Source organism: Boleophthalmus pectinirostris, unplaced genomic scaffold (assembly GCF_026225935.1).
Source record: "Boleophthalmus pectinirostris isolate CB_2022bp ecotype Guang Dong unplaced genomic scaffold, ASM2622593v1 HiC_scaffold_14, whole genome shotgun sequence".
NCBI classification, from domain to species: Eukaryota; Metazoa; Chordata; class Actinopteri; order Gobiiformes; family Gobiidae; genus Boleophthalmus; species Boleophthalmus pectinirostris.
The window spans coordinates 13,746,409-13,882,606 of record NW_026571047.1 but is presented as its reverse complement, the minus strand read 5'-3'; the positions used below and the strand labels follow the sequence as shown (position 1 = coordinate 13,882,606).

The 136,198-nt window shown below is 40.4% G+C and overlaps 15 protein-coding genes across 25 annotated transcripts in view; 9 read left to right on the top strand and 6 right to left on the bottom strand.

Moving 5' to 3' along the window:
• The window catches only part of LOC110170988 (transforming growth factor beta-1-induced transcript 1 protein), a 6,630-nt gene extending 731 nt beyond the window's left edge, over positions 1–5,899 (top strand). Inside the window, exons 2-12 of one of the 4 annotated variants that reach the window (XM_055150125.1) lie at positions 1,354–1,401; positions 1,931–2,043; positions 2,155–2,210; positions 2,574–2,710; positions 2,794–2,857; positions 3,079–3,163; positions 3,808–3,996; positions 4,086–4,259; positions 4,337–4,418; positions 4,995–5,143; positions 5,317–5,899. In XM_055150125.1, coding sequence (XP_055006100.1) covers positions 1,354–1,401; positions 1,931–2,043; positions 2,155–2,210; positions 2,574–2,710; positions 2,794–2,857; positions 3,079–3,163; positions 3,808–3,996; positions 4,086–4,259; positions 4,337–4,418; positions 4,995–5,143; positions 5,317–5,583 — 1,364 coding nt within the window. In that variant the 3' untranslated portion in view covers positions 5,584–5,899. Of the gene's footprint in view, positions 1–1,353; positions 1,402–1,930; positions 2,080–2,154; positions 2,211–2,573; positions 2,711–2,793; positions 2,858–3,078; positions 3,164–3,807; positions 3,997–4,085; positions 4,260–4,336; positions 4,419–4,994; positions 5,144–5,316 lie in introns of all 4 variants that reach the window. The other 3 variants (XM_020936668.2, XM_055150126.1, XM_020936669.2) reach the window with 3 other exon arrangements.
• Positions 5,900–6,181: 282 nt separating this feature from the next.
• patl2 (PAT1 homolog 2) lies at positions 6,182–10,618 on the top strand. 3 transcript variants are annotated; one of them, XM_055150296.1, is made up of 19 exons: positions 6,182–6,337; positions 6,501–6,651; positions 6,724–6,974; positions 7,063–7,125; positions 7,196–7,237; positions 7,403–7,468; positions 7,542–7,616; positions 7,694–7,827; positions 7,931–8,005; positions 8,073–8,196; positions 8,280–8,397; positions 8,475–8,581; positions 8,659–8,712; positions 8,777–8,919; positions 9,004–9,160; positions 9,297–9,437; positions 9,525–9,622; positions 9,689–9,829; positions 9,931–10,618. In XM_055150296.1, the coding sequence occupies exons 1-19, from the start codon at positions 6,314–6,316 to the stop codon at positions 9,962–9,964; spliced, it is 1,998 nt and encodes a 665-aa protein (XP_055006271.1). In that variant the 5' UTR covers positions 6,182–6,313; the 3' UTR covers positions 9,965–10,618. The 3 variants fall into 3 exon arrangements, with proteins under 3 accessions (XP_055006271.1, XP_055006270.1, XP_055006273.1); XM_055150295.1 differs by having other exon boundaries at positions 7,304–7,468; XM_055150298.1 differs by lacking the exon at positions 7,196–7,237.
• Positions 10,619–10,912: 294 nt separating this feature from the next.
• LOC129407881 (uncharacterized) lies at positions 10,913–16,926 on the top strand. Its single transcript, XM_055150397.1, has 27 exons — positions 10,913–10,944; positions 11,553–11,626; positions 13,033–13,080; positions 13,151–13,189; positions 13,273–13,332; positions 13,403–13,456; positions 13,523–13,567; positions 13,636–13,686; positions 13,752–13,805; positions 13,877–13,924; positions 14,035–14,091; positions 14,204–14,251; positions 14,331–14,390; positions 14,459–14,497; positions 14,567–14,662; positions 14,735–14,788; positions 14,895–14,933; positions 15,011–15,055; positions 15,131–15,166; positions 15,251–15,292; positions 15,358–15,396; positions 15,465–15,503; positions 15,569–15,616; positions 15,680–15,739; positions 15,814–15,864; positions 16,002–16,043; positions 16,111–16,926. The coding sequence occupies exons 2-27, from the start codon at positions 11,560–11,562 to the stop codon at positions 16,575–16,577; spliced, it is 1,728 nt and encodes a 575-aa protein (XP_055006372.1). The 5' UTR covers positions 10,913–10,944; positions 11,553–11,559; the 3' UTR covers positions 16,578–16,926.
• Positions 16,927–17,303: 377 nt separating this feature from the next.
• LOC129407873 (spidroin-2-like) lies at positions 17,304–25,799 on the top strand. 2 transcript variants are annotated; one of them, XM_055150346.1, is made up of 26 exons: positions 17,304–17,344; positions 18,662–18,715; positions 18,798–18,842; positions 18,912–18,962; positions 19,033–19,080; positions 19,151–19,204; positions 19,325–19,354; positions 19,422–19,457; positions 19,628–19,651; positions 19,733–19,765; positions 19,839–19,940; positions 20,015–20,074; positions 20,155–20,187; positions 22,380–22,439; positions 22,514–22,570; positions 22,640–22,702; positions 22,772–22,843; positions 22,919–22,984; positions 23,056–23,133; positions 23,205–23,258; positions 23,335–23,397; positions 23,598–23,657; positions 23,725–23,763; positions 23,840–24,079; positions 25,037–25,105; positions 25,177–25,799. In XM_055150346.1, exons 1-26 carry the CDS (start codon positions 17,311–17,313, stop codon positions 25,179–25,181), a joined length of 1,530 nt encoding a protein of 509 aa, XP_055006321.1. In that variant the 5' UTR covers positions 17,304–17,310; the 3' UTR covers positions 25,182–25,799. The 2 variants fall into 2 exon arrangements, with proteins under 2 accessions (XP_055006321.1, XP_055006322.1); XM_055150347.1 differs by having other exon boundaries at positions 23,975–24,079; positions 25,037–25,799.
• Positions 25,800–25,871: 72 nt separating this feature from the next.
• On the top strand, positions 25,872–27,916 carry paqr4b (progestin and adipoQ receptor family member IVb). Its single transcript, XM_055150538.1, has 3 exons — positions 25,872–26,076; positions 26,801–27,019; positions 27,483–27,916. Exons 1-3 carry the CDS (start codon positions 25,872–25,874, stop codon positions 27,914–27,916), a joined length of 858 nt encoding a protein of 285 aa, XP_055006513.1.
• Positions 27,917–28,247: 331 nt separating this feature from the next.
• Positions 28,248–31,163, bottom strand: pelo (pelota mRNA surveillance and ribosome rescue factor). The gene is made up of 13 exons (XM_020936732.2): positions 30,943–31,163; positions 30,594–30,686; positions 30,356–30,506; positions 30,167–30,257; positions 29,929–30,092; positions 29,797–29,857; positions 29,559–29,720; positions 29,436–29,482; positions 29,289–29,362; positions 29,139–29,210; positions 28,939–29,013; positions 28,707–28,738; positions 28,248–28,607 (listed from the first exon to the last, which is right to left on the bottom strand). The coding sequence occupies exons 1-13, from the start codon at positions 30,981–30,983 to the stop codon at positions 28,513–28,515; spliced, it is 1,158 nt and encodes a 385-aa protein (XP_020792391.1). The 5' UTR covers positions 30,984–31,163; the 3' UTR covers positions 28,248–28,512.
• A 279-nt stretch (positions 31,164–31,442) lies between these two features.
• Positions 31,443–35,429, top strand: LOC110171048 (serine/threonine-protein phosphatase alpha-2 isoform-like). The gene is made up of 7 exons (XM_020936733.2): positions 31,443–31,855; positions 32,285–32,416; positions 32,600–32,830; positions 33,219–33,323; positions 33,634–33,857; positions 34,424–34,558; positions 34,661–35,429. Exons 1-7 carry the CDS (start codon positions 31,801–31,803, stop codon positions 34,754–34,756), a joined length of 978 nt encoding a protein of 325 aa, XP_020792392.1. The 5' UTR covers positions 31,443–31,800; the 3' UTR covers positions 34,757–35,429.
• A 5,607-nt stretch (positions 35,430–41,036) lies between these two features.
• Positions 41,037–49,425, top strand: atp2a1l (ATPase sarcoplasmic/endoplasmic reticulum Ca2+ transporting 1, like). Its single transcript, XM_020936652.2, has 22 exons — positions 41,037–41,370; positions 42,155–42,172; positions 42,592–42,674; positions 43,333–43,437; positions 43,973–44,111; positions 44,597–44,677; positions 44,775–44,860; positions 44,937–45,234; positions 45,317–45,572; positions 45,675–45,777; positions 45,862–45,993; positions 46,076–46,192; positions 46,268–46,486; positions 46,563–46,674; positions 46,754–46,977; positions 47,057–47,277; positions 47,360–47,562; positions 47,643–47,728; positions 47,812–47,945; positions 48,055–48,172; positions 48,263–48,380; positions 49,151–49,425. The coding sequence occupies exons 1-22, from the start codon at positions 41,253–41,255 to the stop codon at positions 49,165–49,167; spliced, it is 2,988 nt and encodes a 995-aa protein (XP_020792311.1). The 5' UTR covers positions 41,037–41,252; the 3' UTR covers positions 49,168–49,425.
• A 309-nt stretch (positions 49,426–49,734) lies between these two features.
• LOC110164244 (sulfotransferase 1C4-like) lies at positions 49,735–51,145 on the bottom strand. Its single transcript, XM_055150537.1, has 4 exons — positions 51,091–51,145; positions 50,581–50,588; positions 50,313–50,493; positions 49,735–50,026 (listed from the first exon to the last, which is right to left on the bottom strand). Exons 1-4 carry the CDS (start codon positions 51,143–51,145, stop codon positions 49,914–49,916), a joined length of 357 nt encoding a protein of 118 aa, XP_055006512.1. The 3' UTR covers positions 49,735–49,913.
• Positions 51,146–51,495: 350 nt separating this feature from the next.
• LOC110170984 (sulfotransferase 1B1-like) lies at positions 51,496–54,674 on the bottom strand. The gene is made up of 7 exons (XM_020936665.2): positions 54,408–54,674; positions 53,826–53,954; positions 53,079–53,176; positions 52,788–52,914; positions 52,224–52,318; positions 51,967–52,147; positions 51,496–51,681 (listed from the first exon to the last, which is right to left on the bottom strand). Exons 1-7 carry the CDS (start codon positions 54,592–54,594, stop codon positions 51,569–51,571), a joined length of 930 nt encoding a protein of 309 aa, XP_020792324.1. The 5' UTR covers positions 54,595–54,674; the 3' UTR covers positions 51,496–51,568.
• mto1 (mitochondrial tRNA translation optimization 1) lies at positions 54,545–74,213 on the bottom strand. 2 transcript variants are annotated; one of them, XM_055150184.1, is made up of 15 exons: positions 74,075–74,213; positions 73,586–73,813; positions 73,307–73,506; positions 73,106–73,223; positions 72,731–73,029; positions 72,542–72,654; positions 71,714–71,904; positions 71,182–71,312; positions 70,746–70,950; positions 70,488–70,659; positions 70,313–70,422; positions 70,086–70,243; positions 69,854–69,995; positions 67,657–67,739; positions 54,545–54,596 (listed from the first exon to the last, which is right to left on the bottom strand). In XM_055150184.1, exons 2-14 carry the CDS (start codon positions 73,800–73,802, stop codon positions 67,693–67,695), a joined length of 2,103 nt encoding a protein of 700 aa, XP_055006159.1. In that variant the 5' UTR covers positions 73,803–73,813; positions 74,075–74,213; the 3' UTR covers positions 54,545–54,596; positions 67,657–67,692. The 2 variants fall into 2 exon arrangements, with proteins under 2 accessions (XP_055006159.1, XP_020792334.2); XM_020936675.2 differs by lacking the exons at positions 54,545–54,596; positions 67,657–67,739 and adding an exon at positions 69,521–69,619.
• LOC110170993 (tectonic-3) lies at positions 66,588–69,827 on the top strand. Of its 2 annotated transcripts, XM_055150185.1 has the most exons (15): positions 66,588–66,809; positions 66,891–67,020; positions 67,089–67,203; positions 67,277–67,374; positions 67,451–67,563; positions 67,637–67,745; positions 67,896–68,008; positions 68,089–68,127; positions 68,208–68,282; positions 68,349–68,468; positions 68,541–68,642; positions 68,715–68,815; positions 68,893–69,040; positions 69,237–69,371; positions 69,446–69,827. In XM_055150185.1, exons 1-15 carry the CDS (start codon positions 66,786–66,788, stop codon positions 69,680–69,682), a joined length of 1,659 nt encoding a protein of 552 aa, XP_055006160.1. In that variant the 5' UTR covers positions 66,588–66,785; the 3' UTR covers positions 69,683–69,827. The 2 variants fall into 2 exon arrangements, with proteins under 2 accessions (XP_055006160.1, XP_020792335.1); XM_020936676.2 differs by having other exon boundaries at positions 66,588–67,020.
• A 340-nt stretch (positions 74,214–74,553) lies between the features above and the next one.
• Positions 74,554–81,671, top strand: atxn2l (ataxin 2-like). Of its 2 annotated transcripts, none has more exons than XM_020936700.2 (22): positions 74,554–75,253; positions 76,036–76,075; positions 76,197–76,253; positions 76,332–76,403; positions 76,512–76,671; positions 76,762–76,883; positions 77,116–77,207; positions 77,302–77,544; positions 77,644–78,077; positions 78,160–78,246; positions 78,327–78,440; positions 78,531–78,611; positions 78,688–78,749; positions 78,855–79,174; positions 79,263–79,332; positions 79,402–79,539; positions 79,625–79,688; positions 79,781–80,101; positions 80,168–80,277; positions 80,466–80,639; positions 80,736–80,904; positions 80,989–81,671. In XM_020936700.2, the coding sequence occupies exons 1-22, from the start codon at positions 75,129–75,131 to the stop codon at positions 81,036–81,038; spliced, it is 3,105 nt and encodes a 1,034-aa protein (XP_020792359.1). In that variant the 5' UTR covers positions 74,554–75,128; the 3' UTR covers positions 81,039–81,671. The 2 variants fall into 2 exon arrangements, with proteins under 2 accessions (XP_020792359.1, XP_055006157.1); XM_055150182.1 differs by lacking the exon at positions 74,554–75,253 and adding an exon at positions 75,436–75,585.
• A 5-nt stretch (positions 81,672–81,676) lies between these two features.
• Positions 81,677–85,336, bottom strand: LOC110171022 (ADP-ribosylhydrolase ARH1-like). Of its 2 annotated transcripts, XM_020936704.2 has the most exons (8): positions 84,949–85,336; positions 84,538–84,655; positions 84,295–84,403; positions 83,799–83,897; positions 83,624–83,729; positions 83,074–83,340; positions 82,791–83,005; positions 81,677–82,063 (listed from the first exon to the last, which is right to left on the bottom strand). In XM_020936704.2, exons 1-8 carry the CDS (start codon positions 84,954–84,956, stop codon positions 81,915–81,917), a joined length of 1,071 nt encoding a protein of 356 aa, XP_020792363.1. In that variant the 5' UTR covers positions 84,957–85,336; the 3' UTR covers positions 81,677–81,914. The 2 variants fall into 2 exon arrangements, with proteins under 2 accessions (XP_020792363.1, XP_055006161.1); XM_055150186.1 differs by having other exon boundaries at positions 84,538–85,336.
• Positions 85,337–86,056: 720 nt separating this feature from the next.
• On the bottom strand, positions 86,057–90,495 carry LOC110170987 (ADP-ribosylhydrolase ARH1-like). The gene is made up of 8 exons (XM_020936667.2): positions 90,203–90,495; positions 89,421–89,535; positions 89,246–89,354; positions 88,967–89,065; positions 88,767–88,872; positions 88,085–88,351; positions 87,584–87,798; positions 86,057–87,059 (listed from the first exon to the last, which is right to left on the bottom strand). The coding sequence occupies exons 1-8, from the start codon at positions 90,235–90,237 to the stop codon at positions 86,833–86,835; spliced, it is 1,173 nt and encodes a 390-aa protein (XP_020792326.1). The 5' UTR covers positions 90,238–90,495; the 3' UTR covers positions 86,057–86,832.
• Between the last annotated feature and the right edge of the window lie 45,703 nt (positions 90,496–136,198).

The following is a 136,198-nucleotide window of genomic DNA, read 5'->3' as shown; positions in this document are numbered from 1 at the left end:
AGATACCTACTTAATGCTTAACATGGTGTCTTCCATTTCAAGGACATCAAAGGATTGTGTTCACAGTCAATCGCTGGTATTGTGTTAAGTGTTTTCTTTTTTTAACACAGTGAGAAGGAGAGCCATGGGAAAGGCATTGTCGGAAAAGCCCTGAAATAGCCCAGACCGCTCAGCTATTTCAAAAAGCCACAGAGTTCAATGAAAATAGGACATTTTTATTTTTTCCTCAAAACTGCCCATTTGCTTTTGTGGGATTTTGTTCTTCCACAAAGTCCAGTTCAGAGCCCAGGAACACAGGTTTAGCTGAGGCAGGCAGCACTGTGAAGAATGGTGAGATGTTGCCAACACACATCTGGAAAGGATTGTGTGAAAGTTACAGGGTGACTGTGTGAGGGCTAGTCAGACAACCCTGGCCATGTTTGGGACACAGCGTTTGTGCTGCTACCCAGAGTATGTTGTAAGTTTATGTATTGGATCTGGCACTGGCTGTGCTTTGAGAAGAACCACTTGTAGAGAGAAATCATGGCCAAGACAAACAAGTCGACAAGACGCTCTAAATATGGTCAGAATTCCCATTGAAAGAACTTCAGCTCCTTATATGAGCAATCTGGCTTGTTAGTGTAATAGAGTGTGCAAAATTGTATTCGCACCACATGGCCGTACCTAAACTGTGAATCATCTGGGACAGTTGTGCCCGCAGGGATGAAATAAGGTTGAGAAAATCCAAAGTTGTTGTCTGGACACAAACTGCACTTTACTAGAACCAAAAGATATAAAAACAGAAACCATAGAGACAGCCACTGACTAAACACAAACTTTGTACTAGCATTTAGTTCACTTCCAACAGCTCCTAAATGAGAACAGTGGAGAGTTTTACTAGCAGTCTGCTCACTCTAGAGACATACAAGGGTTCATTCTCAGTTTTTCAGTCTAAAGAAAAATTTTTGAACATAAGACAAGTGAAAATAAAATACTGAAATAATACCACATATCCAAAACAGTAGCTTCTTTGTCATAAATTTTATGATCATAATTTTTGGGTTTAGGCTGAGCTGTCAGTTCCAAATGATGTCATGTAGCTCCAGAGGCCAAACACTGAACAACTTCCACTTTAACTTGAATTCAGTGCGTAGGTGGATTAGATATCATTTCCAAAACACTCCTCTCCCTCTGTTTCCTCTACACTCTGGCATGTCACACTGCACCAATGTTTGTGTCTATGTTATCTTGAATTTGCCAATGCTGACCGCTCTGCTCACTTCTAACTGTGTGATAAGGCTGCATTTGACATCATGGTCTGTCTTATTACTGTGTGCTGACCTTCTGCTGCTGTATTGGTGTGTCTTTCTATAGGGGAGCCTGAACCTAACTACCCTCTCAGTCCTCGTATAGTTGTGTTTGGTACGTAACTGCTGTGCATGCCAATCTACATGTTTGTTTCCTTTCATCATCCATTTTTTCTGGACATTTCTCAGTATATTATATATAAATTTAAACATTTCATATCTCAATATCTATACACGCTTAACTAACACACAGATGTGTATCATTATGACAATTTGTGAGTTTTAAAAGATCGTGTTTTCACCAAAAATCCATTTAATCTCATTCCACATTCATCACCATTAGCACTAACAGTCAACATTATAGTTTGACATTGCATTCTGTTGTAGTTGTATTTTTTTTTTATCTTGTGGCTGATAAGAATCAACTGTCTGTTTTTGACCAAGGAAAGGTTAAATGTTTTCTGCAATTAGAACAAACTTATTTCATCTGACTCTTGATACTTTAATAGCAACTTCTAATTAACACAAAATTCATTGGAAATGTGTCACATGTTATGAGCACAACCTGTTGCAATGTAAATATTCCTTTGTAATATTATGAGGACACTTGTTTATAAACAAAGTATCTTCCGAATAAAATTCAGATGCCCTTCTTGCTGATTTGGAGAACACCAGCTCCCCTCTTGCGCGTTGTCCAGTCCTGTTGACGTCTGAACCTCCACTGAATGCTGATCCCACATCCCAGGACACTGCCCAGGTGCGACCCCCACCTCCTGCCTATACCCCTCAGCAGGTATGCTGCAGACACCCATAAATGGTTTTAATTGAGTATTGTAATGCAGTGTTGACCTTTTAATTATTTTTTCAGACGGTTTCTGCTGCAATGAAATCCTCACAAAATTCAAACCCAGATAAACTCTACAGGTAACTGTTGGCAAGGCTTTTTTTTCTGATCATAGGGGTTCACATCCAACTTTAAGTTTATTAAGTAATAATTGACATGGAACTAGAACACAATATTTCTAAACACTTTAAATATAGAATTTGCCTGAATGTTTGTTAAATATATTAGAAATATAAAAGAGAAAAGAAAGACCCTACTCTAATTATGCTTATATGTACTAAAAACGTACCATGGAAATATGTGCCTGTAGTGATTATTTAGTTTAGTCCTTGTTTAGGCAGTGGGCATTTTATTTCAGTGAACCAATGCTTAATTACCTATATGCAGACGCACAAAGGCGTAATGCAATAAAAGCTGCCATTGTGGCCTTGTGTTTCTTGCAGCACAGTGAACAAACCCCGCTCCCCTCGTGCTGCGGACCCCCCTCCGGCCTTCTCCTCCTCATCGCTGTTGGGAGGAGGCCTGAGTGAGCTGGATCATCTGCTGCAGGAGCTAAATGCCACACAGTTCAATATCACTGGTCTGTTTACAAGCAGATTTCTTCAGATCATTTGTTTTATGAGAACAATCACTTTATTCCTATGGCTGTATTATTGCATCCAGATGAGATCCTGGCCCAGTTCCCGTCTCCTAAGAAAGATGATAAACCTAAAGACAGGACCATCAGGTAGCTAATCATTACAACATATTGATCACAATGGATGGGTATTTAATGCATTTTTATAATCATTGCATGAAGTAAATTGATTTGAATTACCTATTTTTGTATATTAATGTCATGTCCCAGTTTTTCACAGTTGACAAAAACCTATATTTTATTTATAGTATGAAACTGTAAAAATTATTAACATTCAAATGTATCATTGCATTTTGTGTTACATGTTTCAGCTCTGCGAAGCCCTCAGCAACATCAGCAACACTTGAACTCGACAAACTTATGGCCTCTCTGTCAGACTTCAGAGTCCAGAGCACAGTAAGATATTAGTGTTCCTCTACTTATTATCTGCATTTTATTCACACTATACAATTGGAAAAACATATAAATTAAAGGGACCGCTACCTGGTCCATGGACAGTCTAATTGAGTTAATTTAATTTATTCCGTTTATTCAGACTTATTCAGATTATTAATAAGACTATATACTGGTTTTACTTGGCCCAGAAATCTCATGTTTGAACTTTTTACACAAAGCTGCTGTGTAGTTACCAGTGGGACAAATTATTTTTTTGACATAAATGCTATTTTCAATCTCCACACTTGTATCGGTTGATATCGGATATCAGCAGATATGTAAAGCCATAGTATCAAAACTGGCAAAAAAAAAAAGTTGGACCAGTGCAGTGCATCCCTGATAAAAAGATGAAGATTGAGCTAATATTTTTTCTGGCATGGACTAAACCCATCCATTTTCGTTTACTACTGTAATTACATTTTGTCCCGTATAGTGGAAGGATATAAAGGATGTCACCCTAGCATAATAAATTCAATAAACTGTCTCCCTTATCATAAAATGTTTATGCAACTAATGAACCACTGTTTGGTTACTGATAAGGGGAGGTCTGGATGATAAACCAATGCTTTACTCAGTGTCTTTTTAACATAATATGATTTTTCCAGCCTGTTGCTCCAGTCACCCCAGTAACTGCACCATCTCCTCCACCCGCCTCTGCCGCCCCACCTCAGGCGTCGTCAGAGGGGTCCTTGGACAGCATGCTTGGCCTCCTCCAGTCAGACCTCACCAGACAAGGAGTTCAGACCTCCTCCAAAGGGATATGCACAGCCTGCCAGAAACCAGTTGTGGGACAAGTAAGCATTAACTTACACTTATTAATGTTCAATATTGCCATTACACTATGAATCTGTTTTTAAACTCCATATTTAATTTATCTTCCTAGGTAGTGACAGCGCTGGGGAAAGTGTGGCACCCAGAGCACTTTGTTTGCACTGAATGTGAGACTGAATTGGGCAGCCGCAATTTTTTTGAGAAGGACGGTCGGCCATATTGCGAGTCAGACTATTTCACCCTCTTCTCCCCTCATTGTGCACAGTGCAACAAGCCTATTTTAAATGTAAGATCAACTACCAGTAAAGAGAGCAAACAGCTTGATGTCTTGTAACAAATAATAATTTGAATATATTTTCTCAGAAAATGGTCACTGCCCTGGATAAGAACTGGCATCCAGACTGTTTCTGCTGTGTCAAGTGCAGTCGTGCATTTGGAGAGGAAGGTAATGGGTGGCACATATCCTGTCTAAGATCACTTTAACCAAATACACAAAGAGCCTTGGAATGATGTTTAATTTAGCTTATTTTGAGAAAAACAACCTGGTTTTAAGGAAATGCATTATTTACAATTTGATTAACTTGACCCATATGTGACCCTAGATATGAGGTAAACATGTTCAAATTAAGCTTTTACTGATCACAATTCAAATGCTGTTTTATTCTTCATCACAAAAACATAGGACATAATTGCCAAGTTGTTATAATTATAATTAAATTATAATTGCCAAATGTTTAATTTGGTGTTTTGGTTCTCAAGAAGATTATCCAATCAGAAAGCAGAGTGAGCCTCATGCAAGCCTCTCATTTGGGTTGTCAGTTTTTACAGTAAGAGCACAGGTTGCATACAGTTCCTTTGATGTGTAAAACACCCATTAAAATGGATAATGTCATACTAATTACCTCTCATAGTGTTGTCCATAACAAATAGGGCAGTCCCACACTTCTGCGGTGCAGCCGCAGATTCATGTGGAAAGAAGATCAAATCAGACAAACATTAATGCAGTCTTTTACTCTTGCAGGTTTCCATGACCGTGAGGGCCAGCAGTACTGCCAGCAGTGCTTTCTGACTCTGTTTGCGTCACGCTGTCAAGGCTGCAGCCAACCCATCCTGGAAAACTACATCTCAGCCCTCAACTCCCTCTGGCACCCGCAGTGTTTTGTTTGTAGAGTAAGTGCTTCTCTTTTATGCCTGGCTGGTCACATTTTGGAGTCTAATTTTCACTGAGCCAAGTTTTTAAAAGAATCATGCATCATTTACCACATTCTTGTTTCATGTGTGTTTTTGACTAAATTGTAATAATTCCAGAATTGTGTTCAACTTTCTTTATAAATATTTTTCAGGAGTGTTACAGCCCCTTTGTGAATGGGAGCTTTTTTGAACATGATGGGAAACCTCTCTGTGAAGCCCATTATCACCAGTCGCGTGGGAGTATGTGCCAGGCCTGTCAGCAGCCCATCCTGGGTCGCTGTGTCACTGCGATGGGGGCTAAGTTTCACCCCCATCACCTCGTCTGCCACTTCTGCCTAAAACCTCTGAGTAAAGGCTGCTTCAAGGAGCAGGAGAGCAAACCTTACTGCCATCCCTGCTTCATCAAACTCTTCGGATGAAGTTATGTGTCTGAATATAAATTGCCTATTAATATATGAGTAAAGGACTGCAAGTGTTAAAAGAAATCCCTAACATGATGCCAAAAAAACCCCTTAAGCTTAAAATAATTTCATTTGAACCAAATAATTTGCCCTTTTTAAATATATGCGCTTTATTTTGCAAAAATGTATTCTGTCACTGCATTTGCTTTTGTACATTGTAATATTGGTGTATGTTTTATATGTTAGACCAAATTATGTCAGATATTTTATTCTTTTACCATTGTGCAAATTTACCAAAAATAATGCCAAAGAAATAATAAAAGAAAGACAAACACTTTTTTTTCACTCTGTCTATCTAGTTCATTCTGTAGTTTGCATATATGTCGCATTTAGTGTCATAACTACAATGTTTGAATTCATTTTGGACTGATTCTTCGTCACAACAGCTTAGTATTATACGTCACTAGAGGTCGCTGTTCGCTGATTAGTGCAAAGCTTGTAGCAACTGTCAAGTAGTAAAGATCCTATTTTAGCCAGTATAGCCAATATGTATTTATTTATGCATTTATTTATGTGTCAGTCTAATTGACGTAATACGTGATGACGCACTTATGCCTCGTGCCACGGTTGACACAGGTGAGTGCAATTAAAAGTTGATCAAGCCCTGCCGCCGTTTGACACCAGAGAACGCAAGAAAGTCAGCGGGACACAACGGTTATACGTGTCTAAACGCCGAAAATATTGCAAAATGAGTGATATAGAACATCAACAAGTAAGCGGGTGTCCTTAACCTATCTGCAAATGCAACAGCTCTTTTTCTTCCCTCAGTAATTTATCTGTTGTGGATTTATCATAATCTGTATCACAAATTATGATATGTCCAGACTTTCTTACAGTATACAAAACCTATTAAACATGTCCCTTTGCATTCACAGGAATCTGAAAAGCCAACCCACCCTGAGTGGCCTGAAAATGGAGGAGAATGGAGTGGCAATGAAGAAGACCCAAACATGGACTGTCAGCTCCAAGCCATGGCTGAAGAGGATGAGGAGATCAACATCTATAATGATGAGACATTTGGGATGGGTGTGAACCACTATTCACTATCCACGGTTGTAGTGATTGTGCAGTGTGTCAATCATCTTTTTTCTTCTGTAGACATGGGCACACCAGGTAAAAATAAAGATACCAGTCTCCTACAGTTTGCTCCTCCACCGCCAATGCCTCCTCCATTGGACATGAAAACTCCATCTCTGCGCTGCTCCCCGTCTCCCGCAAGAAGACCAGTGTCCCGGGCTCCTCCAGGACAACGCAGCAGGGGCAGGGGGCTCCAAGGCACGTTGAGCAGGGGGCAGATGTTTGAAGACCCTGCTGTGATGAGGATGGTAGAGGGAAGGCCTAGTATCAAGGTGGTTTTTGACCTGTTATTGCAAGAAATCTTAATTGTTGATGTGTTGATCCTTATGTTTTATCTTTATCATGGTGATGCCTTGGTAGACTTTGGACAGCGCTATTGTGGACTGTGGAAGTGCATTATATCGAAAACCCTTTGAAGTAAATGTAAGCATAAACTTTGGAGACTTGTCTTTTTTTTTTTTTTCATTTTTGCTCATTGTTTTTACGCTTTCAGTGGATGGGTTCAACTTACAAGAGGACACAGTCAATACTAGAGGTTCTAATGAGTTGCTTTGAACCATGTCATTTGATAGTATACCTATTTAACACTAGTTTTCTTTAGGACAGTGCAATAGTGTGTGTGATTAATGGTCGCAGAGGCAGGGGTCAAACTCTGAATGCTAACTTTATAGACCTGTCTCCTCCAATCCCATCCTTCAAGGGCAGGAGTGGAGAGCCCAGAGGGTCCTATGCAAGAAGACAGTTCAGCCAAAGAGAGCCATCTCAGGTGAACTTTTGGACTGGCATTAATATGTATTTAAAAGAGGGATACATGCATCAGTTCTACTGTTGTCTTTCAGATTCCTCCTCCTATGTTACCAGGATCAACCATGTTCCCACGCCAGCCTCTGACCCCAAGGCAACATTTCAATCAGGTACTATGCATATTAAAATGACATTGTCTTGTATCAACATTAACAACAAAGATTAACCTCACATTCTGCTGACCCAGACAAATCGGTTCATGTTTCCTCCAAACCGTCCATGTCCTTCCACTCCAAAGATGATGCAGCTTCGCTTCGGAGCAAATTCACCGAGACCCTCCCCTTTTTACAGCCCGTCATCAAACCCAGTGCAGCGGTTCAGGTAGCATCATCATTTCATCTATGTTCTGCTAAATAAAATAGAACACAGGGTTCATACTTATTCAAAAATTTTACTTAAAAACATGATTCTAATTTCTTAAAAGGTACTCTGATCCTGTGACCCAGCTCCACCCTCACCACAAACGGCAGTTGGTTCAAAAGCAGCGTATGTTCCAGAGGTTAGTGTCGCCATCTTTTTATATTGTGTTTGTGATTGCATATAGAAGGTCATTGTCTGTTTTCCAGAAAATCAGAAGGCTGGGACCCATGGTGTAATGTAATGACTGCAAAAGAAAAGGAGTGGATCACTCGACTACAGATGATACAGCTGCAGAGTGAGAATCCCTATCTAGAGGATTACTACTACCAAGTACATTAACTTTTTACCCCACAGTACCTGTTTTAAAGTGGTATTTAAAGCATTTGTAATAAAATGTCATTGATGTTTTTAAGGAGTATTATCGACGCTTGGAAGCCAAACTTGCAGAGGAGGACCTGGGCATCAGGGGGAAAAAGGAGCCTCCCAAACTCACCACTCCTTACATCACAAAGACTGATGCATATACACCAGGTCTATTTCTGAGGCACTTTACTCTGTAGATTTGATGCTTCACACTAGACTTGTCTCATTCTGTGTTTCTTTGTCAGTGGTGCACATTGAAGGCTCTTTGGGTCAAGTAGCTGTATCCACATGTTACTCCCCTCGGCGGGCCATTAGTGCAGTACACGCTGTACCAGCGTATGGTCAGCACGAGGTATTTCATAGTAAAATGTCAAATATTACAGTTTGTTTATTCAATCTATTTATTTAATTTTTTTTTAAACATTATAGGAACACAAAGACACCAGGCAACAGCGGCTCGAACTCCTTAGTAAAATAGAAAAGGTATTAAGAGAACAATGTAGATAGGTTTAAGGGATTTATGCAATTGATAGTTCTATTTGTACAGTTGTTTATAGTGTTGCTGGAGGTGGAGGAGACGGAGAGGACAAAGACCATTGTTCTGTCTGACACTGAAGAGAGACGATTGATTGAGAAGACACAGAGGAAAGTGGACCACATCTACTTTCAGATGCAGCACCATGACCCATTGTGAGTGGAACAATGACATTTGCACAAAAGGCCTGGCTTATATTTGCCATTTATGAACTATGTTAACAAATGTTTTACTTGTAGAAATTCAACAGTGGAATTTCTACCTTTCCTGCTGATTTCAAAGGGAAAGAAGCTAATAGCTCGCCTTTTACCATTCCTGAAGCGCGAGCCTTCATTAAGAATCCTGCGGATTGTGACATGTAACCTGCCTACTCTAATGAACAGAGACACTGAAGAGGTATATAAGATTATAAATGAAGGGTTCTGCATCTTTTTTTTTCTCTAGTTTTATTAACAAGTTAGACTTGTGTATGGAGCCCATTAAGCCTGTTTTAATCCTTTGTAAGGGCCATTTACAAAAACCTCTTGGTTAGTCTCTCCCAGTGCTCTACCCTCCTCTTCGAAATGTAATTGGAGGCCTCACCTTCACCCAGCTGATCGGGGTCCTCAGAGATCTGACATCTTCAGAGGCCATGTCCGCATATGAGTGTCTTGCTCTGGCCTGTCAGAACAAGGTCTCTGCTTTTTAACTGCATGATTTTAGCTTTAAAATTGACAAATGTAATGCTTGGATACTTTTAACTTGTCCTCTCCATCTTCAGTTTGGTTTGTCCTTACTGTATGCGCTGCTATCACAAGGAGAAAAGTTGCTGTCCTCAGGCGTTCCTCTTGAGCCAAGTATTGGTGACTTTGAGGCCTGGTGAGCACTGATTTATAATCTGGTTAATTTTAATGATGATGATGAGACTGATATGTTTGTGTTTAGGACTGACACAATTTACCAGGTGGCTGGACAGCTGTCCCACTGCTCTTTAGTTGAGCCTCTGCTCCTGCCTTCAAACTTACTCACACTTTTTTGCCGTTACCTGGACAAGCGCACAGTGCACCAGCTCAAAAGTAATATGGAGTAAGTTTGGACAAATTGGGTGGTAGGAAATCAAATGTATTAAAATCCTTACCTCTAAATGACACAGAATGAACCAGAACTATTTTTTTTTCCTTGTTCAGGTCTGCCACAGGATGTCTGGCACTTCCATCTTAAGGTGAACGATAAAACGTGCTTCCCTGGTTATCGTGAGGTCTATTGAGCATGGCGTTGTCATTATGTTAATGTTAACGCATATTAACTTAATCTTACAGATTTTTTTTTTCTTTAATTTGTCCACCCTTCCATTAATCCTACACTTTTTGATCACTTTAACTGTTTCCATTTTATTTTCTTATTGTTTTACCTTCCTCTCTTGTGTCTCCAGTAGGTTGCGTACAGCGTATGTGATTTCTAGATTGTAACCGCAGTCTGGGAGCACAGGGTGCGATTTGCTAGTACTGCCCAACCATTGTAAATTAGCTAAATTAACCAAACATTTATGTAAATACCACTCTCATTTACAATTTGAAGGTTCTTCTATTTGATAAACAGTAGCTTGGCTTTTGGTGACCAGATTGAGGACTGTGTTGTAACATATGATTGTACAACTACTTGTTATGAGGACCACACATAACAGCTATGAAGTTTTGGGTTTTTGTAAAAGGATGTGTACATTTTGTAATAATACTAAATGTGTATTTTGAAATCTCTCTTAAACATTTAAGTTGTAAAGATTTTTATTTCATTTGGAAACTGCTTATTTAAATTGCACCATTGTAGAGCACTTGCAATATAAATAAAAGTGTATAAATACTCATCAGTACACAAGTACACACTTGGCCTACACACAGAATTTAAATCACTGGCTGTATCAGTAGTGAAATTGGCACCTTTTTAAAACCCAGCCATCACTCCTGTAGTTGGCATACTCCCTGTGTATCAGCTCAGATCTCACCTCACATTGCTTTCACATTAATAGTCCATGGACAGTAAGGACTTGAGTACTTTTAAATGTTCAAAGTGAAATGACTGGTATTTAAAACAGTTGAAATGCCAGTCAGTATAGAGTGAAGTATGTGAAATCTGGGACGTTAACCTCTCCTTGACCCCATAAGAAGAGGATTTGGGCTTCGGGTGAGGAATCTATGTGAAAGGTGAGATTTTGTTCTCTTTTTGGAAACTTTTTTTTTTAAATTCAAAGGGCTATTCCCCACTGTCAACAGTGGGCATTTGTGTATTGACAAAGACAATGGATACATTGGTAAATTAAGGATGACTTTTCTTTAATTTCCTGTACAGTTAACTTCAAATTAGTTACAATTAGGAAATGTTTCTGAACATAAATACATGAATTATCTATTATCTACATTCTAATGAATTTGTTTTGGTTGTTAAGATGCATTTTATAAATTGTATGACTTGACAGCTACAGGCCAGCTTTATTTGCAACTATTTATTGCTGGTTGTGTCACTAACCCAAATCTCATTAGTCACTGTCCAAATTGGTGAAGCCTCTTTCTTTGCTTCTCTCACTTTCTCCATTGTGTTAATGTCTTTAAGTGCCCCATTATTCAGTTTGTGTGTGTTCACCTGGTCTCATCTGAGGGGCTGGGTTTGGGCGTCCTCTGCTGAAGGGGGACAGGCCGTTGTATATCAGGACCCAACCATCACAGGCTTCTGCCCACTCCAGATTGTATTTGTCTCATTCCGTGTGTCTCTTGTATGGTTCAAAACTTAATTTATTTTCTTAATTTCTTTTTAGCTTCAAGATGTGGGGACATACACTGCTACAGAGTGTGGTGGTTTTTTGGCTGGTGCAGACAGCGCGCACAAGGGGTAAGTGTTCCTTCCATATTATTAAATTTTTGTAGGAAAAGCATAAGGAGAATTTTACAGGGGGAGTGTACTGGTAATTAGAAGATAACCAAGGAAACTGACACTGATTGTGGTTAATGATGTGCTGCTTTTTGTTTTATTTAGTGTGATTAAATGAAGTTTGAGCAAAAATAAAAAGTGCCAAAGTTAAAGTACATAATTTACTTTATTATTTTTTGTTGCACATTTATGACGACTTGAACTGAGTGGAAATATTTATGGGAGGGGGTTTAATTGTAAAGCAGAAACATCTGAATCTATATCCACTGGAATTTAAATTGAATACTGTATTCTCCGGGCTATTAAACGCGCTTTTAAGCCTCCAATCCCATCAAAAAACGGTTGCGCGCCCGCAATCCAGAGCGCCCTATACAAAAATCCACTCGGGTGTCCAAGCACGACTTCAGTAAACTACAAAGCCGCACCACCCGCTGAGCACACAAACACGCATGGAGCAGACAGTGACCGCACAGAGAAAAACACCTGCAGCACACTCATCGCTCCACGCGGACGAGGAACGAACCGAAAAAGCGAGTGCAATGTGCCACTTCTAGACACAACTGAGCAACTGAGTCACTGCAAACACGCCAAAAATTCAGCTGTCCCAGACAGCGCCCTCCTTATGCGCCACAATTGAACAAAGCCGAGAGTCACCGTGAACGCGCCAGACAAAGTCCGACTGACCCATCGAACTGTTGGGTTTCGTTTAAAGTCCGGTGCGGTTTATTTGTGAAAAAAGTTAGAAAATAGACCATTCTGTGACAGCGCGCCTTATAATCCAGAGCGCCTAATAGCCCGAAAAATACTTTATTTTAAGTTAAAAATATCCTGCTGTTGAAAGGCCTAAAAGACCTAAAATTGTTTTTTATAATTTGGATATTAAAATGCAGTAACTGAATGTGATGTTTTAATAGTATTTGATGTAGACACAGCATGGTGACAGATGACTACACACTATGAGGCTATGGTGGAGAAATGTAGTTTTACCCTCAACTTGAATGAAAGGTGGTGCTTAGATGCTCGGGTTTGCCTGCCGAATTTTAAAGGATGATGTTAAACGGAAACCTTAGCAACGCTGGTTATGGAGCTGTTGGGTGTATGTGAAGCACTCATATTTCCTACTTTGTCTTTACCAGAAGCCTCACTTGTGGAAATCAAAGGCAGCTGAGCCCGAGTGGCAGCACTAGTCTAAATGTAACAGCTCAATGTGAGGGGAATTTGAATGGTTTTACTACTACAGCACAGACTCTTCATTGACTGTTTGAAGCACAGGGCTTCCTGAAAATGTTTGTGCATAGCAACTGGCAGATATTAAATTTAAAACAATATGACAGTTAAAATGGATGTGATGATTTGTTTTATCTAAGGTTTTGGTGCAGTGTCTGGAGTGAATACACAGGGGCCACAGAATAATGGTAAACTTTATTCTAACATTGCGATTGTTGATCAAAGTAAAGGTTAATTTTGGATGTTTTTTTTTTTTAGGAAGGTATCCACAGAATGGTGGAGCAATGCCTTCAAAAGGTACTTTAGACCCATGTGACATGATTGTTTTGATATTGTCTATATCTGACTTAATAAATCCTTTCCACTCTTTATTTCACTAGGAGTGGGTCAAGTGATGGGTGTACAAAATGGATTTGGGGGATATCCAACCAAAGGACTAGGTGAGTACATCTCTGTTATCTTACTAACATAGCTGAATGAAAATATCACTTGTCACTGGGTGATCGTCAGGTTATGGAGGAGCAGCCACTGGGATTTCAAGCACAAATGGAGCAAAATATAATGGTCTGTAGCTTCATATGTGTCAAATGTGGTCTGTTTTATACAAAACTAAACATGCTTTTATGGCAGGTTATGGTGCTGCTGCTAGAACACAAGGTGGAGCAGCCATGAAAGGTTGTCTCAATGATCAGTGGTCTAAAGAGGTCTATATTACTCAATAATTTTAATGTTTTACTTTTCAGGATATGGAGCTGCAGCTGGTGTTTTTAATGGACATAGAGGCAAACCACAGGGTAACACAGCAACAGATGACAAATATTCACATTTAGTATATTTCTATAGGATGGTGTTTTTGCAGGTTACAATTCTCTGGCAGGCATCACACAGGGTGGACCAGCAAATAAAGGAAATGGTATGGTCTAAAGAATAAAATTTTTCAGTGAACAACTATTTCATGATTTTCTCATTTAAATGTGTTTGCAGGTAACACTGCTTATCAAGGAGCACAGAATGGATATGGAACAAAAAGTGGTAAAGACTTTCTATTGTTGTTGGTTGAAGCTTATTATAGTGAGAAATGATAAAAAAAATCAAATTAAATCAAATAATTTGTAAATAAAATGGATTGCATGTTGTTCCAGGACAGAAAGCCATAAATGGCCCTGCCAGAAGGCCTTCTAATGGGGCAGGACTCCATGGTAAAACTTTTAAATACCTAACTCAATTGATCATTAGACATTTTATGCCACTTTTGGCTAGCTGACTCTGTGCTGAAATAAAAATTGTTATCGGTATGGTTATGGATCATAGGCCAAGCTGGAGCCAAACCAATGAAGGGATATGGAAGGCCACCATATGGTGCAGTTTGTTAAACCAAATCTCTGATTGGGCCTATATTATTTGAGTGTGTTTTACTAGGGATGCTTTGTCACTTCAGGCACTGGAATGGGAGCCTTCAGAGGGATGGGACCAGCACAGGCGGGACATCAGGGCACAGGTACACACAGGCACTCAATACCCAATTACTAAGAAGTACAATATAATGAACTGTACATTTGATCTTAGCCTATGGCAGTAATGGATATGGAGCCAAGAACATGGGAGGTGAGTTGTGCATTTTTTAGTGATTTTTATGTTTTACCACCAGATTCTCACTTCTGTATTCTCCTGAAGGATACAGGCCCAATGGTGGTTTGGGTGCTGGCGCTGGCGCTGGTTCTGGTTTGGGATCACGTTATGGAAATGGAGGGATGAAGGGACCCAAGCCAGGTCAGCTCTCATATGCAAAATGTGTAAACCTTTGTATTGATGTGATTTTACACTTTTCAATGTTATGATCAGGATATGGTGACGTAGCTGGTGGAGCAAATGAGCAAGCAACCAAACATGGTGGCGGTTAGACTTGATTCTTATTTGTTTTATTTGATTGATTCTTGATTCTAATATCTCATAAAATGCTGCAGCTACAGAGGATTGACTTCTGAAATGTAAATATTTGCAGGAACACGAGGCCCTATTGTGAACGGAGCCATGTCAAATGGTTGGTTACTTTTGAAATATCAGGTCCTTATTATTGACTTGTATCATGCACATCACAGTTGTGTGGTTTATGTTAAGGTTATGGATATGGCATGGGTGGAGCTAACAAACCAGCAAAACCAGGTTAGTCCTTTCTAACTGGAACAACACTTGTTTCTTTGATTACATCTATAATGTATCTACTATATTCATTTCCAGGATATGGTGGTAATGGTTATGGAGCAAAACCAAATGGTGTGTTATCACTCAGTGTTATTATGTAATTCATATTACATCTAAATATTCCGGTATTTACTATTGTACTGGAATTATTGACAGGATATAATATGAATAGAGCAGGAATAATTAGACCTCAACCAGGTATTACATTTAATTTTCCACAATAAAATTAACATGAAACACTAATGGTAATTTTTGATCTTCAGGCTATACAAATGGAGCAGGATCCATGAAACCTCAGCCAGGTATTAAGCTACATTTAATGTTTCAGTGTTATGAACATCCTAGCCTAACGGTGATTTTTAACATTCAGGCTACACAAATGGAGCAGGATCCATGAAACCTCAGCCAGGTATTACATTTAATTTTCCACTATAAAATTAAAATGAAACTCTAATGGTGAGTTTTGATCTTCAGGCTACACAAACGGAGCAGGAATGGGAGCATTTGGAGGCCAGACCAAAGGTCAGTCCAGAGTCTCAGTGAGATTCTTTAAGACACTATACAAATATTCAGATTTCTTTTTAGGCTATGGATCAGCTGCAGCTGGAGCAGGTGCCACTAAAGGAAATGGAGCAAAAAATAATGGTATTATTGGTTTTGGTATTGTCATTATTCTTCAAAACATGCCTCCATAACTTCCATAATCATTTATTCTTTAGGTCAAAGAGCAAGTGGAGCTGCTCTTGGAGGTTATGGAAATAAACTCAACGGTACATTTTATATGAATCCAGTAAAAATGGATCCATATAGCTTTGTGTGTCTGTTTTTTATGTGTGTGTTTTTTTTTGTCTTTTTTTTTTTTTTTTTGAGAAGAAGAAGATAACATTTATTTGATCCTCTGTTTTAGGTTACGGGGTTCCAGGACAGTCTGCAGGAGCTGGGAATGCTGGTAATATTTGCACATTTAATCTGCAAACTGTATTGTAAATCCTTAACAAATATATCTGTGTGACCAGGATATGGTATATCGAGTGGAAAGTCAAACTCTGTAGGTGCCCTCGGGGGACCGGGCCTGAAAGGACTTCTCTCTGCTGCTCAGCCGACTGCTGCTCCACCTCAGGGTTATGCTCCTCAGGGCTATGCTCCTCAGGGCTTTGTCCCTCAACTGTCCCTGTCTCAGGGTGGTGCACCAGTGGGCCCAGAGTCCACTGGTGCCCTACAGGGAAGGGGGACCCCAGACCAGTACCAGAAGCTGCAGGGAAAGGTCTTCAGCCCCCAGGCCACAGCCGGGCCTGCTCTGGGACCTCAGTACAGCCTGGAGTCCACAGCGGCTGGCCCCACACCTCTCCCTGCGCTCATGGGCTCAGGGGGAAAGAGCTCCAAAGTATCTGGGGCTGCAGTGACCCAGAGCAGTGGCGCACTCCAACCATCTGCTGTGCTTCCACAAGGCAAGTACTGGGCTGTTCATAATACTGGTGATTAGGACTACTCACAGTGGGAAATCCTGTCAGTGCTTCTAACAAACACATGTCAAACTGTTGAATGTATGGCCTCTAGGTTATGTGACGGGAAGTGAAGTGCCTGAGCAGAGTGTTGTGGAGACAGATTTTGTTTTGGGGCTTAACCCAGACGGAGGGGAGCCTAAAAGCCCCAAGTCACTGCAAACTAAAAGTGATCTGGACTTAGAGGCAGCTGCAGGTGCAGGTCTGAGCCCTGAGGTCCAGTCCGGGACCATCCCAGAGGAGACAGAACAGAGTCCTCAGGCTGCCCCCAGTGGCAGTGGGCTCAAGGGTGCTGGGTCTTCTGGTAAACCTGTTTTATGATTTGGTGTGTTTTCTACTGAGGCTGGATGTGCATGCAGATATCTGTCTCCTGATAATAACATTAGACTGAAGTCTCTATGGGTCTTGTTGTGGTGACTTTGTATTGCCATTGTGTTGCATGCTGTTGCCTGCATTAGGAGAGCTTTTGTCTGAGTTGTGCAGTTTAAAATTGGTAATTAGATATGGATCAGATGCAAACAAACTGGAATGCTGTTTTATAGACTAAAGCCGTTTTTATTATATATAGATCAAAAATCTGTCTCTGTGCTCTTGGGAGTTTACTTAATGGAGCATGTTACGCATGGTGTGATTTTTAATCCACTGACCTTGGCCTCTCAAGTCACTTAAACATTTTAATCCTAAATGTGTTCTTAAATTTCAGGAGCTGGAGGAATGACAACAAAAGGGCAAGGAGCAGTGCCACCTGGTATACCTCTGGATTATATTTTATATCTGAGTTGCACTGATTGTGTGCTAATAGTTTTTGTTTTTACAGTGTTTTTTATGGGTTTTCAATTGAGAGATTTATAATTGTACAGCAAGTGGTATATATGTGTCTATATATATATATATATATATATATATATATATATATATATATATATATATATATATATATACATACATACACACACACCTACACATACACACACACACACTACACATACACACACACACACACACACACGCATATAAACATAAAATATTAAGAAATAATAATAATAATAACATATTATTATTATTGTTATTGTTATTGTTATTATTGTTATTATTGAATTTTAAAGTAAAAAAAATAACAAAAATAAAGTAATAAAAGAATAAATAAATAAAGAACTAGAAAAGCACTCAGAGAGCGCAGACCTCCGCCAAGGACTACAGTCCCCCTCATATTAATTGTGTTTTCCATAAATATTTGTCTCGTATCTTTCAATTTGGAATATGAAAGAGGATCCCATTGTCCATCCCTGAGTCAAATTTCATGGGGTTTGGTCAATAATTAACCGAGATATTGAGAAACAAAATTTTTGGCCCCATTTACCACAATGTTAACTAAAATTTCAAAGTGATCCAGAATCCAGGATTTCTTCCGGATCACCCCCAAAATGAAATGAGTTCTTCCTTTTCACATTTCCAACAAATCCTGAAAATTTCATCAAAATCGGTCCATAACTTTTTGAGTTATGTTGCTAACAGACAAACAAACAAACAAACAAACGCCGGCAAAAACATAACCTCCTCGGCGGAGGTAATAATAATAATTGTCACACTCTTTCCTAGTTTCCTGAGAAAGACCATTAAGGGTGTCCATACTTCTTCAAATTCTTGTGCTTTACATCTAATGATATAGGTCAGCTTTTCCAGTGTAACTCACAAAGTCATTTCTCTTATCCAGAACTGTTCAGAAGAAACGTCAGTCCCTTTCCATGACAAAGCAACCATCCTCCTGGCCTGCAGGAGGCCAAAGTTGATCAGAGTCTTACTTTTAGAGCTGATTGTAAAGTTGTCCGAGTATATTCCTAGGACACACAGTTTTGCCGAGAAAGGCACCTAATACAAGTGTCTGGAATGCCTGGGGACCATTTACTAAGTTTTTCAGGGGTTATGCATGTCCTCATTAGTCATTTGTGTTGTAATAATTTCAATCTTGTGTTGATAGTATGTGTTTGAGCTTTTAAACAGGCAGCTGCCCACTCTGCTTTATCAATATTTTGACTGTGTGCTAATAGTTAATGTTTTTTGTCAGACTGTGGGCCCTCAGGTGTTCCCAACGGACAGTGGATGAAAATACCCAGACCTGGTAAATGGGAGGCACTAAAACTGGTTCAAAAATGATACAAAATAATGACAATATCAATAATGTTTTTTCTCTGTAATCTCAGAATATGGCACTTATGCGGGAGCTGGATCCTCACCACACACCAAAGGTACGCCAAAGGTGTTTTGGCTTTTGCTTTAATACTTATACAGTTATAATGCATAACTGTCACCTGTAGGTTATGGAGCAGGTGTTGCTGGTCCTAGTGGATACAGCTCCAAAACAAATGGTTGGTATCAATGATGTTGTGCATGTTGCTTTAAGAACACACTGTGATTTTTATTTTATTTTATTTACAGGGTTTGGAGCAGCTGCTGGAGGCTATTCAAATGGAGGAGCCACACCAAGTAAGTGAACGAAACGTTCAGTGGTTTTAATTGTAAATCTTGATTTCATGTCTTTCTTCGTCCTCCACAGGCCAGGGTACAAGGGCTTATGCTGGTACTGGACAGAACAATGGATTTGGAGCTGGTATGATTTAATAAGTTATTCTGGGAAGAATTTTATATATATTTTATATATATATATATATATATTTTATGCAAGTTTTTTATGTAAGTTTTTGAAACACACTAATAAGTGTTCCTGCAGGTCTTGGTTATCCATATGGAGGGAAACCTGGTAATTTATTTGTCGAATAATTGTATATAAATAAATGAGGTTGTCCTAAATTTATTTGTGTTTCCAGGATATGGTCAGGGATCTTATCTTGGGGCTGGATATGGTAGTAATATGTGTTTTTACCCAATTCTCTTGTGACTACATTATCATATATATAAACTATATATATATATATATATATATATATATATATATATATATATATATATATATATATATATATATATATATATATATATATATATATATAAATAAATCATATGTTTTCCACAGGTGATGCTGGAAAGTCTCAATCAGGTAGTTACAGGTGTATAGTCTAATCAGGCAAACGTAAATTTTGCAAATAGCTGATTGCATTCTTTGTTATTTTTTCCTCAGGAAATGTTGGTGGGGTACAGCCTGATTATGCAAGTAAGTTTAGGTTTCAAGTTTTTCATTTTATGCAGGTTATAATATGAATAAATTAATCTTTAATTTTTTAAAGGTCTTCAAGGCCAAGGTGTTCCTTCTGTTCAAGGCAAGTCTGGTATGGCGTCTAAACCCAGCCCATATACTGGAGAATTGCTGGTTCCTGGTGGAATTGATGGTATAATATATTTGGATTAATTATCTGTAATGTGTGTAATGTGATTATGAGAGATATAACTGGTTTTCCTTCAGGAATAAACAGATTTCAACCCCAAGCTGCAGGTTATGGAAAAGTAGGCAGTGCATACGGTGGTAAGTACTAACTAATGTTATGGTGAATAATTTACTGTAATTTTTAAAACAGTTCAGTGGAAATATTGTTTCCATTTTAGGAATGGGTGGTTTGCCCCAAAACCCCAAATTTGGTGAGTACACTATTCTACAAAAAAATGATCCTAAATTATAAATGTTTCATCACATCTGCCATTATCCTATAGTGTGAATATTTATTTCAAACCTGCACATTACATAACAAGATAACTTGTTAAAAGCAAGATAACTTGTCAAAGCCTGATCCTGTCAGATCTCAGAAGCTAAGCAGGCTGGGTAGTACTTGGATGGGAGACCACTAGGAATTCCAGGTGCCACAGTGGGGCGCCAGTGGCAAAAAACTCGTTGTGTCCTTAGGCAAGACACTTCACCCACATTGCCTAGTATGAAAGTGGTGTGTGCGTGAGTGATGGTGGTGGTCGGAGGGGCCGATGGCGCAGATTGGCAGCCTCACTTCCATCAGTCTGCCCCAGGGCAGCTGTGGCTACAACAGTAGCTTATCACCACTGAGTGTGGAGTGACTGAATAATTAACTGTAAAGCGCTTTGGGTATCGTGAAAGGCGCTATATAAATGCAATCAATCAATCAGACACAAATACACACATGCATGCTTTGAAAAGGGATGGATGAAGCAAAACTTTTACATTTCCAGTCTCCTCCCACACTTCAAACACGCACAAGCACATGCACACAACAACACTTCAACAATTCAATTCTACAATACTAATACATGACAGACAAAATACATTCAGACACTCATCCAGACAAGACAGTGGCCCAGCACACTCTGACTCTACATCTCCCCTCCTCTAACATTAAGCTTTGTGCTCTGAGGGCATCACTCACTTCTCCAAGTATTTTCCTCCTCATTTCTCTTTTAAATACCTATTTAAGCTGAACCAAGTCCCCAGAAATGTCTTATTTTAACCTATTCCATAGACTAACTTCATGCACTGAGATGAATATTGATTTTAAAGTAGTTCTGAATTTAGGTTGATATAACTTTTTATTACCTGTAAGTTCATAGTTATGATGAGCATCTTGATTTTGAAATTCCATCCATCCATTTTCTTCCGCTTATCCGGGGCTGGGTCATGGGGGCAGCAGTCTAAGCAGGGACTCCCAGACTTCCTTCACCCCAGACACGTCCTCCAGTTCCTCCAGGGGGACCCAGAGGCGTTCCCAAGCCAGCAGAGAGACATAGTCCCGGTGGGACATGCCCGGAACACCTCCCGAGGGAGGCACCCAGGAGGCATCCGGAACAGATGCCTGAGCCACCTCAACTGGTTCCTCTTGAAGTGAAGGAGCAGCGGCTCTACTCCGACCTCCTCCCGTATGACTGAGCTCCTCACCCTATCTCTAAGGGAGCGCCCAGCCACCCTCCGGAGGAAACTCATTTCGAGCGCTTGTATCCGCGATCTTGTCCTTTCGGTCATTACCCAGAGCTCATGACCATAGGTGAGAGTAGGAACAGAGATTGACCGGTAAATCGAGAGCTTCGCCTTTCGACTCAGCTCCCTCTTCATCACAACGGTCCGATACAGCGACCGCATCACTGCAGACGCTGCACCGATCCGCCTGTCAATCTCACGCTCCATCCTCCCCTCACTCGTGAACAAGACCCCGAGATACTTGAACTCCTCCACTTGAGGTAGAGACTTTCCACCCACCCGGAGAGGGCAAGCCACCTTTTTCCGGTTGAGAACCACGGCCTCGCACGTGGAAGAGTTGATTCTCATCTCAGCCGCTTCACACGCGACTGCAAACCACCCCAGTGCACATTGCAGGTCCTGGCCTGATGAAGCCAACAGGACAACATCATCTGCAAACAGCAGAGATGAGATCCTGTGGTCCCCAAACCGGACCCCCTCTGGCCCCTGACTGTGCCTGGAAATTCTGTCCATAAATACAATGAACAGAACCGGTGACAGGGGCGGCCCTGGCGGAGTCCAACATGCATAAGGAACAGGTCTGACTTACTGCCGGCAATGCGAACACAAGTCCTGCTCCAGTCATACAGGGACCGGACAGCCCTTAGCAAAGAGCCCTGGACCCCATACTCCAATTCAATCCTGATTTTGAAATTGATTATATAAATTAGCTAGAACAGTTAATAGAAGCCCTGAATATTATGTGAGCTGTTTTCCAGTTTATCAGATCATATAGTTTTAAATCTGATTTTTAAAACAGTAGGCGATTTGGGTGCATATAGTGGAACTTGTGAGCAATCCTACTGGCGTTCCCCCCATAACTCAACTATTGGCTAATTTTTATAATTTTGTGCAGGAATTGGTGGCTTGCAGTTTGGGGGCAATCCTTCAGCTGCTAATGGAGCTGGAAAATATGGTTTGTTCTTTACATTTAAAGGAATTTACTTTAATTCTATGTGTGTAACAGACAGTGTGCTTTGCTGCTCATAGGTAGTGCCAGTGGTGGCTCATATGGACCAGCCACCAGAGGAAAGTCTGGAAAATATGGTAAATGTATTTAGTGAGTTCATTTTGTTTTCTTTATGCTGTAAGTAACACATCTCTCTGGTCTTAAAGGATCAGCCAATGGACAACAGCATCTGAACCTCGGCAATGCCGCTAACACACCTGGCAAATATGGTCTGTAATACTTTGGTTACTCTTGCATTAATATTCATGTAGGACATGAGATGGTATATTTCTCTACAGGCTATGGCAGAATGCCTTATGAAATCCAAACTGCTAGACAGAATCCCAAAGTCAAATCTACAAGCAAACATGGTAAATCATTTTTTTCTAGTATATAGTGTAGTGTGAACAGGTGAAGACATGTGTAAACGATGTGAATATTGACAGGCTCAGCCTATCAGCCCGAATCTGCAGCTATGGGACAGAGTGGGAAGGCAACTGGACAATATGACAGTAAATAACATTTTAATAAGTAAAACACTGTACAAAATTCAAATTTAACTGTTAAAAATGGCTGATTTTAGATTTAGGTGGCAGCCAAATACCATATACACCGCAAGCCTTTGGAGCTGGAGGTGTTGCAAAGTCTTCAGGGAAATATGGTACAAAACTGTTTTTATTGCAAGTCATGCTAATTTTATTTTGGTTCTAATTTGCATTAATTTCTTTCAAGGGGCCCAGAATGGATATAAATCTCAACACCTTGAGACATCTACTGTCAGATCTGGTATTTCCATATTACTCCTGTTGAAGTCTATTCAAACAGAATTAAAGAATAATTTCAAGTTTGTTTTTTTAAACAGAGGAAGCTAGTCTACCTTATGACTCCTTACCGGTTGAATCAGCTACGGGTGCTAAGTCCTACGGTTGGAAAATACACATGCTTTTATTGCACACAACTCTGGACTTAAACTCTGGACTTAATCCTAATCATGTTCATTTTTTATTTTATTTTATATTTATATATATATATATATATTATATATATATATATATATATATATATATATATATATATATATATATATATATATATATATATATATACATATACACACACACACAGTAAAAGGAGAAAGCCCAACCCCAGCTGCTGCAGTAGAAGGAGCCTCCGTGGACAGATTTGGTAGGTGCACACACTTCTATCACTGCTAAACATTAGTTTTCAATTGTGTAACTGACTATTTTTTCAGATAATGTGGGCTACATTAGTGGACAAGTGCAGCCAGAAGGTAAAATCTATAAAATGCAATATAAATGAGCTGCCTGAAGCTTAAGCAATAACAAGCTCTATTCTGCTGCCTATAGTAGTTGCGCTCCCTGCTGCTCCCACCTCTCAGCCCTCTGTGCCCTACCCCTCTGCTGTGTCCTACCTGCCTGTAGACGCTGCTGTCACTGCTTATGGAGGGGCTAAAGACACTGTTGATTCTGCTCCTGTCACAGAGTCCCAGGTTGCCTCTCAGGGACTGGAGCAAACTGATGATGTGCAGCAAATGCCACAACAGATTCACATCCAACAGCAACTCAAACTGCATTTCCACCCACAAGGTAAGAGATGAAGATTTGAGAGAAACAATAATCATATACATACTACATATACATTATAAACAACAGAAAAGCACATTTCTTGAAAAGGAGTGGAAAGAAGAAAAAAACTTAGACTAACACACCCCTATTCAGTACATAGTTTCAAAAAAATAAAATAAAATAAATGGTTGCTGTATATTGATGACAAAACTTTACAAATATTTACATATAGCAAAATAAATTATGTACTATGCATATAATATATATAATATATAATTATATATAATTTTAAACACATTTTGTTTGGATTGTACTGTATTATGGTTGTACAAACTACTAATAATGATAAAGAAGGCACGAAGTTTATTGTTTATGGTCGTATCAAAATAAGCAAAATGAGAATGAAGAATGTAAGGATTTTTTTTTCTTTGAGAGTGGTTGGAGTGAATTGTTTTTTAAAATTCATTTGACCTGTCAGGTTGTATTTGAATTCATTAGTGTAGAACAGTTTTGAATGTTATCTGGGAGCATGTTGAGTTTCACTTTAAATAAGATTTGCCATGTTTTAAATTTTACCAGGTCCCCAACTTTCAGTATCTTTGGCAAAAAAATGCATTTGTATGTTCTCTATATCCGACCAAGTGAGTTATTCGTATTGCTTTTTCTTTGTAATTTAAACAATAAGTCTGTGTTACTTTCATAAGAATTTCCCCAGACCTCTACACAGTAACTTAAATAAGAGTACAGTAGATTGTATACAGGGCTTTTTTATTTAGGAGAATTTTAGATTTGTTCATCAAGGCTATAACATTTGCTATTTTAGTTTTAATTTTATCAATGTCAGGTTCCCAACAAAGTTTGTGATAGAGAGTTACACCAAGAAATGTATGGTCAGGTACTCTATGGTTATCAGATGACTAAACATTTGGTAATATCTGGTAACAATGTGACACTCAAGTCAGTGTTTTTTTCTTTCAGGGGGAAATGATGGCAAATATGATCTGAATGGCTTTTTTGGGAATGCGAATGGAAACAGTGGCTACAAAGGTATAAATCTATGAACTGAACCCTTTTAATAACCATATCATAGCAATAAAATGTTTTCTCTCTTTTTCCAGGTTAACATCTGAAATGTCATGTTCCTGAGTTTGTAAAAAAAAAAAAATATTGTTTGTGTTGAGCTTGTTTTGTATAAATCAAAAGTTTAAAACATTTTAAGTCTGTTTTCAGAGTTCAATGTATATTTCTAAATTTCTATTGTCTTGCACTTAATGTTTCAGTGTACATGGAAAATATTTGTTAATTGTGGTCAATTGTTTTATACAACAGGTTCAAGTCTAATTTATTTTACATGTGAGATTTCAAAATCCCCTGGCATTCTGTGTAATACTGTACAGTTTTATTGATACAAATAAATACCTCCCTAGTTCAGAACAACTATTGCTCACTTATTTCTGTTGCTTTTTGTGCATTTGTTTTATGCTCAAAAGTCATGGAAAATACATGGAGTGTAGTTGTAATTTTAAGAAAATACAGTATGCTTAAAACTTGACCATGAAGTTAAGGGTTAGGGTCAGTTACAGCACGTCATGACATGTGCACGCGGCTGCTTGTGAGGATTACCCAGCATTATCCCTGAGTGTAAGAGCCCCATGCTGATTGGCCCTTCTGAAAGCATGCCACTTAGCCAGCTCAACAGAGGTGGTCTACTCTGAACTATACCTGTCCAGGGATGCCTCTATGGTACAGGAATCTGCAATAGTCATGATTGTATGTACAGTCATGAGTGCTTCCTTTTGGAGGATGTGATCTTATGGACCTCAGCTTGTCACTGCAAAGGGGGGAAGACAAAGTCATGCTTTACAAAGGACCACGGCTCTTGGAGTTGGCCAAAACTCCCACTCATCTTCAGTTCAACAAGTTCGTGTTGACGGGTTACCGGCCAGTGTCCACTGCACAGGAATGTCTCAGGAGCCTCTTCTACATGCACAATGAGCTGGGGAACATTTACACCCATGGTATGTGAGATACACTCCTTTTTTAACTCCAGACGCTCTTATGACGACATGGTTTCAAAACACATATAGTGTAAACTTATCAGAAGTATAGAAGTACAACAGAAGTATAACATGGTAATTTGTATCACAATACACAACAACAGATCAAAGTTTACAGAGGAAAAAATCATAAATATTACTTGTTACTTCTCCACACATTAGTAAACAAGCCAATGGATTAATACTGTGATAATGCCATGCTGTGACATTTGGATATTATTACAGCCCTACTAGTTATGATAAAACACAAAACTTAAAAGACTCTCACTTAGCCACTTACCAACAGCATACCTGCCCCAGAGTATAATGAGGATATGGGGCATTAGCTGTAATCTGCCCTGGGAATCCTCCTCCTCTAAATATCCCCCTCTTAGCTGGGTCTTTAACAAGCTTCACTGACACTTTTCATCTACATGCAAACATGCCTGTCATGCTACAAAATTAAACAATATGAAGGTTGTTTTTTATGCACATACAGGTAATTTTTTTGTGGGCATTCATAAGCAGACAATGTGTTACATGTGCTACTTGGAACCTGCACAGCCTTGAACTTTACAAAGGTGATTAGTCCATTATGCATTCTAGCACAAGTTGATTAAGGTTAACACCATTACTAAGGGGAAGAGAGGGATGGAAGCATTTGGCACCTGCATCTACTTTAAATAATTTGTTTTTTGGTGTACAGGTATCCCATTCTTCCTGTTCTTGGTGCTGCTGCCATTCAGTATTCCCTGGATGGAGGTGGACTGCACCTGGCTGTGTGTAGCGCACTATCTGGCCTGCCTCAGCCCCACCATTGGCTCAGTGCTGTACCATGTGTTCATGAACCACATTGGGGGAGAGCAGGTGTATGACACTCTTCTTTCCCTGGACATGTTTGGGGTCTGCTTGGTGAATACACTGGGTAGGTCTGTTTGACACAAGCTTTAGGCAAGGATAGTAAAGAAAGTTACATCACCTTGAAACATGGAAAGAATACAACTATAAACCAGAGTGATCTCAATAAAATAATTCTCCAGGTTGTAATACATTATTATAAAAATGGGATGGCACGACTGCTTGACGAGTCTAGACTACACAACTTTACTACGATGGTAAATTAGAAAATAAGTGGTGCTCCCTTGAAAAACAAGTACATGTTATTGTGCCCCTATGCTTAAACTGGATTGTTTTGTTCCACTTTGATGAAAAAAACAGCTGAGGGGACTGTCACAGATCATGATTCCTTGTTCAGTGTAGCTAGCATGCATAATTCAAATATATTTATCATCATACTAAATATGATTATAATAAATGCATTATAGGGTCAACATACTTTAATGTTTGTTAATGTACTTGCTAATATATTTATTTCTTTTGGTCATCAGGTGCACTTCCCATCATCCACATCACTCTCCTTTGCTACCCCCGCCTGCAGCAGGCCGCCCTCTTGATCTACATCTTACTGTCTGCTTATGGGATCTACTGTGCCACTACTGCACGCACCAATGTCTTGCGCCTCAAGGCCTTTGTATGGCAGGCCCTGTTCCGCTTTGGCCTCTTTTTGTTTCGGGTGTACGGCAGTGGTGTGGGCAGCCCTAACTCTATGCGCCTCTTTGTGATCATGGACTCCTTGGCTGTGCTAGGAGGTGTGGTCAATATTATTCAGATCCCAGAACGCTTCAGCCCAGGCCTGTTTGATAACTGGGGCAACAGTCACCAGATAATGCACGTCATGGTCATATGTTCTATCATTTACCTTCACTGGGGCACACTTGAAGATTTAGCCTGGATTAAGAGCTACCAGTGTCCTACTGAGTAAAGCTAAGTGCATACTATACTAATGTATGATAAATCTTTTTAAATAGAAAACGACAATGAATGTAACAGTGGACATGATAAGTTTCTGCTACTATATTTTGCCAGGGAACTAGGAAGGAATGAAGTTGGGGGATTTCAAAAACATATCCTGATAATACTTGACTTAGTTTATTCAAATGCAGTAGTTTTGGGTCAGAAAAAGCCCATGACCAAAATAGGTTTATAAATGTTATTTAAGATACAATATTTATTAAAATATATTTTTATATTTCGCATATTTTCTTGTATTTAATTGTTAAGCATTAAGACTAAAAGAAGAATAAAAAAGCTGGTTGAAAACTTTTGTGATTTAATTGATTTAGGGTCAAATGGTACAGTATATTTACATTGTTTTTACTAAATGAGGCGTGTTTTATGTAGACGGTGAACACCAAAACCAAAACCTGCATGAAAAATTAATACATGGTGTGGCATTAAGACAAGGGACATAGTGCAAAATACTTTTGGCCATTTCTCTGTTGCTTTAGTATTTTGCATCAAACTACTTTGATCATTATAGTTTTTTCTTGTCTGTACTGTCCCCTCTAGTTTTTGTTCTTAGTCGTCATCAGAACTGCTGTCATCCTCAGGCTCAGAAAGATCTGCAATGGGAAATCGCAAGATGGCTGCTACTCCACTCAACTGAGTCAGTTCTGTAAGCGAAGACAGTTAAGATGAAGTTAGGACAGTTAGGACAAAAAAGTTGCTCAAGAATAACAACTTATCTTGAAATGCACATAATTTTTACTTACGTTCACCAGACACATGAAGGCTTGAAAATATTCTGCATGATCACAAAACGCAAGTGTTACACACGCAAACATTATTTTCTGTAGTAACATAAACAATCTACATGTTAACTAAATAATTCAAAAAGAAGACTGGACTTGGTTTTAGGTTGAACCGATTTTCATCCCTACTGTCAGAAAATATATATATAATTTTACAAACAAATTTTAAAAATTCAGTTACAATTTCACTTACCTGACATTTCCACCATTGTCCCTCACACTGTCCACTAGTCGCACATAACGACTCCTTGTTGCAATCTCCTGATGTCTGCTCAAGCATGAAAAAAAAACCAAAAAACCTAATTGTAGACCCATCTTAAAACAAAATAAAAAAAAAAACACAGAAAACATTTATGGATTTTAGCAAATTATGTAATAATGATCTTTACATACCTGAACAGCTTATCACTTATCAGCAGGGTATCTATTGCCAATGCGTCTGCCGCTCTCTCAACATGAGCCACACTGTCAGCATAGTTTAAATATGACAGTTTTATTGATACTTTAGAAAAAGAACAAACTTTACTGTTGCGCATCACTTACCCATAAAATGCTCTGTCTGGTTCATGTTGAAGCATTTTGTAGAAGTCCTCCAGGGCCTTCACTTCTCCAGCAGCCTGTTATAGGAGACATTAACATCAGTAAATACACTTCCTTCACTAAAAGAATAAATTACTAGATCTGGATTACTTTTGTATCTGACAGTCTACTTGTTACAGCAGGATCAGAAAGAATTTCTGGGGAAAAGCAGAACATTTAGCACAAGCACAAATAATAAAACGCATGTTTCTTTTATCTCAGAACAGCTCAGACCTTTGAGAGAATACTTATGTCCCGATGAAGCATGGACCAGCATGAATTTTGGCCTGTTTTCGAGTAGAATCTTAACGTCTTGTCGAACTGCCTCTTTGAAGAGATATGTGATAAACTGGTCTTTCACAAACCCAGGACTACCCACAAGGATGCACTTCACCACTGTGTATGGAGTAAAAAATATAATCAAATTCATCTGACTCCAAGAATGGCTAATGACCATAAAATAACAGCTCACCATCAAAATTGATGTGGCGAAGAATTGCCTGCATCACTGCCTCATAAAATCTCTCAAGTGCCTATACAGATGACAGCATGTTAATATTCTACTGTGACTGTGTGAAAGACAGTTTTGTTTAAAACAGAATACCTTCTCATGTTGAGTGCAGCTGCCCCTCCTTTTGCGTGGAATAGTGAGCTCCACTTTAGCTCTGAGCAGAGTCATGGCCGGCGTCACCAGGACAAGGTTTGCAAGACCCTCTTGCATCACAACAGCTGCCACATCTGCCTTCTGTGCCACATCGCAAGCCTGATCTAGAGACAAGGGAAGATGTTCAAAAGGGATTGCTGATAGCTTGCAGTACGAGAAGACTTAAAATATGATTTACCAATTCGATCAAGGTCAATACTATCCCAGTTTTTTTTGGCAAGAGTGAACTTCCTGTTGAGCTCAAGTTCAATTGTGTGGTAAGCCCCCATCTACAGAACAAGAAAGAGATGGCCAAAAAAACACACAATTTTAAATTTGTTATTGTGTAACGGTGAAATAAAATTTAAATAATGTCCTTGTATTGCACCTTGACGTACTGATTTTCCTCTAAGTTGGTTCCTTTTACTCGAAGCTGGCAGGCTTGAGAGTCAAAGTCAATTGTCTCTACACATAAAGTCAAAGTGGTTCTTACTCTGGAACTGCCCACACTCCCAGTTGTAGACTCAGTCTGAACCTTTCTGAAAAATATACAGTATTTGTTTTGTTGTCAAGAGCCATTGTTAAGTAAAGCAGCAGACTGGTAAAATTTGTCACAATGTAGTTACCGGATAGTGGATGCTCTCAAGCTGTCACCAACTTGTAACAAGTTGTAAGTGTGCCACATATCCTCAGCCTCCTCAGGCACCAATGTGACCTGACTGGAAAAGCATACTATGAGTCAAATTAGAGCTAGCAGGACCTTTTAATATCGTTTGTAAGGTGAGTAGCAGATACTGTACATATACATACTAACGTTACTTGCATAATAATGACTTCTACTGCTGTTACAGGCATTTTTAAAAGTCATTTTAACGTAAACGCAAAGTCTGGTAAATCCACATATGGACACAAAACAGTTATCAACACGGGACATGCTGTTTAGCCAGTTAGCATCGGCACAACACAGTGACTCACCCGGCATTATCTTTTTCAATGTCTTTATGGATCAACTTCATGGTCGAATGTTATTGCAGCAACTATCATAAATCAGAATGATCACCGAAAATCCGTATATCTGCCATGTTTGTTTCAATAAACTAGCAAAATAGCCATGCCATCTACAAACTTCAGAATGAATCACACTGCTGCCAGCCTGTACGACATTGCGTCATACCAAAAACGTCCACGGTTCATTTTGTTTGGTCACTTCCGGGGAGTAGCTCAACTGCGCAACAAACAACAGATAAAAATGGATAAAACACAAGCAAATGCTGTGCCTTAAACACAAATAACTTAGCTACGGCACGCTATATAGGACAATATTAATGACTGCATATCACATGGATAAAATATAAAGATAAAATCCTGTTTACTACATTTAAAAGCAAATCCTGACAGGCGCTCAAAATGTCCAATCAGTGGCGAGAGTAATGCTCAGAGGAACACGCCTATCGACCGAAACGGCCAATGAGAGCTTGCAAACGAGTGAGAGCAGCCGCTAACCGTTGCTGAAGCTAGGTTCTTTTTGTCGATGGCGTGGTGCTAGTTGCTACGCAGACACCGATTTGGTACAAGAAATCGTTTGGTTTCGAGAGTTGTAGCTTTCAGCATTGGTCTAGTCGATTAGTGACATTTTTAAGTACATGTTAGTCAACAAACATTTAACAGTCCTTGACCCAGCCTCAGTTTTGAGGTTGCCATTTTTGTCCCAAGGTTAGCTAGCTAGCTGACCATCGATAGCCGATTAACGCACTAACTAGTTGAACGGCAACACGGAACGTAATAGTTGAGTTTATTCTTTAAAAATCTCGTAAAAACGATTACAACAATAGCATGGCAGAAGCTGATAAACTAAACATCGACTCCATTATACAGCGTCTGTTGGAAGGTAAGCATTTCAGCTCATTATTTACCAAGGTAACGTTAGCCATTTATGCTAACTTCACTAGCGGACTACAGGGAATACTGCTATCAACAATAAACCCTGCACCTCACTTTTCTCACCAAAACCCATGATCACCCACTTTACGTCACCTTAATTGTTTGGTAATTGAAAATGCAATTGATAATGAATAAACAATACCCGTTCATCAGAAGTTTCACTTTTTGTCAGTGTGATTTTCATTCAATTTGTATCTAATTCCCTGCAATAATATGTAATAACTGAATTAAAATACTAAGATGTTCTCAGTTGTTTAATTTCAGTTTTCATGTATTCTTACTTTTCCCTTAAACTTATTCTTATTACTGTAATGTATCAAAAATTGTATTTTATGTAATGCTTTTTGGAACTAACCCTCTGTTTTTTCCCACTCAGTTAAAGGCTCAAGACCTGGAAAAAATGTTCAGTTGACAGAAAATGAAATTCGAGGACTGTGTCTCAAATCCAGAGAAATCTTCCTCAGTCAGCCAATCCTGCTTGAACTTGAGGCTCCTTTGAAGATTTGTGGTGAGAACAAGTTGTTGTATTTTTCTTCTTACTACTGTGTGAATTTCATCCTGTCAGCTGATGTTGTGCCTCCATCTTCATCCTTTTCCTTTGTTGTGTACATACGCTTACACAATATTGGCATCATTTATGAACCACACCGGTACCTAGATATAGCTTCTCTAATGCTGTTTGTTTCTACAGGTGATGTTCATGGGCAGTACTATGATCTGCTTAGGCTCTTTGAATATGGGGGCTTTCCACCTGAGAGCAACTACCTGTTTCTTGGTGACTATGTAGACAGAGGCAAGCAGTCCCTGGAGACTATCTGCCTGTTGTTGGCTTACAAGATCAAATACCCTGAGAACTTTTTCCTGCTCAGAGGGAACCATGAATGCGCATCTATCAACAGAATATATGGGTTCTATGATGAATGTAAGTTCTTAAGGCCTAATTTACATATACGATATGTCTGATGACAAAAATTACTAGGCATTGCACCAAACACTACTGTCAGCCCTAAACACACCCTAACCCTTGAGTTGCATCAACTGTTAATTTTGTTGCCTAAATGAAAGCATGTACTCAACGATCAGCTGTTGAGTAACCTAATGCCCAGTGGTGAGGAAAGCTACAATAGTGCTTAACTGTAAATCAGCACATTGGGCTGGAGGCTAACAAGTGTGATCAGACAGTATGTGCTGTTGTGCCTTTCCAAGCTATTTCAAGAACCATGTTATGTAAAGTGCTGTTTGTTGAGCCAGCAGCTGAGGTTTTTATGGTTTTGAGATAAGATTGTAACAAAGTATCTCCTCTTGAACAGGTAAGAGGCGATATAACATAAAGCTGTGGAAGACCTTCACTGACTGCTTCAACTGTTTGCCTGTAGCGGCCATTGTTGATGAGAAGATCTTCTGCTGCCATGGAGGTATTTCATTAACTGACTCATTTGGCTTCTACTCAAGTGCACGTGTTTGTCAGATTTAATTTTATATTCATATTTATCTATTTTCATTCATTATGCCATTTTTTTTTTGTATGTGATTTGATTTAGAGAAAGGTTTGGGATTATCCTGCTGTAGGAATCTTGTTAGTGGCATTAGAAATAGTGTTGTTGTTCTAAAGTTTCCAACACATTATTCAAACTACTTGCAACAATGGACTGCAGTATATCACTTACAAAACATGCTCCCAAAACACTGATGTTGTAGTTGAGTTTTTAATCTTATTTTCTGCAGGCCTGTCCCCTGATCTTCAGTCTATGGAGCAGGTGCGGAGAGTCATGCGTCCCACCGATGTGCCTGACCAAGGCCTGCTGTGTGACCTGCTCTGGGCCGATCCAGACAAAGATGTTCTGGGCTGGGGCGAGAACGATCGCGGAGTATCCTTCACTTTTGGAGCTGATGTCGTCACAAAGTTCCTCCACAAACACGACATGGACCTCATCTGCCGGGCTCATCAGGTAAGTCCAGGATGGACTTTGCTATGACATTTGCATATAGTATGCAGTTTAAAACCACTATACACCTTTTGTTTACCCTCAGTGATGAAGTCGAGGTTTTTAATAAGCACTTGAGGTATTGCCAGGATCAGCATCCATAAGAATTCACAGGATATTTTCTGTAGCATCTTTCATCAACATCTGAAAATACTTTTTCCACTTCAGCACAGTTAGTTCTCTCTAATGAACAGATAGGGAGGTTGTTCAAGATATTGTTTATTTAATTAATATTTTACTTACTTCAGGCTTCCACAAAATAAAAGACATAAATATTTCTCCAGGAAATAAAATTCTATTACTGAAATAGTTACCTCAAAATAATGATCCTGGCAAGCATCATAATGTATATATCTCAAAGTATCAGTTTTGTCACTTCAAGAGCCCATGCTACTGTTGACAATTACGGTGATGATGTAGTTCTAGCATGCTGTGATCTTTTATTTTAGAAAACTTAATGTTTATGTAACATATATTGAATGATTTTACTGTTCAGTTGTAATTGACAATTTGTGAACTTGTCATTTCAGGTTGTTGAGGACGGATATGAATTCTTTGCAAAGAGGCAGCTGGTGACGCTGTTCTCTGCCCCAAACTACTGCGGAGAGTTTGACAACGCAGGGGCCATGATGAGTGTAGATGAGACACTCATGTGCTCATTCCAGGTAAGTAAAAACCTGTTCTTTATTTCTTGACATTTTCATTGCATTGATTAAAATGTTAAAATGTTTTTGAAGCTAAACTTTGCTTTGCACTTCCTCTTGCAGATTCTTAAACCTGCAGACAAAAAGCTGTTCTATGGGAGTGGTGGAGGCATGGGCTCTGGGCGCCCAGTCACTCCTCCAAGGAAAGCTAAGAAATGACACCAGTAGTTTGCCCACAACCTTGACCCATCCCTCTTGTCCTCTCTACCTCTATCTCCTTTTTTCACCAAACAGCCAGAAATCAAACCTATACCCAGGGCTTTTTCTTTTTTATCTGTACTTCTTAAAACATGTAATGTTACAAGTGGTCTGAATGTGAGTGTGTGCGCGTGCAGATAACAGTGGTCTGCCAGTGAGCTTACAAATCATGTGTGCACATGTACATTTTGTGTGAGAGCATTAGAGAATTTATACTTTCCCTGTTATACCACTCTTCCTGTGGAAAGGCTGAAACCACATGCGTCTGTGTAGTAATTGTGACTGAAAGGCAGGCTTTGAGAAACATTGGGAGATTGAAAACCTGCCTGCAGAATGTGTGAGTGTAATAAAGGAGGGGAAGTCTTTTGTTTTCCCTGTCCTCTGTACTGTAAAATCTCTAACACGAGTGTGCATGTGTGCACTGGGGGCATGCTCAGTTTTTGCCCAATCTAGTCCCACAGAGGACAGACCTGTGCCCCCACACACATGTACACTACACTTCAGATTCATATGAGCCAGAGCTGTTAAAACATACAGTTTAGGTTTGTACAGATTTGATTACTTGAAAGAGATTTTTTGTGAATTCGTTTTGTAGTCTTTCATCAAGTTGACCAATAAAGCGAGAATCAAGTGATGTCTAGTATTTTTAATCAAACATCAAATCAACATATTATGAATGGAAAATTAATTTTTGAAAATTCAATGTTTCGCCATCTAAAAACAGCAAGGGAAAGGGGATTGTAGATTTGTGCATATTTTTGGAGGTAACTCACAGATGGAGCCATGTTTAATATAAATTGGACTGTTGTATACTTTTTGGGGGGGGGTATGAACAAATTGTTCAGCAGAACTCTTAAAAATACATATAGAGAGCTTGGTCTTAGGGAGGGTGGAGGAAATTAAAACTGTAATTTATTGTTTCAAATCTGAGTGAAATCTGTGGAATTTATTTTTAAACTGTACAATTTCTTTGTACCTGTTTAAAGCCAACTTGAAAAGCAAGCAGACTAAAACATTAACAAAATAATTATATTTATTACATATATATTTATTTAATCTAGTCTTAGTATAAAATGAAAACCCATCATCACAAGTAGCCTACCCTGTTGCTGAGTTTGTCAACCACTGGGAGGTGCTGTTGAGCTCTTGTAGATGCCTGACCCCTTTCCCACCAACTAAATTATAGTGCTCTAGTACTAGAGAAGAGGGCAGGTCAGGCTGCAATATGTAACACAAAATAGTTTAAAGCAATTCCTTCGTGTAGTGTGTAAATAAAAATTAGGTCACAATGTACAATATTCAATATGTGTTCACAAAAGCTGAGCTGTAAAATTGATCCCCCTTTGGTGTGGTCTATTCTATATTTGTCAAAAAAGTATCCAGTTTCTTTCTTAGGCATTTCTCCAGGTCTTCACATTCATTCATCTTCCTGTCGTCTATATTCAAGACACTACTCCCCTCAGCCTGCTGTTGGTATTTCACTGCACCACGGTTAGCCTGATTGATATTTTAGATTTTTTTTTAAATCAGTTGAATATTGATTTTTTATTTTATTATTTTATTTTTTTGTTTTGTTTAGTTTTTTTGTTAGTTTGTTTTGTTTTACACTCTGATGAAGGTCACATGTAGCATATTACATGGCTTGATTTCAGCTGTTTTATGTGAGGGCCCGCAGTCATCTTAATAGCAGCTTTGCTCATAACGCTATTTGTCACTTGGAGTCTCAGATTCTCAACATGGAGCTTCTTCAGGATTAAGTTTCTAAATTTTCTGTAGCCTGGTGTGTCTTGAGAACTCAATGTGACCTTGTTCTTGAAGTATCAAGTATACTCTGCATCACTTTAAATAGGAAGGAAAAACTCATTGTGAAGAAAACTCAATATTACACATTGACCTGCCAAATTAGCATGTCGCCCTCGATGTTTTGTTGAACACATTGCAAATGAGGTTTTGTCAGAAATAAAACTAAATTTTATTTTTGGTGGTATTTTATCACTAAGCCTATTTAATGCATGTGGCAGGCTTTAACATTTTTCTAATTATTACTTGGTTTGGTGGGAAAGTCCCTGTTGTAAATACTTTTTTTTTTTTTTTTTTACATGAAATAAGTGGCAGTTTGTAGAAAATGTTGAGAAGAAAAGTACAAAATACAGGAAGAGGCAGTGAGTTCTAAGACATAATTACTTCTAAAATGAAGGGGCATGAGCAAGACACATTTTTTGAGTAATCTAGACCTTCAGTTAACAAAGTATAGTTGTCATTTATTTGTATTAATTTGTACTATTGTGCAATTTAGACAATGTTTGGCCCTTGTTAATATATTTGTTAGGTATATGGAAATACTTAGTCTAACCTGTAACATGCATTTTAACCAACTAAATAAGGACACATTTATTATATAAGACACAAGTGCAAACTTCTTGGCCTCTTGATGATTATTAGCAGTACATATTTGCCCTGTCATATGCACATGCAGCCAAGTGAATGACTCTTTGTAGGTACTGGGAACGCCACATTTAACCAAGCGGCTCACTTTCCTGAGGCTCCCCTGTGGCTTAAATGTGTAAGTGTAAAGAATGGTGTGAACAACCAGGAAACTCTGGGCCTATTGGTCCACACCTTTTCCAATGGCACGATGCTGTTAAATGCACCCTCCAATAGATGTGAAGAAGAGGAAAACCCCACTATGCGCCTCAACCCAGGAGTAGCATTCTGAAATTAAAAAGCTGCAAAGCTGTCGTGGTGCCATACCCTGCAGCACAGTGTCACCTGCTCTATTTATAGACCAAGAGGAATTCTGGATTCAGAGACTCAGCTGCCACTTCTATTATTACTATTAGCTAATACTGTAACAAGTACCCCGCTAACACCAGCGTTGGACCTGCTTTATCCACTACCTTATTGCTCACTATAATTATGTCTTCACTGTCAGTCCTGTCATCTCGTCTTTTCCAGTAACTTATAGACAGCACATCAATGAGTACTAAGAGTAATTATATATGCACTTTACTGTCTATTGTGTATCATTTATTGTATTATACCACAGTTATCTGATTCCATGAACTTTTTTCATCACCAGACTTATTTTTAAAAGCTTTGTGTGTAATATTGAATTTAGTACTTTTTTCTGTGCAAAAAACTTAATTGTTAATGACTAGGGAGACCAGACATCCCTATTTATGCAGGACAATCCCCGTGTTGAGCGCCATGTCCCCTGTCCCTGCAAATTTATATAAACACAGTGATTTCTCCCAGTTTTATACAAGGAATATCCCAGGTTTCCCCATTTTTGATGAATTTAGTACCCGCCAACAATAAAGAGGGTAATATATTGCCTTTTTATGTATGTATTTATTTATTTGCTAAATACTGTGCTTGGAAATTACCATACAAAACGCAAAAAATGCACTGACAGAAGTTTCTCTGACTGAGCCAAGAATGGACAGTGTTATGCGTTGTTTTCACTATTTTATTTACACCAACCATTCCAACCCGGATGTGTCCCAGTTTTTCATTTTAAAAGTCTGGTCACCCTATTAATGACACAATTAGCATTTGGATACAGAGTTTCAAACTAAATGAGAGCTTTTAGTGACAAATGTTACCCTGTCCCTCTCACTTTGCTTCTGCCGTGCGAGTCAGCAGACAGACTTAGTTGCATAAGATAGCAGTGCGTACAGCTGCAGCCCCTTGGTACTTAACACTTGTGCAGAGCTGGGAACAGGGATTGGGTTTGCAGGCTGAGGAGGGAGTCTGGCACGAGGGTGGGGCATGCTAGCGCCACACTGGGGTTGGAGGTGATGGGGGTCCCCTCTTCAAGGGCTTTAGTTGTAGTAGTGGTCCCACACACATGCTACTGAAACTTCACCAATATATAGAAGCAAAAGATGCAGGCATAACAGGAGTAACTCTATCCTACTGGGATATTGAGTTAAATGTCAGTGCTCTGCTGTGAAGGAGAGACTGACAGGCCGACCCCACCACAGCCCCAAATCTCTGAGGTACAACAGCTGAGATGAAGAAGAAGTGATGCAGCCTGTGCTGCTCAGCTAGCTCTGTACATGAGACAGTAGAGGCCCAGGTTGTAAATAGAGCAATATTGTTTCAGTGTTCTTTACATAACATTCCACTGTTTAAAACCATTTATTTTAACACAATTTGGATATAAATTTTACTGTGCCACCACAAATAGTGCTTTTGTCAGATATTGGTGAGTGTTGTCACCATCAATGAAAAGGTTTGGGCAGTTTTTAGCAGCAGCTGACTGGAAATGCGAAAACTTCCACAAGGCAAACTCCTAATTTGGGAAGACATTGTGGAGCAACAGGGGCCAGTGTAGTCACGTTTTCCTCAGCCAAACAGGTGCAAGAAACTCTTTAAGAACTTTAACATTATAAATATATACATACATAAAAAGAACAACAAAACATTGCCATATAGAATAGGATGAAGTAAAATGTAAAGAACACTTTTTGTCATTACACATTTTGGGCATCTTTACTCTTACAGTGCACTAGAGTTGACTTTAGCTGCCCAGGACTGTACCACAATAAAATATCTGAAAATAGAGTTATTACTGTAAATTAACTAATCATACAATCCATGGTGAGTGATTTGAACATGCTCTGTCATCATACAAGCAAACCAGCGCCCACCTTTCACCCATATCACAGATTTGGCTTGATATCATAACTAAACTATTAAATAAATGTAATAATAAAAAAAGCAATATAGTTGCACTATATTTGATCATGCAGCCTAAGGTACACCCCCAAGTAGTTTAAAAATTTCAAAAGACAAATCATTTGCCTTTAGGTATTAGCTGTTCCCAACATAACCCCTCTTAATTATAACCCCTTATAATTACATGTGATACATCTCAAGTTGATCTGCAGAAATAATATTGGGGGAAAAAAAACTTTTACATGTCTCCAATATAGTTTGGGCATTTGTTGTGATTCCTACATATCAAAGAGTAAATGGGTCAGTGTTGCTATAGCTGTCAGGACAGTGAGCTGTGACCACTGCTGCTAAAGGACCACCTGTCAGCTTATTGATCAGCTTCAACAACTTGGATTCCTTTGTAGAATGTTGGTTGCACCACCCTGCTGCCTGTTTACTGCAGGTGACTGCTCTTAAAACAAGCTGTAAATCAAAGGTTGTATCTTGCCAATGTTTTTCTTCGTCTGGTCTAGATTGGGGCCTGTAGTATGCTCTTTTAGTTGACATCACATTTTTGGTCACAGGACAGAAGTACTTCAAGCTCCAGACAACTACAAAAAATTACATAATTAAAACACAGAACTACAAATAAGTCTGACATAGTTCATTGGAAATGTTGCATCAAAAATGATTTTCAGTGGTGGCTTACTGCTAAAACCAAAATATAATACAGCATAGTGCTCTAAATCCTGTCCACCACAAGAGGCCATTGTGTCTCAGAGATTGGCTGTGTGCGCCTGGATCTCCTGTTGTCCCGGTGCTTAAGCCCAAGCATATCACTCTTCCCTCTTCCCTTACCCATAAAAAAGCGAAATAAAACTTGATCCGTCATATCTGCAGTGGGGGTTACTCTGCTCTTGTATGATAGTCTGACAGGTTGGATGTCTGTGGTATTCCTGTCCTTTGGCTGGAGGTCTTGCACTTTTTTAATGTAATTTGTTCTTACTGTTCCTTTTTACTTTTCTATATTTGTTTAATGTGGGTAGATTTTTTTGTTTGTTTTTTGTTTTGTCATTTATTGCACACAGCTGTAAGAGACAAGCATGTGAGAGCAATGAAGTTGTTTTGCCTAACAGACTACATTATGGTTTATTGTATGTATAAAAGGCTACGTTTTCATTCAAAAATAATTTGCCTCTTTTCTTCACTGTCATTCTTTCTCTACTCTGGCCACCTTCTTCAGCAGAAACCAGTTGAGCCATCACTCATGCCCCCCTCCTTCCTACTCTGGATGTTCTTGTGTCCCACTCTCTCACCTTCTCCCTTCGTCTTATTCCACTGACCATGCATGTTCCAAAAACAGCCCTCATTTTCATCCATGGTACGACCCTCCTCTCCCCCCTCTCCCCAGCTCCCCTCACCACTACAGCGCGTAACCTCCTGTTTCCAAATGCAAGCCTGGTGCCCCCCTAGTTCCTGTCCAACTCCAACGTCTCACCTCCCCATTGCTCCACCTCAAGACCCCACCCTTGACCCCCTGCTATGTATCCCGTAGTGGAATTTGGAGGCGTGTGTCTGCGGGGTGTCCACCAATCCCAGGCCCAATGCCAGTATAAAACCCTGACAGTGCATGTGCCTATTCGCTCTTTCTGTCAGACCAGCACTCAACTAGAGAGTGCCACACTTCCAGGTGAGGGTGGTGGAGCAAAGGGTGAACATTGCAGAGAACAAGAGAGAAGTAGAAGAGCGCGGATAGGCACGGTTAGACGGCCCATCCCTAATCTATCCAACAAGGATGGAGAACGCACACGCCAAGGTGCCAGCTGAATGCTTGGCCTACTTTGGAGTGAATGAAAACAGTGGTCTCACTCCTGATCAGTTCAAGAAGAACCTGGAGAAGTATGGCTACAATGGTAAGAGCTGGGGCCTCATGGATTGGGAGGGGGCTACAATGTGTCATGTGAGATTTATCACTTTACATAAAAAAAACAAAAAAACATCCAACATGAATCAAAGCTTTGTTTTTAGCTGTTGAAGGCCATGATAGTTTCTGATTCTCTCACTTTGGGGTAACATCACTGGAGCTTTCTGAGATACTGCTATGAGCTAAAGAACAGATTGTGATTCTAAATGCAATGCAATGCTTTTAAAGAGGAGTTGCAACAGCTGGTAGAAATGCAGAGACATTGAGAAGCAGAGACTTTGAGGGCTTTGAAGAGCTATTTAAAGATTGCTAAAGAAGATGGCTGGAGACCGAGAGAGACAGGTGATGGCTCAAGAAGCTTCCTGGGTGATATATGGGGCGGGCGCTAATAGGAGAGGTGGGTAATTTTAGGATGGGTTAAAGGGGGAGGTCCTGAGGAGGCTTACTGTTGAATGGTGTGTAATATGATTGCTAATCAATAACAATAGGAGTGGCTTATTAGCTAACACTTCATTGTTTCATGGCCTCTCAGCAGCCATTTGTTTACACAGATATGCTGGTGCAGAATAGCCCCTAATGAGTTGTTATGAGATTAAGTCACTGGAGGTTTCTAATATTATTGTTGTGGGATGTAGAACATGCCATGCTGCCAGGAACAATACATTATAACATGAACATTTTAGACACAATGTAAAAAGTATGGTTTAAGCAGTATAATTAACAAAAAATATGTATTCTTTTTTTCATGTTTTCTTCTCATTTGTGAACTCCAGAGCTTCCCGCTGAGGAGGGTAAGTACTTTTTTTCCCCGTAACTTTTACCATTTATTTAGTAAATGAACTCTAAACCTGAGTAAACCATGTGAAATCAAATATTTATTTTCAATCATATGTCACATTGAAAATTATTAGCTATATTCACTTCAATTCCATTAATTTATTTTTGAGAGCCCAAAATCACAACAGCATTCTCCTTGGAAGACTTCACAAACTGTTGATTTATCTCACAAAAAGTCAGAAAATTAAACAGTAAAACCAAAAAGCCACTGGTCAAAAAAGAAAAGCAAACTGACTGAATTAAAATACAGATTGACCACTTCATTAGTCAGTCTATTTAGGGTTAAATGTATTTCCCTCTAAACTTATTTTTTCAACCTCTGTCCACCGTACATGTTTTAATGGTGTCATTTTTCTGTTGTCATATTGAACAGGTAAGAGCATCTGGGAGCTGATTGTAGAGCAGTTTGAAGACTTGCTCGTCAGAATCCTGCTGCTCGCTGCCTGCATCTCCTTCGTAAGTATTAAATGTTTCCTCCCCATGAGAGATTAGTGGGATGATAGGAGCATTGTGAAGTTGATTTACTGTAGTTTTGGAAGCAGAGCGTATATATTTTTAGTACCTTTAGCTTTACACTTCAGAGTTTTAGAATTTTTCCCTGGCACCTACCTGTTAACAAGTTGCCACACACACTTATTGGAACATGAATCTAATAATCACTTCAGCCTGGTCACTTTGTCCAAACAACTTGTACCCCTCCACCCTCTATGTATTTGAGAAGATGACAAGTTGAGAGGAGAAAACAGATTGCTTGGGCTTGTAGGAGGTGTATTAATTCCAACAGGCAGCTTTCACCCGTTTGGGCAGCTGTCACGATGGCCTTAGAAGGCAAATATTGAGGAGCAAGTGAGAGAAGGGGTCAGGGAGGCTGAGGGGTTGAGGTTTATTTTAAGAAAGGCCCAAGCTGAGGAGAGAAACTGAATCCTTCGGGAAAGGTCAGGCTTGAGAAGAAGAGCGGAGGGATTCCACCTTAAGAGCAAGGAGTTATGGGAGCCTGAGATCAGATTCTTAATTATGTAACCAATTATTACTCACTTATAGAATCACTAATTGAGATACCTCTGAATGTGTCTGTAGTGGTCAATAACATAATGTTTTACTCTCATCATCTCAGGTTCTGGCCTGGTTTGAGGAGGGCGAGGAGACCGTCACTGCCTTTGTTGAACCCTTTGTCATCCTTCTTATCCTCATCGCCAATGCCGTGGTTGGAGTGTGGCAGGTCAGTGAGTGAGCTTTGAGCAACAGCAAATAGCTATTGCAACAGTGAAACAAGTATAAATTACAGCCATAGTTTAACCAGTAAAATGATTGCTCAAGAAGACTCAAAATAGTGAGCTCTTGGTCTTACAACATAGAGAAATCTAATATAGCCTTTGTAACAAAAACTCACTTTGAACCTATAAATAAAATTTGTAGTCATTCAATAAAATGACAAATAGACCTACAAACAAAAAATATAAATGTGAATTTCCCATGACTGCAACATTTAATTAGCATAAAACACATGACCTTTGCCATGCATTTAAGTCAGTATTTCATTTCACATTGGAAACCTGATTTGTAGTTAGTTAGCTCAGTTTGATATGTGATATCTGTGATATCAGTCAGTGTTTACTACTACTGCAGAGGTTACCACAGAACTAAACAGATTTAAAGCTGGATACAAATCTTAAACATATTTAAAAGTATTTAAAATTACATAAAAATGTAATTTGATGTAAATGAATGATTCATTTGGTTTTGTCTGTGTTCAGGAGCGTAATGCTGAGAGTGCCATCGAGGCTCTTAAGGAGTATGAGCCTGAGATGGGCAAAGTTTATCGTTCTGACAGAAAGAGCGTGCAGAGGATCAAGGCCAGAGAGATTGTCCCCGGAGACATTGTGGAGGTGTCTGGTAAGAGACCATATAGCTTTTATTTGGGAGTTTTTAGGAGCAAAACAGACCAAAAGTGCTATATAACAACATAAAAACACACAATGTATGATACCTCAGTAATTACTAACCCAAAGTCAGTCATGTGTCTTTTTAAGGCAATGGGAGTGAGGGAGGACGGAGTAGTACTGCTGTGAAAACATGCTGACTGAAGGAAAACAGAATCAGGAGTATAAATATCCAGCCTCACAAGCACCTGCTGCATCTCCTCGCCCCCACCACTGCCCACTTGTGTTCATTTGTCAGAGTACACCTGTCCTCTCTGCATGCCCCTCCCAAACCAGAGCTACACTGTCATTCAAGCTGCAATGTGTCACTCCACTATACTGTATTAATCCATTCATGGTCTGGTGATGATCAGTGTCTTTGATACTAATCCCACAACAAGTTTTGATGTTAGTTCTTAGAGAAGCACAAGTTCAATGCTATTATTTATTTTTCCACAGTTGGTGACAAAGTCCCTGCTGACATCAGAATTGTTTCCATCAAGTCCACCACCCTGCGCGTCGATCAGTCCATCCTTACTGGTGAGCATGCGGGACTAATGTGCCACTAGCTTCCCTCTTCTTTTTTATAATGGCTTTTGAACATTTTGACCAAGTTTGCTGCCTCTGCTGCTCCTAGGCGAGTCTGTCAGTGTGATCAAGCACACCGAGGCTGTCCCCGACCTCAGGGCTGTCAACCAGGACAAGAAGAACATGCTTTTCTCTGTGAGCACCACTTACCATTATATGTTTCACCTAGTGTCCCACCACACTTCTCACTTTTTACTTGTGTTTCTCACAGGGCACCAACATTGCTGCTGGCAAGGCCATTGGTGTGGCCGTTGCTACTGGTGTCTCCACTGAGATTGGTAAGATCCGTGACCAGATGGCTGCCACTGAGCCCGAGAAGACCCCTCTGCAGCAGAAGCTGGATGAGTTTGGTGAGCAGTTGTCCAAGGTTATCTCCCTGATCTGTGTGGCTGTGTGGGCCATCAACATCGGACACTTCAACGACCCCGTGCACGGTGGCTCCTGGATCCGTGGTGCTGTCTACTACTTCAAGATCGCTGTTGCTCTGGCTGTGGCTGCCATCCCTGAGGGTGAGCAGTAAACCCCTGTGCACTTGTACATATTTGTGTGCACTGCCTTTCATCTCATGCACACCCTCCCTCTGTCCTACAGGTCTGCCTGCTGTCATCACCACCTGCCTGGCTCTTGGTACCCGCCGTATGGCCAAGAAGAACGCCATTGTCAGAAGCCTGCCCTCTGTGGAGACCCTGGGCTGCACCTCTGTCATCTGCTCTGACAAGACCGGAACCCTCACCACCAACCAGATGTGTGTGACAAAGATGTTCATCGTCAAGACTGTGGACGGAGACCATGTTGACCTTGATGCCTTTGATATCTCTGGCTCCAAGTACACACCTGAGGGCGAGGTGTAAGTTGAATATTTTAATGTTTTACATATAAGTAAGAGTATTCAACATTTCCACATTCACCAACCACTACAGAAAACATATTAATTGGCAAATCTGAACAGTTCCCAGGGAGGTGCTAAGACCAACTGCAGCGCTTATGATGGACTTGTGGAGTTGGCTACAATCTGTGCTCTGTGCAACGATTCCTCTCTGGACTACAACGAGGTAAAATAGTAATTGTCATTAATTCATGTTTCTGTAAATGTGTACAAATGTGTGTCTAAACAATTTTATCATTATATTCACCAGTCCAAGAAGATCTATGAGAAGGTCGGTGAGGCCACTGAGACAGCTCTGTGCTGCCTGGTTGAAAAGATGAACGTCTTCAACAGCAATGTCAAGAACCTGTCCAAAATTGAGAGGGCCAATGCTTGCTGCGCTGTACGTTACATGCTTCATTGAGAAAAAAAATATTATTCTTTATTCACCAATGACTTAACTGGTTCTGTCCACATTGTAACAGGTGATCAAACAGCTCATGAAGAAGAACTTCACCCTGGAGTTCTCCCGTGACAGGAAATCCATGTCTGTGTACTGCACACCTACTAAGGGTGATGGTGGCGCCAAGATGTTTGTGAAGGCAAATACCTTAGTATTTACATTTTCCTTTTTCATGTAAAACTGTACAGAAGTGACATCTTCTTCTACTCTTCAGGGTGCCCCTGAGGGAGTAATTGACAGGTGCACATATGTGCGTGTTGGCACCACCCGTGTTCCTCTGACCAATGCTATCAAGGAGAAGATCATGTCCGTCATCAGAGACTGGGGTACCGGCCGTGACACTCTGCGTTGCCTGGCCCTGGCCACCCGTGACTCCCCCCTGAAGCCTGAGGAAATGAACCTTGAGGACTCCACCAAGTTTGCTGACTATGAGGTGAGAACTAGAGCTGAATCAGCTGCACCTTTCTTGTGAACAGTCCAGATTAAATTTGTGACCATTGTATCCTCAGAATGACCTGACCTTTGTTGGCTGCGTTGGTATGCTGGATCCCCCACGTAAGGAGGTCACTGGCTCCATTGAACTGTGCAGAGCTGCCGGCATCCGTGTCATCATGATCACTGGTCAGTGTGTTTCCTTTGAAAAAATAAGAACAAAATATGCAGTTTTGACACATGACATAACCAACTCTGCTCTAAACAGGCGATAACAAGGGAACTGCTATTGCTATCTGCCGTCGTATTGGCATCTTTGGAGAGGATGAGGATGTCTCTGGAAAGGCCTACACTGGACGTGAGTTTGATGACCTGCCCCTCCATGAACAGTCTGAGGCTGTCCGCAGGGCATGTTGCTTCGCCCGTGTCGAGCCTGCCCACAAGTCCAAGATTGTTGAGTTCCTGCAGGGTTATGATGACATTACTGCCATGGTAAGACTGTGTCACATCTGTGGGAATTGTGAATGTAATTGTAGACAGAAAATACTGAACCTCTTGCCTTGCTGACCAGACTGGTGATGGTGTGAATGATGCCCCAGCCCTGAAGAAGGCTGAGATTGGCATCGCCATGGGCTCTGGCACTGCCGTTGCCAAGTCTGCCTCTGAGATGGTCCTGGCTGACGACAACTTCTCTTCCATTGTGGCTGCTGTTGAGGAGGGTAGAGCTATTTACAACAACATGAAACAGTTCATCCGCTACCTCATTTCCTCCAACGTTGGTGAGGTCGTCTGGTAAGTGAACTATGAAGTGCAAAGCCTTACTCCTAAATGTAATGGGTCAGAGTCATTAATTTTCATTGTGCTTCTTCCTCAGTATCTTCTTGACTGCTGCCCTGGGTCTGCCTGAGGCTCTGATTCCTGTGCAGCTGCTGTGGGTGAACCTGGTCACTGATGGTCTGCCCGCCACCGCCTTGGGCTTCAACCCTCCTGATCTCGACATCATGGGCAAGCCACCCCGTTCCCCCAAGGAGCCCCTGATCTCCGGCTGGCTCTTCTTCAGATACATGGCCATTGGTGGTAGGTAGAAGTGTGACAAACTTCTTTATTACTTGTGTACAGCGTTATCTGCATTGATGCTCTTATGTGCTTTCTTACAGGATACGTTGGTGCCGCCACTGTTGGTGGTGCTGCCTGGTGGTTCCTGTATGACTCTACTGGCCCCGGTGTCACCTACTACCAGCTGGTATGTAGACTTTCTGAGAGATGGCTATTCCCACATTATTCAAACACACAAGTCATTTGCTTCCTTCCATTTCTCTTCCCCAGTCTCACTTCATGCAGTGCCACGATGAGAACGAGGACTTCGCTGGCCTGGACTGTGAGATCTTTGAGGCTTCTCCTCCCATGACCATGGCCCTGTCTGTGCTTGTCACCATTGAGATGTGCAATGCCCTCAACAGGTGTGTTTAAGATTAATTTAGACATGTTTATTATCAGTGCAGCTTCATGCACAATTACAGAAAAAACCTATAACATAGAAGTTACTCATTCCTTTTTACTTTTGTCCAGCTTGTCCGAGAATCAGTCTCTTGTGCGTATGCCCCCATGGAGCAACTTCTGGCTGCTCTCTGCCATGACCCTCTCCATGTCCCTCCACTTCCTGATCATCTATGTTGACCCTCTGCCCGTAAGTCTTCCTCTGTCTTCTCCTTGATTGGACTTCTCTGTATGACCATGGTGCTGCAGCACAGACCACTCATCCATATCTGCCCCACAGATGATCTTCAAGCTGACCCATCTGACATTTGACCAGTGGATGGTGGTCCTGAAGCTTTCCTTCCCTGTCATCCTCATTGATGAGGTGCTGAAGTTCGTCGCCCGTAACTACGTTGAGTGTAAGTATTCACAATTGGGCACAACACATTCATTCACCTTTTTTAATCTCACTCATCATTCTAATATTAATGTCATAATTTAATACAACTTTAATCTATGAACATTCATATTTTTCACTGTTCTTTTGTTTCTCATGTCTCTCACTTTTCCTTGTATTCCTCATTAACTCACTTACCTCCCTCTTTCACCTTCCAGACTAAATCAGTCACCGTACCATCTTTAGCCTGTAACCAAAGAAAGGTATCCTAATGCTACCAGAAGCACTTCGTGCCCATTTTTGCTGCATATTTAGTTTCCAATGTATTATTTGACGCCAGATCTCCTACTTACATTCAAAATGATTTACAACTAAATAATAACGTTAATTAGTGGATGCAGTAGGAGATCTGTGTACTCTGTTTCTTTGTCAAAATTGTATAGTATTAGTATTAGTCTTTTTACAATGTTGTTTGTGTGATGCCTCAGAAAGTGCCAGTCACTTTATGAGCTGCTGCTGTTGTGGAAATTGCTTATAAGCATTTTATCAATAGAAATGATGTGCTTAGCTTTGCTTTTTGGTCAACACAGTGTCCAACTGTCATAGCCCTTTTAATTAGTCAGAAAACGGATCGCAGAAGTTTTTGGCTTTATAATTCTGTAATCATAAACAATAAATTTAATATATATACGTTTATGACTTCAGAATTTAAGAGCATGAATATGCAATTGGTTGACTGTCAACAAAAGGCACCTTGCATCTTTTATCATCTAACATCCCTTTTCTATACAGGTACAGAAGCTAAATAAGAAGAAAAGGATCTTAACGGTTGGAGAAGACAATGCAGACACAAGACAAGAGGTCACATCTGAAGTTGGGAGCTTAAGCGAGCCAACTTGTGGAAGAGATGGGAGAAATACATAAGAAAAAACAAACAAAAAAAACATTTATAAAAATCTGTGTAAGGACGGATAAAGAGGAAATATCCCTGTTAATTATTGAAATATTTAAGATTTTATTCTAAGAAATAAATTATGTATTAAAGGTGATTTTTTTTGTTAAACTTGGATATTCTCACCTGTTGTGTTATTGTGTTCTATGTCCATTTTCATATGATTGACTTTCCAGCTCATTACTTCGACTTTAGTTTGTGTTGCTCTTGCTTTGGCTGGGCACTGTATGGCGTGGTGTAGCGTTGACTTCATATGGGCAGAAAAGCTCATGCTTGCAGCTGCCAGCACTCCCTATAGGCTCCATGCAGTCAGTGGACTCTTTTGAAGGTCTCAAGACACAAATGGACACTCAGTCACAACACTTTTGGTCTTATATATTGTTTACGTGATCTACTGCAATAAATTGATGATTACAAATTTCCCTCACTTGTGTAAAAATCTTTATTATACGGTTATTATATTAAATTGTTAAACACATCATGATCATTTTATCACAGAAAACAAAATCAAATTTAAGTTTTTAGGTCAAGGTTGGTGGGGCCAGTTCATTTGTCTTTGGTTGCTGCATATACTCTTGATCTTCAGAGGCCATTTTTCATCTGTTAAATGAGATCCCTAAATGGTATGTCCACATCTTTCATTTTCTCTTTGTAGTCTTCATCAAACATCTTTGATTGTTCAGGAGTAAAGTGGTTTCTCCAATCACCAACTTCACCTGTAAACAAACACACCAGTTACATCACACATGTGCTTGTTTCTTTTTAAACCTAGACTATATAGGGGGCTGGTGCAAGCACAAACTACACCATCAAAGGGCATCATTGCCAATGCAAAAAAAAAAAAAATGCTTGTAGTAAACAGGTTAAATGATGTTTTTAAAACGTTTAATTGTTTATGCAATAGAAACTACACAAAATCATTCTCAGGAGCAAACAAAGTGCTCGGGCAGGACAGTTATGTTTTACTTTCAATAAATTGTGTAAACTTGAAATTGAGCTGACCTTTTCTCATGAACGGAGAGATACTGTGGTCAAACGCAGGAGGTGGGACACAGGAGTAGTTGGACATGGGGTTTTCCTTCATGCTTTCAAATGAGGTCAGATCCACAATCTGACTGATAACTTCATCACAGATAGACAGGTCCAGGTACCTCATGATGCGCTCTACTTCCTGTCTGGGATTCTAGGCACACAGTCATGCTCAGTACACGCATTTCAAAGCAATGTTTCACCTTTAGTCGTGAGTATCACATGAGTATCACATGCTCACCTCCTTAGCTCATCAGTATCACAAGCTCACCTCCATAGCCCTTTTAATTAGTCAGAAAACGGATCGCAGAAGTTTTTGGCTTTATAATTCTGTAATCATAAACAATAAATTTAATATATATACGTTTATGACTTCAGAATTTAAGAGCATGAATATGCAATTGGTTGACAGTCAACAAAAGGCACCTTGCATCTTTTATCATCTAACATCCCTTTTCTATACAGGTACAGAAGCTAAATAAGAAGAAAAGGATCTTAACGGTTGGAGAAGACAATGCAGACACAAGACAAGAGGTCACATCTGAAGTTGGGAGCTTAAGCGAGCCAACTTGTGGAAGAGATGGGAGAAATACATAAAAAAAAAAAAAAAAAAAAACATTTATAAAAATCTGTGTAAGGACGGATAAAGAGGAAATATCCCTGTTAATTATTGAAATATTTAAGATTTTATTCTAAGAAATAAATTATGTATTAAAGGTGATTTTTTTTTGTTAAACTTGGATATTCTCACCTGTTGTGTTATTGTGTTCTATGTCCATTTTCATATGATTGACTTTCCAGCTCATTACTTCGACTTTAGTTTGTGTTGCTCTTGCTTTGGCTGGGCACTGTATGGCGTGGTGTAGCGTTGACTTCATATGGGCAGAAAAGCTCATGCTTGCAGCTGCCAGCACTCCCTATAGGCTCCATGCAGTCAGTGGACTCTTTTGAAGGTCTCAAGACACAAATGGACACTCAGTCACAACACTTTTGGTCTTATATATTGTTTACGTGATCTACTGCAATAAATTGATGATTACAAATTTCCCTCACTTGTGTAAAAATCTTTATTATACGGTTATTATATTAAATTGTTAAACACATCATGATCATTTTATCACAGAAAACAAAAATCAAATTTAAGTTTTTAGGTCAAGGTTGGTGGGGCCAGTTCATTTGTCTTTGGTTGCTGCATATACTCTTGATCTTCAGAGGCCATTTTTCATCTGTTAAATGAGATCCCTAAATGGTATGTCCACATCTTTCATTTTCTCTTTGTAGTCTTCATCAAACATCTTTGATTGTTCAGGAGTAAAGTGGTTTCTCCAATCACCAACTTCACCTGTAAACAAACACACCAGTTACATCACACATGTGCTTGTTTCTTTTTAAACCTAGACTATATAGGGGGCTGGTGCAAGCACAAACTACACCATCAAAGGGCATCATTGCCAATGCAAAAAAAAAAAAATGCTTGTAGTAAACAGGTTAAATGATGTTTTTAAAACGTTTAATTGTTTATGCAATAGAAACTACACAAAATCATTCTCAGGAGCAAACAAAGTGCTCGGGCAGGACAGTTATGTTTTACTTTCAATAAATTGTGTAAACTTGAAATTGAGCTGACCTTTTCTCATGAACGGAGAGATACTGTGGTCAAACGCAGGAGGTGGGACACAGGAGTAGTTGGACATGGGGTTTTCCTTCATGCTTTCAAATGAGGTCAGATCCACAATCTGACTGATAACTTCATCACAGATAGACAGGTCCAGGTACCTCATGATGCGCTCTACTTCCTGTCTGGGATTCTAGGCACACAGTCATGCTCAGTACACGCATTTCAAAGCAATGTTTTACCTTTAGTCGTGAGTATCACATGCTCACCTCCTTCATGTCTTCATAAAACAGATACAAGATGTTCTTCTTTTCTCTCTCTGCCCAGTAGCCTTTCACATGTTCATACCAGGAGCCCCATGCCACTGTCCAAATGTGACAGTAATGAGAAGATTAAAAATACTGGTAACCTCTATTCAATCATTCAATCAGCCAAAACATATGGAGGCTGTTACATCTCCTGACCTAAATAATTTCACTTTCATCTGGATAACTATAAGAAATCAATATGCAACCAACACAAGAGCGTAAGATGATTACTTTTGTGATATTTGTACTTAACTAAAATATTCATTATGATTATTTTGTCAGTGTCAAATAATGTATGAATAATTCAGCCATCAAATAGACCTTCTACATTCTTGTATATTCTATCATTCACAATATTTATTAGGATTATGTGCATCTTTACTTTAAATGGTAACCTAATATGCTTTATGTCTATTTACAGTAATAGCAGAAAATAAATTTACAAAGCTTATATTCCCTGGAGTGAACCCTAGAGTTTGATTAGTGTGTAAAATGACCCTTAGGAATGTGTGCTAATCTACTTACCATCCCCTCGCATGAACTTGTGGATGTAACTATCCCAGGGGCCTGGCTCTGGCTGGGTTTGGTTCATGCGGTCGAAGTGGTAGTAGCTCACCAGGTTGTCTTTGGCATTGCGTGCCACGTATATTACCTATACATCATATAAGCTTCATCATATAACAATAAGATTAACAGTGACACATGGGTCACTAGGACACAGTAGGATACCATAAAAAAGGCACTACAGTAGCTTTATGTAGGCAATAAACTAAAGACAAGACAAAGATATGAGAAGAGAAAGATATGAAAACTCACTTTGCACTTGTTTTCCCAGAAACCTAGAGGTACCAGCTGAAAAGGGAGGTGTGTCTTTATCATTCTCGGGGGGTCCATTTTTTTCAGAAGATCAAGACCTGAACACATTAAAAAAATTGAAATGCTGCTTATCCATAATATCTAACTTTTGTTTGAGCTTAATCAATATTTCAACAAAGATGAGAAATGATTAACTGAATGTACAGTGGCCACGACATTAGCACTGACTTGACATACATTCTATGGGTGCCTAATGCAAGAATAACTTATGAAGTAAAACAATGGTATAACATTAAACCATTTAGTAACTCCATACTCCACACTACAATGTGGAATTTAGACACTGAAGGTATGAATATTTAGGCCTATATACATATATAACACCACTACAACCAGTCAACTAATATGAATTGATATATAATTTAGAGGCATATTGGAAATGGGAATTCCAGCCAAAAATACTACTTACATATATAATTTATGCTGCAGTACTGCAGATATCAGAATGATATGTAATGACTTTTTGTTGCTTTTCTTAAAGGTGGGCTTTCATGTTTTATGTGTGTGCATGGTGGGTATTTTTCAGTAAAATCTGGATACACAGTCAATGGGGACAAAAATCAGGTGGTGTGTGTGTGTGCAAACTAAGCAATTACAAGTTTATTACATACTGATTCTATCTTGAAGCCTAGAAAAACAGCATTACAATAAGGTTTTATGAGTTTAATAATTTTGCAGTGCACTTGCCTGAGGGGATGGGTTTGGGAGAGACAATCTCGAGAAAGGGGCTGCGGACTGGTGTGGGGGCTCGTTTACATGCCTCAGCATCTCCGTTGTGCAGAAGCAAATCAATTATTTCCTGAGTCCATGTTGTTCCTAACATATAAACAAACAAACTGGTTAGTAGATTATTCTATGATTTCCTGGTCAGATAATGGAAAACATTTTACATTGTAAGATGAAGTGTACCAACAAAAACAAAACAGAGTTCTTATTCAATACATTTGAACTAAACACCTTTGGTTGGACACGCTAAAAGATGATTTGTTTTTAAACCTTTCACACACTTTCCAACAGCAAAGGAACATAGCATACCATAGCCCTGGCAATCAATTATCAGATAATGCTTCTGAACTTTTCCATTTAGTTCATACATTATACATCTGTGATCTAAATCCCTGAATATCCTAGAAGGTATGAAATGCATTTATCCTGACATCCCAATCTCTAATGATTAAACAGCAAGTTACAGCTACAATAAAGATTACTTCTGTCAACATAAGTGACAAACAATTTATACCTTAAAGTCAAAGACAATAATGTGGTCACCTGCTTTTGGATAGGTAGCAATGAGGAGATCTGAAGGGTCTGGACTGAAAGCCCAGATGTCTTCAAAGTTGTTTGCAATGTGACACATGAGAGGAATACCCCTCACAGCAACCAAGGGGAAGCGCCAAAGCTGCTTCCCTGCTCTTTGAATGGCTGTGCTGTAGTCCAATTCTTCTTCTTCTGACATGACTATAAAAATGCAAAAATCCACAATAAAAATTCAACAAAATAGGTAAAGAAGTCCCTCAGCTGAGAACCAATGCTGTGACAGCTATGGAGAGTAGCTTTTCTAGTAGCAGTCTCCTCCTCCTTCTTTGCCAGACCCACATTTCCGTCACTCCTCCATAACCTTTGCTCTGATGTTTATAAGTTAAGACAGAGCTTGTCCAGTGTAATGCAGGTTAATTCATATTAACATAGGTTTTGTGTCTTCCTCTCTCTTGTTTTTTTTTTTTTTTTAAATTATGGCAATTGCACACGCAGGTTTTTGACTAAACTGACTTATGTAACTTTCCTACTTATGTATGCTATCTACTTACTAACCCAACCCAATGTTTTCTTTGTAATTTGAGGTAAAGCTATGCATTCCACCCAAAAGAGGGCAAGTTATAGCAAAGTATTATCCACTTTTGCTCTACGTCCAACTTTGCATTTCCGCGTTGTTTGTACAGACTACATCAGGATTTTGTCCTTAGAGAATTTCAGGACACATTCCTGGATTTCAACACCCAATTTTTATCCAATAGAAACAATGCTTTCATTCAGCCTAAACATTTCCCATCTAGAACAACATCTTTACATTTGAAAGTGTGATCCAAATAGATTCACATAATAAACACTTCTACAGTCAAACATATATTTACTTGAGATGTAAAAAAATGCAATGTATGGTTTTGGGAAATGCACTCCAGATGTGTAGCTAAAGACCAAGAGGGATAGACCTACTGTGGAGAAACCAGTCAAAAAGGGCTCACAGTAAAATATTACACATATATTTATACAAATGTTTATTTAAAAAAGTAAATTACATCTTTAATTTAGGCTCAAAATACATTTACAGCCAGTGGCGATCCTACACTGATTGGCGCCCTAGGCAGGACCCCCCCCCACCCCAGAGCCCCCGTACACAAAAAAAAAGTAAGGACTGGACGTATGGGGCGCCAAGTGTCACAGGGATTATTTTGTGAATGAAATGCCTTTTGTGCCACGAAATGGAGAAAATGGTTACGGAATTGTAAAACACCATGATGCCTTTCGTCCACAGAATGCACACATGAATTATAATTGTGCCCACAAAATGATGAAGACAGTATGTCATTTCATGGACAAAAAACAAAACAGGTTCTTCCTGATGTGCTGGAATTTAAGTTACATTATGTGTCTTAAATCACAAAATGCATTTCGCGATTCACGTAATGCCTTTTCGTGCACAGCATATTTCGCTGTAGTTGATCATAAAATAAGTAATCCAGGTTTAAACCAGGTCTAAACCAGGACTACACCAAGACTACAACAGGACTAAACCAGGACTAAACCAGAACGACACAGGACTAAACCAGGACTAACCCAGGACTAAACCACATCTAAACCAGGACTAAACCAGGACTAAGCCAGGACCTGGATTTGAGAGAGTGAGAGGGAGAACCCCGAGCCTGAGGAGCAGAGTGTCCGCAAAGCGTGATCGGGCGACAACTGTGCTGAGCCCCATGGGGCACGGAGCTCTGTGCTGGTCCTTTTGCCTGCGGCCCCGACAGTCTACACGTGTGCACCTCTGGGCTCATCCCGACACTCAGTCCTGGTTTAGATCTGGTTCAGTCCTGGTTTAGTCCTGTTTAATCCTGGTTCAGTCCTGGTTTAGTCCTGGTTCAGTAATTGTTTAGACCTGGTTTAATCCTGGTTTAGTCCTGGTTTAGTCCTCGTTCAGTCCTGGTTTAGACCTGGTTTAGACCTGGTTTAGTCCTGGTGTAGCCCTGTTTTAGTCTTGGTGTAGCCAAGGTTCAGTCCTGTTTCAGTCTTGGAGTAGCCCTGGTTCAGTCCTGGTTCAGTCCTGGTTTAGCCCTGTTTTAGTCCTCGTGTAGTCCTGGTTTTAGTCTTGGTATAGTCCTGGTTTACACCTGGTTTAGGCATGGTTTATTTTATGCTCAACTACAGCCAAATATGCTCTACACAAAAAGGCATTACGTGATTCACAAAAAGCATTTTGTGATTCATGTACAATTCCGTAACATTTTCTCCATGTGGCACAAAAGGCATTTCATTCACGAAATAAGCCCTGTGACACTTGGTGCCCCATACGGGGGGGGGGGACTGGGAGGCTGTCCCCCCTAAGAGCGTCCCTGTTTACAGCACTCAAACGACTTGAAAGACTGATATGCAGTGTTCCTTATTTGATACAAAAGTACTTGTAATACATGTTATCATGGAATAGTTATTTTAATCACCAAATCAAGTGCAGCTGAACTGAACGGTCTGAACAACATGGCCAAACCTCCTTATCAAAGCCTGATATTGTCAAATCTCAGAAGATTCAGCCTGCTATCTCCCGCCTAGCCCCACTTCTCCACTGGCGGCAGTACGTCCGAGGAACTGTTTTTTTTTATGGAGAATTATTTGTCTTCTCTTCAGCGGGGCCCTTCTGCTAAGCAAGAAAAGAAGCATTTGGTATGAGTGCATCTGTCTGCGGTACAAACGTGGACAAAATTGTAGATACCCCTCTAGTAATGAAAGAAAAATCAACAATTTTCACTGAAATAACTTGAAACTAAGAAAAACAATAATAAATAAAAATTTCCTGAAAAATAGCTAATGAAAATCAGACACTGTTTTTGAATTGCTGTTCAACAGAATTATTTTAAAAAACAAACTAATGAAACTGGCCTGGACAAAAATGATGGCACCCCTAGAGAAAATTGTAAGTAATTGAACAATAGGGACATGTTAAACTTAGGTGAAAGTGAAGAAGAGAACTGTGTCAGGAGACTAGAAAGAAAATGATAGACAAGCAGGTTATAGATAAAGACAATAAGACCATCTCCAAGCAGTTTGATGTTCCTGTGATTACAGTTACACATGTTCTTCAGAAGTTTAAGGTCCACAAGACTGTAGCCAACCTGCTCGGACGTGGTCGCAAGAGGAAAATTTATGACAAATTAAAGAGATGGATCATACAAATGGTAACCAAAGAGCCCAGAACAACCTCCAAGGGCAAGGTACATCAGTGTAAGATCACACCATCCGTCACTGTTTGAGTCAAATTGGACTTCATGTGAGGACACCACTGCTGAGAGCAAATAATAAAAAAGTGATACTGGAATTTACCATGATGCATATTAACAAGCCACAAAGCTTCTGGAAAAATGTCTTTTGGACAGATGAGGCAAAACTGGAGCTCTTTGGCAAGGCACATCAGCTCTATGTTCACAGACGCAAAAATGAAGCAGACCCAGAAAATAACACTATCCCTGTTGTGAAGCCTGGAGGAGACTTGGTTATGTTCTGGGGCTGTTTTGCTGCATCTGGCACAGGGTGTCTTGTGTTTGTGCAAGGTACAATGAAATCTCAAAACTATTAAGGTATTTTGGAACAAAATGTGTTGCCTAGTGTCAGAAAGCTTGGTCTCAGTTGTAGGACTTCCAACAAGATAATGACCCAAAACACACAGCTAAAAACACACAAGAATGGCTAAGAATAAAACTTTGGACTGTTCTGCAGTGGTCTGTGAGCTCAGATCTCAGTTCTATTGAACATCTGTGAAATGAGCTGAAACATGCTGTCTGAAGAAGGCACCCTTCAAACCTAAGACAACCAAAGGAGTTTGCTCACATGGAGTGGGTCAAAATACCAGTTACAGAAACCGTTTGATTGCAGAGTTTGCCTCAAAACGTATGCAACAAAATATTAAGGTAAGGGTACCATCATTTTTGTTCAGGCCAGCTTCATTATTTAGTTTTTTTTCCTAATAATTCTGTTGAACCACAGGTGAAAAGCAATGTTTGATTTTCATGGGTGAATTTTTGTAAATTTGTATTTATAACTGCTTTTATCTGTTTCAAGTTATTTCAGTGATGATTGTCGATTTTTCTTTCATTGCCAGAGGGGTACCAACAATTTTGTCCATGGCTGTATATATCCCATGGCTCTTATTTTTTCTTACTGGCTAGTTACTTAGTTACGTTTGCCTAAACCTCCACTCTTCAGAGTAGCGGGCACAAAGCCCCAGCACCAGTACACTTGCTAGGAAAGCGCAAGGGAGAAACCCCACATCCCTGCCACAGGGGCCCGGGGCATACACAGAACCCACAGGTCAGCGGACAAAGGATACGTTCTGCTTCAATCCTTTGGAAAAGGTATGATGGAGGTGAAGATTAGTTTTGCACAAATCTAAGGGACAAGTGTCATAGCTAAATAGTGTGTAAATGAGCTTGTGGGTGCGAAGTAGTGGTGCTCTGCCGTGTGCGTTTTTGGAACAGCATATCTTGTTCTTGGATATTCTTGTTTTGTTTTGCTGACGTTGTTTTGATTGTGAGCAGGATCAGATTGTACTGCTGCGTAAATATTGCACTTGGCTGTGCGTTATGTTCTGATTGTGATAACCAATCACAGTGCAAACTAGGACAGGAAACTGATGAAATATAAGACAAAATACTTATATTCATTCAAGATATAGTTCAGCCAAAAGCAACCAAAATGACTGTCTGTCTCTGGCATATGTTATAAAACTATAAGTGCTATTCTTTGGTCAGAACCAAGAACCAAGGAGAGTGACTGGTCTATGCACAGAAAGTTTTTTACAATGCAACAAAATATTTAAATGAGTATGAAGCTATTAAAATCTCTATTATGCATGGATAATATAACAGTATATTCGTAATTTTATTTGGTTAAACAGGAATTTGATGACGTTTTTAATTTAAGGCTAACCCACAACTGGTCTGGCCCATCCACAACTGGAATCCTGGTGCTGTGCCTGGCCAACTGCTCTGATGAGCGAGGCTGTAGTGTCTGTCCTTCGCTCTCGCCCATGTGGAGGTTGATTTGAGTGCACTTGATTTGAGTGTGCAATGACAAACGCCCCCAAGAAGTACTTCAGGCCTGCAATGTAAAGCAATGGGCAGAGGCATCGGATTTCACGTCAAATTTTCTCCAAACTTCAGGTTCTCCCATAGAACTCACTTCAGTTCATTCTGACCCAGCGCATTCAAAGGGCAAACATATGAATCAAATTGTGATATGATCACATTTAACATTATAAAAATATGTCCATGCAGATACACATTACATTTTGAACAAAATATGAAACATATAGCCTAATACAAAATAACGACTTTATTAATTTTTATTTTGGTCAAGTTAGGGAGTGTGGCGTACTTGCGCCCTCTATTGACTAGCCGCCACTGCAGTTTATGGGAGACCTCTGAAAAAATCAGGTGCCACACTGGCTCCAAAGAATGTCGTTATGTCCTTAGGCAAGGCACTTCACCTACACTGCCTTACTAAGTAAGTGGAGTGTGTGTGTGTGTGTGGGGTGTGTGTGGGTGTGTGTGTGTGTGTGTGTGTGTGTGTGTGTGTGTGTGTGTGTGTGTGTGTGCGTGCGTGCGTGTATGTGTGTGTAAATGATTGTGGTGGTTGGAGGGGTCAGTGGCGCAGATTGGCAGCTTCTCTTCTCTTAGTCTTCCCCAGGCCAGCTGTGGCTACAATAGTAGCTTGTCACCACTGTGTGTGGAGTGAATCTATAATGCTTGGTAACGCGCTTTGGGAGTCCTGAAGGGCGCTATATAAATTCAGTGAATATTAATTAATTAATAACTTGGTTGTAGTGATCATCTCCCATCAACAACTGCACAGTGGAACAGTTGGATTGAGGTTGCCAGTATTCATCATTGTCATAAGAGTAATCTCTTTATTCCTCAGTCTCAGTTTGCCTGTATAGGTAAAAGCTGAATGCTTCTCCAGACTCCCGAGCATCCTCTCTGCTCTTGATTCTTCACGGAGACAGTTGACTTTAGACCAGTGACAGCTGGTTAATAGAGAGCGCACTCCCTAACTTGACCTTAGATGAAAAATTTTAAGTCATTATTTTGTATTAGGCTATATGCTTAATATTTTGTTTAAAGTTGAACATGTATCTGCATAGACATATTTTAATCATGTTAAATGTGACCATATCACTTTATTTGTTTCATGTGTTTGCCCTTTGGGTTCTCTGGGCTTGAGCGAACTCAATGGAGGTCTATGGAAAAGCCTGAAGTTTGGAGAAAATGTGATATCACTATGTTGCTTCTGCCCATTACTTGCGCAGGGTGAGGGTGAACTCAGATTAAGTCATTGGTCTTCATAAATGTTTATCACACACCTAATATAACTGCTATAAGCTAATGACTGAATAACAACAGTGCTATGTGCTATACAGTTATGGCAAGTTCAACTTCAAATCAAAGTGCGTCTGAGGAACAGTTTGTAGCAAGTAATATCTTCGCTTCAGCGGGACCCTTCTGTCAAGCAAAAAAAGAGGTATAAAGCTGGAATGAGTGCATCTGACTGCAGCGATATTTTATAACTCTTATTTTGATTCACACACTGGCTCGTGGTGGCTAGCTACTTTCACCTTAACCTCCACACAGGAGACACACATGAGGGAGAGACACCGCTCAGACCCAGAGCAGCAGACCCGCTGCTGAAACCTGGGGCAGTTGCTCACTGCTGTGTTAGTCTCTGCTAGTGTTAGTTAGGAAAGTTTCACCTGGGCGTAGCGCACATAGGGCTTAAGTCTACCCAATGCCCTAGTGCTAATATGGACAGACCGAACTTTCAAATTTAAGTGGGAAGTAGGATTAAGACTACTTTAACAACCAGCTGATACACTCGGCTCCTGTACATCGTGTCGTGGACCTGACACACATTTTACTTTTAATTCGCATGTGCATCACTGTTATATTGTGTATGCACATTCAAAAACCACACACATAAACCACTTTTCTTTTACACATAGTGCACTACCATTCAAAACTGTAAGGTGATATTTGTTCAATATATGTATGAGCAAGGGAAAGTGGTGTATGTGTGAGCTAAAATTTAAATGAGACCCGAGCAGTCTCCGCACAGATCGACCTCAATCCGTGTATCATTCGTTAATTCGTTTTTCAAAATAAAACCAAATTTAAGAAAATTAAAAAACAACTATTTTCTTTGTCTCCAAAACCAAAATGAAACGGATAACGATTCGTTTTTTCAGTTTTCGATTTTGTGTTTAAATGAATAATGGAAAAAACCTGATAACTGCAGTGTCTCGTTTCTGTGACTTAAACTGCGATGCCGGACTTTTGCAATGCATCCGGACTGAATCAGGACTAAAACAGGACTAAAACAGGACTGAGTGTCAGGACGGGCCCGGAGGTGCGCCGGCATAAACTGTCAGGTGATCAGGACTGAGACCAGGACCAGACCGGGACCAGACAGGACTGAAACTAGGACCAGACCAGGACTGAGACGGGTGTTAGATATTATGATTATTAGATTATTACTGTACTACCCCCTGACCTGTTTTGAGCAGAGTTTTCCAAGGAGCCACTTTCAGATTACTGTATCTTCAAGGAACCTACCTTAAAAATTTGGCAAATGTACTTGTAGAATGTGGATTTTTACACATGTGCTTTTGATTTATCACAGATTTCTGGGGACTTGAATGTGCTTTAAAATTCTATTATTCAAATATGAGGGCATTTTTGAAGGACTGTGGAAAGTGCGATTTCAAAGACAGAGGTTTGATATTGAACGTACACCTTCCCACACATGCTGTGTACTTTGTGTTTTAAAACTGACCCTCTGTGATGAATGGTCTGGAAGATATTAAGTGTTAAAAATGGAAAAAAAATAATTTGGTGCCATCTTTACCATGTTATACCAAAATAAAAAAGATAACACCCACCAACATAAAATGGACTGTTTTAGAAAGATGTCTGTTTTTTAACATATCCAAAATTTGTGATGGTGTTCTGCTTTATTTTTGCAAAATAAATTTTTGAAAATGTGGTGTCTGCATACATGTATAGCATTCATGGACTATGAAGGCACTTTCAGAAGCTAAGAAAACAACCCTGATTTCATGACAAACAACTTAAACTCAACAAATTGTTTCATTTCATTCTTAATCAACTATACTTGAAGTATAACTTATGTGTAGTCTTAGTCTTATATGTAGAAACATGTCTATTATGATCCTGCGCAAAGACGCAGCAAAAAGAGGGAGGCGAGGGGTTATATATTTTTATTAACTAAAGAACTAAAAAAACATAAACAATGTGGTGGATTACAGTCAGTCATCAGTAATGTATGCATGTTGTTTGCTCTGAGATGTTCTGAGTGTGGTGATGCTGTGTCAAAATCAAAGTAAAGATGGCATGAGCATGTGAAGTCCATGGCTGACAAGCTGGAAAGTAGATTTGCAAATGCACTCGCAGTGCCAGGTACCAGAGATAGTCACTGTTTTAAGCCAGTCAATGCAGCAACATCTGAGGTGAGCAGAGTGTCTGGAATTGGTGGATTTTTAGTCCCCTAAGAGCCAGAACATGCAGAAGAAGAGGTTTCACAGGGCTTCCAAATCAGTGACATGATACCTAGCCAATATGTAACCTGTGTTTACGACCATCACTGATGGGTGGGAAGCATCAGAGAGAGACATCTGATGCCCAGCAAGATGTTCAGATACAATTCATGCATCCACGCGACCCAGCAAAAAGTTTCTTCTGGCCCAGGAGAGAAGACTTGTGCTGGGTACCTTTACAACACATCATTTCTAAAATAGATGATCCTAGCACTACAACAGGACACCTATATACAATTCAGAAGTGTTACACCAAAACATCTGAAAGTTTCCTCAGAGGGTTGAGATAATTTACAATAGTTGAGTAATCAAATAAAGTATTTTGCTGAGTTTAAGCTGTGTGTCATGAAATCAGGAGTTTTCTTAGCTTGTGAAAGTGCCTTCATAGTCCATGAATGCCATGAATGTATGCGGACACCACATTTTCAAAAATTAATTTTGCAAAAATAAGGTAGAACGCCATCACAAAATTTGGATATGTTAAAAACAGACATCTAGTCTTTCTAAAACAGTTAATTTTATGTTGGTGGGTACTATCATTATTTGGTATAACATGGTAAAGATGGCATAAAATTTATTTTTTCCATTTTTAACACATAATATCTTCTAGACCATTCATCACAGAGGGTGAGTTTTAAAACACAAAATACACAGCATGTGTGGGTGTATGTTCAATATCAAACCTCTGTCTTTGAAATTGCACTTTCCACAGTCCTTCAAAGATGCACTCATATTTGAAGAATAGAATTTTCAAGCAAATTCAAGCCTCCAGACATGTGTGATAAATCAAAAGCGCATGTGTAAAAGTTCATATTCTACAAGTACATTTGCCAAATTTTTAAGGTAGGTCCCTTGAAGATACAGCAATCTGAAAGTGGAACAGATGCCCGAGCCACCTCAACTAGCTCCTCTCGACGTGGAGGAGCAACGGCTCTACTCCGAGCTCCTCCCATGTGACTGAGCTCCTCACCCTATCTCTAAGGGAGCGCCCAGCCACCCTGCGGAGGAAACTCATTTCGAGCGCTTGTATCCGCGATCTTGTCCTTTCGGTTACTACCCAGAGCTCATGACCATAGGTAGTACAGTAATAATCTAATAATCATAATATCTAACACCCGTCTCAGTCCTGGTCTGGTCCTAGTTCAGTACACTTGCCAAAGTTTAACCCTTGAAAATTTGAAGGACCGACCTTAAATAGTTTTTTAAGATACAGCAATCTGAAAGTGGCTCCTTGGACAACTCTCCCCAAAACAGGTCAGGGGGTAGTTGACAAAATATTTTTTAACCCTCTCAGGCTCAAATTAATTTTTAGTATCAGGAAAAATCTGATATTTGGGGGTAATAATAATATTGGGTAGTAATATACAATCCTGACTTTTTTATACTTTGTAAAAAAAAAAAAAGTATTTTGTACTTCTGGCAGGCAGTTTGCATGTAGCCATTCTTGCACAATCTGCATCGCCCACGTTTATCAGCACGGATGGGAGAAAAGGCTCCTGAGTTAAAAAAGCTCATAAAATATGGATGTGGAGTAAGTAGGTAATTGGCATTTAGCTGTTGCAAATCTGCCACGCCTGCCTGGTTAATGACAAAACTATAAGGAGTTGGGAGCTAAAATTTGAAACTTTTCCTACTGGAAAGTGTGCAAACCTACTTGTATTTTTCAGTAAAAGAGATGGTCAGGCGGGGGCATTAGGAGGTTTGGCATGGAATGACCCCTATATAAAGAAGTTCAGAGTTAGAAAAGGGAGACAAGAGAGGTGCACCCGTCCAGATCCCAGGTTTTGTATTAGATCAGGGACAAGCAGTTGAACCCTACTGCTTTGTTATTCAATATTTTGAAGTGTATTCAATAATTGAACTCTTCTTGTCTGTGAATCCTTCTCCATCAACAAACACTCGGAGGAAAGTGGTTAAGGTAATAGAAAACATTTAAAATACTGCTATTGGGAAAAATGGAAATGTATCGTACTGTCTTTAAGTAGAGGTGGAACTTGAGTACTGCTCTTAAAGAAAGTGGAAAATGTCCCAATTAGAGATGAAAAACAAATGTCAAATTAAAGGAGTCAGATAAGGGAAGAAAAGTTATCTCCTCTGAACACCAGAACCAGACCGAGACCAGACCAGGACTAAGACTGTGACTGAGACCGGGACTGAGATTGAGACCAGACCCGGTCTCCTCTGAACACCAGAACCAGACCGAGACCAGACCAGGACTAAGACTGTGACTGAGACCGGGACTGAGATTGAGACCAGACCCAGACTGAGACCAGGACTGAGACAGGGACCAGACCAGGATAGAGACTGGGACCTGGTTTAGTCCTGGTGTAGTCCTGGTCTGGTCCCGGTCTCAGTCACCTGACAGTGTACGCGGGCACACCTCCGGGCCGGTCCTGACATCCAGTCCTGTTTTAATCCTGTTTTAGTCCTGGTTCATCTCCCTTTCTAACCCTGAATCCCTTCATATAGGGGTCATTCCACGCTAAACCTCCGAGTGCCCCTGCCCGACCATTTCAGATTTGACTGAAAAAATTCTAGGAGGTTCAGACACTTTCCAATAAGAAAAGTCTCAAATTTTAGCTCCCAGCTCATACAGTTTGTCATAAAAAAATATTTGAGCAGATATGTTTTTGAGCGAAGTTGTCCAAGCAGCCACTTTCAGATTGCTGTATCTAAAAAACTATTTAAGGTAGGTCCTTCAAGTTCTCAAAAGTTAAAATTTGGCAAATGTACGAAGACAAATAATGAAGAAAATTGCTGTTTTTTCATTTTCTTCTTTTAGTTTTATTTTGAAAAACGAATGAACGAATGATACACGAATTCAGAACAGAAGTGTTGTGTTTGCAAAATAAAAGTAATATATGTGTGAGCTTTTGACAGACATGCTCGTGACAAAAACTGTTTATTACGTGCAAGCTATTCAGCATGTGTAAGAAAATGTGGTGTATGTGCAAGCATTTCATGTGGAAGGAAAAGTAGCACATCTATAAATTTTAAGGGAATATGTGTGATCTATTCCTAATAGGAATGATAGGACTAATGAAATATGAGACAAACTATTTATAGTCATCCAAGATATAGTTCAGCCAATAGTGACCAAATGACCACCTGTTTCAGGCATTCATTATTAGTAATTAATTAATTAATTTATTTATTTATAATTTTGACCTAGGCGCCACTGCTTTAGACAGATGCTTTTGTGTGACGCTGTCATCTTTAATTAGCGGAGGAGTCCTTTAGGTTTCCTGCTCTAAAATGATTTTAGGAATGAACAGAAACATCAGCTCTGTGAAAAACGACATAGGCATTCAGAAGAGAGTCCAGGAGGTCTGTCCTGTGTCTTCTGGTTTTCCTCTTTGCAGTGACTAAATATCTCTTCATACTCTGCTATTGTTCATTGTTCTTCATTAGCTGCCGCAGTTCAGCACTCATTCATTAAAGCTCTCAGCATCTGGCATTTAGACATTTTGTTCATGTTGTGAAAGTGGATGTGTCCCGTTTCTGTTGAGTCCCTTGGTCCGCGCGTGCTCCTGCGCATTTCTTACGTAGTTTACGGTAGTCTAAGAAACGCGGAAGTAAAGGTGACAACTTCCTTAGCAACGGCACCTCGCGTCTGTTAGTCATTTTTAGCATGTATGTTCTGGTTTTCGTTCGAGATGCTTATCCGTTCTGATAATATTAAAACTTCTGTTAATCGCGTTATCTAGGAAATGTTTCAATATTGTCGCCTAAATTCTTGACGCATTTTTGTGCGTGCCAGGACATGCTGTACTATTATCATGGGTTATCCATTATTCCCCTGTGTAGGTTTCCTCATTGTGTTCTATTCTGGCGCCACTTTGGCTCAAGAAACATTCACAGAGTCTTTTAACATTAACTCTCAGACCGCTGCTCCAGACACCAACGTTACCACGGAAGAGTTCACTCCTGAAAACGGCACTGTGCCCACCACGACGACCACCGTAGTCTCTAAAATTACTGACGCTCCAGCTGTCCCGTCTTTGGACGCACAGGGTATAACGGTTAATTTAATCGTCCATTTAAGTAACTTGTAAAATCTAATCCCATGGTAAATCTTACAGTTTGTTTGTGCAATTTGACCCCTGACTTCTGTGATATTGGCTGCTGTTGTGACACAGAAGATTGTGGTGTTGCCAACCTAAGCACAGTATTTACTGGATGTCCTCAAAAAGCAATGTAACACTTATATTTATTTTTTACTAAACGCCATAAGAAATCTACAGTTTCACCTGTTTTATATCCTTTACAGATCTGGAGTTTGTGTTGAGAAGTGGCTAATATTTCGAGCAAATGTAGATTCATCTCTTGTGACTGTAACTGACTCCTTATTTTGTGTCCAGCCTGCAGGTAACCTCAATGTTAACTGTTTAATAATTCAAACAATTAAGCATAGTTTTATTTCTCATATATTTCTTTGCAACAGAAAAGTCAGTGTCCACTACAGAGACTGCCCCTAACTACCCTCCCTTGGGGGATTCTTACCACTTCGCACCACCAGACCAAATAATAACAACTTTCACCAGAGATTTTTACCGGGTACACAGTGATCTATCATTGCTTGTAATCTTGTAATAAACTTTCACACATTACTAAATATGTAACTTTGTAGGTTGACGATCTGATACTCACATACTTCCCCAAGACATCAGCTCGGTTCGTCCTTCGTCAGCCATGCCCTGGTCCTGCATCTGCTTTGTGCACTAATCGCAACCCTGCAAGTAAGTCGAATAAGTAATTAAAACTTGAACTTTTTTCATGTAAAGTACACATATTATACAATTGAGTGGTATGAGGCAGTTGCTTATGAGGCTGTGATATTTTAACATTAAAAGTTAAAATAATAATAATTTCACTTTTATTATTTCCAGAGTTTTTGAGGTCATCGTCTTTTTCCTGCTCTCGTGAAGTAACTTCTCAGTCCTGCATGATAGACCCCACTCTCAATGCCCAGTCCTACATCTATGACCTGAATCTGATTAAGGTTGGGAAGTTAAACATTCTTACACCAGATATTTGATTTTATTATCTGATTTGTATATTATTTTACATATTGTTTTGCAGCATCCCATTTTTGAAACTGATCTAGTAACTGGCCTACTGGTATGCATCAAACCTTTCTATGTATTTATAGTTCAAATCTTGTGAACTCTGTGACAACTTAAAAAAATATCTATTTTCAGATACCTGTCATTCCATCATCAAAATGGAATACACCGAGAAAACAAAACAACTCTTGTGTTGATGTGGTCAAAAGGGTAAAGTTTTTACCTCCAATACATATCTTTAATGAACTAGTAAACTTAATACTCTCTCTCATATAGGTGGAATTTGTAATTGGATACACAGAGAGAGGTGAAATCTCATCTGCAAAAGTTAATATTGTGTTAGCAAATTTGACTCTCAAACAGCTGCTGCTGCAGACACATACAGTGCAATTTCAGGTAAAATGGCTCAACTATTTTAACAGCAACTTACAATATGCTAAATGTTAATATATGTTTTGGATCTTCCAGCTAATTCCACAAACACCTCCAGTATCCACAGAACCAATACCTGCTGTTGGACTCAAATCAGGCTCTCCTGTCATTGGACGCTATCATGTGGATGTGAAGCCTGTACGCTTTGGCAAAATTAATCAATTCCATTTTCACTTAATATTTTTGTTTTAAATGTACTTTCCTTGACAGCTCACTGTTATTGGAGTGTCCCAAAATGGTGGATGCTCTGATTCAAACACAAGGATGCCTATTCTGTTTGGGCACAACTCAATAAGCGGTTGTTCATTTACGTAAGTATGTATGCTTAAAATATATAAATAAATATAATGCTTTTTAAATAATATTTTTTTCTATTTTATTGTTCCAGTTCGATGGTTAACAACTGTTCAGATTTGCGCACCCAGATTTATGACATCCATCGCGGAGTTGCTATTCCAGATTTAGTTGCCATGAACTCGGGGTCTCAACCGGACTGGACAAGAGTCCTTAGTGAAGAATGTCTTGTAGCTTCACAGGTACTTTCAATTTTTCAAATGATCAACTTTCATGGGGTTTTACTGAGGTGATCAGGCAGTCTGATAATAGTAAATTGTGGTTTACAGTGCATCAGATAGTCGTAATAAGAGATCAGCATGTGGTTCTTTTTAAAATGTGTTTGAATTAATAATCCCTGAGATTCAATTCATAGCTGATACCACAAATGTTTTTCAGGAGTTTGGTGACACAGGCTGCATGCTTCCACACACACTATCTATCCGAGTGCTTTGGGCTCGACAGGGGCTTCTTGAACTACCTCAAGACTACATCCTGGGTGTCAAATACATGTTCCATTGTAGTATCTTTAAGGTTAGTAGAATATACAGACCTCCAGCTTTGCTGGGCTTATTTTTCATATCATAGCTTCTAAATGTCTCTTTCAGTGTCCTCTCACAACCCCCATCGCTCTGTCCAATGAAGTGACTTTTGTTGACACCAGCCTTTACCCCAAACCCCCTCAAGGTGCACCGCAGCTTCAGTGGAGGTTTCCCTTCGGTTTCTTCAGTCGAGGCGTAGATGAAGTAGATGGTCATATTCTTTCAAAAAGCAGTGGATCTCTGAACATAACATGGATCTTCATTGTATTCACAATATGGTTTATAAAATGCTTAATCTCATAGACATAGCAAAAATTATACTTGGAAAAATGAAACTGTTGTTTGTACATTTGTTCATTGAGGTATTAGTAAAATTATTTTGTAATGTTTCATAAGAATGTAACAGTAATTTATTTTGTACATTTTTGAATACATCACATTATTACAACTTTTCCTATAGTGTGTTTTTCATACATAGCTCTCGCTTTCCTTTTTTTTGGTCTTGAAGTTGAGGCTTGTCGTTTCTCTTTTCCTTGTGGCCCGTGGGCTGGACATAGTTGAGAAGGTGGACAATCGCAGCAGGGGTAACACCTTGTAAACGTGAAGCAGCACCAAGCTGGATGATAACCATAAAATTGCATGTATTAACTATAGTTTGAAAAGCTAAATACAAAAACAGTTCAACAATTTTTAAGTAGACACTCACAGTGGTTGGTCGGATACTGTCCAATATTTCTCTGACCTCTTGAGACAGTGACACAGGCAGCGAGAGGTAGTCTATGTCTGGAGAGAGGACCATGTTTTCCTCCTTCTGAATCCTCTCTATCTCTTTCCTTTGTTTATCACAGTGGGGCCTGTAAACAGCTGGGGATGAAATGTGTTAAACTGTCAACTATGAATGAATGAGTCAAAAAACAAATCTTTAGTAGTTACCTTCAATCTTGAGTCTCTGAGAGAATTCTATGTAAGGCAACAGGTGCTCTGGAAATACTGAGCATAGCATTTCATAGGACACCTCACTGTACTGCAGAATTTCAATACCGCTGTAAAAATAACAAAGTATTTTTATTATAATAATTTAATCAAATATATCTTAGCCATTACTCACGTCATAATGGTGCTCTTATTTTCACTCATGTTGATGTTGGGCAGTTTGTGTCTCCATGTGTGAGAAGATGGAGACAGGCCCTCAAGAGCTGCTAGTCCATCCTGCAGACAATCTCGAACCCTCACAGCCTCTTTATACCGATGCAGGGACACACAGCCCACCTCTTCAAACCCTGACGGATAAAAAGGAGGGTTTAAACTCACTATATAATGTAATATATAATCTGATTATATATTACAAACTTGGTAAATTCTCTACCTTTAAGACTGAGACGAAGATCTGCGTTGTCTGGCCTTAATGAAGTTCGAAACTCTGCCCGGCTGGTAAACATTCGGTATGGCTCGGTGACCCCACGACTCACCAAATCATCAATGAGAACTCCTATGTAGCTCTCAGTGCGAGACAGCGCCATCAGTGGTTTGGAGAGGGCAGAGCGTGCAGCATTCACCCCAGCCCACAATCCCTACAGTACAGTGATGATAAATGCCTTATTAGAATATATACACAGGTGGTCAAAAATGGTAATGTTTACTTTAAAGAATAGACTACATTAATGTATATAAATCTAGTAAGGTTTGTAACTAAAGTGCAAGTAAAGGATATAGTTATCACGCTATACATTTTACTTAATTTACTCTTAAAAGTACAATTTCTGTAAAAATGTACTTCTAATTGTAATTTCCGAAACCATTACCTGAGCAGCGGCCTCTTCATATCCTGTTGTTCCATTGATTTGTCCTGCCAGGAAAAGCCCCTGAGTGCTTTTCACCTGCAAACTGGGGCTGAGCTGAGTGGGACACACAAAGTCATACTGCACTCCATAACCTGTCCAAGAAGCACATGATGAATGTTAGATTATCAGTAAATTGCATTCACTTCATTCTACAATAGGATGTCATAATTTCACAGGGCCTTTGGGCAATTCAATGTTTTTGAAAGAAATATTCAAGCAAAAAAAATTGACATATACTAAACCTTTGAATTCGAGTCATGTATTGGGTCTGCAGCCTTTCCGCATTAATTCCAACAGAAATTCTTTTCAGCTTTCAACAATAACATTTTTAGGGCACCAAAATAATTCACCTCAGTTCAGATAAGTAACAAAAACCGACATCGATTAACATCGACTTAAAAAACAAATCAGTATTATGGGCTGTTATCAAATCTGTTATGTCACGTGAACACCAGCAATCTTATACTTGGCTGATATACAAGGCTGTTCAAACCTGGCGTGTGGATCTGAGCGCTGTGTAAGGCGGGTATCTCTCTGATGAGGCGAAGCTGCATGTCCGGAGGCATGGTCATGGACAGACCCTGAGGGTAAATCAAGTCAGAGCTCAGCCCCTCTGGCTCCAACCACACCTGGTGACTCCTCCCCGGGAACCGCAGCACACGGGACTCAATAGAAGGGCAGTATCTGTGTCAGTACATTCATTTTCTTTCAGGCTTTTGACAATAATATTTTGTAAAGTTAAAGGTGCACTAAGTAACTTTTTCTGATGGAGGATATACAACCTGGTCTACTGGTTTCCATGAAAACATATCCATCTTGCATTTATTTTATGCATTATAAATGTTTTTATTACTGTGAAATAGAGATTGACCAATATGTTTTTTTTCATGGCCGGTGACTGTTCAGATAGAATCTCTACGCTGATATATTCAGATTATTTACACCAAATTATGTAATTTTAATTTATGACAAACTCATCTACAGTTCCTTTTACCACAAACATTCATGAGAGCAGTGTAGTCGTATTTTGAGCTGTTTTCTATTTGCATTTATGTATTCATATAAAGATGTGTGTGTGTATTTTTTTTTAAATCAGCAGGTCAGCCAAAAAAAAAAACAAAAAAAAAAACCTGTGCTGGAGGTTTAAGGCCGATATCTGATTTGCTAAAAAGTGAAAATATTGGCTCAGTATAACGATTGGCTGATATATCGGTCTATCTCTGTTGTGAAATATTTTAGACAAAGCAACAACATCTCCACAGAGACAAGCACATGAAAAATTACATAGCGCACCTTTAAGATATTAAGATATTATTTGTACCTGGGACCTTTTGTGTCTTGCTGTATATGGCAATTAAGATGGAGGCTGTCGTGTACCACTTCCTCAACACCAGGAGTAGTGTAGGTCAGGTAACATGGCAGCTGCTCTTCTGGCTGTAAGGTTTATTTTGGAATTAAATAGTTTGATAATCTTTCTTGTTGATAAATGGTTCCGCGTAGTGTGTCTTACTTTGCAGTGGGTTTGAGGATTGAGAAAACTGAAAGGTGTTGGTTGACTGTCAGGTGGATGATACTTGGCCTGGGAAAAATCCACTGAATCCTTAATAATCCTTGGAGGTGTGCCCGTCCGGAGTCTGCCCATTTTTAGCCCCAGAATCTCCTTCAGAGTGTGGGACAGCCTAGATGCTGAAGGAGCATCTCCAATTCGTCCTCCAGGGGAAGTTGTACAGCCCACAAACAAGAACCCAGACAGAAAAGTGCCAGTAGTGAGAATGATAGAGCTGGCAGAGATGGGCTGCATTCCATTTACTGAAAAATATCAGACTCCAAGTTTAAAAGTCACTATTCAAGAAAATGTAAATATAAACAGAAACTAAATCTGAACCTAATCGTATGCCAGTGACTTTGTGTTGACCAGGCCCCTCAGTGCTTGCTTCTGTTACCAGCAGCTCATCCACTGCACCCTCTAGAAGCGTTAGCTTGGGTATATTCAACAACTCGGTCTGAAAATATAATAAAATAAAACAAGGCAAATGCATACTAACATAATACACAGGCTTGAGGTCACAGGGGCTGAAGCTGTTACCTGAATAAATTCCCTGTAACGCTGTCTGTCTAGTTGGGCCCTGGGGCCCCACACTGCTGGTCCTTTCCTCCTGTTCAACATGGAAAAATGAATTCCAGCCCAGTCTGCAGCTCTTCCACACAAGCCGTCTAAAGCATCAACCTCCTTCACAAGATGGCCCTTTCCTACTCCTCCCAGAGATGGATTGCAAGACAGAGCTCCTAGATTGGAGTGAAAAATAAAATTTGCACCATAATAATACAAAAATAAACAGCTGAATATGTGACACCAGTATCTCACCAATGGTTTGTATTTTTTGTGTGACCAGGAGTGTTTCAGCACCCAGTCTGGCAGCTGCAGCTGCAGCTTCTGTGCCTGCATGGCCCCCTCCCACCACAATAACATCATAGTGCTGTGTGGCCAGGTGACTGGAGTATCTGCAAACCAGGGAGGCGCATCTCAGGGAGGCACATCTCAGGGAGGCACATCTCAGGGAGGCGAGTTTCTTCATGAGCATATGGCATACAGCTGCACAAAGTAAAACAGTATTAGTACATCGTTGTATCTATGTGTTTTTACGAGCTTGTAAATATCCCACGTATTCACGATGATTTAAGCGCTGACATTTGATACAGACCTACAGACTCGCATGCAAACTTGTTTGGTACCAAGTAAACCAAATTTTAGACAATCTACAGTACATGTAAACAATAAACAATTCAACCAATTTACACAATATAGCAGCAATGTCGTTTGTCTATTAAGACTGGTTGATTTTCAGAGACTTACTTGCTCAGAATAAAATTTGGAGGTCTGGTTTTGTCTTTAAAACTGTGGCTATGACACGGATATACTACATGGAGGTTACCATATTGACCTCAGATTACAGCCGTAATGACTATACTATAAGTGCATCAAGATATTGAATAGTTTTTAATTATTGTTTTTATTTTGTGGCATGTAGATGAACAACATATTAAATAAATATACTCTAACAAATGAAGTTTGTTTTACTTTTATTTCGTCCCCAAACAAATGCAGTTGATTTTGCTTCGTATGCCACGTGTACTGGCCGGCCGCATCAAGTTAGTCCATTTTGATTATACGTATAACATATAAATGTCATTGTAAGTTTACAGACTTGTGTCACGGTGATTTTTGAGTGCATGAGGACGATGGGGGCATTGAGGAGTGGGTCAAAGGCGGACGTGAACGCCCCCTCCCCCTTCTGCCTTGTGCCGGTTGGCAGTGTGCAACGCGCGGATTGAGTCAAGCAAACCTACCGAGAGGTGGTGTTGACCGACCGCAGCAGGTTTTCTACAAGAAACCTTAAAGCTAAAACTTTGTTAAGTTAACAAACAGCAACTATAGGAAGTTAGTTTTTAAAAGAGCAGCCACGGACATCAGAATCAAGGCAACACGACAGGCCGAGGAAAGTAAATTCATGAGATCTAGCGCCTGGAGAGAGAGTAAGGATCAAAGCTAATGCTAATACGGATAAGCTAGCTGAAGCTACTGCTAAATATTATACTGAAACTTGCATTTTTTGCATGATTTTTATTAGCCCTTGTCTGACAGAGCAATAACCGGAATAGACTTTTGAGTCGCTTAATCAAGACGAGTGTTGCGTTTATATAAATCTCTGGGTTTTGCTTTTGCATTTTAGGCCACAGGCGACCCATATTGAGGTTGCAGCATTAGCTTTAGCATCAATGTTAGTGGGTTGACGCCGGCTCAGTTGTAAATCCGTATATCGAACTCTGCGAGAACCTACAGAAACTTCTTATCGGTGATTAGTTGGTGTTAAATAGGTTAGCTTAAAGTTGTTGCTTTCTAAGCATCAATGCTAAAACAACAACAGACTCCTGGTTCAGGCGGGAGAAAGACATCAAACGGAACCACAAATCCGGCTGGGATGTCTACCCCTGTCAGCGGCGGCAACAGTGGCAACAGGACGCCCGCAGGGAGGTAAGCAACTCTGGATTCCTCTCGTAAAACAGTTCGGGGATTGTCTGGTGACCCGGAGGCCTACCGGTTAGACGCTTTGCGCTCAGTGGGCGTGGTTGTCAAAATGACTTTACGCTGAACCAATGAGATTGAGTTTATTTGATTGACAACGAAAAAGAACCAATAACCGAGAGATACTAGGCTGATAACAAATACAAGAGGTGGACTCGTGTAGCAAATGCTAAAGTACCGAGAGCGTAAATAAACGGCATTTGAAGTTAATTCTTCTATTGAGTGCTGGGAAACACGATTATGGCAAACAAAAACAGAAGCAGTCCTCCTCTACATCGTAGGTAAGATCTGACTTTTATGTGAGATCTGTGTTTGTATAACACACTGTCTCGTTTGGTCTTTATCTAAGACGGGCCGTGTTTACCAAGCTCTTGTGAGTCCGCTCGGGCTTTGTTTTGAAACCTGTTATAGACGAGGACCTTTCCACTGCTAATAAACCAATAACGACAACATGATACATTTAATGCAGTGTGTTACTCGATGCCCATCATATTTGTTCAGATTTTATTTGTTTTACGTACACGTTTGTTTACGTTTTTGCTGAACACGTGTGTTCCCAATGAAGTAACTAATTTTTGTGAAGTATGGATTTCGCACAAGTTGATGTAAACAAAACTCTTATATAAATAGATAGAAAACACTGGTTTGTTAAACAGGCTGTAAAACAAGTTCTTCTTCTTCAAGTACCTCTATTTCAAAGCTGACAAACACGTTTACTTTGTCTCCTGCAGGAACAGAAATTCAGCAAAACCTTCCTTTCAGTCATCTTCTGTAAGTACATAATTTATTGAACGATAATAATTCGTAACATAAAAGTGATACATTTTCATAACAGTGCAGCATATCTAATGCATTGTCTGAATGTTTGTGACCTTTTTTTCCTAATAAATAGGGATTTGAGGGTGTTTACAACAATGCCAGAATGCTTCATTTTCTCACAGCTGTTGTGGTGAGTCTGAAAACATTTTATCTAAAAATACGCATTTCTAAATTCAGATTTCACTGGAACTCCTAATTTGTTTCACAGGGCTCCACTTGTGACATTAGGGTCAAGAATGGCAGTGTGTTTGAAGGCATTTTCAAAACCCTTAGTTCTCGAGTGAGTAACACTTTGATGACATGCTATTGCTATGTTAGTTTGCCTTGGGCAGGTTTCACTGTATCAATTTACAGTACTGTAAATATGTTATATTGTACTTGACTTCAGTGTGAGCTAGCGGTGGATGCTGTACATAAACGCTCAGAAGACGAAGGTTCCACATCTGCTCCTCCTCGAAGAGAAGACATCACTGATACCATGATCTTCAGCCCTCAAGACCTGGTCACAATGATTTGCAGAGATGTGGACCTCAACTATGCTACACGAGGTGCACACAATTCAAGCAATTACCTATTTATAATGTTGGGATTAGTGATTTATTTATTTTTTTTTAACAATCGTTGCATTTGTGTTGTAGATACCTTCACAGATACTGCTATTAGTTCCACTCGTGTCAATGGAGAGCACAAAGAAAAGGTGTTACAAAGATGGGACGCTGGGGACAATAATGGAGAGAGTTACGACCTTGAAAACGATACTGTGAGTGCACACAAAACTCTATAATATGTTTATCCACAGCTGGGTATAAATCCTACTAAGATTTTGCTGGAGAATCTGTTGAGAATAGGCAATAAAAAATGCAAATAAATAAAATTGTGTTCAGCATAGTTTATACATCTGAAATATTAGGTTTGCAATATTTATTAGTAAATGTAAACATTAACATCAAACACGCTGACACATTTAATCTATTGATCTATTTTTCACACAGTCTAATGGATGGGACGCCAACGAGATGTTTCGTTACAACGAAGTAAAGTATGGAGTCACATCAACGTATGATTCCAGCCTCTCAATGTATACGTAAGTTCTATTTACATGATTCTTAATTTTCTTTTTTGTAAGAAAAAAAAGAAAGTTTGTCAGATACCGGTAATAAGTTTGTATTGGCTGTTAGTGTTCCTCTAGAAAGAGGGAACTCTGAGGTTTTTCGTCAAAGAGAGGCCCGCGCTGCTCGCCTCGCCAGTGAGATTGAGTCCAGTCCTCAGTATCGTCATCGTGTCAACCTCGAAAACGATGAAGGAAAGAGCGAGGAAGACAAGTACAGCTCTGTAGTGAGAGAGGGCAATGACCGGGAGAGGGGTCGAGAGAGCCCCCGAGAGCGTGAACGGGGCAGAGACAGTCCTGGCGCAAGTAGCAGGTATTACTTTGTTTTTTATTATTGTTAATTATTTCTACAACATGCACATGTAATGTATACCAAATAAGTCTACAAAGCACTGAGGTGTTTGTCAAACAGAGAGGGCAAGTACATCCCATTGCACCAGCGCCAGAGGGAAATGAACCGTGATCGGGACAGAGCTGGTGGACCGCCATCTCATCGTGGAGGTTACAGAAACACCCCTCCTTCCTCTTCATCCTCTTCTCCCAGACCCCCATTACCTTCAGCCACCGGCCCTCAGCCTGGCACCTCCCCGTCAGAGAGGAGTAGCCCTTTGTCAGGCCGCAGTGGGGCCTATGCGCCGCACCATCCTCAGGGTAGTCCCAGCCCAGGCCCTGGCTCTGGACCTGCCAGTCCTTACACTCCTGCTTCACCCGGAGGACCTGCACCCTCCACACCCACTCCTGCAGCCCCCTCCCCGGCCAGCCCTCCTGCCCCCCACACAAACACAGTTCCTCATTCCCACTCACTTCCTCACTCACTGTCGGACGCTGGCCGGCCTGTCAATGGAGGTAAGGGCCTAAATATGTGTCAACAGTGGCTGAGTTTAAGAATTTTAATCAGTTGTATAATAAATTTATTTTATTCCTTCAGTGTCTGCTAGAACCTCTCCTAAAGCCCAAAGACCTTTACAGTCCAGTCGATCAGTTCGCCCTTCAAATTCACATTCTCAGTCCACAGGTACAGGCCTCTCTCTGTGCAGCCTCTATCTTTTTTAATATTAATCCACTAAAAGTTCTTTTACATTTGTGCTTTTGTAGCTTCTCGCTCTCCTAAGTCAGGATCCTCACAGGACACACCTTATTTAGACACCTCGTCTGTCTCATTGCCTGCCCAGAAGACATCAGGTCCCGCTCCTCTCTTTCCTGTAGATGGTATGTAATTATTCTGATTAAAACAATGACTTGTTAATTATGTAAAACAAACTTAATAGTTGAAATTTAACAATGCATTTGTCTGTGCAGTGAATGAGATCCTTTGTGCAGCTGCAAAGGAACGCTCTGCTGAAAGTCCAAGCAGTACAGATGAGAGCAAAAGTACAAAAGGTTTGCATTTAAGAAAATTTTTTTTTTTAATTCTATCAACCTCTTTGTCAAATATTATTTTTTTTATTTCTTTCAGCTCCATCGGTTCAACAGAGGTCACAAATTGAAGAGCTGCGCAAATTCGGCAAAGAATTTCGGGTAAGAGCAAGCACTTCATGTAGTGCTTGTCTTATTAGACTGAATGTATACTATATAATATATGTATTTTTCTTGTCTTATTCTAAACTTTTTTTTCCCTCATAGCTACAAGCAAGTGGCAGCAGCTCTCCTGGTTCACCTGCCACAGCGACCCCTCCAACTGTGACTGATGTTGGTCAATCCAGCACAGGAAAATCTCAACCGGACACACCCACCGAAACCAAATCTCAGACTCCTGCATCCCAGCCACAACCACAAGCTTCTCCGGTCCCAGTTGAAGAACCTAAAGACACTGCTGCTACTCCTGGCACCACAACAATGACCACCGGCTCTGACAGGCAATCACCAGCCACTCCTCAGCCCGCCAGGACCCCAGGAAGTGATGAGAACAGGTCTGACCCAGAGCGCGCAGATGGAGTGACTGAGTAAGTCTAATTATCACGCTACTTCTCAAAATACCACACATTGCTCTTACTGTAAAATGAATAATACATTTTTCTCTTAATATTTTAGTCAAGTAAAGAAGTCCACGTTAAATCCCAATGCTAAGGAGTTCAACCCTATTAAAACACAAATGCCCATGGTAGGTATCTTGACAATGAAAAAAAGCTAAAAAATGATCTTGCGTTCAAATAAAATGTCTGCATTTCAGACAAAACCAAACACTGCACCAACGCCTCCTCGGCCCACACCCCCAAGTCCTGGGTTCCTACCACACCCTGCTCCAGGACAAGGACAACTGTACAACCCACCCTACCTCTCCTACGTCTCTCAGATTCACTCTGTACCGGTACGTCCATGAAGTTTCCTGAAGACAACATACACACAAATCACAATGCACTTATTTAACGAGTCAACATCGATCTGTTTTACAGGCACCACAAATGTATCAGTACACTATGTCAACAGTCAACCAAGGGAAATACCCTAGGGCCAAAGGTAATATGCACTTTTTCTAGTAATGTTTTATGTGTTGAAAAAAAAAAAGTCTTCTACTTCTTTGCCTCATATTTCTTAATAATGGTGTCCAGGCTCAGTTGTGGCACCACGTTCAGATCACACAGGGTCCGCAACTCCCCTAATCCAGCCTGCTTCAGCCGCAGGGGCTCCTCTGGTGGCATCTCCATACCCTCAGTCCTACCTTCAGTACAACCCACAGCAGTACGGGCAGCAGCAGGTCATCCAGACCATGTCGCCCTACGCGAGTCAGCACATGTACCCCATGTTACAAGGAGGAGCCCGCATGATTGGGCAAGGTGGAGGTCCACACGCACAAGCCTTGGGCCCGCCTGGTGCCCCACAGTTCCCTACGCAAGGAGAGGGTCCTCAGGGTCCACAGCAAGGCATTTATGGTGTGTAGGATAAAGTAACGTCTTTGTTTTTAATTATTTTGGCTAACACATTTTATCTCTGTGAAGCTCCACAGTCCTTTCCTCACCATTCAGGTCCAGTGCATCAGCCTCAGCCCTCTAGTACCCCAACAGGAAACCAGGCCCCACCACAACATGCTGCACCCAGCCCTGGACAGGTACAACAATGGAAAAACTGCTGTGCTGTATGGGTTGTTGACATCTCAGTGCTGGATTGTAGTAGAAAGCAATTGAAGCCTTTATTAAAAACATTCTTTTAGCCTAATTTAGTACCACTCAGCTGGGCAGTAAACTGTGGCTTAGGTGCTACTACTGCATCTTTATGTTCTTCTTGTATTAATTTCAGAATGCCCAGTCAGGTCCTCAGCCCCAGTCCCTATACCACTCCGGCCCTCTCTCAGCACCCACTCCTCCCAACATGCCACCGGGTCACACATCTCCACAAGGATCCTACCCCATTCAGGGTTATAGCATTCACCAAGGCATCCCTCCCACATACCCTCTGGGCCAGATAGCACAGGTATAATGATTCATTCTTTTGAATTAACCATGTTTGCTTTCTGTGTATACAAAATACAGCTGTTTTTCCAAATACTGACACCACTTTGTTGTTCAGGCACATGTACAAGGAGCCATGTCTGGTCCTCATCATTCTGGCAGCCATGGTCAGCCTCAGTTAGTAATGTTGCCTCCTCCTCAGCAAGGCCCTGGTGCAGTGCCTCAGCACCCACAGCATGGACCCCAACAGGGAGCACCCCAACATTTCTACATACAACATCCACAAGGTAAGAGGGAAACTACTTACCAAATAAGAACATTAGAGCATCAGTGTTTCATAAAATACCTAATAATGTTTTCTTTTCTCACAGCAATGCAGGTACAGACACACGCACCTCAGTTTCATCCACCTGGAAACTGAAACCTCTTCCAACCCCACCAAAATTGTCCCTGGAATGAACCCTGACAACCCCCCTCTGCCCGCTGGATGTGAGGCAAGACCAAGCACCGACTCGTACTAAACCAGTATGACAGGACAGTACCAAGGAGAGAGGAGGATCCCTTATCAAGCACCTTATTGTTCTGCTGTAACATTTCTTCAGTCCAAATGTCAATTTCACGAAAGGATCAACCTTTCTGATGCTAATGAAGAAGATGGCAGACAACAACATCCTGCTCTCCTCTCCAATTCCCCCTTTGAGAAGCATGAGGCACATTGGTGAGCTGACCACACGGAGACGTAAAAACACAGAAGGACGCTTTATCTTCCAACCTGTTTTTAAGAACCAAGAAAATAAAAAATGGAGGCACTCTACAATACATAAGAAAGGATTTGAAGAGGAGAGGGGATTTTTAGCATTTTTTAAATTAGTTCTGTAGTTATAAACCGCCCCGTGACCCCTCTCTGTAGGAAATTTAAAATAAAACGGACAAGACAAAAAAAAAAACAAAAAAAAAAACAAAAAAATACAATGACAAAAAATAAAGTTTAACTCAACTACATTTTTTTGTTTTTTACTTGTTAACTGTCTCTGGTACTAGTTAACACTCATTTGTTCACAATTGCAATCTGACATTCATCAGGTGATAATTATGTAGTCTGGCAAAACAAAGTAATTAACCTCCCTAGAGATTTCCCACATTCTCATTATATTGGAGTGCAACCTGTGTATTATCGTAAGTGGTCACTAGGGGGACCTCTAATGACAGTGGCACGAGCATTGTCTGGGTCACGGTGTGTTTGGCACACATCATTTGGCTTGGTTTAGTAGTATGCGTAACCCTTAATGTGACTGTCTCAGTGTGACAGGGCATACAGCTGCTCCCCGCATTTCTCCAGTCGGTCCCTGTACTCCAGATTGGCATAATTTCCTTCTGGGACCCCCTTTGTGCCGTATAGGGCGCCCCAACAGCAGCAGGCAATCACAGCTGTGCTATCACTGTCACCTACAAATGAAATCATTAAAAACTTACTAGAGGTCATACAACAACATGAACATATGTAAGGAAATAGGCTATATAATGTTATCATTCTAAGTAGCTGATATAATATTTCTGAATGTAGTAGCCCACTTTAATCATGATCTACCCAAAACTTGACTAAATGAAAGGGGCTGTACCTGATATCAAACCATGTGTCTGAGTTTGCTTGAACTTTTAGCCCTTCCCACTTAGTCCTTTCTGCCATTGTGATATTGCACTATTGCAAAGGAACAACTGGGATTGTATAATGCAATTGTTTCATTATAGTTCTCCAATCTATGCCGTCTATTTACTTTTGTTACTCTTGAAAATGCATCTTGACAGGATCAACTGTCAGGTGTGTCAGACAGTTGGTTTACAATGATTTTATGTAACCCTGATTGACTGAAAAATCTTAGCCCTGTCCATAACTTCTATATTAGTAATATATTACCCAAGAAAAAGCTATGTAAAATTAATAGATTATTTTACAGTCTCATTTTTTTCTTCTTTAGCGTGCATGTATGTATTGTATGGTAAATACAATGCATGATGTATGAACCATTAATTATGCAGCAACAAGAATAAATTAAAACCAGGTACAGGCCCTTTTATCTGCAAGCAATGAGACCCAATGTTGTAAGAGCCACTTAAGTAAAGCCTTTAAAAAAAAAAAAATCAATGTGAACTGTGGTAAAGATGTGTTTCTTACCACCATGAAAAGCTGCCCTATTCATAAGCTCCTCCCAATCTGCTCCTGCCCCCAGTAAGGCGTCGTATGCAATCATTGGAGCATCATGACCACTGCGTCCTGCCCATCCTTGCAAACTAAAGCTCTTGTAGGCTTCATCTCTCTCAGCCGGACCATATGCATCAGGCCAAATCACAGGGCCCACTCCATTCGACAGTCCACGCAGATCAAGGTACCTGTGGAAAGTGTAAACATAGATAACATCAAACACTGAATCACATTAGTCCAAACCCACAGGTCTTACCACTGCCACTTCTCACTAAAGTAGTCCCAGTCTCTCAGTGTCTCTTCCACAGCAAACTCTCGGCCCTGAACAAAGCTCTTGGCGATTGGACAGGCTTCGTTGATCAGGCCTAAACCCCAAGTCGTGATCGGTCGTCTCTGAACGGCGTATGCTGTAAACAGGGCAGAAGTAACAGCCCCCAAGAAGCCCGTGGGGTGAGGGTGGGTCATTCTGCCTGTCTCTACGGCAACCGCCACCAATGACAACAGCTGGTCGGGTCTGGAATACCTGTTGAGTATTGACAGCATGCATGCCAACATGGTCAACAAAAGAAATGTGAATGTGATGTGTTTTAATTACATTCTTGAATATTTGCAAGGTGTTCATTAATGAATGTTGATATAGCTTTTTAATTATAGGTGTTTGGTGTAGAAGCTCATTAGCTCCTTGTGACAGGGATTTGACTTGACCCAAAATAACTGAAATAATAATGAAGTAAAATAATGTAATATTAGGAATTAGAACTCAAAATAAACAACAATTTCACACAGGAATAATTTGTTAAGCTTACCGTAATCCAATACACATGGATCTCATTGCCGCTCCACAGCCTGTCCCATCAGGGTTATAGGCCACTCGGTATCCACCTTCCTCCCCCGGCTTCAGCTGAGATACCCCTGAATAAAATACAATTATTTTATTACATATTTAATAGTTTTGATTTTCCATAAGACTGATATCCTTACCAAGGATGCTAGACGGTCCTGGTTTCCTCCCATCCATGTCCTTCATCCCCTCCACGTACCGAGCAGCCACATCGTGCAGCACCTCCTCTCCTACTTTACCTGCAAACAGTGAAATTATGCAACTGTTCACAGCGTTTTGTATGCCCAATATAGATCAGGCCATCACTGGACAAATGTTAGGTTTTTGATTAATGGTAAAAGAATGTTTTGTTTATAATTATTTCCACAAATATAAGCTTTCTAATGTATATTCTAAGTATAATGTTCTGTTTTGATGTGGGCTGCTTGGATTTTGTAAACAACTCAAATGTGTAAAACTAAAAGACAAAGCATAGTAAATTCTTTAAGCTTTCAACAAAGCCAATATAACCATAAACTTTAATCTTTTTGCTGATTATAGAAGTGCCTAGAGCTCAAATTTAAGTTATTTCAATTTTTGTCACAAGGAAGAACCTTTTGGATTGGCAGGTAGCCTAACCCGGGATTTTGCCCTCACCAGTTGCTAAACCTTCAGCGGTGGCGAGGTGTAGAACAGTGTCATCACTCACAGGCCAGTCTGGGAGCTCAGCATTGATGTTCTTCAATCCACCAAGCGCCTTCAACTCCTAAAAAGACAAATGGACGGCTTCAAGCATCTCATAAAGGTATTCAAATACAGGGGACATCTATCCTGCGTTCACATCTAGGAGCCCTCATGACTGCGGTGGGCTGTCCTGACCATAGACTGTATGGTCCTGACCTGGTGGATGGCAGGTCCAGACTCGTTGTACTCCCATAGCTGGTTTCTATATCCCAGAGCATCCCCGGCGCCGCTCAGCAACATGGCGGCTTTGTAGTGTTCCACTGAGGCAGGTGTGCTGGGAAAACAAAATTTTTTACCAAGAACACTTTTCATAATCATATTTCTTTGACCTAAGGTTGCACATAAAGGTTACGCTATCTACATAGTTGTGCATAGTAATGGAAAATCCTTGACAGCTGTCAGAGAAAAAGTTGAATTGGAGAAATGTAGGCAAGCCCTTCGATGATATAAAGATGACCTAAAAAGACCCAGTGTTTCACTTGTTTAGTGATTGCTGTCTTGAGTCTTCTTTGAAAACATCTGCAACTTGCTATGTGGCTACAACCAACCCCGCAGACTGCTGCTCACCGGTTCATCGCGGCGCGCCTGTCCCTTAAACCAGCTCCTCCAAGCGGCTACAGGCTTTAGTGGACCCCGGTGCTTTGGCACGATTAGACTCTGACGTAGCCTCACTTCGCACACAGTGTGGGACAGTGTGGTGCAGTTTGGTCAGTCATACGCGAGACTCGGTACACCCGAAGAAATGAGGGTTATAAAAAGCAGCAGTGTGGGGCCCCCTAGCCCCACACTGCCTCCCCCGCTTGAGCCCACAAATCACATGAAAACTAAATAACGTAAAACAATAACTCTAGATTAATTAAACAATCATTGACTTTGGTTCATGAATAACCCCGACCAGATCTTCAAGTGCTTTAGAGTTTTGTTTTTAAATCTCTCTCTCTCTCTCTCTCTCTCTCTCTCTCTCTCTCTCTCTCTCTCTCTCTCTCTCTCTCTCTCTCTCTCTCTCTCTCTCTCTCTCTCTCTCTCTCTCTCTCTCTCTCTCTCTCTCTCTCTCTCTCTCTCTCTCTCTCTACCTTTTATTTTACTAACTTAACACTGACAAACTGCTTAATATGCTCAAGAAACTGACTTTAGTCCCATGTGGAAATGTTACGTCAAACCACTCCCCATGTTTTTGAAAATAGGATGATAAAGGATGCATAGCAGCAAATAAAAAGAAAAAGAATTGTTGTGGCCATACTGGCTTGTCAAAGCCTGATCTTGTCAGATCTCAGAAGCTAAGTAAGGCCAGGCCTGGTTTGTACTTGGACGGGAGACCACTGGAAATTCCAGGTGCCAGAGTGGGACGCAAGTGGCAAAAACTGTTGTTGTGTCCTTGGGCCAAACACTTCACCCACATCGCCTAGTATGAAAGTGGTGTGTGCGTAAATGATGGTGGTGGTTGGAGGGGCCGATGGTGCAGATTGGCAGCCTCGCTTCCACCAGTCTGCCACAGGGCAGATGTGGCTACAATAGTAGCTTACCACTACTGGGTGCTGAGTGAATGAATAATGACCTGTAAAGCACTTTGGGTATCTTGAAAGGCGCTATATAAATGCAATGATTAATTAATAATAATTATTTAATAATTAAAGAAAAAAGAAAGTCACCATATTTATGTTAAAATGATGTAACATTTGTATACAGTTGTAAAACTTTAGTCTTTTATTGCATTAATTTTACATTTGATTCAATACCGCATTTAATTTAAAGCATAGAAATCTTCAAATAAAGCAATTACTTCTCAGCGGATGCCCTGCAGTAATAATAATGTGGAATTTGTTCCACCTAGTTAATAATTATGTGCACTGGTCAGATACAGTAGCAAGGTCTTCAGGAGTCCATTGTGTTTGAATAACAAGACAATGTAAACAAATTTTGAGAAATATATAAAGAAAATATAGTGGGTCTTAAACTGTGATACATGCACCATCTTTGAATCATCTTGCATAGTTTGGTTCTGTCCTTACATAAAGTTTGGATGACACACAGGCCTTTTAGCATGTTCTCACTGACATGTCCATGTCTGTCACACAACGCGAGCCTCCTATGCTACCTTTATTTTGCCTAATAAACCAATAACAAATGCATGAAAAAAAGTTGAATACTGGAATAACCTTCCTCAACAACTTATGCTGATACACAATCATCTTGCTTTTAAAAAAAACATCTCAAGAAAAGAATGCTAAGCAAGCATTGTGGTTAACTTATGTATATGCGTGTTCTGCCTATTCCTCTTATGATAGCAGTTGCTGTTATAAATTGATTTTTACTGTAATTTGCTGTTGTACAGTCAATATGTTATGCCTTCAATGAGAGTGGACCCCAGGCAGAATGGTCTGTGCACTTGCAGAGACTAATGGGGATCCTTTAAAAACAATACACAACGTGCTAAACTTGAAGAGTACTCTGTTATTGTTCAACAGTCACAAACTCATTTTGGCTCATACACATCTCCTGTGCACTGGAATTGTGTTGTGGAAATGTGAAACCGTGTGAAAGGGCATACAGCTGCTCCCCACATTTCTCCAGTCTGTCCCTGTACTCCAGGTTGGCATAATTTCCTTCTGGGACTCCATTTGTGCCGTATAAGACGCCCCAACAGCAGCAGGCAATCACAGCCGTACTATCGCTGTCACCTATAAACAGAAATAAGAAATAGTTCACTTACATATCTTGTAATAAACACTTTTTGTATTTGCAGACAACATATAGACTCTATTTAACCTGGGCTGACAATGCCTTTGGAGTCTAGATTATAGAAACAGATTTTGCTCAAGTGAACATGTATTAGGAATGGTCGATATGTAAATTTTTTTTTACATTTTTATTTTATTTTATTTAAAAATGTAATAAAAATACATAAGTATATGAAAAATGGGTTTCACTTTTAATCATTGCCAGCTAAGACAAAAAACAGTAACATTTCTGTCTTTAGAGTCTGAACTCTTTTACTGACAGGATTTGCTAGTAGACCTCTCAGTTAAAAAAAAAAACAAGCATATCATATATATTGCATCAGTATATATAATATATATTGACAGTCTGAAGCGACTAAATCATGTTCTTGATAAAAAAGATAGATTGCTGAATTACCCAGTCCTAACCTAAGTAGTAAGCATAAAGGTCAATAGAAGGTTTCAAGCTATGCAAACTAACTTACCACCATGAAAAGCTGCCCTGTTCATAAGCTCCTCCCAGTCCGCTCCTGCCCCCAGTAAGGCGTCGTATGCGATCATTGGAGCATCATGACCACTGCTTCCTCCCCAGCCACTGAAACTAAAGCTCTTGTAGGCTTTATCTCTCTCAGCAGGACCATATGCATCAGGCCAAATCACAGGGCCCACCCCATTCGACAGCCCACGCAAATCCAAGTAGCTGTGGAGAAATTATTCATGTTATGACATTCATGTTAGACTACACATTTTACAAGTAGTAGTAGCACATAGTAAAGTGTATTTAACTCACTGCTTCTTCCTGTATTTTTGTACATTTTGTCTAAATTCTTTTCACGAACTGTTTCTTAAATGATGTAAACTATGCTAAATATTTACCACAGGTTCTAAGCCACCACACCAAGTAAACAGAACATGAAAACCTGTCATACGCATTTTAAAGTACAGTAGAATGAAAGTGGACCTAAAGTCATTACTGAGCTCCTTACCTCTGCCACTTCTCAATAAAGTAGTTCCAGTCTCTCTCTGTCTCTTTCACAGCAAAGTCTGCTCTCCTCACATAGGTCTTTGCAACTGGACAGGCTTCATTGAGGAGTCCTACCCCCCAGGACTCCATGGGTCTCCTCTGAACGGCATATGCTGTAAACAGGGCCGCAGCTACACTCCCCAGGAACCCTGTGGGGTGAGGGTGGGTCATCCTGCCTGTTTCCACGGCAACCACCACTAAAGTTTCCAACTCCTTTGGCTTTGGATACCTGAAGAGTACTCTGTTATTGTCATTGAACTTCATTGGTATACATTATAACATTAACACAAGCAGCAACTGTTTTTTGCCCCATTTAACCTACATCAACCTACTCAGTATACTAGCAGAGTAGATGAGACTTGGAACTAGATATTCCTTTTTTTTTTAGGGGTAATCCTTGCGTTCCTCTGGCAGAGGTAGATGCAGTGTCTATGGTTGCAGGTTGATTGAATTACATATTACATATTTCATCTTTCATAGCAGAGTAGGTTGTTTTTTTGGTTTAGGCCGTTTTGCAAGCTGACCAAAAAACACATAATGACTTTCCATCCAGATTTGTATGCTTGCTCTGAACTTCAGTGACTTGTTTTTGTCTATAACTCAAATAGACTCATGATTACAAATAGTACTGTCCTACCACTCACCTCAAACCAATGCACATGGCTCTCATGGCAGCTCCACATCCCCCTGATCTTGGGCAGTAGGGCACCCGGTAACCCCCTTTTTTTCCAGGCCTGAGTTTAGACACACCTAAAAAAAACACACACATCAGACTTTATCAAAAAACATACATACATACATACATATATAATATTATAATATATATAATCATTTATTTTCTCACTATTGACAGTGGTTCCTCCTGGTGCCCTGTCTTTCATATCATGCATTCCTTTTTTATATAGAGCAGCCACTTCGTGCAGCAGAGCCTCTCCTTCCTTTCCTGGTGACAACATGTAGAAATTTTAAATGAATCATAATGACACATTTCAGAGTAAATAGATCACTATGTTAGTTGATGAGTCTTATCCATATGACAATGACTACATGATCAATGCAATCAATGCCTTGTCTATTAAGAAAAAATCTTGTCAAAATGATAAAATTGATACTTTGATCTCACCTGTTGCTAAAGCTTCAGCTGTTGCAAGATGTAAAATTGTATCATCGCTCAAAGGCCAGCCTGGGAGCTTGGCCTTGATTTTCTTCAGACCACCCATCTGTTTCAGCTCCTAAAACATCTGCAATGTCAGCATCTTCCACAAACTGTCAATAGATCTGTTCAAAATGGTACTAACCTTGAGAATGTCTGGTCCAGAGAAATTGAACTCCCACTCACCCCCTTTGTATCCCAGAGCATCACCAACACCACTCAGCAACATTGCCGCCTTGTAGTACTCCATTGCGACAGAGCTGGCGTCACCGAAAACACAGACAGACATTATAAAGTGAATGTTAATAATTAGTTAAGGCAAAAGGAACAAGGAACGACACAATATCTAACATAAGATAAGATAAGAGTGTGGTTTGGAAATTAAGGCCTTTCCATTTCAGACTTCCCTTTTTACATTATTATTTTCTCATTTTAGTACAAAAAAAATTACTTAATTTATTTTCCTGGTCAGTAATGCATGTGTATAATGAAAATATTTCAACTTTGATACAAGTTAGTTAATTGTATACCCTATGGAGGTCAAACTGAATCGAACACTCCCCCATAATACAATAAGGCAAAGTGCAGTATTGAGTGATGGTATAAAACTATCAAACACTATTATAGGGTTCCCTAACCTTCAGGTTCAAACTCCCCACTGTTATCTTACGGGTTTTCTTTTACATGCAGTATTGTGTTGACACAGTAACCCCTGAAAATTTCGTTTTAATCAGTACAAGTTTAAAATCAAATAAAATAAATGGCCTATCTCACAAAACATATTTATAACGTAACTTCTCTAGCCTATTATAGCCCAGACAAATAAAACTTAAGATAACATCATTTTACTTGGCCTACCATCAAAATTGACATGTATTCTAATAACCTACATACATTTTTACTATGATTAGCTGTGGGAGTCCATACCTGTGCGTCCGCGCGCTTTCACTGATGCGTTGCATTTAGAAGAGTCTCTCCAACAATCTATTCCTGCTTTAAAACCATAAATTGTTAAACGAGAGACGAGTAGGCGAGTCACGGTTGGACTTCCTTGTTCCTTGTTTCGCAGGAAGCTGGATCAAAGTCCCATCTTACAAAATAGCGTAGCTACATGTTATGAGCAATGTTGCATATTTTATGATCAGATTTAAAGGTAAAATATTCCAATTTAAAATGACCAAGTAGACTTGAGACAGGATCTGTGTAGGCCTGACAGACCTCATTTTAAGTAAATATCATTGCCGACCTTTGTAATGACTGACATTATCCACTAGATGCCACTAAAATCATCATCTGACCAACAACTGAACTGCGTTTAATCGTTTTTAACAACATTGAAACTTGGTTCAATTTGATTATTTGGTTCAAACATGTCTCTGAACAGGGGCATCGGTTGTCAAATTCTTTCGGGCATTTCTCATCAGTTCCCACAGTTCTCAGGCTCTTCCTCAGAACACTTGACACACACCTCATTGAATCATTGGCCCTCGCCACTAACAAAGTTAGGGGCGAGGGGTATTGTTTTTCGCCGGTTTCTTACGCTCTATTATTGGCCCTCGCCACTAACAAAGTTAGGGGCGAGGGGTATTGTTCTTCGTCGGTTTCTTTTTTTATTTTTATTTTTTATTCCCTTTTCCGACCAAATGATCGCATTTTTGACCCCCTGAACATGGACGAAAAGTCCCCAAACCGGGGTCCAGATCGATCGGCCCGGCGAAAAATTCGATAAAATGGGCATCGCAACAATGACCCGAGTGACCCGACTCAACAGCGCCACCTAGAATTCGACCCCTATGGGACTAGGGACAAACAAAGTTTGTCGCAGGGAAACGAAATTCGGGACAGTGATAGAGAACAATGAGACAAGCCAAAAGATGAATTGGAGCCATGGATCTATTAAAATAACTGGATACAGTATTGCTAGCTTGTAGCTGCCTCCAGTTGACGTAGTGGTCACTCACAGGAACTTCAGCAGAAAAAATCCCCTGGGCCGAGACAAGATTTTTCTCATAGAGCGCAATGTAATCACAAACTGCTCGTGTTCGTCTGACAGATCACCTACCGTTTTCAAAAATGTTGGATTTGCTGGCGATTTTTACCTATTTTAAGATCATAAACTTTTTCTCAGCTCAAAATCCTTCAGTTGTCTTAAAAAACAGTTTATATTCGTTAGCTTCGGCTATGCTCTGCTCCGCTTTAACTCCTCTCACTCTGATTGGTCAAAGCGATCACGTGACACACGAGCCCGTGCACCGTGCGTGCGGTCGCGTGCATTCGCGTGTGCCTGTGGGAGAAAAGAGCACTAGTGCGCATGCTCGGTCAGCCCACAGCCGCCGGAAGTACCTAGCCGGGCTAGGCTAATCTGGGATCATGCGCCATTGAGCTCAGCCCATTGACTTGAATGGGCGGCCATTTTGGAACCTGGGGGCTTGATTGGAGCATGACCCTATGACGAACAGGAAGTCGGCCATATTGGATCAAACATTTGGCGCCGTTTTGACTTGGGTGTCTACAAAAAGATTCAAGTCCCCGGGGTTTGGTCCAAATGAGCTCAGATTTGACATGTCACATCTACAGACATAAACTCACAGAAATTTTAAACTTTTTTTGGAATACTCCTTACGGTTCGCCCGTAGCACGCCGCCGAAAAACGCCTTCATTTCCTGTTCTTTCGGTGACCTGTCACGGCCACAGGCATTGTCCTAGAGAGCTCAAATTCAAATCACAATTGCGTGATCCAGGCCTGAATGTGATGAAATATGAAATTTAATAAAAGTGAACTCTATAGCGCCCCCTAGCATAGACATGAAACGTCAACATTATCGGATTTGGACCAAAGTCGGGGATTAAATTCTATGCATGATTACAAGCAAAAAAGTTTATTACGGATATGATGCATTTTCCACCATTGGCCAGCAGGGGCGCAAAGACCCCCAAAAAATAGTAAAAAAATTATTACACCCACAGGCTTAGTCCGATCGTGCTGAAATTTGAATCACTAATGCCTGATCACGGCCTAAACATAATACACTATAAAACATATGAAAAATGAACTCTATAGCGCCCCCTAGCATAGACATGAAACGTCAACATTATCGGATTTGGACCAAATTCGGAAATTAAATTCTATGCATGATGACAAGCAAAAAAGTCTATTACGGACATGATGCATTTTCCACCACTGGCCAGCAGGGGCGCAAAGACTCCCCCAAAAAATTGTTAAAAAATGATTCCACCCACAGGCTTAGTCCGATTGTGCTGAAATTTGAATCACTAATGCGTCATTGTCGACCTGGGCGAATGTCGGGAAGAGAGGGTGGCGTGCCGGGGCGGTCGCGAGTCCCCGGAGGTCGCGTGGGGGGGCGGTGCGCGCCGGGGCGAGGGCCACCATCGCCGCTCATTGTGCTCATCTTTTTTGGCAATTTGCTTTCGAAGACCACAGTTCTTTAGTTTAAGGTCATGGTTTAAGGTCAAGGGTATATTTCCTCTGTTATTTCTGGCCATTTTTGTTTTATAATTGAGTTGTTTTGTAAGTGTTGCTGTACTTACTGTTACGCAGATATGTGGAGCCACATATTAGGACATTTATCTGTCTGTAAATTGGATTAAATGAACAGAATGTAGAGAGTCTAAGCTTTATAACGAGGTATAACATGCCCATGTGAAATATCGGCCCCTATCAGCAAGCATCGGCCGATAGCCGATATGCCTAAAGTTGCCCATATCAGCCGATAATATCGGCCAACCGATATATCGGTCGGGCTCTATTACAAACCTACGTTTGCGGTCGGGAGGAGCAGAATCCACAAATGCTCGTGTCTGCAGTGAACACTTCGTCAAAGGTTTGTTACAAAGCTAAATTGTTGTTTGTGGTTTACCTAAACATAAATGAATCATTAACGACTAACGATGTTTGTTGACATTAAATATGTTGCACTCTTAAATAATCCAGGCGAATAGTTCCGTTTTGCAACGTTTATTTTATCAAAGCGGTTCATTACATGCGAGGCACGCAGGGCTACAACACCTGAGCGCAGGCCACACTCACAACACCTGGATGGGCGTGTCTGACCTACTTTTATAGTTGGACCCCCAACTATTGGCACCACCCATTTCCTGGCTGGTCTCGATGCTACAGTGTATTAATTACATTCAAATTTAATAAATTAACAGAGCATATACTGTAATTGATAAATACTACATAATTTTACATGCCATCAAAATATATTATATAGATGGGCTACACCCTCCCCCACTGAAAAGAGAAGTGCTCCCCATATTTTTTTTAGTTCCATTTTTTTTACATTTTACCAAAGTGAAACAAAATACAATAATAAAAGACTGCGTCAACTAGTAAGAACCATGGTAAGTATTACACACTATTGCACATTTCATAATTAATTTAAAATGTCTCTCGTTAAGATTTTACTCCTTATATTATGGCAATGATACATGACTCTGCGTTTAGTCCATTTGCATCAAGGGTGTACAGTCCAGTAAAGAATCAGTGGGCCCCCCAATCTTCACACAATGGGACAAGGAAAATACTCTTTTCACCGAAAACATGTAATTACATGATCATACCATACCCCATCAGTTTACTAGGTACTTTCCCATTAGGATATTTAAACTTTGTACCCATACCACTGTACTACTGTTAACATGTGCTTTACCAACTGTTAAACCACAATCACTAAACCACTATTTAGAAATAACCCTTCCCATATCAATAACGTGAAAAAGGATACATGTAGGGTCTCCTGTAGTTGTCTGGGACCCCTTCAGCTCCTCTCACACCAATGGGACAGCTGTGCAGCTCTCGAACAGATGGCTTGCCTAACTGCTCATAGGTGTACAGACGCCTCGGCTGTCTTGCTCTCACAGGTCTTTGTGGTGCGGCAGTGAGTTCTCTCTGCTCTTCTTCCGACTCAGTGGCAGAAGTTTGGGGATCGTCCTGGGGCCCAGGCACACCTCCAGGACTGTCAGGACCAATCGATTCTGGCTGAAGTGCAGGCATAGTTCTGTCATTTTGTGACTCTCTTAGCATGGGCTCTCCTGCAGCTGCTCTGTCACGTGGTGGGACTGGTTGGTGAGCCATCCAAATTTCAAAGTCCTCCTCACTTGAGTTTTCAGTGTCAATTTGCTGTAGCTCTGGTTCGAGTGTCTGGTTTCTCCTTGTCCGAGCTCGGTGTGGGGCAGGCTGTGGAACATCTCCTGGTGGCTCATTCACCAGGTAAGGGCAAGGCAACAACAAGTTGCGGTGTAACACACGTCTTCTCCCAACACCTTGCAGAGGCTCAACTGCATAAACAGGGCTGTCGGGACCCTTCCTTTCTCTGACCACATAGATGTCCTCCTCCCAATAACTCCGCAGCTTTCCAGGACCACCTCTGGGAGCCAGATTTCGAACCAGCACATGATCACCAGGCTGTAGAGTAGAACTCCATGTGCATTGGTTGTAACACCGCTGCCCTCTTCTGGTTGACTTCCACATGTTCTCCATGGCTATGGCATAAGCCTGTTGCATAGCTTCTCTCCACTTCTCTGCATAGGCAATGGGAGACTGGTGTTCCTTCTCCCCCTTCCTCTTACGAGGGATGAGCAGATCAATGGGCAGAATTGGTTCACGGCCAAAGAGGAGGAAAAATGGAGAAAACCCAGTAGCTTCATGGACAGTTGAGTTATAGGCGTGGACCACTTTACTCAGATGTTCTTTCCAGTGTGTCTTTTCGGTCTCCGCCAGTGTCCTCAGCATGCCAAGCAGCGTCCGGTTGAAACGTTCTGCCGGGTTTGACTGCGGATGGTAGGGAGACGTGCGGGAATGTCGTACACCAGAGTAACTCTCAAGCTTACGAAAGAGCTGATTTTCAAACTCCCTACCCTGGTCATGGTGGATTCTTGAAAGGAAGCCAAAGCGCAGAATGAAATCATCAAAGAGTTTCTTGGCCACAGTCTTCCCCGACTTATCTTTTGTGGCATAGGCCTGTGCATACTTGGAGAAATGGTCCACCAGCACAAGAATATACTCTTCTCCTCCACTGCTTTTCTCCAAGTGCAGGAAGTCAATAGACACCATCTCGAATGGGGCTGATGTTTCAATACTTTGAATTGGTGTTCGGGTGACTCTGTTCGGCTTCTTTCTCTTCAGGCAGCAACAGACACTGGTCACAATGATGTTCAATGTCCTGTCTCATCTTGGGCCAGAAAAAGCGCTCACGTGCCAGGGCTATGACTCTGTCCGCTCCCAAATGTCCCATATCTTCATGCAGGTGCTTGTAGATGAGCGCCTTCATGGTCTCTGGGACAACCAACTGTGTTCTGCAGGCTGTCTCCCTCCAGAGGACTCCATCTTCATCTACATGCAAGCGGGACCACTCTCTGAGCAGATGTCGAACTGGTGCACACTCTGCCATTTTGTCTTTGTGCTTCAGGTGAGTATGATTCTTTTTCAGGGTGAGCACTCTGGCAATAACTGGATCAGACCATTGCGCAGCTCTGATATCTTCAGCTTCCAAGGGCTGAACAGGTGGGACAATGCTGACCTCTGCTGGCAGAGCATCAATATTGCAGGTGACAGATGAAATCCAATTAACTTCACCCCTGCTCTCTCCTTGTATGCCCATTTCAATGCCCTCAATGTCCTCTTGATGGTACTCTTCAGTGCACTCTTTCATGATTGTATGAATAGGTTTGTGTCTTGACAGAAAGTCCGCATCGCGATTTGCTGTCCCAGGCCGGTATTTAATTGTGAACTGGTAGTCAGCCAACTCCGCAACCCACCGATGCCCTGTCGCATTAAGCTTGGCAGATTTAGTGACATACGTGAGGGGGTTGTTGTCGCTGTACACTGTAAAATGAGGTGCATGAAAGAGATAGTCCCGAAAGCGCTCCGTAATAGACCATTTCAGAGCCAGAAACTCCAATTTTCCAGAGTGAAGTTTATAGTTCTTCTCTGTCACAGACAATGTTCTGGAGCCATATCCGATAACTCTAAGGACTCCCTCTTGTCTCTGATAGAGTACAGCACCCAGTCCTTCCTCTGAAGCATCCACATGCAGAATGAAGGGTTTCTCCAGATCGGGATAAGCCATCACTGGTGGATTAATCAGTTGCTTGACCAGCTTTTGCAATGCTTCTTGATGAATAGCAGTCCACTGCACTGGATGTGATGGAGGAAGCTGAGCTGACTGGCGACTTGAGCCCTTCCACTGGAGACCTTTTCCAGCAGACTTGGGTTTGGAAAGTAGGTCATACAGGGGTTTGGCTGTTCATGAGAAGTCTTGAATATACGACCTGTAATAGCTGAGGAATCCCATCAATTTCCTCACTTCTCTGACAGTAGATGGCGTTTCGTTTTGGAGAGCTTGGACCACCTCTATTTCTTTGGGATTCATTTTGTAGCCTTCAGCTGAGATGATGCGTCCCACATAACACACCTCATGCTTGAAAAACTCACACTTTGTTGGTCTCAGTTTAATGCCGGCTTGTTTTTGTCTATGCAGCACTTGTCTCACATTTTCTACATGTTGGTCAAAAGTATTGCTGAAGACCAGAACATCATCGAGGTAAGGGACACATACCTCATCCCTCAGATCCCCCAGACAGCTTTCCATGTAGCGCTGAAAGGTGGCTGGGGCATTTGTGAGTCCAAAGGGAATCCGTACCCATTCATAAAGTCCCCACGGTGTAATAAAGGCTGTAGATGGGCGGCTCTTCTCACTCACAAAGCCTTGATGGTACGCCTTCCCTTGTTCCAGGACCGTGAACCACGAGTTGCCCCCGAGATTCTCCAAAATCTCTTGAATCCGGGGGATTGGATGGCGATCGGGCAGTCTTTTGGTTCAACAACCTGTAATCTACACAAAGACGAAGGCTCCCATCTTTCTTCCGGACACAAACAATAGGTGAGGAATAGTGTGAACATGATTTTTGGATCCACCCCCTGCTCAGCAGATCTTGGATGTGAGCCTTTACTTCCTGATAGAGGTGACGTGGAATGGAATTATATGTCCTTTGCACCGGGATATTAGCTTTCAAATGAATGTCCATTTCTAGTCCTTTAATACATCCCATGTCCCAGTCATTTTTAGCGAATACTTGACTCTCCTCCCTTAGCATCTGTCGTACTTTCTGTTGCTGTTCTGGGGAGAGGTGGCTCAGATCAACAGGTGGGTCCCACAGCTCCCCTGGTGACACTTCGATAGACTGCTCCACTCCAGAGATAATGCTGCCCTCTGGTACAGATTGTTGTGACTTGGGTTCAAGTGGGCACACACTATCAACACTATGCAACCAGCCAAGAGTAGTGTGGCCACTAATTGTAATGTCTCTGTCCGTTATATTTTCCACAGCCACAGTGACTCGTGTCATGTCTTGGGGGAAAATCACAAGCTGCTCTCTTACTTTTAGCCCACTTGGCCATGGCGACTCTGGGTTAGGCTCCAGCACAGCATAGGTTCCACCACCACAGACGCGTCCACAATACACATTCATAATACTGTTCTTAGGGATACTCACAGGGCGTCGGCTGAGGCGGGCAATGTGGATGTTACTCTCAGGTGTAGGCTGCTTTAACACAGAGGACAGCATGAGCAGTGCGACGGCCCACCTCTAGGGCTGAGGAAAGTCTCTGGACCATGTGACCCACTGGATTACAGTTCTCTGAGGTGTCACTGGTTAGGGCTAGCTCCTCTATGACATTGAAGCCAATAATGGGACGTTCTAGATCACTACTGGCCACAAGGACAGGAACAAACACTGACTGCTCACTCATTCCTGGAACAGCCTTGTGAGCCATTGTGAACTCCACCTCAATCCATCCTTCATAGGGAATTTCTGTTCCATTTGCTGCCAATAGGTCAAGTTCCCCATCTTCTAAGAGCTCTGCCACCGGTCGCACTTTGACATGAGGTAAGTATTTGTTTTTCCAGTCCACACCAACAATAGATACTTGTGAGCCACTGTCCCATAGCACTGTGGTATCCACATCATTGAGTGAGGCTCTGATCAGGCATCTTCGTCCCACTAGCTTAGCTGTTTGTCTTTGTTTGCTAGTGAGAGGGGCATCGTGAGTAAAGTGGGCATCAGTCTTACCAAGATGTACCGTAGTATCAATCTTATTAGTAGAGGCTGAAACGTGTGTGACCTTACGACAGCCAATTGCCCAGTGATCAGAACTGCCACATTTATAACAGTGGTCACACTTGCCATGGGGGTTGTTGGCCTGGCAACGCTGGCACTTTCTTGAGATAAACGATTTCTGCTGGGACCTGAAATTTCTGCCGTATGGTCGACTGAGCCTCTCTGGTGGTGGGGGTCTTGGCACTTGGTGGAGGTTGGAGAGCTGGGTGGAAAGCTGTTGAATAGCTTCGCAAATTGCTTTATTGCCCTGATCCACTTTTCCAGGAGAGTTTCACGTTTGTTGGGTTCACTGGGCTTATTGCAGTTGGTGGGTGTCAGGGCTGGGCTCTCTCTATTGTTAATATTGTCTTCCCCCACTGCTGCAATTCGGGTCGCTCGTGCCTTGGAACTAGAAGCCAACTTGTTTTTTCTTTCCATTTCCAGAGTGTATGCATCAGTCACCTTTTCCAGCAGCATCTCATCAGAAACCTTTGGGTCACGTAAGTATGGCTTTAAATCAGTCCTTATTGTATCATCTATCAGACCCGTAAGCACTGTCTGCAGGAATTGTTTTTTAATTAGTTCAGAGCTATATTTGAGTCCAGTCTCAGCCCTTTCAGATGCAAACAAAATCTGCTGCCTTAAGTCCATTGCTCTGAGGACAAACTGTATTGGTGTCTCTCTGGGATCCTGTGCTGCTCTCGTGAGAGTGTGATACAGTTCGGTAGCGTCCTTTTCAATGAAATGTGTCCTCAGAATTTGTCTCAAAGCACTAAGAGGTAGGTCCACTCTGCTTTCAAGGTAGCTCTTTAATTTTATTCCTGGAGCAATGGCCTGAATGACAGCTTCCACAATGTCAGACTCACTGTATCCTTTGTTTAGAGCTTTTTGAATCTGCCTCTCCAAACTAGTATATCCAAGTTTGTCCTTCTGGTGTGACTCACCAATTTGCCCCACAATTTTCAATTCCTTTCTATACAACTGGTGAACAAAAGGTGGATTGGCATTATAAACAGGAATGCTCGCATTAGAAGCAGTTGGTTGTCCATTGAAAACAGTAGGCGCATTCTGAGTGTTAGGTGCAGTACCTGGTAAATCCAACAGAGGGAGCTCCCGCGCAGGAGTAGACGCGGCTTGAGTTTTAAGTTCATCAATGCGGTCGCAAACTATAAGCAACAGAGACATCCCTCCGTCCTCCCGAGAAATAACGTCATCTCCTTCCAGATACTGCAGAATAATCCTTCTCATTTTACGAGGTAAGTTCTTGTCCTCTTCGCTTACAGCTAACTCCAACATCGTGCACAGATCAAATAGTCCAGCGGCAGGTAAAGTCAATAGTTTCTCCTCGATCTGTCCCAGTGTATCCTCCCAGATCACGGTCATCTTTTCCCCCGCAATCGACATGATTTTATGCTTTTACCTTAGCGAGAGGTGAAAAGCAATTAGTCCAGGTGAGTGGGCCGCGGCGCTTGTAGCTTGTCAGCTGGTGGCTTATCTTCAACTCCACTCAGCTGTTTTCCGCTCCATCAGTGTTGTCCCAAATGCGATCCCTTAAATCCGGGTCACGGCACCAAGATTTCTGTTGCACTCTTAAATAATCCAGGCGAATAGTTCCGTTTTGCAACGTTTATTTTATCAAAGCGGTTCATTACATGCGAGGCACGCAGGGCTACAACACCTGAGCGCAGGCCACACTCACAACACTGGATGGGCGTGTCTGACCTACTTTTATAGTTGGACCCCCAACTATTGGCACCACCCATTTCCTGGCTGCTCTCGATGCTACAGTGTATTAATTACATTCAAATTTAATAAATTAACAGTGCATATACTGTAATTGATAAATACTACATAATTTTACATGCCATCAAAATATATTATATAGATGGGCTACAAACAGTTCGGATAGATCGGTTACTGCCGATACACTGGGGTCCGGTCAAGCGGTAACGGAGGGAAACGGGTAGATTTTTGACATTCAAATAGTTCTCATTCAGAAACTAGAGGGACTATTGAAATAAGTAAAGTATCAGAATGTAGGAAAGAGTTACACTCCAACAGGGTAAAGTTAAACCTGTGATATTCTTTCAAGTTGTTGACAAAAAATTTAAAAACTCATGTCGGTAACGGAGGGAATGGTCCAAATGAGTTCAGATTTGACATGTCACATCTACAGACATAGCTTCCATGTTTTTGGGATACTCCTTACGGTTCGCCCGTAGCACGCCGGCGAATAACGCCTTCATTTCCTGTTTTTTCGGTGAAGTGTCACGGCCACAGGCATTGTCCTAGAGAGCTCAAATTCAAATCACAATTGCGTGATCCAGGCCTGAATGTGATGAAATATGAAATTTAATAAAAGTGAACTCTATAGCGCCCCCTAGCATAGACGTGAAACGTCAACATTATCGGATTAGTACCAAATTCGGGACATAAATTCTATGTATGATTACAAGCAAAAAAGTCTATTACGGACATGGTGCATTTTCCACTATTGGCCAGCAGGGGCGCAAAGACTCCCCCAAAAAATAGTTTAAAAATTATTACACACACAGGCTTAGTCCGATCGTGCTGAAATTTGAATCACTAATGCCTGATCATGGCCTGAATATAATACACTATAAAACAGATGAAAAATGAACTCTATAGCGCCCTCTAGCATTGACAAACATCAACATTATCGGATTAGTACCAAATTCGAGGATTAAATTCTATGTATGATTACAAGCAAAAAAGTCTATTACGGACATGATGCATTTTCCACTATTGGCCAGCAGGGGCGCAAAGACTCCCCCCAAAAATAGTTAAAAAATGATTACATGCCCATGTTTAATCGGATCGTGCTGAAATTTGAATCACTAATGTGTGATCTCAGCCTGAATATAAAACAGTATAAAACATATTAAAAGTGAACACTATAGCGCCCCCTACCATTGACATGAAATGTCAACATTATCTGATTAGCACCAAATTTGGGGATTAAATTCTACGCACGATTACAAGCAAAAAAGTCAATCATTGTGCACCCCTATGACGAACAGGAAGTCGGCCATATTGGATCAAACATTCGCCGCCGTTTTGACTTGGGGGTCTACAAAAAGATTCAAGTCCCCGGGGTTTGGTCCAAATGAGCTCAGATTTGACATGTCACATCTACAGACATGAACTCACAGAAGTTGCCAAATTTATTTGGGAATAACGCCTTCATTTCCTGTTTTTTCGGTGACCTGTCACGGCCACAGGCATTGTCCTAGAGAGCTCAAATTCAAATCACAATTGCGTGATGCTGGTGTGAATGTGATGAAATATGAAATTTAATAAAAGTGAAGCCCCCTAGCATAGACGTGAAACATCAACATTATCGGATTAGTACCAAATTCGGGGCATAAATTCTATGTATGATTACAAGCAAAAAAGTCTATTACGGACATGATGCATTTTCCACTATTGGCCAGCAGGGGCGCAAAGACTCCCCCAAAAAATAGTTAAAAAATAATTACACCCACAGGGTTAGTCCGATCGTGCTGAAATTTGAATCACTAATGCCCGATCATGGCCTGAATATAATACACTTTAAAACATATGAAAAATGAACTCTATAGCGCCCCCTACCATAGACATGAAATTTCAACATTATCGGATTTGTAGCAAATGTGGGGATTAAATTCTATGTATGAATGCAAGCACAAAAGTCTACTACGGACATGATGCATTTTTCACGGTTTGCCAGTAGGGGCGCAAAGAATCCCCCCAAAAATATTTTTAAAATTATTACACGGACATGCTTAGTTCGATTGTGCTGAAATTTGAATCACTAATGCGGGATATTGGTCTGAATATAATAAACTATAAAACATATGAAAAGTGAACAGTATAGCGCCCCCTACCTTAGACATGAAATGTCAATATTATCGGACTTGGACCAAAGTCGGGGAATAAATTCTTTGCATGATTATAAGCAAAAATGTCTATTACAGTCATGGTGTATTTTTCACGGTTGGCCAGCAGGGGCACAGAGAATCCCCCAAAAAATATTGTAAAAATTATTATATGCACATGTTTTGTCCGATTGTGATGAAATTTCTATCAGTTATACACTGCATGACCCTTATTCCATTGATATGTCAAATACAGTTATCAGGGATACAGTGCCACCTATATGAATGCACACAATTTATTATTGTGTGACATAAAATTTGTTTTACATTCATTTGTAAAACTTTGCCAAAACATTCACTGACGTACTCCTCATCATAAAAGTCAGTAAGACCTATGCCCTAGTTTTACACTTTGGCCTCTAGAATAATTTCACTTCTGAGAAATTTAAAGGCACACTATGTAACTTTTCTGGTGGAGGATGTGTTTTCATGCACTTAGTCTTAGTGTGACAGTGCTCTTGACCATTAAAGTCACGTGACCTGTGGCTTAGTGTCTACAGTTTGTCTTTAGAATCATTCACTTTATCCTATTTTAAAGGTACACTATGTCATTTTTCTGGTGGACGAGCTGTTGGCCTCGGGAGCTGTCGGGAAGAGAGAGCGGTGTGTCGGGGCGGTCGCGAGTCCCCGGCGGTCGCGTGGGGGGGCGGTGCGTGCCCGGGGCGAGGGCCACCATCGCCACGCGCGGCTTTAATTATCATTGAATTGTTTTTTTCAACTGAAGTTCAGGGGTGTTGGCCCAAACACTGTGTGAGTTCCCAAAACAGGGAGAAAAGAGACATCCTACATACAGTATATACTGTATATCCAGTGTAATGTCAGTGTAAATGTCTTGTCTGATTTTATAGAACACATTACATTGCCAAAATGTTTTAACCTTCCTCCTGTGTTAGCTTTCTATCACCATCTATTGTGTTAACGGGTCGGTTTTGACCCGTGTTCTAAATCAGCTGTAAAATACACTTTAAGTAATTATCTATCATCAAATTTGGTTCTCATCTCTTGGTTACCTTGTTAGGCTTCCTTTTCCATGAAAATGTTGGTTTTAATGTCTTTGGTGGGGGCTTCAGCTCCTATTTTTGTCAGTATACCCCTCTATTTCAATACAAAGAAAATGGTAAAATGAACCTCATGAGAATAATTTAACTACATAAAATTTTTTTAGTGTTACTTGACTTTTACTGAGGGGTGTTAGAACACATCTCTAAAATAAATTTTGTTTTATTTTTTTTTCATTTTGATGTTCTTAACTATAGTAATATCTATAGTGTTACGGGTCGATTTCGACCCGTATATATTTACAATGAGAAAGAGGCTAAAAAGTTGTTTGTTTTTTAACAATAGAACTTCATTATCAACTACTATTACTACTTGGGAAAACCTGACACTTTTTCCTTTTACAGTCAGGTGAATTGAGTGGGGTTGTGGCTGTGGTTGTTGTGGCTGGTGTTGAGGCACGGCTGGCTGAGGAGGATGCTGGTGTGGATGGTCTTTGTGGCATGGATGGAGCTAGGGGAGCTCCACAGTTGTCTGACCAAGGCCTCAAGGCCTTCTGGATCTCAGGACACCCTCTCTCTTTGCTCAGCATGCACCCTGAATTTCCCAGGTCCTCAAGAAAAATTCTCTGCTTGTATTTTTTGTTTGAGTTCCACCCTTGGTCAATGTGGGTCCACAACACAAATCCATTATATGCAGACACATCAACCATGTTGTTGAACACAACCATGGCCACCTTCTGGTCATTCGCTGGCAAGTATAGGTGACAGTCAGCTTGTCCAGGTTGTCCAATCCGCCTTTGTTTTTGTTATAGTCGAGGATTGTGGGCTTTCCTAATGACACGGCTGCATCTTTTTGGAGAGTAGACAAAAGTACCACACTCAGTATTTTCTTTGGACAACAGGAGACAACACTGGTGGTGTCTGTAAAAGTAAATCTTGAGTAAAGTGAAGCCCTGCCTTTCACCTGCGAGATTTCAGCAGGCAGCTTAGGTTTATTTTTCTTTATCATGCCCACTATGGTAAGTTTCCTCCTAAGAACCTCTTGTCCAAGGTCATAGCTGGTAAAAAAGTTGTCACAAGTGATAATGTGACCCTGCAGTCCAGTATTCATATCAAGGACCACACGTTTTCCTTGTTTTTTTCTGAGGGATGCCACTCCCAGCATTGCCTGTGTGTGTGCAGGTGAACAGGAAAACAAGACAAAATGAGACTCCCCCAAAGCTCAAATTATTGGAAGAGGAGCTGGTTATCACTGTTTTGGCTGACAGTGCATTTATGATTTCAGTTTTGGTTATAATTATTGCTTTTTATCAAATTTTTATAACCAGGTCGAAATCGACCCCAACACCACAAAGGGTATATTTTTAACCAGAGTAATTTAGAATTAAAAAAAATATTTTTTTTTTTGATTATTTTGTTGAAATAGAGATTCCTGGCAAAGTCAAAAAGCCTTGATGCAATAAACTAACCCTGTGTGGTTCTTTTATACATTTTAAACCTAAAACGGGTCGGTGGCGACCCTAACACAAGAGGAAGGTTAATGTATTTACTACTCTGACAATTTTCTTTATCTCAAGTATTTGGATAAAATACCATAAAATCCAGTGTGCAAAAGATAATATGTATATATATATATATTATTTTTTTTTTTCAGTTATATGTTTTACAAAAAAAAATGTGAATACACTGACTGGTTTCAGACAAAAAAATCTGCCCTACATTCATTTGTGTAAAGCATGAACCCCATTGCAGAGTGCACTAAACCAGTCATTCTCCATTGTCCCTGAGAGCAGGACTAAAGCTTCGAAGATGCTCTGAATGAAAGAGCACAGAAAAACACATGACCACAGTCAACACAGTTTTGAGTTTTGATGGTAACATTTATTTGGGGATGACTGCCGTTTAATAAAAAAACTAAACAAACAAACAAAAAAAGCATTTTTTCTGAGATAACATTAACATTTTGTTTTGTTTGTTTTGAAAAACGGTAATCCTGGAATATTCTGTGTGCACTGTGTTTTGCAAATGTCAGTTTTCTCTAGAGAATTTTGTCAAGGAGCAAAAAAAAAAAAAAAAAAAAAAAAGTAAAAGGCCTGTTCTTTTGAAGTATAAATTAGATTAGAAGATATTTTCTCAGCATGTGTATAGTTTTTATGATAACAGTAGTGGTAACGCTTTATAAGTCTTTATTTGTTTTTTTTCAGGTGGTGGACACAATTGGCTGTGTAATGAATGACTAATGATTGACCTAGGCTGAGGACCAGGGCTTTTAATTAGTTCAACAGCAGACTTGACTCAGTGCCAGGCCCAGACTGTAATTAATTAAAATGTTCAAACTTACTCATTAGAAGCAGATGCATTGTGTTTCCTTTCATTCTTTCATTTAGACTTTACATTTGTTTGGTAGCTTAGGTTTCATATTTAAATGGGATACATGGTAAATTGACTTCTATGAGCTTTTAACGATATTATAGTGTTCCCTCATTATGAACTTATTGAAAAGTTGTACTTCGACTAATTTTGAGCTGTTCCCTGTCTCCAGCCACTGCTCTCTCTTACTTGCTAGTATTGTCAAATTATCAGATATGCTGTTTTGTTCATGGACCTGTTATTAAATTGTTTTAGATTTTTTCAGTTTACAATTAACGAAATGTAAAAGGACCTCACACATTTTAGTTACTAAATAAGTGTATCTCCCAAAAACCTACGGTTTATTTCCATTATAGCCCATTTTGTTTGACACACCGGTATGTAAGAGCTATAGGCTACATTCACGTGTTGGCCTAGGATAGCCATTGTTGGCCTACTCTTGAAATAGGTTTACTGGTCACTTTGTGTTGTAATTTGACCCCTCTTCACCAGATGGCGTAGTTTCTCCACATCACACCCATAACATTTCTTGAAAGGATGATGATTGACGTTATCTGATGGTGAACCTGGTGTCATGAGATGAGTACGTGGTATTGCATTTTGTTCCAACTGAGGTGGAGGAGATTATTGTGTGAGCTGGAGGTGTCAGGGGAGAGGGGCATCAGAACATTTGTCATGGGCTCTGCCACAGGCCATAAAGAGGGGAGGCAATAATGTGGTGATATAGCTGAATAAGACAATAACTTTTCTGTGCCTGAAACTAACGGCACTATGGGAGTTTGCTGTACACCTTAGGGTACAAAAAGTACAAAGCCAAATATCACTTGGAACAAGGTGTATAATATGCATGAGAGGAGAAGAATATAAAACTGCAAATCTCTGTACATTACATAAAATATAATGGCTGACTGCAATTCGACCGGGTCCGGCTATGCAATAGTGGGCCCTCCCAAATGGAAAACAAATGAAAACTATCTGAAAAGTTGAGAGAGAGGAAAGGGCACCTGTTCATCTCATTTTTGTCCCACTAGTGCACTTGTTTATTTAATAACACTAAGGCATCTAAAACTGAATTATAACCGCCACAGCTACTTGAAGAGCCTGTGTGTTGTTAAATTACATTGCTGGTTTCTAGCCATGTTGTTTTCTTATGGCATATTTAGGACATGTCTCTCTCCAGAATAAATTTTCCTGTGATGTTAAGAGTAGCCAATTACTAAAATTTACTTGAATAATTTTGATAATTTCACTGCTTTTAGCCTTATTTATCCTGCTTTACTCTAAAATGTGCTATATGAATGCAAGTAAAGCCAACGCATTTTGTATATTGAGGCAGAATTTATCTCATTTATACACACAATATGCTAAGGTTTACTGACTTCATTAGGCTACACTAATTAAAATGTGTTTCTTTAACACAGTTAATCTACATTTGACACAAAATCCTTTCTAAAAGTTGATAACTGCACTATACCAATAACCTCAGAAACACAACACTCACTTTTTGCTTTGAACCATAACAGTCAGCATAGTCAGATAAGCACAAATTATAACAAAACACAGCGCTGCCAACAGTGTAGAGGAGAAGAAACTTATTGTGGTGTTGTACTGCATCCAAAGCAAAGGGCATTAGATATCCTCCACTCGCTAATTAGCAAGCAGGAGACAGTTTTTCTCATGTGATGATTATAATGTTTTTAAATGGTCTCTCTCTCTCTCTCTCAGGCCTCAATGAGTGTCTGGTCCAGAGGGACTGGCTCTGCTCGGTGACAGCAGGGCCAAAAGCTGCAGCTCAGGTCCACTGTGATAGTGGTAAGTGATGGGCTGGGAGGGGCTGCCGCTGGGGACTGTTCTTATGGTTGTTAGCAGCTGTGAATCTCTCAAGTGATGGCAAGAGGAAACAGCAAAAGGCACACTATAGGCTGTAAAGGTGCACTTCACAACTTTTCTGCTACTGCAGGCATGTCCAAACTATGGTCCGGGGGCCAAATTTTTTATTGGACCTCAGGCTTCCAGGGGAATTGGCCCAAATTTTCTCGCATCAATAAAAAAATAAAAAAAAATACAGCAAGGTTTTTGAAAATCTACCTTGATAAAGCTAATATTTCACATTTAGTGTGTGGTTTTAAGGATCTTAGCATGAATAAAGACTGATGGCTCATTCTAATGCGTTAAACATGCACATATTTCAATTATTCCCTGTACTAAGCATCAGTCTACGGCCCTCGATGGGCCCTCTGCTTCGTCTGTGTTTAGAGATGTGGCCCTTGATGAAAAAAGTTTGGACACCCCTGTGCTACTGCTTGTCTTTATGAAGATGATACTACTTTCCCTGGAATGTTGCATGGCATGACTTTAAACATATCCACCTAGCATTTATTCATTCATTATTTACTTTACATGGGTGTTTCTATTTCTCAAAATAGGAGTTACTCTTCACAGATCTGAATTGTAATGTGTGTGACGTAACCTGCCTGTCTCCTTCGTGATGGATAAGTTTAATCTATACTGTGGAACATTCTAGACAAAGCAATCATATTTCCATGGAGACAGGCAGGTGGTAGACCCTCCACTAGAATTATTATGCAGTGCACCTTTAAAAGCTATGTGTGAGTTTCAGAATGATGAAAGGTTCAAAATAAAGTATTATATCTTCTGAATGAGCAACTGTCTAAAAATAGCAGCATATAACAGGTGACATCACTACCGTCTATATGTCCAGGACAGAGCATGCACAATAATGTTCAGTTTTGTTGTGATAGTTTAGTTTAGTCTTTATTTGAACATATATATTAAGCTCATAAAAGTAGTTTTCATCTGGAATAGCAATGCATAGCAATCAAAGGCCTTGTTAAATGAAGCTTAAGTTTCAAATTAAGTTCATGTTCAACATTTAGATTGGATTTTCCTTTATTTTTGACATATTACAATGTAACCAGAAAACGTAACCTTTCAAGACCCTAAACATGCTATATTACACAAAACTGACTCTAGTGAGGTTTAAGACATGTTAGAATGTTGATACCTCATCAGAAACATACCTGGAGCTGTGCTTTGTTTCATGCTTGAGTAATCCTTTATTGTTAATTGGTTTACATCTCCTAAGCTCAAAATGCTCTTTTCCATCTTGTCATGTCATGAAGCTGTAGACAATTCCAGGCCTGAAATCATCCACATAATTCTTGTGAAGGTGTATGGAGTTTAAAAACACACTGGAGCAAATGACATTGCGAGGTGGTACAGGAAGAAGAACTTAGCCTAAATCTGCAGGATTTCTGTGAATAAACCAAAACACAACTCCAGGTATGTTTGTGATGAGGAAACAACATTATAACATAAATCAAAAAATAGCATAATATGGGCCCTTTAATGCCACCAATATTATTGGATGAAACTAGATATCACACAGTTTGTTGATTGATCGTTTGTAGTTGTTTACCCCTGATTGGATGGATTGTGAGTCAGTCAAGTCCTATTTGCACTTCCTTTAAAACATATGAAATGTCTCTCATTAAGTGAAATCATTTCTGAAAATGAAATGTGGAGAAAAAACACCTGTTATGTAGCATTATACAACCAAAAATGAATGAATCATAACCTTGAGTTCAACACAATTTAATCTCATAAAAAGGAAGAAAATGAAAATGGCAGTTTCTCTTCTTAGTTGCTTGGCCGTTATCTAACATCAGGCTTCTTGCAGAGCGGTCCTTGTCAGAGCCGTATTAAGGGTTGACGAGTGAGTCCCAGAGGAGAGGGGCGGAGTTTACAGGTCTTTAGTCTCTAAATGCCTGCCACTTCAATAGCAGACCTACCGACAAAAAATAAAGTAAAGAAACACTATAGCAATATTTTTTGTTTCAAATCTAAGCTGCATGTAAACACTATCAAAATCGCATGGTATTATCACAGTATTTATTTCACTGTACAATTTTTTGATGCATTTTTTTTTAATGCCTTGACAAGCCTTTGGCGCTGTATATTACATTCAATGATGAAACAGCCCCTGATGTTATTGTGAGACTTTTTAAGGTATGATATTCCAATATTTTGATTACTGTTACATCTGTACAAGCAAACAAAAACAAAAAAAAATTACTTTCTTTTCATCTATATTTCAAATGGTTGTAATGGTTTAAATGAGCCCTCAATGGCTCAGTGGAGTGGTCATAACAGCCAGACGATTGTTAGTTCAAACCCCACTCTCACCCAATTCTAGTCATCGTTGTGTCCATGGGCAAGACCCACCTAGCCCATCTGAATCCGTTCATTGGCTGCCAAAGCGAACACAATCTCTATAATAACAGTGTTAAGAACCCATTAGGCCTGTAGACGCCGCAGAGGTGGAGGAGTTAACAGGTCTTGTCCATCAGCTGAACCCCCAAAGACCCCCACTCAAACAGTAATCACATAAAGCCCATATCATGTCTCCTTTCCCGGCCCCCTCCCGCAATGGGGCTATTACCGTCCCAGTGTTTCCTAGCAACGCTCGGAGGATATTATTGGGGCTGAAGATGGGGAGAGTTAACAGTGTTTAAGGGGGTGTTGGCGTGTTTATGTGCGTGTAAGTGCTAGCCTGCGTGTGTCTGTAAGAAATGACGTGGCCAAGGATGTGTCAGCAGAGCTCTGCTTGCTTTGCCTGCAGTGTATTGTATGAACCTGTCCTCAGATCGCTAAGGTCAATGAGGAGTCATCTCAACTGAACCCAAGACAGTTGACTTCTAGCACACTGCAGTTGCAGGTTCATTTGACATGTATCAATTCTGCGATTCAAATTGTTTTCTAAGGCCTTGAATGTGGATATTTGTAACTATTGCCTATACTGCTTTGCAGTTGCCGAAACAGAACTTGTAATTTAGTTAGCATTTTTTAGTTAGTTTTATAGGGCTGAGAATATAATTAAAGGTGCACTATGTAACTTTCATGGGGAGGGTCTGCCACCTGCTTGTCTCTGTGATGATGTTATCGCTTTATCTAGAATAATCCACAGTACATCTTTAAGCATATCCATCTTGCATTCATTCAATTAAAGTTGTTTTTATTGTTCAAAAATACCTTGAAAAACACATTACTGAGCAGGATCGTCTGTCCATAGATCTGGCCTGTAGTTTAGCTTGTTGGTGTCACATGCTTGTTTTTATGGAAAAAGACAAATATCACACCATATCTCCATGAAGACAAGCAATAAGAAGACCCTCCACCAGAAAAGAAACACAGTGCACCTTTAATCACAATTTGATCTAATTAAAAACAAACAAAAATAGATTTCTGAACATGAACAATACTATTTTTAATTACGACTATTTAACACAAAAAAATAGTCAAATTGCTTCCTTCAATTTCTGAACATTGTTTCAAGCTGCATGCTTTTACTGACAGATGAGTGGCTGAAGAGCACTCAAGTGAACAAGCCCCAAGTTGATCACTGGTGATTAAAAATAAATGAATCTCAATCTCATTTAAAATTCAATTAATTGCAAAGCCCTATTCACATCACAACATTTTAAGATGGCCACAATGGTGAAGGTGAGATCAGAATTCTGTAGTACAATTTGCTGTTTAGCTGACAAATTGGAGATGATTTGTCCTGGTTTTGGAGTAATATCTCTGAAATTACTGACCACAATTCTAAACAAAATATTCTGTTTCTTCAATTAAAAGTCTGAAAAATGGCACCTAATAGGACATAGAAACCCAGGAATAAAATTCATATCTCATATATTTCAAGTAAAAGTGATTCGCTTTGTTTGTTGGTTCTTATAGTTTGTTCTTATAGATTTCTTCAAACTCCATATCTGAGTTATGGATAGATCAATGTGGTCCCTAAACATCTCCCCAAAGCCCATGTTGAAGCCTTGGTCTGGACCGTGCCAGATTTAATGATGTGTCACATGCTTCTGTCAATACAACTGCAGTCACAACCCACAGCCTGTGCAGAGAAAAAAAGGGAAAATGTATGAACAAGTGAGGAGTGACGTCTTTGTGGATCAATAATGCTGTAATGGTCCAGACTGGCTGGGCAAAATTAAAGAAACATGCTTCCTGATTCATTTGAAAAGGTCACGAATTAAGTGGTTCTTTCTAATCTTATGACATGTTAATAGCTGTTGATGCATTGCAAGTTGTAATGAGGTCAATTGGGCTATCATTCAAATTAAAACTTAAAAATGGGAAATTTTCTTAAACGAGATGTCACCAAATTTTATTATTACATATTTATGAATTCACCTGTAATCAGATGGGGATGGTGGTTAGAACAGTGACTATTTTTAAATCACAGAATAAGACCAGTGCCTTAGCTGAGGTCTTTGCAAGCAATAGTAGCGGTATTTAATCTAATTTTTTTCACAGCCATTTTCTTTCTTAGCAATTCTTTAAAATATGTTCAAGGCTTCAGCTTTTACTTCTCTCTCACGTAATAGAGAACACAAATAAAGAGCTAACTGTTCATCCCCATATATATATATATATATATATAATATATATATATATATATATATATATATATATATATAATATATATATATATATATATATATATTATGAGAGATTAATTAATTATGATCTGTAATTAATTAATCTAATTAATCTCATTTTAATCTCACCTAAAAATTGCTGAGAAAAGCCTTCAATTTGAGGTATTTTCATTTAAATTCATTATTACATTATTGTGGCAGATCAAAAGACTAACATAGATTTTAAAAAGTGACTTTATAAAGTCATTTATTGTTTAACAAATCTCTTCAAATTGTCTGTTGAGCCCAAGTCTCCATGAAAAAGAAACTGTTTGTTGTAAAGTAGCAAAGACGAGGAAATCTGAACATAAAAACTTTTGTCTACTTAAAGACAATAAAAAGTCCAGTCTTTCCTTAACCATATTAAAAATATTATTGATAGAGAAATGCTTTATATATGAGATCACTGGTTTTAGTCCTGGTTTAGACCTGTTTTTTTATTATTATGTTTATTTATTTCGGACAGTAATACATTAAACATAAATTAAAAAACAAAAACTAAAAACTAAAAAAAGACAAAAACGTAAATACATAGATATAACACAAAAAGTAACTATTTCTATTCTATAATAACAGGCAAAATAAATGTTACGCAGAATTTTCCTTGTGTCCGAAAAAGGAGTGGGAGGAAGTAAATACTTATTTAACCCCACCCCTTTTTTCTACAGTCCCAAATTAACGAAGAACAAATACAGACTTCTAATTTCCTGTACATTATAAGCAATAATTGCACAGTACCTCCATTGCATTACAATCTAACAGACAACAACAAATATATGTATATTATGTACACAGATATAGTACACATCATATACACAGATATAATATATACATACCTACATACACATCACATACCCATGCATACCTATATATATATATATACATATATACACCCATATACATACACATACATATACATGCACACATATACCCTAAGCACTCATTTCTTCCGCACAGTATTTTGAAATAATTAATTTTTTAATTGCCCTTTTGAATACATGTATATTCGAACAAAGTTTTAATTCTATTTTCAAGTTGTTCCATAATTTCACACCACAAACAGAGACACAAAAACTTTTTCTTGTCGTTCCAGCACGAGGCATTTTAAAATTCAAAACGCCTCTTAAGTTATAGTTTGTTTCCCTTTCACAAAAAAGTAGTTGAAGATTTTTTGGTAAGTGCTTATTTTTAGCTTTATACATGACTTGTGCAGTTTGGTACAGAATCAAATCATTCAGTTTGAGTAATTTGGCATGAATAAACAGTGGATTAGTGTGGTCATGAAATTTGACATTATAAATAATTCTTATTGCTTTTTTTTTAAAGTTTTATCAATGGTTCTATTGCAGTTTTATAGTTATTGCCCCAAATTTCTGCACAGTATGTTAAATATGGTAAAACCAGTGAACAATAAAGTGTGTGTAGTGCTCTGTGATCTAAGACATACTTTGCTTTGTTTAATACTGCAATACTTTTTGATATTTTATTATGTATATATTGGATGTGGGCTTTCCAGTTAATCTTCTCATCAATTATGACCCCTAAAAATGTATTCTCCTTGGCCTGCTTTATTCTTACACCTTGTATCTGTAACTGTATTTTTTCTTCCTTATAATTCCCAAATAGCATTATTTTAGTTTTATTCAAATTTAGAGATGGTAAATCACATTTTTCTATAGCGCTTTTCCACCTTCAAGGCACTCAAAGCGCTTTACGACAAGGAACCACTCACCCATTCACACACACATTCATAAAATAAATAATTTAGGTCCTAACACGGACCCTTGTGGCAGGCCACAGACAATGTCCTCATGTGAAGAGCAGTGTTCACCCAGTTTGACAAATTGTTTTCGGTTTACTACATAACTTTTTAGCCACTTTAAAGCTACCCCTCTTATTCCATACCTTTCCATTTTTTAAAATAGTAATTGATGATTATTGTGTCAAAAGCCTTTTTTAAATCTATGAATATACCCGCTATTATTCTCCTTTGATCAATGTGATTTTTCAATTTCCTTTTCACCCACAGGGGAAATAAACATGGAATGGGGATTTCTGTCAATTAGTTGTTGGCGTTCTCCTGTGTGTTTAGGGATTTTGGCTGCCAAATCTGGACCCACATTAGCAAAGAACTGATTGAACTTATTTGCCACCATTTCCATGTTATATTCATCTATATTATTATGTGTAAAGAATTTCGGATAGTTTTCTGCTTTTGCTTTATTATTTATGACACTGTTCAATATTTTCCATACTTCTTTCACATTGTTTTTATTATAATCTAATAATTTCCTAAAGTAATCTCTCTTACTTGTACGCAAAATTGTAGTTAATTTGTTTTTATATGTTTTATATCTAGTCTCTGTCTCAATCGTTCTCTTTTTTTATAAAATTTCTGAATAGACTATTTTTCTTATTGCAAGCATTTTGAAGACCTTTTGTTATCCAAGGGTGTTCTTTATATCTACTTTTTTATTATAGTATACAATTGGACAGTTTCTATTATATAACTCTAGAAATATTTTTATAAATTCATTGTATGCACATTCTGCATTTTGGATATTACATATCGCATCCTAGTCTTGAGAAAATAAACTATTTTTAAAGGCAGTGATAGTTTGGTCTGATTGAATTCGTCTGTGGTATTGTATTTTTTCAGGCACTTTTTTTCTCAATCTAAAATCAGTAACTATGAAAACTGGCAGATGATCTGTGATATCATTTATTAACAACCCGCTTAATGTATGTTTCTCAGTGTCATTAGTGATAATATTATCTGTTAGCGTGGCAGAATGTGCTGTTATCCTTGAAGGCTTTGTTATTTTTGGATACAGATTTAAACTGAACATAGTGTCAATACATTCCTCTGTAATTTTATGTTTGTATGGATTTAGCAAGTCAATATTAAAATCACCACAAACAAATATCCTCTTATGCAGTTTTTGGGAGTATGCTTCTTCTAACCAGTTTGTGAACATTTCAATATTAGACCCAGGTGCTCTGTACACACAGCTAACAATTACATTTTTACAATTTTCCATTCTTATTTCAACTGTAATACATTCAAGTACATTTTCAATAGCTGTTGTCATTTGATCTACTATTTTGTAGGTTTAGACCTACTTTAGTCCTAGTTTAGTCCTGGAATGGATTAATCCTGGTTTTAGTCCTGGTGTTAGTCCTGGTGTTAGTCCTGGTTTAGTCCTGGTTTTAGTTCTGGTTTTAGTTCTGGTTTAGTCCTGGTTTAGACCTGGTTTTAGTTCTGGTTTAGACCTGGTTTTAGTTCTGGTTTAGTCCTGGTTTAGTCCTGGTTTTAGTCTTGGTGTTAGTTCTGGTTTAGAGGCGCACAGGAGGAAGCGCGGTTTACGCCGCGTACGCGAGAAAACACGATCCACACGAGGCTCACGGGAGGACAGCGATGTCCGCGCAGTGTCTATGGAAGGAAACGTGGTCCGCGCGTTCTCAGGTTAATGACGATGATGAAGGTGTGTGTTTGTTTGTGTGTGTTTGTGTGCGTGTCCCCTCATGTGGCAGGTCACTATAGGACAGTAGTGCAGACATCATGAGCCTATGCAGGTTGTTTTCAGGCGATATTATATTTGTTATTTTCTTTTATATTTCACGTCGGGAGAATAATTTCCAAGACACGAATGTGTTTTTACCTGTGCACTGCTGCCTCTGTTCTACTGGCTCTTCGACCTCGTCCATTGTGCGACTGATGCCGCCAACGTTAACATGACGTTTACATCGCTGTTACTGCGCGCGTTTTGTGTGGGTTTCCGGCAATGAGTGGAATTACCGAAATAAAAAAATTTATAAATGTGTTTTGTGTGTGTGTGTGTGTGTGTGTGTTGTTGTCCCAACAACACATAAAAACAGGTTTTATAATAAAGAAACTCACATACAGAAACACTAAAGTTAGAGATTAAAAATGAGATTAACGCGATTAAAAAACATAACGCGCTAAATATGACTCTAATTAATTAATCGCAATTAACGCGATAATTTGACACCCCTAATATATATTATATATATATATGGCATAGACCAAGGAGACTCACTGTCCCCACTACTGTCCTGCATAGGTCTGAACCCCCTCAGCCAAATAATCGACCGCACTGGCTATGGATACCGACTCAAAAACGGGGCCACCATCAGTCACCTCCTCTACATGGATGACATCAAGCTGTACGCTAAGAGTGAGCGAGACATCGACTCACTGATCCACACCACAAGGATCTACAGTACAGACATTGGGATGTCATTCGGGCTTGAGAAATGTAGCAGGATGGTGACAAAGAGAGGGATCTACCACACCAGACTGTGCAGTCCGGTGTAGACTGTGCAAAGAGGCTCCTGAGACAGTCCAGCACATAACTGCAGGGTGTAAGATGCTGGCAGGGAAAGCATACATGAAGCGACATAACCAAGTGGCGGGCATAGTGTACAGAAACATCTGTGCAGAGTACGGGCTGGAAACCCCAGGATTAAGGTGGGAAACACCTCCAAAGGTTGTGGAGAACGACCAAGCCAAGATCTTGTGTTCCAGATACAGACTGACAAGATGTAGATGGCGAACCAACCAAACATAGTGGTGGTGGATAAGAAACAGAGCCATGGTGGTGGACATCGCAATACCAAGCGATGGTAATATCAGGAAAAAGGAACACGAGAAACTAAAGAAATCCCAGGGGCTCAAGGAAGAGCTGGAGAGAGCCTGGAAAGTAAAGGCATCAGTGGTGCCTGTGGTGATCGGAGCACTCGAGGCTGTAACCCCCAAACTGGAAGAGTGGCTACAACAGATACCGGGAAAAACAACGGACATCTCAGTCCAGAAAAGTGTAGTACTGGGAACAGCAAAGATACTGCGCAGAACTCTCAAGCTCCCAGGCCTCTGGTAGAGGACCCGAGCTGAATGAGGGTGAGAGACCTACCACCGTGGAAGGTGAGAAACACATATATATATATATATATATATATATATATATATATATATATATATATATATATATATATATATATATATATATATATATATATGTACAGATTTAACAAATCACTAAGTCAGGTATTAAGTAATCCAGCAATATCAATGCAGAGGAGTAAGTCTTGTTTGACACTGTTGCATGTGGTTTGCTCTTTCCCTGACACCTCAGTACTGCTGTCGTATATATTTTCCAATTAAACTCACATCCCACTGGACTTTCAACACTGGTGTGTGAATCAAAGCGGTGCCCCTGACATGTCCAATCAATAACCCCTCCACAACACCCTCTGCATCGCTGCACTGTTTCTGCCAATGCATTTTCTCCTTTATTCGTTTCTGTCAAGATATTTCCTGAGATTAAGAAAGACAATTTAAATTTCATAAACTGATGATGATAACTGGGGGCTGAGTGAGCCTTATCTCACAGAGCCATTCTGTACTGTGGATTGCTGTATTCGTGTTTTGCCTGCTTGCAAAATTCACTGTAGCACTTTTATTTTTAATACTTAAAGGTGCATTGTGTAACATTTCTGGTGAAGGGTCTGTCACCTCCTTGTACCCATGGAGATATTGTTGCTTTTCCCAGAATGCTCCACAGCATTGCATTAAACATATCCATCTCCATGGAGACAAAACAGTGACACCACCAGGCCAAGTTACACGTCAGATCTGTGGAAAGGTAACCCTGCTCATGTTTTTAAATAAATAAAAACACCTGTAATTGAATAAATGCATGATACATAAGTTTAATGCTACTGTGGAACATTTCAGGCAAAGCAATAAAATGTCCACAGAAAAAAAAAAAATCTGATGACAGATGCTCTGCCAGAAAGGTTTTGCACCACCACATTGCACCTTTTAACAAGTTTCATTTTCATATAGTTAACTTTAATGTTATGTTTATGCTACTTTTTTTGTGGATGAGTAGAAAAACTAAAACTAAACTAAAAATCTGTGTTAAATGTAGGATTGTTAAAACTAATATACTCGGATACTTATTGAAACTAAAACTAAGCTTATTTGGACAAGTACTGACACTGAAAAAACAAACAAACAAAAAAACCTTTAAAAATCACATAAATTGGACCAATAAAATTTTAATTCATGTTAATGCCTTATTAATCTCAAATTATTATTACTATTTTTAATTAGAAATGAAATATTAACTTTTAGGATCATGAGAATGCTAGTTATTTAATCCATGAAGATATTTACATACATTCATATTATCCACATGTTGTTATTAGTATTAAACTATGCTTTACATAGATTGTTTTTGTATTAATAATAGTAATAGGATCATTGACTTCCTGTTAAAACTGCCTCTTCATGGCATTTCAGTAGCAGATTTTCATTTACTTTTTATTGTTGAAAAATAACTAGACATTTTCTACCCATACATGTGTGACCTGGAGTTGGAACTTTATTAATAATCACAGAGCAGTGGACAGAGATGGGGGTGGATACTGAAATTTTCATATTGAAAAGCTTTAAAACAAGAATGAAATATATCTTTATTTAAGATGATGGGGGAACACTGTTATGAGCCCCCTTTACTAGATAATGTAACACCCAAGGTAAAACCGACTGAAATTATTTGGACAAATAGACCTTCTTTTACAGTCTCATAAAATAAACCCTCTTACATTGTTACTGTACAATGATTTCATAACAGTGCTGTTTTCCTCTGCCCTTTGCATTCCCTTTTTGCATATCAATGTATTTTTAATAGAATTCTGTATATATTGCGGTTCAGTGCACATCACCTGAGGCTGTATGACTGCACTTCTAAAAGCGAAGAATCCAGGTCGCCCAATGCCACGCTCCCATTACCAAGAGTACATCTGATTTCTTTGTCTTATACTTACTGTTGACTTCATAATGACCTGCGTGTTTGATAAATCATTTATTTTTTAAGGATGGAAACATTGTGATCTGGGCTTAATTTGTTTGTCTGTTTGCAGGAATGCATTCTGTTCTGTTTTTTCTATTTCTCATGGTAAAGGAATGAGAAATATTTTTTATTCTTGTTTTTTGTTGTTGTAATAAGTTTGTGTGTCCTAAATCAGATATCAGACATTTCTGCAGAGAGATCCTGAGGACAGAACAAGTCCCCGGAATTGAAAACACAAGAAAAACAAATTACTCTAGTTGGTCACAGTATGAAATATACAAAACAGTACAATAAACACATAAAAAACTAAATGCTTCTTCTAATAAATATAACTACATGACTTGATACATATATACATACATATAGCCTATATATATATTTAGAACATTTGCCTTGTGATGATTTGTTCTTCACACTCCACAAATTGAACAACATATCTGAAGATTTGCGCTGTTGCTTTGTCTGGAGTGCTCCACAGCATGGCATTAATTTATCCCCATGGAAACAAGGTGATGCCAACAGGCCCAATCTGTGGAAAGGTGAGCCTGCTTGCAGTAAAAATACATGTCTTCTTAAACAATAAAACACCTGCAATTGAAAGAAATACCAGTTTGATCAGTTTAATCCTATACTGTAATGTGGATAATTTCATATTTATCTAGACTGAGACACTTGCACATTACACTATAATAAAAATGAAAGCTTTCTGGGGCATATCCATAATCATACACATTTAGTCCATATATTGATGATCTCCAATAATTTCAAAGAAGAGTTAAAAAAGAAGAAAAAAGAAGAAAAAAAAAAAACTGCTCACATTATTGCTTTTATTGATTTTTGGACATGATCAAATCCTTAATTACATGGACAAGCTCTGCCTCTGCTTACAGAAACATCCTGTTCTGTTCTCAGACCTTTATATGAACACTGAGAAACCCTTCCATCTATATGGAGCCATCAAGGCCACTCACTGTCTAAACCGTAACTCTTCTTTGCTTTGACAAACTGGGCACTGAACAACTAAAAGCCCTAGAAAATGATGTTTTTTTGCATAGCTAAATTGTTCCAGCGCCATATGATAACTAGCTCTGTTGTTACAGCCTACTGTATATAGATATATATCTATATACAGTATATAGCGTGTGCGTGTGCGTGTGTGCCTGCGTGCCTGCGTTCCAGCACATGCTGAAACAGACTTATGAAGTAATAAAATAAAGCTGTAGTGTACCCTCGCCTACAGCATGTGCTTATAAAAGACACCCCTCAGAGTTATACAGTCACTAACATACCCAACTTGGGTAACCCAATTTGGAAAGCCATATATTTTATCCTCATTACACATTTATGGAATACTATAGTGCAGCCATCCCCAAAGTGTTCTGTGCCATGTGGGGTGGGGTGGGGGGGGGGGGGGGGGGGGGAGTTTCAGAGTGTTTCTGATGATTGTGCTACTTCCAAACATGTGTAATGTTGCGACCGAGCACCCTTATTACTCACAGAATCCGTTCTGGCATAAAAAAGGACAAGGGCAATGTGGTATAAAAGTTACACATCTTTAATCTTCTAAACATTAAAAAAAATATTTCATTTTCTTGTTCCCTACTTGATACAATTACACACCACTCAACCATCATAAATGCAGGATTCAACCCCACCCAAACTAAAACACAACAAATCAAATTAGTAATCCAAACCAAACATTAACATAAAAAAAAAATTAAAAAAACTAGTTGAACCCTACATTTACAATAAGTTAAAGTGCTGGTGCGCTGTAAACCTGGATACTTAAAGTGTCTGAGGTAGGCTTCATCACAATAAAAAATCTTAAAGTTCAAGCTGGTGAAAGTGCTTGTGCTAAGGGGGCCTATTTGGGCTAAAGTGACTTGTGCTAACCCTGAGACCTGACCTTGCATTGCACTGACCACCTGACCAAATATTGCACTTCCCTTCAAGACCTCAGCTACTGTTAAACATTCAATATTAAATTAAAACCAACACTAAGAATAGGATAAAGAATAAAGAGCAAGAATAATGCAGCAGTGGCAATCTGTTACACAGGGAAAAATAAATTAGCTTCAGGTAGACCATTAGCGACCACCACCCCAGGTATACAACAAAAGAGCATTTACCGCAAATTTAGAAGGGGGAGGGGGGCACTCTACTTGGGACTCGGAGAGCGTTATGAGCGGCCGCCGGCACCACCGCCTACTCCAGACAACCTTTAAAATGTAGTCAGACACATCGCATTAAAGCAAATTCTATAAGAAATATTAAAATAACAACTCCGGTACTTACACGCGCTGCCTTCCGAAGCCACCGAAAGCACCGACTGCCACACCACGGCGTGCGCAGCCTTTTCTAATCGCTAATCAATGACGCCGCGAGCCACGTGCAGCGACGCACAGGTGGACGCATTCACGGACTCTCCAGAGTCAGAATAGTCGAACCACCCAGTTACACATGTATTTTCATATTAAAGCAATTGACCAAACACATTTCAGCCGAACGAACCAGCCAAAGCAGAAAACTACATCTGTAGCGGAACCAGGAATAAACCAGGTCTAAACCAGGACTACATCAGGACTAATGTTGTTCTACTTTTCCTCTAAGTCTACGACAATGAATGCACTTGTTGATAATATTGGACACCAACCTTTTTCCTCCGAGAATCCACAGTCCAGCAGACCTGACTGCTCCTTCTGTGAAGTGTCTCCCTTGGTGAGCAACCTGTTCGTGATAGAGCTGTAGTAACAAGGTTGCAATGTGATGCTTCTTTGGAATTACTATGGGTTGGATTTGATCTCGGGGAATATCTGCAGAAGACAAACGACCTCTTACACTCACCAATCCGTCCTTATCGAGAACCACATTGAGGTTTTTCAGAGGGCTATGTGTTGACACACTTTCACCTTTGCTCATACTTATTCTTTCCTGCTCAAATGTCTCATTTTGAACAGTGCGGACAATAACCAGCTTTGCTTGGGTTAGCACATCCATTTTATTCTCATTTGTTATAGCTTTTGAGATGGACCTGGCTTTTTGGATTAGTCTGGCCATGGCAAGTGTGAGACGATTCCAACTGGAGAATCGCTCGAACCTATGTGAGCCAAGCGGTTTGGTTAAAGTTCTGGTTGCAAAATTTGAAATCTGGGGGCGAACATCTGCATCTGTAGCAGGCTCCACAAGTTCAAAGTTTTCGGTTTCAACAAAGTGCTCCTCATGACCTTTCATTAAGAAGTCTGGTCCAGTGAACCAATTTGTGTGACTAAGGAGTGAGGCTGGCACATGCCGTGTTCCATGGTCGGCAGGATTGTTTTCAGTACTCACAAAGTGCCATTGACAGGGCTCGGTTGACTTTCTGATGCGAGCTATACGGTTAGCTACATAGACGTAAAACCTGCGACTTGTGTTGTTAATGTAGCCTAACACAACTCGGCTATCAGTGTAGTACTTGACTTTGTGAATTTCAATGTCAAGCTCTTCACGAAGCATGTCGCCCAGCTCTACTGCTAGAACTGCAGCACATAACTCCAAGCGTGGTACAGTATGGACTTGACGGGGGGCTAATTTGGACTTGCCTATGCAGAAGCCAGTATGAACATGACCTTTATTGTCTACAGCTCGAAGGTATGCAACAGCAGATATGGCTAGTGTGGAAGCGTCTGCAAAAATACACAACTCTCTCTGACACGTAGACTGCAAGGATGAGTTTATATACTTTCTAGGGATCTGTAGTTTCTCAAGGTCGACAAGTGAGTTTTTCCAAGATTTCCACTGTGACTCTTTTTCTGCAGGAAATGGAGCATCCCATTCACAGTTCTCTGTACATAGTTCTCTGATGAGGGCTTTACCTTGCATAATGATGGGTGCAGCAAACCCAAGGGGATCATATAAACTGTTCACTGTAGAAAGAGCACCCCTTCTTGTGAATGGCTTGTCTTCCTGAGACACAAGAAAAGTAAAGCAGTCATTCTGCAAATCCCAGTTGAGTCCCAAGCTACGCTGTAAGGGTAGCGGCTCAGTGCCAAGATCAAGATTTTTCAGCCCCTTAGCGTGTTCCTTAGAGGGAAATGCAGCCATTACAGTTGGACTGTTGGAGGCTATCTTGTGCAAGCGAATATTGGAATCTGCTAACATTTCTTTTGTGTTTTTCAGAGTCTGAATTGCATTTGACTCTGAAGGGAAAGAAGCCAGCCCATCATCAACGTAGAAGTTCCTTAGTACAAACTGCTTAGCATCTCCATCATATTTCTCTTGAGGAGCAAGAGCTGCCTTTCTGAGACCATATATTGCGATGGCAGGCGACGGGCTATTTCCAAACACATGTACAGTCATTCTGTACTCTCTGATGGCTTTGGTAGGATTGTTGTCCTCGAACCACAAAAAACGGACATAGTCACGGTGGTCCTCACGAATGACGAAACAATAGAACATTTGCTCTATATCTGCTGTGACTGCCACTGGTTCTTTGCGGAAACGCAAGAGGACGCCAAGGAGTGTGTTGTTCATGTCGGGGCCGCTCAACAAGACGTTATTTAATGAGGTGTCTTTATTGGTGGCACTAGAGTCAAACACTACCCGGATTTGCTCGGGTTTGCGAGGATGGTAGATGCCAAATATTGGTAAGTACCAACACTCTTGGTCTTTGTCAAGTTGAGGGGCGGGTTCAGCATGTCCAGAGTCAAACATTCTCTTCATGAAGGTAAAAAAGTGTTCTTTCATATGAGGCTTTTTTTCAAGCATGCGACACAGTGACTTGAGATGTTTGACTGCCTGGTCTCGGTTGTTAGGTAGCCTGGACCTTTTTGGTTTGAAGGGTAGAGGTGCCACCCAGCTGTTGGACTCATTCATAAACATTTGTCCATCCATAATCTCTAAGAACTGTTCATCTTCTAATGACATGGCTGGATTGTCATCTTGAGGAGTGTGCATGAACAAATGCTTACTGAGACTGTCCTTTTCATCAAGGTTGATCAAACTGCTCATATTCAAAGAGCTAGAGAGTAAGTCAGTTATGAAGACTTTTTCTTTAACATGGAATGTGTTAGGGCAAGAATCTAAAATGGATGCATGGCCACTGTTTAACACAGAGGTGCGATACACACTAACACTGTTTGGTACGTGAGCACCTCCTAGGCAGACCTCACCTACAATCACCCAGCCAAGATCAAGACGTTGGGCATAAGGGGCGTCATGAGGGCCGTTGTAGTTTTCTCTGACCTTGTGCACTTGTGGGATGTCACGGCCAAGAAGGACCAGTATTGCAGCATTTGGATCTAAAGCGGGTATCTTGCTTCCTAAATGTTTGAGGTGAGTGTGGTGCTTTGCAACCTCTGGTGTTGGAATCTCAGATCGATCATGTGGAAGCATGTCGCATTCGATCAAGGTAGGAAGCTGAACACTGGTTTTGCCATCTAAAGACTCCACAATAAAGCCCTTTGCTTGCCTTGCCTTAGTCTCACCTACACCTGAACAAGTTTTAAGTGTGTAAATTGTTCTGTCTGTGTTTATGTTGAAGATTTCAAAGAATTCGGTCTTTGCCAAGGATCTATTGCTTTGCTCATCTAATACTGCATAGGCCTTGACTGCTTTCTCTTTATGCCCATCAGGATAGATCTTTACCAAACAGATTTTGGAGCAGGAACGTGAAGTGTTACCTTTTCCACAGATCTCTGTGCATTTGGATATGATGGCTTGAGTGGTGCTCTCTGGTTGCTCCCCGCCATGCTCTTCCGGGGTTGCTGTGTCTCGAGTTGACATATTCCAAGGAGCTGGACCAGGATGAAGAGCTGTGACATGGTGGTTGCTTTTACACTCATTGCATTGTATGTTTGCGCTACATTCCTTTGCCCTGTGGCTGGCAGAAGAACAGCACCTGTAACAAATGTTCATTTCTTTGAGAATAGCTCTTCTCTCATCTAAAGTTTTGGCTCTAAAACCTCAACACTTGCGAAGGGAGTGTGGTTTGTTATGAAGTGGGCATTCATTGTCAGGGTCGACCCCATTTCCTTCTGGAAAGCCACTACGTTCATCTGGAACAGTTACATCAGTTTTGCAGACGGACACTGCATGTTTAAAGTTTGACTTGTTCGGTCTCTCTGGCTTAGACACATTTAGGCCACCACTAAAGAGTAAGGGGGCAAAACTTGGGTCGTTGAGTGTTTTGGCTTTGTCACACACAAACTTTACAAAGACTGGGAATGGTGGATAGGTAGCATTATATTGCTCTTTGTAGTGGGCTGCTGCAGTGATCCACTTTTCTTGGAGGTGATATGGGAGTTTTTGAACTATCGGAGTAATTCCACGAGATGTGTCAAGGTAGCTGAGACCAGGTAAGAACCCATCTAGGCGAGCTGCATTAAGTTCAGTAAGGAGATCACCAAGTTCCATTAGCTTGTGATTCTCTCTGTTTGAGATTTTAGGAAACTCTTCAAGTTTTGTCAGTAAGGCATTCTCTATTGCTTCAGGGGACCCATAACTGTCCCCCAGTCTTTGCCACAACATTCTGACCCCAGCCGTGGCATCAAAGATGTGCACAGCTTGAATGCGTTTTGCCAGTTCTGATGACTCAGGGCCTAACCATTTGCAGAGAAGGTCCAATTCCTCTCTTGGTGTGAGACTGAGTTCTTCAGTGACGTTATGAAAAGATGCCTTCCAGGCCCAGTAATGTTCAGGCTTTTCATCAAACATTAGGAGTCCTGAGCTAACCAACTCTCTGCGAATCAGGTATTTGGCTAAGTCTGATGCAGCAGAAGGATCAGATTCGTTAGCACTGAGGACAGGTGATTGCCTGGGCTGGATTTTCATGGGTGACTGTCTGTTATAGGGTAAATGAGATCTTTGGTCATAAGTGACGGGGCCAGGATAGCGTGGTTGAGGTGTTGGTGTTGTATTTCTGAAAGAATAGTCTGCTGCACTGATGGGTTTATATTTTGGAGATTGTGCTGTTGGCAACTCTGTGAACTCATATTCACTAATCTCGCTGAATGGTGTGCTGCGTTCTCCTGTTTTGTTCTGTGCAAACTCACCATTGTCTTTTATTTGTTGATGTGCTGGTGGAGCTTGTGTGGAGACTTGAGCATTGTCAGGTTGGTAAACCACTCGTGAATCAGTTACCCAGTGCTGCACGACTTCTTTACTTGGAAAACAGGTGTTGCCAGTTTCATCCTCAGCAGCAGCCTCCAGTACCTCCGCTTCGGCGATGGCCGCTGCAGCTGCACCTTTCAGTCGAAGTGTGTGAAGATTTGCGTTGATTTCTGCTTTCTTTTTAATGGCTTCTGCTTCAATGTGTGCTTGCACTTTAATCATTTCTGCTTCCTTTTCAGCAAACGATGCTTGTGCTCGAGCTGCTTCTGCTTTGGCGCGGGCTTTTGCTGCCAGAACACTTGTATTGGAGCGCTGGCTGGAGCGTGAAGCACTGGAACAGTGTGATCTGGTTTCCCACTCTTTGTCCATGTTGCTTGCCTGTGCTGTAATGTCATCTTGCGACGTGGAGACTGAAGTGCATTGTCCTGTGTTGTCCGTTGTCTGCCCGTTGAACATGTCTTTTTACTATTCTGCCTCCACTAGCGTTTCGGAACTAGCTTTACAGATAGCGAACAGTATCCTCAATAAGCACCCAGGAAGCCTCTTGCTGTTTTGGATATTTACTGAAGGTTGACTGTAAAACTGTAACATACAAAAAATAAATCCATATTACAATTATATCTTCACATTTCAACAAACAAAGAATAACCAGAGCTATATAAAACAACATAGGATAACTCAACAATTCAAAATATATACAACAATATCAACAACATCACAAAAAACATCTATACAACAGCCAATTAGCATCATGCTAACATCAATAGTAATCTCCTTAGAAAGGCTAACGCTACTAGCATATTACATTTTATCAGGGATCTCAAAAATAAAACAATTCAAAGTGCCTCATAGAGTGAATTAGTATGTTATGGTGTTACAATACTCACAGACAGATATTTCTATAGGCCCAAAAACAGTTCACAGGAATAAAAGACTGACAAGAACTTGACATGTTGTCGCCACTCCGACTTCTGCTTCGTTTCCAGAGTCCCAAGCATACTGAGCAAGGTGCGATTGAAGTGCTCAACTGGATTTCCCCGTGGATGATAGGGAGTAGTTCTGCTCTTCCTGATGCCAGTGACTTCGCACAGCTCTTTAATTAGCTTCGACTCAAAATCTGGGCCTTGGTCCGAGTGAATGCGCTCTGGAATTCCGTAGTGCACCATGAAGTCGTTCCAGAGGCATTTAGCTACCGTTTGGGCCTTCTGGTTGGTGGTGGGAATGGCAACTGCAAATTTTGTGAAGTGATCTGTGAGAACTAAAATGTCTTTGGTGTTTCTATTGTCTGGTTCGAGTGTTAGAAAGTCCATGCATATGAGCTCTAGTGGGTGACTGGTTCTGATGTTTACTAGTGGAGCGGCCTTCTCCACTTGTGTCTTGCGCCTCACACATCTGTCACAAGTTTTGATAGTCTGCTCCACATCTGCTGCCATTTTGGGCCAAAAGAAGCGTTGGCGGACCAGATCAAGTGTCCTTTCAATGCCCATGTGCCCCATGTCGTGGTGCAGGCTCTTTAATACAGTGGGACGCAGGTCTGGCGGCAGGACCAGCTGCAGAACAAGCTTGTCCTCCTCCTGTCTCCTCCGGTAAAGGACTCCATCCTCCAGCTCCAGCTTATCCCATTGTCGTAGCAGCAGGGGAAGTTCTGGCAATTAATCTTGGGCTGTGGGAGGAACCTTCTCACCGGTCTCAATTTGGCGGATGACCTCACGGATGGCCGGGTCGGCTCTCTGATGTTCCTTGAGATCAGTGTGAGACAGAGATGGAATAACTGGCAGGCCGTGGAACTCTTCTTCAGTGAAGGTGTCTGGAATGGTATTGACAGTAGCAGACAAAGACTCGATCAGGGTCACAGTAGCTTGACTAGGATCGGCTTGGAGTGTTCTCACTAGACAGCTCTGGCAGATAGCGTCCACAATTTCTGGCGAGATCTCCTCTACCTCTCTCGATTCACACAACTGCTGGGTCAGGCGATGCACAAGGTCCCACTCCTCACAGGAGTGGTCATCAGGAGAATCTACTTGAGAGCGTCTTGACAGAGCATTGGCGTCTTGATTTTGTTTCCCAGCCCGGTATTGCAGTTTGAACGAGTATGTGGAGAGTGCTGCCAACCAGCGATGACTTGTGGCATCCAGTTTCGCTGAGGTGAGTACGTAGGTGAGAGGGTTATTTTCAGTGATGACTGTGAAAGTGGATCCTTCAGGGCTAAAAACTCAAGTTTATGAGCCGGGTACCTAGTCTCACTCAGTGACAAGCCTCGACTGGCATAGGCGATGACACGCAGCTTGTCCTCTTGTTCCTGGTATAGGACGGCGCCCAGTCCGGTGGTGCTTGCATCTGTGTGCAGAATATATGGGAGTTTTGGGTCAGCGAAACCAAGAACGGGGGCGGATGTCAGTTTTGAAATTATGGATTCAAATGCGGTCTGTTGGTGACTGGTCCACTTTTCTCCAAAGGACTGCTTAGGGTCCAAATACTTCCCTCCATGGTTCTTCACCTTGGTGAAGCGGCGAACGGGTGCGTACCCACGGGTCAGCTCATTCAGTGGTTTCACAATTGTGGCATAGTTCTTAATAAACCTCCTGTAGTATCCGGCGAAACCGAGAAAAGATCGCAACTCCTTCAAGTTGCGGGGGATTGGCCAGGATTTGAAAGCTTCTATCTTTTCTGGGTCGGTGGCAACTCCTTCTTCGGACACTACATGTCCCAGATAACGGACAGAGGACTGGAAAAACTTGCATTTGTCTGGTGAAAGCTTTAGTCCATATTCTTTTAGGCGGGTCAGTACACGCAGCAGCTGGGTCTCATGTTCTTCCAGGGTAGGAGAAAAAACAATGATGTCGTCCAGGAAAACGAGCACTTCTTTAAGGTTTAAATCTGCCATGCATTGCTCCATCAACCGCTGAAATGTGCTTGGGGCATTCATGACTCCCTGCGGCATCCTATTCCACTCCCAGAATCCAAGAGGCGTAATGAAAGCGGTTTTAGCTTTGTCCTCTTCAGCCATTTCAATCTGGTAATAGCCTGATTTTAGGTCTAGAACAGAGAACCACTTTGAACCCGTGAGCGCAGAGAAGGACTCTTCGAGGTTTGGAAGAGCATATGCATCTTTAACAGTCTGTAGATTTAATTTTCGGTAGTCGATGCATAGCCTCACCTCGCCGTTCCACTTTCTCACCACCACAATTGGGGAGGAAAATGGTGACTCCGACTCCCTTATCACTCCGGCCTCAAACAGATCCCGCAGGTGTTTCCGGACGGCCTCCAGATCTCGGGGATGGCTTGGTCTGGCTCGGTGTTTGAAAGGAGTTTGGTCATGGAGCTTGATGGTGTGTTTGACTCTGTTCGTGCAACCGAAATCCAGCTCATGGTGGGAAAAGACTTCCGGCATGGTGTTCAGTTTGGCCGTTATGCGCTCTTTCCATTCGGGTGGAATGGGTGAGTTTTCAAAGTTAAACTGGAGTGTGGTCTTGTTTGGATCTGGGATGGAGACTTGTTGGGACAGAATGATGGGCGATGTTCCGATGTCTGCAATGATGGTTAATGGTGGAATGAACACATCTTGCTCTGACTCGTTTTTCATGACCACAGGAACTTTATGAGGTGAGTGTTTTGGTAGTGTGATCAGGCAGCTTTGGACACAAAGACCTCCAGGTAGCGTTGAGGCTGGGTGCTCAATGATGGCCCACTGGTCTGCAGGAGGGGCATTGAGTCTGGCAGAACCTTCAAGAACAATGGTCCGGCCAGCTGGGATGAGGACTGGAGTTTGGCCTATGAGGTGCACTGATCCTGCACTGCCCACTTGGCTCTGCTGGTGCCTTAGTTGTAGGAGCTTGAGGACTGCTCGATACCCCTGGGCACTGGGCTGAAAGTTGGAATAGTCACTGCAGTGGTATTGGTCATACAAGGGCTCGAGGTTGTTCATTCCAATGAGCGCAGGAGATGGGCGCTCAGGATGGGCATCCAGGACAACCAGGGCGAGCGTTGGCACCTCGAACTCTGCTCCCAGGAAGTCCTTGGGGAAAGTGATGATCAGTTCCACATAGCCAAGATATGGTACACTCTGGCCAGCTGCACCCTCTATCTGGAGTAAGTCATGTAGTGGCTTCACAGGCTGGTCACTCAAGTTTTTATTGTAGAAAGACACTGGGAGGGTTGTCACCTGTGAACCAGTGTCGAGGAGGCAGTTGCAGAGGTGTCCCGCGATCTCAACCACAGCAGCACACTTGGATCCAATGAGTCCCTTTGGTAATCTTGTGGATGTTGTGGCCTTTGTTTCAATTAGCGTCACTTCTGCACACTTTACAGTCTTCTTGTCTTTGGTCTTGGGACATTTTTGGCCCCGCCCGGTTCCTGTTCGTCCCGTAACAGGAACCTCGTCTAGTTTAACTGATTGTGACTTGATGCGGCTTGTTGTCTTTGTGTATACAGTCTCTTTTTGCGGGCAACAAGAGCAGAGTTGGGTTCATTTTGGCACTGTGGGCGGATGTGACCGTCTTCACCACACCTGAAGCAGTACCCAGGTTTGCGTAGGGTAGGTGTGGACTGTTGTGGCGACTTGGCTGTGGTTGATCTGGGTGCTGGCTGCTTGCTGTAGTGGATCTTGGGGCGAGAGGTGGTTGGAGGCTGGTTGTTGTTAGCTGTTAGCATGGCTAGTTGTCGCTGCACGTCTGCCAGTTGCTCTGCTAGCTGCTGGGTGATGCTAGTTAAGGCTGCCACTGCTCCTCCCTCTCCATCATTGTTGTCAGCTTGGGCAAACTGCACGTAGGTGGTGGCTTTCTGCTTGGACCCAAGATGTTGCTTCATCCTAGCTGTCTTGGCTGCCTCCCGGTCCTCTTCAGTCCGCAGAAGCAGCAGTAGCTCAGGAAAGGTTGGTGGTTTTATCTTCCTCTGCTTTAGTTGTAGTTCAGCAATGAGGGAACTGTCCCAGCACCCACGGCAAAACTGATTAATGAGATGCCTGTTGGCGTCAGTGCTCAAAACTCCACCCCTCTTCACAGCTGCAGTCAGTGCCACTTGGAGTCGCTGAAGGTAGGATGATGGTTTTTCCCCACTGTTCTGAAAAGTGTCCATGAATTTGGCAAAAAGTTCATCTCCATCTTGGACAGTGCCATATGCAGAGTGTAAAATGTCCATATATACAGTTGGCAACGTGTCTGCACTCAGGTGTTTTACCACGTCTGCTGCTGGTGGCAGGAGGCTGTCCACAATCTTCCGGGAACGTTGGAGGTCAGAGACTGACGGGTCCCTCAGTAGTAGATCCACTCCTGATCGCTAGGTCTCATAATCTGCCTCCTGTGCCGGTCTAGGCAGGCGCCCCGAAAACACTCTGAGCCGTTGATGGGAAGCGCTCTCCTCGCTCTTCACTATGTGCTCCACCACATAGCGCTGAATTCCAGTGGGGTTAACATCTAGGTGGGTGATGTGCTCTCCCCCTTTATGCTGTGGTGGTGTGATGCGTGGCTTATATTCTGCTCCGGGAACTGCAGGATCTGGTGTTGAGTTGAAGGCACTTGATGGTGGTATGGTCTGTGGTCTCACCAGTGGCTCTGGGGGCGGTGCTGTGGCCTCAGCTTCTGCAGGTGGAGCAGCAGGGTGGAGCTTGGCGACGGACCGTCCAATCTGAGCCATCGTGGACTTTAATACTTCTGTGAAGTCCAGACCAGATAGTTTAGCAACATTTTGTAGTTCTGCTAAATAGGTTATGGTTTTATTCTTTGCTTTATGTTCTGCATAAACAGTAGACAGTTCAGATATGAAGTAGGTTTCTTTTTTATCGGTAGAGTTCATTGTATACAGAAGGATAGGACACAATTCGGCAATAGGCGCACCACTAGAAAATTCAATAGTAAGTGACCCATCAAACTCTGTATCAGGATCAGATATTATTTCAATTCGGTCTATTTTTCCGTAATGTTTCAAAAAATCAGCGACTTCTTCAACGCCTACTGTTTCAGTATCTGATATGCCTTCAACTATAACACAATTTGGTATTTTAATCCCCAAATTCTGAAACACATCCATTTCTATATTGTAATATTATAAACAAATGAACACTGTAAAGTACAACGTAAATTAAACACTCCCAAATCCCTCCTGGCTAGTAGCTTGCCACATCTCACGTAGCAGTTATACGATGCCACAGGAGGAGGTATAGTAGTAGTAATGGTAACTGGCTAGATCAGAAGATTGGGTTCGGCTCGGAGAGAAGTGAGGTGTTTAATAAGACACGTACACAAGGTTGTAGTGCTTATCTGTGATATTATTATTTATAGTGTACAACAGACACTATATACAATATTTACAGGGGTGCACAGTTATGTGATTAAGTTCCGAGGTTATGGAGAGTTCAATGAGTTATAGTCCGTAGTCCGATTGATAATAAGCAGCAACAAAATTTATGTAATCCACACGGAGATCATGTGAAAGGAAAAAAAAAATAGTTCCGGAGATAGTTATGGTAAATGGGTGATTTCCAGCAAAGTTTATGAGGAGCCCAATGCCCACAGCAGGGGGCAGTGGGTGTGTGAGTGTGTGTGGGTTGAGCGGCTGCTACACCTCCTACCGCACAGGCAGATGCTTGCACTTAGTTTGATTCGGGCTCTAGGCCTTAGCTCGCCATCCAGTGTCTGAAAATCCAGTTGCGGAGAGTTCAGTTTCGAAGAGTTCAGTTTCGAAGAGTTCAGTTTCAGAACCTGGCCAGTTCCACTTAGTTTACGCTCAAACGATCACGACAGCACTTCGTCGAGACAGTAAGAGGCATCTGCAGCAGCTCAGTCACACCCGGGACCGACACAACACACGAATGAATGGTAGCGTGCGCCATATTTAAAGATCTTGGCGGAATTAGTCTCGCGATACGTGCGCGAAGTCTCGCGATAGTTGAGAATGACAGCGGCCAAATTATTAGGTATAGAGGGCCAGCACAGAAAATACCTGGGTTACAATTGCAGAGGATGGTTTCCCTTCTCTGTTTTCAGTTGTTTTGTGGTCACCAGCCTTTCGTGGAAAATATCTTGGTGGTCTTTGTTCTTTCAGCGGGCTCTGAAAATACACCTCAGTTGGCTGAGGGGGTTTCCACCAGTTTTGTCAATCATTGATAACCACAGCAGCCTGCCTGGGTGGATTGTCCTCCCATCTTTTTTTTAGTTTTCTTCAACTAGTGATTTTCTGTGGGTATGGGTGCTTTCACAAACTTAGACTTTTCTTTCTCCTGTGAAGCTTCTGTTGCTTCAGTCTGAGCCTTGTGGTGTTTTGGTCCCTAAACTAGAAGTAGCTAAAAGTGTTAACAGTTGGATACTTCTGCTTCTCTGTTTGCATCTGTCCACAAGTGCGTCAACTATCAAAATCTGCTCCTGTGTCACCCGCACTAACACGTAATGGAGTGGTTTTCAGATTCTAGAATGTAATGATGTCATACTCCCAGACGGAGGCAAGAGCCAGTTTTTCCCAATTGATTACATTGTACTTTACCAGGAAATATCCAAAAGATAAATTTACAAATGTTGAGCCTGGTATTTTCAGTTATTGACTAAACCCAAGAACTCTTTGTATTACAAATTTTTTTTATTTTTTTTATTTTTTTATTTTTCATTTTAACAGTATTCATTTCAGATGCCCCCATCTGTATTAATTCATATTGGCAACTGGATTTTGTGTTTTTGTTTGTTATCAGTTAAAACAAATATTCCTTAATTCAGATGAGGGCAGCCACTATAAATTAATGAATTGTTCCCATCTTAAAAAAAACAACATTGTTTTTTGCAACCGGATGTGATGGTGCCAAACCTCCACAGCGATTGCAGCTAATCTTTTGGTAATTCCAGGAATCGACCATTACTTTTTTTTTTTTTTTTGTAATCCATTGGATTATTACAAAATATTCATTTATTACTGGTTGAGTTTGATGTAATGCAATATTTTCATTCCCAATGGCTGGATTATCAATGTGAAGCTCACAAAGGGCCCCTGAATAATAATTTACGCAATTATTAGATATTATTAATATAGAATTATGACTGTAATACAAAGCAATACATTTAAACTAATATTTTAAGGTTGCTTTCAGACTTAACTTTCTTTTTCTTTTTATGCTTATTTTGTGAACAATTTTTGGGGGGCCCCCTTCATACATGGTTTTTAATTAAGATGTTTTATCTGCCATCATGAAGATTAATATTGGCTAGATAGCAGCCGAAATGCTTTGATTTCAGCCTCTTCCATCTTGGATGTTGGAATGCGGGATTATGTTGATTGATAGAAGTTAAATTAAAGGCACTGTACTAAATTTTTTACCTTCCAACAATGTTAAAACATGGCTAGTTCATTTTAACAGCAGTCCAAACCTCCTTACACATCCTAGTATCCTAATTATTTATGGTGATGAGTTTATGAGAATTTTACCGTCACATCACTGCTAATAACAACTAGCATGCTAACAGCACACAGCATTACTTCCTGAGCCACTGAAACACTATATATCTGTACTGGGACAAAACAAATTTTTCTTATCTAATTCAGTGAACACTTTAAGGCATAGTTGACTTTCTCTTAGACCTAGATGCATTATTTAGAACAAAATGTCAGCAATTTACATTCAGAGTCAGTAGTTTTGGCTATTTTGGAGATAAACAAATTCAGCAGATAGCTTTAGCATAGAGTCTTTTAAAGTTAATGATCCCATGTTGAGAGACTGCAAAATCTGAATATCAAACATTTCTAGTCAACAATTGTAATGGTCACTGTTAACGTTTCTTCGATATGCTACTTGTTTCCCAGTCATTACAAAATGTAGTCCACAAAAACCTTAATTTCTTAACCTCTTGGACAGAATTTCTTTTGTGGTCGAGTGGAACATAACATGATCAGGTATAAGCAGTGTGTCCATTTGAAAACATAGTGTACAAGAGAGTGAGTGAGAGGAGACGCTTTCAGCCTCACCCCACAGCGACCTTGTAGACACATTGTTGTTGGATAAAGAACAGAGAAGCCTGCAGCTCGGCTATTGTTCTAAAGACAGCTGAAAAGGCAGCTGGCTATAGATGAAGCAGTGCTCTTGATATACTTTTGACAGTTATATGAAATGCAGTGAATAAGCACAAGGTTTACAAGGATCAACATATTTGCTGTTTAATATAAAGATGATTTAGACAGCTATAGTATACAGCGTTGTTGTGTTATTGTTTAAATGTTCTACCTATAGACTGTATAAAGAAATGGACTATTGGACTGTGACGTCAACCACAGCGTTCAGGTCCAGTCAAATGAAATTCACCTAGGCTAGCAGTTACGGGGCGAATTTGAGGCTGAGTTCCATAATAGGAACAGAAAGTGATTTATGGACAAAATAGCCAAATAAAAATGGAGAGATCTTCTAAAGTGAGTTAATACGAACATTATAAGACCAAGGAAGCCCATGCTCCTATTTGGAACACAGCGGTTAACAGACTGACTACATCCATTTATATATACAGTCTATGGTTGTACCTCAAGGCTCCAATTCCAAAACAGCCAACAGATTTTATATCTAAATCTGTGTTATAATGTTAATTATCCTTGTGGCCTGAGGCATGATGCACTGGTTAAACATATTTAACATTATCTGACCCATATAGCTCTATGCACCAATTTCTTTCTTGCTATTAACCTCAGTACTACAACATTTTGAGTCATTTTGCCAGAAAGAAAGAAAGAAAAAAAAAAAGAAAAAAAAGAACCCATTAATGAGCACAATGCATACACGTTAAGCCATGATGGAGCTTTTCCCAGAGACGTGACAATATGTCTAAAGTGTTTGGAATAAAAACACTCACAATGTACTTTTGACTGACAACCACAGCAAGACAGTTATGCCCACTCAATGCAGTGACCATGACTCAATTTGAACTAATTACAACGAACACAAGGCAGCTTACTGCAGTATAGCCTATACACAAATCGAGTACAGTTGATCTACACACGGTGAGGTAAAAATATATATATATATATATATATATATATATATATATATATATATATA

What these genes read in the sequence shown, in the direction of transcription:
- LOC110171048 (XM_020936733.2), top strand. Translation starts at nt 31,801, where the DNA reads ATGGCAGAAGCTGATAAACTAAACATCGACTCCATTATACAGCGTCTG. An exon ending in TATACAGCGTCTGTTGGAAG is followed by an intron (nt 31,856 to 32,284) that starts GTAAGCATTTCA and finishes TTTCCCACTCAG; the next exon opens with TTAAAGGCTCAAGACCTGGA. An exon ending in GGCTCCTTTGAAGATTTGTG is followed by an intron (nt 32,417 to 32,599) that starts GTGAGAACAAGT and finishes TTGTTTCTACAG; the next exon opens with GTGATGTTCATGGGCAGTAC.
- LOC110170993 (XM_020936676.2), top strand. Translation starts at nt 66,786, where the DNA reads ATGGGTTATCCATTATTCCCCTGTGTAGGTTTCCTCATTGTGTTCTAT. An exon ending in ATTTTGTGTCCAGCCTGCAG is followed by an intron (nt 67,375 to 67,450) that starts GTAACCTCAATG and finishes TCTTTGCAACAG; the next exon opens with AAAAGTCAGTGTCCACTACA. An exon ending in ATCATGTGGATGTGAAGCCT is followed by an intron (nt 68,643 to 68,714) that starts GTACGCTTTGGC and finishes TTTCCTTGACAG; the next exon opens with CTCACTGTTATTGGAGTGTC.
- pelo (XM_020936732.2), bottom strand. Translation starts at nt 30,983, where the DNA reads ATGAAGTTGATCCATAAAGACATTGAAAAAGATAATGCCGG. An exon ending in CCAGACAGAGCATTTTATGG is followed by an intron (nt 29,211 to 29,288) that starts GTAAGTGATGCG and finishes CTATGCTGACAG; the next exon opens with TGTGGCTCATGTTGAGAGAG. An exon ending in GACAATGGTGGAAATGTCAG is followed by an intron (nt 28,739 to 28,938) that starts GTAAGTGAAATT and finishes GTGATCATGCAG; the next exon opens with AATATTTTCAAGCCTTCATG.
- mto1 (XM_055150184.1), bottom strand. Translation starts at nt 73,802, where the DNA reads ATGCTCATGAAGAAACTCGCCTCCCTGAGATGTGCCTCCCTGAGATGT. An exon ending in ATCCTCAAACCCACTGCAAA is followed by an intron (nt 72,655 to 72,730) that starts GTAAGACACACT and finishes TAAACCTTACAG; the next exon opens with CCAGAAGAGCAGCTGCCATG. An exon ending in TCTTCGTCTCAGTCTTAAAG is followed by an intron (nt 70,660 to 70,745) that starts GTAGAGAATTTA and finishes TTTATCCGTCAG; the next exon opens with GGTTTGAAGAGGTGGGCTGT.
- patl2 (XM_055150295.1), top strand. Translation starts at nt 6,314, where the DNA reads ATGAGTGATATAGAACATCAACAA. An exon ending in CAGCGTATGGTCAGCACGAG is followed by an intron (nt 8,582 to 8,658) that starts GTATTTCATAGT and finishes TAAACATTATAG; the next exon opens with GAACACAAAGACACCAGGCA. An exon ending in ATGCAGCACCATGACCCATT is followed by an intron (nt 8,920 to 9,003) that starts GTGAGTGGAACA and finishes TTTTACTTGTAG; the next exon opens with AAATTCAACAGTGGAATTTC.
- LOC129407873 (XM_055150346.1), top strand. Translation starts at nt 17,311, where the DNA reads ATGACAACAAAAGGGCAAGGAGCAGTGCCACCTG. An exon ending in TGCTGGAAAGTCTCAATCAG is followed by an intron (nt 19,652 to 19,732) that starts GTAGTTACAGGT and finishes TTTTTTCCTCAG; the next exon opens with GAAATGTTGGTGGGGTACAG. An exon ending in CAAATCTACAAGCAAACATG is followed by an intron (nt 22,844 to 22,918) that starts GTAAATCATTTT and finishes GAATATTGACAG; the next exon opens with GCTCAGCCTATCAGCCCGAA.
- LOC110171022 (XM_055150186.1), bottom strand. Translation starts at nt 84,699, where the DNA reads ATGATTATGAAAAGTGTTCTTGGTAAAAAATTTTGTTTTCCCAGCACA. An exon ending in CTGGACCTGCCATCCACCAG is followed by an intron (nt 84,404 to 84,537) that starts GTCAGGACCATA and finishes TTGTCTTTTTAG; the next exon opens with GAGTTGAAGGCGCTTGGTGG. An exon ending in TAGGGCAGCTTTTCATGGTG is followed by an intron (nt 82,064 to 82,790) that starts GTAAGAAACACA and finishes TTTCATTTGTAG; the next exon opens with GTGACAGTGATAGCACAGCT.
- atp2a1l (XM_020936652.2), top strand. Translation starts at nt 41,253, where the DNA reads ATGGAGAACGCACACGCCAAGGTGCCAGCTGAATGCTTGGCCTACTTT. An exon ending in CCGTGTCATCATGATCACTG is followed by an intron (nt 46,675 to 46,753) that starts GTCAGTGTGTTT and finishes TGCTCTAAACAG; the next exon opens with GCGATAACAAGGGAACTGCT. An exon ending in ATGATGACATTACTGCCATG is followed by an intron (nt 46,978 to 47,056) that starts GTAAGACTGTGT and finishes CTTGCTGACCAG; the next exon opens with ACTGGTGATGGTGTGAATGA.
- paqr4b (XM_055150538.1), top strand. Translation starts at nt 25,872, where the DNA reads ATGGACCTCAGCTTGTCACTGCAAAGGGGGGAAGACAAAGTCATGCTT. An exon ending in GGGGAACATTTACACCCATG is followed by an intron (nt 26,077 to 26,800) that starts GTATGTGAGATA and finishes TTTGGTGTACAG; the next exon opens with GTATCCCATTCTTCCTGTTC. An exon ending in CTGCTTGGTGAATACACTGG is followed by an intron (nt 27,020 to 27,482) that starts GTAGGTCTGTTT and finishes TTTGGTCATCAG; the next exon opens with GTGCACTTCCCATCATCCAC.
- LOC110170984 (XM_020936665.2), bottom strand. Translation starts at nt 54,594, where the DNA reads ATGTCAGAAGAAGAAGAATTGGACTACAGCACAGCCATTCAAAGAGCA. An exon ending in TGCTACCTATCCAAAAGCAG is followed by an intron (nt 53,955 to 54,407) that starts GTGACCACATTA and finishes TTTATATGTTAG; the next exon opens with GAACAACATGGACTCAGGAA. An exon ending in TCCCAAACCCATCCCCTCAG is followed by an intron (nt 53,177 to 53,825) that starts GCAAGTGCACTG and finishes TAATGTGTTCAG; the next exon opens with GTCTTGATCTTCTGAAAAAA.
- atxn2l (XM_020936700.2), top strand. Translation starts at nt 75,129, where the DNA reads ATGCTAAAACAACAACAGACTCCTGGTTCAGGCGGGAGAAAGACATCA. An exon ending in CCTCAACTATGCTACACGAG is followed by an intron (nt 76,672 to 76,761) that starts GTGCACACAATT and finishes TTTGTGTTGTAG; the next exon opens with ATACCTTCACAGATACTGCT. An exon ending in TCCTCTCTTTCCTGTAGATG is followed by an intron (nt 78,441 to 78,530) that starts GTATGTAATTAT and finishes TTGTCTGTGCAG; the next exon opens with TGAATGAGATCCTTTGTGCA.
- LOC110164244 (XM_055150537.1), bottom strand. Translation starts at nt 51,145, where the DNA reads ATGAGCTGGAAAGTCAATCATATGAAAATGGACATAGAACACAATAAC. An exon ending in CTCTCCGTTCATGAGAAAAG is followed by an intron (nt 50,027 to 50,312) that starts GTCAGCTCAATT and finishes GTTTGTTTACAG; the next exon opens with GTGAAGTTGGTGATTGGAGA.
- LOC110170987 (XM_020936667.2), bottom strand. Translation starts at nt 90,237, where the DNA reads ATGCAACGCATCAGTGAAAGCGCGCGGACGCACAG. An exon ending in CTGGACCAGACATTCTCAAG is followed by an intron (nt 89,355 to 89,420) that starts GTTAGTACCATT and finishes CAGATGTTTTAG; the next exon opens with GAGCTGAAACAGATGGGTGG. An exon ending in AGCTGAAGCTTTAGCAACAG is followed by an intron (nt 89,066 to 89,245) that starts GTGAGATCAAAG and finishes TGTTGTCACCAG; the next exon opens with GAAAGGAAGGAGAGGCTCTG.
- LOC129407881 (XM_055150397.1), top strand. Translation starts at nt 11,560, where the DNA reads ATGTGGGGACATACACTGCTACAGAGTGTGGTGGTTTTTTGGCTGGTG. An exon ending in TGGAGCCAAGAACATGGGAG is followed by an intron (nt 14,498 to 14,566) that starts GTGAGTTGTGCA and finishes ATTCTCCTGAAG; the next exon opens with GATACAGGCCCAATGGTGGT. An exon ending in TTATGGAAATAAACTCAACG is followed by an intron (nt 15,865 to 16,001) that starts GTACATTTTATA and finishes CCTCTGTTTTAG; the next exon opens with GTTACGGGGTTCCAGGACAG.